Source organism: Astatotilapia calliptera, chromosome 9 (genome assembly GCF_964374335.1).
Source record: "Astatotilapia calliptera chromosome 9, fAstCal68.1, whole genome shotgun sequence".
NCBI classification, from domain to species: Eukaryota; Metazoa; Chordata; class Actinopteri; order Cichliformes; family Cichlidae; genus Astatotilapia; species Astatotilapia calliptera.
In genome coordinates this window covers 27,316,871-27,461,049 of record NC_137430.1, presented here as the reverse complement: position 1 = coordinate 27,461,049, position 144,179 = coordinate 27,316,871, and the positions used below count along the sequence as shown (strand labels likewise).

At 39.0% G+C, this 144,179-nt stretch overlaps 1 protein-coding gene across 1 annotated transcript; it reads left to right on the top strand.

The window, feature by feature from the left end:
* Nucleotides 1-32,163: 32,163 nt before the first annotated feature.
* LOC113029358 (cadherin-12-like) lies at nucleotides 32,164-135,127 on the top strand. Its single transcript, XM_026180189.2, has 12 exons — nucleotides 32,164-32,646; nucleotides 64,909-65,319; nucleotides 83,879-84,173; nucleotides 88,414-88,533; nucleotides 90,715-90,882; nucleotides 93,305-93,492; nucleotides 111,405-111,658; nucleotides 119,046-119,182; nucleotides 122,543-122,664; nucleotides 127,999-128,116; nucleotides 130,567-130,818; nucleotides 133,797-135,127. The coding sequence occupies exons 2-12, from the start codon at nucleotides 65,074-65,076 to the stop codon at nucleotides 134,306-134,308; spliced, it is 2,412 nt and encodes an 803-aa protein (XP_026035974.1). The 5' UTR covers nucleotides 32,164-32,646; nucleotides 64,909-65,073; the 3' UTR covers nucleotides 134,309-135,127.
* The last annotated feature ends 9,052 nt before the right edge of the window (nucleotides 135,128-144,179 follow it).

The following is a 144,179-nucleotide window of genomic DNA, read 5'->3' as shown; positions in this document are numbered from 1 at the left end:
GATTGAATTTTACTTTCCTATCAGCTTTAAGCAATCCAGCCATTCTTCCCTGACTACTGTCATCAACAAGGTATTTTCATCTAGAAAACTGTCACTTACTAGATTGTTTTGCTTGTACCAGACCATGTTCTATAAACCTTAACAATGGTTCTGTTGGAAACCTGCAGTTCATGAAATACTTCAGCAGGCTGGCTTGACTTTGTCCACAAACCTAAATGTACTGAGTAATTGGCTGGTAAGGTATTTAATGAAGAGTTGAACAGGTATAACTAATGAAGTGGTCTGTGAGTGTATATGTCTAGGGATATAAAGAACATTAAGGACAAATAATAATAAGACAGAACACTTAATGTCCCACTTGCTTACTCAACCTTGTACAGATTGTGAAAAACGCTCCAATTACGTGTTATTTTTATAGGACAGATAATCTCGTTATGTTGGATTTGAACTAAAAATCATTTGACAATTGAGCAAATAATCACAGTGCTATGGGTACATGGAAGTCCAAGTATCTCTGCATGAGGCATACCAATCATAAAAAAACAACATGAACAACGGTATGAGCGACCTCGCTCAGGAAGCACAATAGTGCACGAGCTGCTATCTTGTCACCTTAATAATTACAGGACAAACACAATTGGAACCAACACACCAATGGTCCCCAATCTCAGCAGCTCGTTATTAGAAAGAAGCCCAGTGGAGCTCGTTAGAGGATGAGGGGAGCTGCGGTAAATAAGGTTAATTGGCCGATCTGTCAGACCAGGGAAGATGCTCGTGCTGACACGAAACAACCGGAACATGATTTCACCCTTTGTGGCCACACCAGCCCCTCTCCTGTTTGTGTTCATTAGCATTTTGAAGAGGTGATGTGGTAGCTGTTGTGGTGGAAATTGTAGCCAAGGTGTGGTGTGCTGAAACCACAGGTGATCATCATGAGAGCTGTTTTCTGTAAAATAGCAATCACATCCAATCAGGTAATGGTCTGTTTAGGATATATAAAACATACCTTGTTGCCACTGAACGATATAGAGATAAAATATATAGATAAAAAATTGCAAAAATTTAAGATGTTTGTTTGTAATCAGCATTTTATTGTGCTACACAAACATTGCACTTGTCATGAAGATTTTATTTTATGCTTCTCGTCTTACCTGGTTTAAAGCAATGAATTTGACAGCAGTTCTGAAGGCTAAAGCACTTGAAAGGAGAAGCCCCAGTGTTAATGAGACCGATATGACAATTACTTCCAAGGGTAATTCATTAGTTTTGGATAAAAGAAAAAAAAAAAGACAAGATAGTACTGGGCTGAATGGTTCAATATGCATGACATCAGCATGCTCAGCTTTCTTTCTTCTTCATGCTCCAATTTGCTTTTACATTCACTATTTCACAAGTATGGTGTCGGAACAGCTAATGGAGGCCATGGTTTTGCATGTTCTCATCAGACATCACAAATTTTGGCAGCTCCTGTTAATGACAATAGACAGTTAATTAAAGGTCTTGTCTTGAGGGAAATGTACCCATCATCACGTTTACTGAACCAATCACAACCCTGAAAGAGAAAAGGAATTCTATAAGGATGCTGCAGCTAATGTGTCTTGATTAGGTGAATATTCCTTTACTGCTAATGCTATGGTGGTGAGTGCACAGGGAAAAAGTTTGTTTTTTTATGGGTTGAAAAAAATGTATCTTGTGAGAAAAATGATTAAAAAAAAATCTCTTTTTCACGCTATCTGTGGATAAAACTGAACATCTTCCAATAATGTAATAATAACACACATGATTAACTTAAGGAAATTCACTATATGGACAAAAATACTTGGGCATCCTGTTACAACAAGCTCTTTGCAGTGGTCTGTTCTTTCACAAATGTTTGTAAAGGCAGACTGTGTGGGTAGGTACTTTATTTTATATACAATGGACTTGTGGCATGTCTGAATTCTAGGATTAAGAGGAGTGGTCTTATATTTTCATCCTTATAGTGCAGTTACAGGTTCAAGTGACAGCAGCAACTTTAACAAAAAAGTGAATATTCAAATAGGAACACCTTAATATTACATCTTGGATTCAAACCCTTTAAATCTGATGCCATCCATTGCAATATCATACTCTATGCATCTTTGAAAGTCAAGATTATGAATATTATATGGATGTGTGAAAGGTTTCACTGAATAATAATAATTGACTGTAAGTAACGATGGCCAAGTCAGTGGAATTAAAGTGTATGCATAAACCCCACAAAATTTACATAAAAGTCAAAGTATGTGCTCTTTGTCCTGTAAAGAGGCCTAAAATTATGCCAGAGATAAATGATTCAAAAGAACAGTAACGTTACATTTGCTGAATTTTAAGATCAGCTTGAAACCATGTTCTCGATTCTTGTAGAATAATTAAAGCAGGTAGGAACTGATAGTCATTTTACTTTTATATTGGCATAGTACTAGTAGTAGACCTTTCCCCATTAGCTCATCTGCCTTTGATGTTAATTTATACTGCTGGATCCCCTTGTCTCTGCTGTGCCAAAGTAATGGATATTGAACTAGCGATCAAAGCCCCCTCAAGAATTCTTTTTCTCGCCTCACAGCGTGTAATCCTTCTGCATTTAAGCAGTCTATGTTGAACAAACCACTAGGTCAAATTATAAACTTCATGCTTTAGTTACAGTTTCCACTAACTTGAAACTTGGGGCAAATATCATTCTAGGATCATGCAGCTGACTGGCGATGGAACAGACTTCTCTTGATTTAATGTCAAAAAAGATATTGCGAGACTTTGAGAAGGATACATGTTGGAGAAAATCTAAGATGGCATGCCTATATTGAACAGAAAGTGTCTCTCCACTTCAGCAGAAACCTTCATCACATTTTATGAGACATACATCCACAAGCACATACTATACTTTGACTTCTCATATCTTTAAAACACTGACCCAAAATGATCCAAGTAATTGATGGAAACCAATTCACAATTCAACATTCAAGTTTTACACAGCAAATTTATGTCATCACTGCATGCGCGGCAATTCATAATAAAAGCATTCGCTTCCTATAGGACTTTAATGTTTTAATACCTCCCATTATGTTGAAAGAAATAATGAACCAAGCTAAATGTCCCTCATCTAAATCATATTTTAATCAACTGAGTGCCCTCTATAATAAACGCCTGAGCTGAGAAATGCTAAATGTGTGTGACCTTGGGTGGTGATGTATCTGCCAATGCTTTCATTTATGCACCTATCTTAAGAGCCCACACCAATAAATCATGAATTATACTTTGGAAGCAAAAGACTAAGCCATGACCTGACAATGGGTAGAATGACTTTACAAGCACAAGGAACAAAAATTACATAAAATAGCCCTCCATAGTGGATTGATGTCTTTGTGTTGAAATGGCTAACCTTTTATTGGTATGTAAAAACTACTTAAAGTACAAATGTTTGACATAGACACTATGACGTAACCTGTTGGTTTGTTTGTTTCAGCAGGTGGCATGCCATGTTATTGGCTAATGCTACCAAACATGATTAGCAATCCACAAATATAGGTTGTGTAGGCTGACTGTACACATACAGTGGGGCAAAAAAGTATTTAGTCAGCCACCAATTGTGCAAGTTCCCCCACCTAAAATGATGACAGAGGTCAGTAATTTGCACCAGAGGTACACTTCAACTGTGAGAGACAGAATGTGAAAAAAAAAAATCCATGAATCCACATGGTAGGATTTGTAAAGAATTTATTTGTAAATCAGGGTGGAAAATAAGTATTTGGTCAATAACAGAAATACAACTCAATACTTTGTAACATAACCTTTGTTGGCAATAACAGAGGTCAAACGTTTACTATAGGTCTTTACCAGGTTTGCACACACAGTAGCTGGTATTTTGGCCCATTCCTCCATGCAGATCTTCTCGAGAGCAGTGATGTTTTGGGGCTGTTGCCGAGCAACACGGACTTTCAACTCCCGCCACAGATTTTCTATGGGGTTGAGGTCTGGAGACTGGCTAGGCCACTCCAGGACTTTCAAATGCTTCTTACGGAGCCACTCCTTTGTTGCCCGGGCGGTGTGTTTTGGATCATTGTCATGTTGGAAGACCCAGCCTCGTTTCATCTTCAAAGTTCTCACTGATGGAAGGAGGTTTTGGCTCAAAATCTCACGATACATGGCCCCATTCATTCTGTCCTTAACACGGATCAGTCGTCCTGTCCCCTTGGCAGAAAAACAGCCCCATAGCATGATGTTTCCACCCCCATGCGTCACAGTAGGTATGGTGTTCTTGGGATGCAACTCAGTATTCTTCTTCCTCCAAACACGACGAGTTGAGTTTATACCAAAAAGTTCTACTTTGGTTTCATCTGACCACATGACATTCTCCCAATCCTCTGCTGTATCATCCATGTGCTCTCTGGCAAACTTCAGACGGGCCTGGACATGCACTGGCTTCAGCAGCGGAACACGTCTGGCACTGCGGGATTTGATTCCCTGCCGTTGTAGTGTGTTACTGATGGTGACCTTTGTTACTTTGGTCCCAGCTCTCTGCAGGTCATTCACCAGGTCCCCCCGTGTGGTTCTGGGATCTTTGCTCACCGTTCTCATGATCATTTTGACCCCACGGGATGAGATCTTGCGTGGAGCCCCAGATCGAGGGAGATTATCAGTGGTCTTGTATGTCTTCCATTTTCTGATGATTGCTCCCACAGTTGATTTTTTCACACCAAGCTGCTTGCCTATTGTAGATTCACTCTTCCCAGTCTGGTGCAGGTCTACAATACTTTTCCTGGTGTCCTTCGAAAGCTCTTTGGTCTTGGCCATGGCGGAGTTTGGAGTCTGACTGTTTGAGGCTGTGGACAGGTGTCTTTTATACAGATGATGAGTTCAAACAGGTGCCATTCATACAGGTAACGAGTGGGGGACAGAAAAGCTTCTTACAGAAGACGTTACAGGTCTGTGAGAGCCAGAGATTTTCCTTGTTTGAGGTGACCAAATACTTATTTTCCACCCTGATTTATGAATAAATTCTTTACAAATCCTACCATGTGAATTCATGGATTTTTTTTTCACATTCTGTCTCTCACAGTTGAAGTGTACCTCTGGTGCAAATTACTGACCTCTGTCATCATTTTAAGTGGGGGAACTTGCACAATCGGTGGCTGACTAAATACTTTTTTGCCCCACTGTATACCAACTAATAAGTGCTGTGTCATAAACTTGGTGTGGTGTGCACTAGAGCAGGGCGATGACCAGAAATATTTATCACGATATACATTTGAAAACTTGCGATAACGATGTAACTGACGATATAATTGACACTAGACAAAATACTTTACAACTCCACAACTTTATTAGTGAAAACTTTTGGTTTGCGACCATCCATCAAGCGGTGCGGGTTCGTAGCTTAGCAAAGACGTACTAAAACATTTGACAGATTTTCGTGTACCACATAAAATCGTTTTGAGGTCACTAAACACAACCAGAATTCATAAGGCACACGGCATTATAAGGGGTGCTGTCGAATTCCAGAAAAATCAAAGCATTGATTTTAAGTGTGCCGTATTTTCCAAAAACATGGTAATAACAACGGCCCGCTAGCATGCTCTACAAAAAAATAGTGCTTTGTTGTGTATCTGACGGACGAAAGCTTAACCAGTTCCACACCACTGAAGTTGCAGCACTTTTACAAACCAATTCTGGTTCATCCGTTTCATTCAACGATCCGCTTTCGCCCTCCTCATTCTCCGCCATGCTTTTTCTGCCATGTGCGTATGAAAACAAAGGCACTGCGCATGCGCATTTCATTTTCTTATCGTTGCCCAACATTATACCAGTATTACCGTGAACGGTGTGATATGGCCCAGCCCTAGTGTGCACCATACTGCAAGCCATATTATTAGTTAGGTAATGCCATTAAAATGCTCCAAAAGGCACCAACATGAGTGGACAGGTCCGTTTCAAAGACTCTAAATAGATGAGGAAAGGCTCTTCAACAGGTAGCTACAGCTACCTGTACTTGTTGAAGAAAGCTGATATGAAGTGGTAAGGAATGGTTTTGTCTAACCCAGATGGGCAAATGAACAAATTTGTACCAGGCTGTAAACATACCCTTTAATGCTAGAAAGTTGGGCATTTTACTATGGGAGTCTATAGAGACTAAATCACATTGGGAGGCAGTGTCAAGTGGCCACTGCAGGACGAACAATTACGTTATCAGTGCTATGAGCAGAAATGCTGCTGTTGTCAGTTAGGAAAACTGATCAGGGAAAATTTCATTTCCTTCTCCATGTCAGTCTGACTAAAAACAATATCAGAGTATAAAAAATAAACAGTTCTGTATGATATGGCACAATTGTACAAATAAAAACAAGAATACAGCAAGGTTACTTAATTTCGTTGTTAAAGTCAGACAAAGATTTTTTTTCTTGTTTTTTTTTTTTTTAAATGTTCAAATAAAGAAATACTGAAAGCTTAAATCTTACGGGGGTAAGGAGTTATATCTGAGATACTACATCTGAATTAATGCTAACTAACTGACTAATACAATTCTAAACCCTACATCTTCATTGTATTTTCGGCATCAAATTTTAATGATAACACTGTGATACCATACCATTTTACCATACCATAGTGTCAGTATTTTCAGAGCTTGAATGGCTTCATGCACAAAGACATTCAATCTTCTCTTGGTGATATATGACAAAAAAAATGACACTTGCTAATCCATTATCACAGTGCCTGATTATTCTGGCACGGTTTCCTTTTTAAAAGGTCACAGTCAAAAGGTGTAAAAGGTCCCGGCTCAGTTGAATGACTGAATGACAGGGAGGATTAGATGCGTCATATTTTGGTATGTAAGTGATCTCACTCCTGCTTCTTGAAAGCTACAAATATGGGGTATAGGTTGGTAGCAGCCAATTACATAACCATTTCTAAAACCTGAATGTAATTTGCCAAAAACAAATCAATATCAACATGTCAAATATTGAACTCAGTAATACCTTTATCAACAATATTAAAAACTATTGTGTGACTTATAATATTGGTGCAAAATTGGGAACGTATTGGAATTTTTTACATTTTACAGTATCAGTGGAATGAGAGCTGAAAATAATGATTCCAATATTTATTTATTTTTAAATTGCTGGTCTCTTTTTCCCCTTACAGGGCCACAAAATTCTTAAATTAAGGTCTTAGGAGTGTAGCCTGTGCCCTGTTTTTCATGTGTTAAGACTGAAATAATCGAACAGTTCACTGACAATGAAAACTTGTGCTGGCCTCTTTTGCTCTCCTACACAATCAATCAATAGGTGAAGCCTAAATGAATTAAAGCTGAAATCAGAATTGATAATGGCACTAGTATCAATAAAATCTCATCGATATCAGTCCTTCATAATGGCATATTTCTGATGGTTTATTTTCAGTCCACAGCTCTCTCTTTTGTGCTATCTGATATGCATTTAAAATAAATGACTGTTAGGGCAAAGTGCAGACTTTGAGCATTAAGCAACCTCAAGCACGTGCAGAAATTCAGGGGCATGTGCCAGGCCGCTGGTGTTATTGACAACCTCTTTGGGAGACCACTAAATTCAGGCATTCAGGTCAGAAAAGCATTTCAGCATCACTGAAGACCCCAAGTGACTTTTCCATAAACTTTTATTCTTTTATTTTCTACACCAACGAAGAACTGCCTTGTGAATATAATAATGCACTTTTTTTGTTTTTGATATGGGGGATATCGGGGATTCACAAAATCTACATAAATGATACACGACACTACACATCCAATCAAATTGTTGTTATTTTCTATGTAAAGTGATATAGTAGTCCGTTGACAGTATGGCATACTGCACAGCATATTGTTATACTGATACTTTCAGTATTACAACAACATTGTATTCCATGATGACCAATGGATGCCCTTTTTAACTGTATTTTAGATATAAGATCTTGGATGACAGAAAACTTTTTACAGCTTAACCAGGACAAGACTGAAGTTTTAATCATCGGTCCTGAGGCTCAGAGAGAGAAACTCTCTAAATTAGAGGCATTTTCACTATGTCCTTTGCTTCAAGTGAAAAACCTGGGTGTTATTTTTGACTCTGAGCTTGGTTTTATCCCACATATTAAACATGTAACCAAAATTGGATTTTATCATCTAAAGAATATAGCCATAGTCCACCCTATTCTCTCTCGGGCCAACATGGAGATGTTGATGCATGCTTTTATTACCAGTCGCATTGATTACACTATGTAAATGTCAGTCCATTTATTGCCAATTGGCCATGATGTGAACTACAAGTTAATGGTGGTTCTATTCTTGACATTACTTTGGGCTAGTGCCTCCTGTCAGTGCAGCAAATTCTAAAATAGTATCCCCCTATTATCCTACCTCAGGAAATGCTGAAACTACTCAAGTGTAGGAACACTCGAGTGTTTTTTTGCAGACACCTATCGACATCTGATTTGAATGTCGGTGCCAGATGCATTGAATACGTGTCTAACAACGGACCAGAAAAGCTAAACCCAACATCAGCCGGAGGCAATATATATTTTCATTTGCTTGGCACATGACTCGGACAGTTATACAATCTAATGATGAAATCGTTGCTATTGCTTACTGTAACAATTTGACTTTCGGTTGGAAAAGAAATGGTAACACATCTGATGGGTGAGAGTTTTTTAGAGTTTTGAAGGCTCAAGTATAGAAAGGACAAGTCAAATGACTATTTAATGTCATTCACTCTTAAATGACTTTTTAAAGTCACTCACTGTTAAATGACCATTTAAAGTCATTCAGTGTTAAGTGGCTGTTTAAATTCCCTCATTATAGGTTAGACCATATAGGTTACACTTACAAGTTGTTGCTGCCCAGTCATGCTAATATCCTCTGTTCTGTGGAGTATTCTACAAAAATGACCACAAATAAATCTTGTATTTTTCAGTAAAAAGCAATTGTCTTCATTGTGGTTTTCAAGTAGAGAGTTTACCCACCCAAACAACTGGACATTTCAGTGCTTTCAGAAAGATTAACAGGACACCAGTAGTACTGTGAATTCCTTTAGTTGCAAACTTTACATTTTGAGAAAGGAACCAATACATTTACATTATCAAAATATGCAAACCTCAACTATTTTCTGTAATATTCAGACGCACTCAATCAATATGTATTTCTAATAGCACTTTTTCAAAACATACAATAAATAAATTCATAAATACATAAGATAACAAAGCACAAATATAGTAACAGACAGCTGTGTCACTCTGTGCGTTTTATTTCTGACTTCAAGGACAATTAAAAAACATGACCTGGAGACCTGAGTGTTCTAATAGGCTTATAATATGAAAGCAGTTGTGACATACAGGGACAACTAAAAGACTTTGTCAAAAAAAAAAAAAAAAAAAGTCGTAAAACCAATTTGGAAGCTGACAGGAACCCAGAAACTTCAGAACTGGTCATGTATGTGCTGACCTCACACCTTTTTTGCTTGTTTCTAGCGAGGCTACAAAGTAGAATATTACAGTGTGAAATGATATTTCTGCATTGGCTTGAGAGAGAAACTCTCATACCCTGACAGTATTCTTAAGGTAATAAAAAAATCAGCCTTAGTTACACTTTTTATACACTGCTCAAAACTAGGCTCCAGGTCAAAGATGACAGATTTTATTTTATTTTTTTTACTGTTTTGGAAGAATTCATTGCCAATAATTGTACATGACAGATTCTCTGTCTGGGCTTCAGTAACTAAGAATTAAAACTTCTATGTCGTTGTGGTTGAGCCAGTTTTGTTTTCTGCCGCTCATAAACTCTCTGTGATTCTTATTTTAAACCATAAGTCCACGATAGCCGTGTAAAGCTGGGTGTCATCACCATAACTACAAGAATTAATACTCTCCTGATGACATTTCGTAGGGGTAGAATATGAAATTGAAAAAGTGTTGGACCTGAAATTGAACCTTGAGGGAAAGATTTTACAAATATCTCTTTATTAGCAATATTAAAATCATTAAACAAAGGACAATCAAATTGTGAAGTCTGTTTAAAAGAATGGAGTGGTCGGATGAAGGCTGCAGTTAAGTAGCACTAAAACTGAGTCTTTGTTCTGATCTGTATTGGATTTTACGTCATTTATGATCTTGAATAACACAGTTTCTGTACTGTGGTGAGAGTAGAAGCCAGAATGATATTTCTCATTTATGTTGAAAGAACTTAAAGTCATGTCACTGTTTAAAAACAAATTCTTACAAGTCTTACTTAAAAATGCTAAACTGAATATTGGCCAAACTGATCCAAATGATTTTTCTTCAGAAGGAGTTGCAGTGGAAAAAAAAAACCTCCCAACTGAAGAGAAGAGAATAGTATACTATGCTCAGAAAGTCATCCTTAAAAAAAACGTAGGAAATGTTTTTAAAAAGGTTGCTATGATGAGGTCTAAAAGACTGCTAACTGGTTAAAGGTAGAAGTAACTTTGGAAAGCATTTCAGCATCAACCAAGAATACACTTCCAGTTTTCATCATGAGTAGGACAGTTCTACAGATGGCTCTGTTGATGAAGTGGACAGCAAAGCCATCACATGTAAAATAGTTTTAAGTGCACGTAAAACTACCTACTATTAAACTGACTAGCCAAGTGAGAATTTCTACTTTTTTTTTAATTATTTGAGCAGAAAAGTCAGATAAAATACTTCAGCAGGTCATCTTGACCATATCTACTTACTATAATCTGTTGAGTTGCTAATCAGATGTGTGCATAAACAGTTGAACAGGTGTGCCTATTAAAGTAGCCGGTGACTGTAAATAATAAATTATTCAGTATCTCTAATGCACAAAAAAATAAAACATTCACTAATGTTTTGATAATAGTGAGGTTTCAGGAAAATGCAACTTACATTTACAATGATAAGAAAGCCATGTTGCTATAAAATTCACATTCATTTCTACACACTAACTGTAGCAAATTGTATTCTATATTGAGATACATGGAGCTTGATAGCTGGGACAAAGTATTGGCTCATTGCAGATCCTTCCACTGTTTTCCAAGCCTGAAATGGAACACCCTTGTGCTATTCATCATACACTACTCAATTATGAATGTCTGAAAACTTCAACATGCTGCAGTAATATATTTGCAGGGGATAAGAGGAGAAAGAGCTGTGCTCGGAAAGCCAGAGCAAGTCAAACCACTATTAAAATACACAATGGATTCTTTGGGAAATAAAATTTTATTCTTTGAAATAAAAACTTTTCTCATCTCATAAATTGGGCTGCAATTAAAATAAATACAAATAACACACTTCTTACAGTTACTCGTGTTATTGACTGAACAGTCTTAAAAATGCACATGATGAAATTCTGCTTAGACAACGGGTGTAATAAAAGGCTGTCACAATTCTGTTTTTTAGGTGCCGTAAAACATAGCTAAAGAATTGGGGCCGAGTTATCATTCCAGCTATTGTCCTTGTGTAAGCCTAGCACCAGTGAATCAGCCAAAGCCATTGGAGCTCCCTGAGTTAATTACCAAAGTCCTTTGTCTAAAGTAGCTGCATAGAAGATCTAAAGCAGCCTTAGATGTGCCCAATCTGATCGCCTAACCGAGATGAGATTTCACTTCCTTTATGGCTCTAATTACTGAAAATAGATCTCCAACAGTGAGGTCTACTGTAAAGAACTGCATTAGACAACGCCTTTATCTCTGCATTTGTAGTCAAAGCTTTTGTTCTGAGTTACAAGTCTGTTTCTTTGAAACAGGACCATTTTAACAGACGCGAGAAAGGCCCATTCTTAGTTGCACCACTACAAGTGAAATGATGATCATAGCAGAAATGTATTAAAAAAAAAATAGTACTGTAATATTAATACTATGTTCTTTCTTGGTTCCACTTTCTAATTTGGTCCCTAGATATGAATATTAACAGGAGGGACTTGCACTTGGATGTGTACATTTGAACTAGTCCTTGACCTGAGGCAGTTAAACCTTGCCAAGAGCTCAATAAAGTGTAACATAACTATTGTCATCTAGTGCAAGTATAAGTAAAACCTTAAAAAATGCCTCCTTCAGAATAGCTATGTCCTTGGAGGTTAGGTATTTTAGTAAGATACTCACTGGGGGCTACCCCCTGCTGGCTTTTACTCAAGAATGTAAAAATTTTTAATGTTCAAAATTCAATGCCATCTATTAATATTAAGGATGGTTATCAACACTAAATGATATTTTTATAATGCTGATGTTTCAGGAAAATGCAATTTCAGTCCAACAGAAAGTATGAGAGTTTCATAACAGCATTCACTGAAAATATACACTTGTGTAACTTCTTAAAGTCTAGAAGGAACTTTAGTAATGTTCTTTATCCAGCGAATGTTGCTCAAGCTGACTCAAGAGGTACCTTGAAGTGATTATAATTTCAGATGAAATTTACCACAGGCAATTGAGAAAACAGCTACTAGCTTTGCCATCAGCCAGCACTATAATTTGTCAAACACATTTGGCAAAGACAGCAGGCAGATTTATGTTTTCTTTGAAGACAGTCCCCAATTACAAAGACTCCTTCACTACACTTAGCATATGGATAACAAAGCTGCACACTGAGAACAGAACACATGATTTTACTATCAAATTATACATTTCATTTTAATTGCGTTGACTCTATTGTCAAATACTTTCGGAGTCTATCCTAAAACGCTGATCAATCTTTAAAGAGATCAATCGCCCTCCAAAACCAGCTGAAAAGCAATTTTATCATTTGATAGTTGATTAAATGCTGCTTTCAATGCGCCATAGATTTCCTGAAGCTCTGATAGAGAGTTCATTTTTCACAGCCACACTTGATTCATTTGCAGTCATGCTTGAATTGAGCCAGTAAAACACACAGGGCATAGATATATTATATCATTTAAACGGCATGTTCTGTGAACTTCTGAGAAGTTAATTCAATTCCGGAGTGTTTACTCTTTCGTCCAGTCACTTCGGGGAAGTAAGAAAGTGGATCTGAGACAGGTGGTTGTAAACAAACTCAGACAACTAGAAAGGTGCATTTTGTTCCCACTTTTCCAAGAAACTGGATAACAATACTGCCACAAATGTCAGCTGTGAGAAAATAGCTGTTAAGTGACAGCAAATACCAATCTGTGAGGTGCACAGAATACTGTCAAGTAGTGCCAGCTTGCACTTAATGCTACACAAAAACTAAATACTTAAATAAAATCAAAACGTGCATCAGCAAAATTTTAGTTTAAGTTTTTCAATTGTAATTGTATCCCCTAAAAGATTTTAAAAATTAGTTTGTAAACTGAATTGTACAAAGATATTTAAAATAAAACAACAATAAAGTTCTGAAAAATTCATCAGAAATACATCACAGAAACTAGAAATTTATCAGGGGTTTATGAGCATTTCGTATCTACTGTACTCTATTATTATAAATGTTGTTTATCTAATCTCTCCCAATAAAGCAACACGCTCATCAGGGGGACGAACAACTGTTATTAAGAAAAGCCTTTATTTCATTGTCCTAGTAGTTTTACTAAAAAAAAATTATAAAAAGCTAGAGATATATCTGTAACGCCATATATCATAAGTCAGTCAAGTGGTTTGAAACAGCAGCATTCTGGAGACAATTTATTGTTTTCTTATTTCCCTTTCCAAAATAGGAAAGAACAAAATCTAAAATGCATTTATTTATCTATTTATTACCATGCAGGGTGAGCATATTTGCAATAAAAATGTGTCATTGATGTATGCTTACCACAGCTGACTTAGCAGCAGGGATAACAGTAATATTTTCCACAGTGCAACAATTCTGAAAATTGATGGTATCAATATTTGGAGACCCTTTTTCATTCTTCTGGGACCAAGCCAATACTTGCTCCTGAGCAAACACTGCAGGTATGAATGGAATTAAACTGTCTTTGTTGAAGAGGTATAACACGTCTCTAGACTCAAATGGAGCTAAGTTTTACCTCGGTGCTGTGCTTTCTTTCAGCTCACTTCAACAGTCTGGTCAAACACCCATGACCTATGACACCACATTGTTTGTTGAATTGCTTGGGGTTGCCTTCGGATTGAGATGAAATATGTTGCTTGTTTTTGTTGTTCAAAGAAGTCTTTAGCATCAACAGGTACTCAAAGACAACCTTACCAAACTGAAGTGAGTGTGGCTCTATTTCTGTGGATTATGATTTTAAACATCTTCAAAACGCCCACAACATCAACTATTGAACGCATTGTAATAATGTGCACTATGATCTGCAGTTTCACAACTATTTCAAACTTGACTCAGCTTCTCTTATGGAGATTAACTCGACCCTGTAGTTCAGACCATCAACACAAACTTCCTAAACATGTTTGAAGGACACTATTCAGCAAAAACTGTCTGAACCACTGTATGGTGCATGCAAGAGCGCCATTTCCTGCTAGCTCAGAACTCCTTGAAAACATAGTTATAGCCACAGGAACACAATCTTTTCTCACTACCTGGTGATTTGCCTCCCCACTATGTGGTCTGATCACGACGATCAAGATGAGGTTGGAACATCAATGTTTCACACAGGAGGAGATCCAGGATCCACTGGACTGGCACAAGTGCAAAGGGGAAAAATGGAACTTGTACAGAGTGTAAAAAATTCACCAGCGCTGAAAACAATCTAGAATTGCAGAAGATGCTTAATGTTGAATAGGAAATCAGTCGAATTTAAAATAGAGTAAGGGCTTAGATTTTCATAGAACTTTCTGATCACACCTCGTGTAACCCAGGCAGAGTATTTTAGGGTGCACTCATGGAAGTACAGTTACCCTCTAGTGTGCCTGACTGGAGTTGCCCCCCTCTCCCCAAATCTACCTGCACTCACACTGCACTTAACAATTTGTGCTCGAGTATGCTTCAGTTTATATCAGTATGTCATCTCTCTCAGTCGCTCTCTCTCTTTCACCTACACAAATGCTTTTGATGAGTGCTGTTGTGCAGCACTATGAGCTTAACAATTTCATACATTTTGTGGTTTAATTGAAGCAGTTGTTGAACGTATCCTCTCACATGAATTACAGATTCACTAATTCTTTAACACGCTGCTTTTCACTGAGCCAGACATCATTGAGATAACACTGGAGTCCCTCGAGTGATAACACCATATACTACATGCTATATATAACGCACTTATATAAGTTCTACTGAACTGCAGAGCCTGGGCCCACCTCCTCAAGAGGGTCAGGTTATCATACACTAAACCTTGCCCAAGGATAGTACACTGCATGGATCAACCAAGTTCAGTACATTGTAAGAAGCAACACGTCTGGCATAGGAATTCTTAGTTGAATGAGAAATCATTAAGGTCATACACTTATGGGAAAGAAATATTGGATTTGAAACCTTCACATAGACATCAATGGTGACATCAACAGCCAGAGAATAATTGGCTGATTTGTTTGAAATGAGTGCCGAGACCTAGAGGACAAAACTTAGGGGACCAGCACAAAGAATCAGTTCGCTTCACTAGTGTTGCTGATTCTATTTAGGAAACGATGCATATTATTTATCAGCATAGTTAAGAAAGTGTGTTTCTGAAGCATGAAAATATTTGTAACTTTTTTAGACTAATTTAATCCTGTGCTACCGGCAAAGAAGCCGGGGCTTGGATATAAAATAGGACCCAGTCAGATAAATCACTGACATGAATTTAACCATTTCATATCAAGTAAAATACTTGAAAAGTAAAATTAAATTTGAATAATGGAATTCAATCAGACAATTGTTGCTGTTCAGCTTATAAAAGCAATTATAGTTTGTGTGCGCTCAGTATTAATTGAAAGGATGCTGCTTTTCTCAGTAGTCGGGTCTTTTGTATTAACTTCCAAAAGGTATTTGGCACAAGTTCATACTTTCCAGTTTTATTAGAAATCAAACCATACAACTTTAAAACATCTATCATTAAGAACTGGCACAGTCACAATGCAATGATTTGTGATTCAGTAAAAGAATCAGGGAAAAAAAGAGGAAACATGAACCAAAGTATCACTATGTGATGAGTATTTGGCCAAGAAAGAAGAAATCACAAGCACTGTGTAAGGCAGCCAGCGCCCTCTGAAACTGCGCCAACAGCAATTATGCTACATCAATAGCATTCTTCCATATACCCAGTTGTAAGCCGACCATAAAGGAAAAGAGGAATAGCTGAACAGCCACTGCTATTCATAGACAGGAAAATAGCCTGACATACCTCCATGAATACATACAGGCGTCACTCTCATCACACAATTATAAGACTAAAACAAAAGTTACTGAAAGATATTCATTCGTTAAACCATGATGATGTTTTCCTAAAGCTAAAAAGGTAGTTATGGTGCTCAAACTTAACCAAAGTGTTAAAAATATGAAATAATAAAAAACGTAGGCATATCACACATTTTAGACCCATTATTGTAAAATTAATATGTTTTGTTGACCAACATAGAAGTTGAAAATGTACTTTTTTGGCCAACCTCAGGGAGGAAGAGCCCAGTAAACCATCACTCTCTACTTGACTTTGACACATCACAGGATGAAGTAAATTCAGTAAAATTAAAGAACTACTACATTATTATATACTCTGATGAGTCATGAGCTCCATTAGTTCATTGTGTGTCATCAGAGCGCGTTCCCACGGGGTTCAAACTTTCTTGGAAACACTGACTTCTGAGTGTCAGCAGCACGACAGGGCCGCAGATAACGGCCCATGTTCTCAAACGCTCTTCTTCCAATATAACTTCACTTTGAAGTCCAGTCAAGGGATCAAGCAGAACATTTTAAGTAGTTAATCCCTCATTTCTAGTCAAATGCACACTATCCGCTTAATATTTACTGCAGAGAGGTTTCTAATTGTCCTGCTTACTAGTTCAGACTTAAAGGACCATACTGATATTTTATGTGCCCACTAGAGAACTATAGGCTGTGTGCTGAAAAATTGACGAAAGAGTGTAAAATGTTTTGTATAATTAGCATACCTTTGAAAGGGGAAAGTAACATCTCCTTTTCTTGGTTGCCTCAAGGTCATGGTTCTTAAGTATGGTAGTTTAATTAAATTTGCTGTCCATAAAGTTTTTGGGGAACATTATGCAAATAAGATTTTAATTATTGCCCATTCAAAGTGTCATCAAAGTGCTTGTCGAAAAGGGAATATAACCAGTCCTCTGTGATTTCCCCTACCCACGTTTCCTGCCATAAAGCAGAGAAACTTGGGAGGGAAAAAACACAAGTGAAGTAGTTCCAGTTTATGAAACAGCAGAAACTTTCCCCCCCAGATATTACAATTGTGTCTCCTGAAAATAACTGTAAGTCACTTAAATGTTCACAAGATGATCATCTATTTTGCTTTATCCATTAGCGCTACTGTAAATTTGGTTATGCGAATGTACTTATTATTTCACGAATGTGAATTCACTTATACTTGTAAAAAGTTTGTAATGTGCGCTTCAGCGCTGTTTAAGACTGTATATATAATTTCAGTTGAACATCAATCGACTTGATGGTGTAGTAGTTTACAGATCCACAGGAGCGAAGATCTATGGTCTGATCCAGGGAGGACACACAAATGCCAGCGGGGTTGCATGAGCTATAAAACTCTGTCAACTTAATTGTGCAGAGTTTGGAGAAGTCTTGTGAATAAGGTAGCTTTCTATTATTATTTGAACAGCTGCAATGTGCTCTGTAAACTTGCATATTCAACATTCTCCTTCACATGACGTGTGTGAGCACGTTCCTCAAACGCATTTACAGACTTTAATTGCTATTGGCTAATTCAAACTCGGAAGAAACTACTGTTGTCTGACATTAATACAGTTCAAAGGACGCTGAGTGTGGCTGCACACTTAGAAAAATGTAATATTGGCAAAAGCAGCCATCCCAGTTTAAGGGAATTACGCAACTGGGTAGGGAATTAAAAGTGAAAATGGGGATGCTTAGACTCTCATGACTAGGACCTTGATCAAATATTGATTGTGTGGCACAGTAGGGAAGGTGAAACTGCTGAGAAATCCCAAATCCATACTGTGGAATTTGTTAGACGTGGGCCTCCATTATTTAATTATCACCTCCTTGAGTAAGATCAGCTCTCGAGTCAAGCCCTGTCAGCTCCTCTTGAAAAGAACCTGCCAGAGGAAGCAAGGAGTTTAATTTGCAGCTTTTTGCTTTTCTTTCATTTCCGCATTACTGATTCACCCTGAAAGCAGTCGATTCAATCCCTCCGCGGTGAAGAACACATACCTATTCCAGCATGAGTAATTGGCAGTGGAATTGGGATTTACCACCTGAAAGAATGTAAAGAGTAGGAAAATACTCATTTCAGAAACTCTTAACAAACTGTTTCAGGACATCTGGAGTTTAAAAAAGGACATTTTCTTAGCAAAAACCAATGCCCTATTACACAAATAGTGGGTTGCAAAGGATAATTGGAAGTTTCTGTTGAACCTGAACATCTTAAGAATTTGTTTACCTTGTGTGGGGAGATTTTTAATAGAAATTAGAAATAGAAATATAATTTTTAAGCCGTTTTTATTCGCTTTCATCAGTTTGTTTAAGCAAGGTCAACCAACACATTGTGATTCACACAACACTAGATGATTTCCACAACTGTGACAGCTAACAGAAATGCAGAAATGTAAGGTTCATGTTTTTAGACCATGTAAGGAACTTCAAATATTTACTGTGAACCAGTTATTACACACTGACATGTTGTTCTACAATAGATGAACAGAAACTCTTCTGTCCCTCTTCTGACAACACACAAAACAGAATTCATAGGTCTGCTTATCAGATATCTGCAGAAAACAAAACCAAAGTTTAAGTCAAAAAAAAGCAGGACATCATCTGTTTCCCCTCTTCAGCACCTGAGTTGCAGAAAGAGCATACAGGCAACTTTTTTGTCCCCCTCATCCTTGCTTTTTAAAAATAGCACATGTGAACAGAAAAGGGCCACAACCAGCATATTTTTTATTCTTAACGTGTATATTTGCATTCATCTCTTTATGAGTGTATGCAAGTGTGTATATATCACCAAAATACATCAATGGGAGTACGCCTTGAGTCCTGTTCTCTTGAGGCCTTCATTATGTGGGGACCTCAGGTAATTAATGAACTATGAACAACCTCTGTGGTTAGTAAATTACACTAGCATATAATAAAAAATTCACTAAAACCAGCAGCGCCTTGAATACATGAATTGTATCATTGCTGAATGATTTAGCAGAACAAAACACTACATTTGTCCTGGCAGTACATTCGAAACCTTGCTTGCTTTCTTTGTCTTTAGACTTGTTTTTTACTGGGGAAAAAAAAAAATCAAAGCACAGCTACAATATAGACATGTCAGATTTATATGGGGTTAGTATCAGAGAACTTTCTGCGATTACATGCATTAAAGTTTCACTTGCAGGATTTATACACCCTGCCTAAAGTGATGGTATAATTAAAGATTTGAAAATGTGGACATTTTGCACATATTTAACAACTATTGGAACTAAAGACAATATTATGCAAAAAAAATAAATAAAGGTGAGTCATCACTAATTTTGTTGATCTTTTAAATATTAGGAGTCAACTTGTCAATCAAAACGCAGGTCAGTGGAGAAAGCCAATAAAACTAGGATCCCTACAGTAAAGCCTTTGGATGTTTGGAACTGAGGAACAACTTTGGAGGAATTCTCAATCTGGTCTCATTGGAGTGTGGACAATATTTAAGAGCGTTGGTCACCATTTCTTTAGTAATATAAATTTGAAACCAGCTGCCAATCCAATTTCAATAGGGTGAAAAATGTAATATTTTAACTCCCAAAGGAGTTCTGAATTGTCTTCAAAGAGGAAGAAGTTACCGCTGGCGCACAACATTTATTGCAGTTTATGAAATATCCTTACCCAAAAGGCTCAGATGTCCATCCTGCACTTCCTGTGAACCGAGTCCTTAAAGAGCAAATGCATGAAGCAGATAAATAAGTAAACACGTACTCGGCTTGATATTCTCTGTATACACCCACCTCCTTTCATATTGGTGGGACCAACTTCAAACAAGGTGAAAAGATACACCCTTACAGACTTCAAAAGTGCATTTGATATCCCAAGCTGGACATTTGGGGCATAAATAATAGATTTTGTGATTTTATTATTTAAAATTGAATGGGATGTTTCTTCTTCGAGGACCATTTCCTTTTTATCATCTCTGTGTGGAAACCAGCTGAAGACCAAGATGGTAAGACAGAGTGCAATATGGGGGAAACCGTCAAAGCAGCACAAACTGACCCTCTTTATTCTTTTCAAAGGCCCTCCTCTGCTATACGCTGCGAGAGGCACAGTGCATTTGTTCCCTGCTACTATGGAAGGCGTAGGTGATCGAAGGCCAGTAAGGGTGAATGACTCACAAAGCAATTCTTCTTCCTCGGCAGATATCTGAGTAAGTGGACAGGCCTGTATAACCACAGCATTTCCCGTTTTCTTATTACAAATCTCAGCACCAATCCAGTTCAGTCATACACTCCTCCAGACAAGCTAATGTTAAAAAAATAGAATGTGTTCAGGTACAAGTGGCTACAGATTCTAAATAACTACCTTTCAGTTAAAAGGGGAAAAAAAGGAATGTTAGAACTCACCTTGAATTTCTCTTTTCTGTAAATAATTCAATTTATTATTGATTGCTCTTGCTGTCTGCTTGCTTAAATAAGGTATACATAACTCAATTTGCTGCTTGTTAAAAAAAAAAAAAAACCTTAGAAATTCAACATTACATACTGTAGATGTGATGGTAGAAATAACACAATTAGCTATGAAATATATACTCAAAAGTTATGAGTGAATCCTGAACAACAGTAGATATGACTTAAAAAATAAATAAAAACACTAAGTGAAATGCTTCGAAGTTCAAAGGGGCAGAGGATGCTTTTTTCCCCTCTAGTACATCAGAACAGAAACATCTAGCATCATGTTCATTTTTTACAAAGGGAAAGAGAGAAAGATCAATACCCCAGTTGTACTTTGTAATGAACAGACAGCTGAATAAGTCATTATAATAAGTTTTGTATTGCTACATTAAAATCTCTTTAAATTTGTTAATATGTTATTAAACAAATAAGCCTCCCCCAAGCGCTGGGAAGAGGGGGGAGGGGCGGTAGTTACACTCGCAGTAGCACAGGAACAGAGCAGGAGGGAGAGACAGAGAAAGAGAGCCAGGGACAACAACGTCACATCAGAAAGGTGTAGTTTAGTGGTGTGCAATACTGCATATTTTGGACGATACCAATACTTTTCAATAAATAAGGTGGATGCCTCATTGAATTGCTAAATCGCAATTAATTTTCATGACCTTAAGTGTTTTTTGTGATTTTTCTTTTTGTATTATTAATTATTTAAAACCCAGGACATAATTAGGAGAAATAATTTATTTATAATTAAATAAAAAAATGCTTTATTATTGTGGCGGGCCGTGGTCTGCGATGCTGCTGCAGGTGAGATGGACTCACCTTCACTGCATCTACAATCATGCCTCACCGGCTTATAAACCTGTGCGCTGCTTGTGCTGTTGTTGTTTTTGGTGTTGATGTGTACAGCTGGCAGCAGGAGGGCTGCAGCCGTTGAATGTAGGCTACTGTTACAGCAACCGGGTGGACAGCACGCGGCTCGGGGTGAGCCGGAGGCTGGCGCGCCAGTGGGACCTGCCAAGCTGGAGATGGAGGTCGAGATGCGCGGGGGTCCTGCCTGAGGGCAGCATGCTGTCCGCTTCGGCACGCAGGCTGCATGGTCTGCCCAGCTGCCTCTGAGCCCGGCTCACTTCCACTCCTGCTGCACCGCCGCTGCTTGCCATATGGGTGGCCATCAGGCCAGCTCCCGGGCTTCCGCTGGAGGCGCAGGCGACCGCCAGAGTGGACACTTCCCAGTCGCTGGGCCGGGGGCATGGGGCGCCGATGGTCCGGGCCGATTCCTTCACCTGTTCGCGGGGTGGGGTGAAGCGGGCGATGGGGGTGTGTGGCAGGGCGTGTTCTGCGATGCCGCTGCAGGTTTGGTGGTGGGGGAGTTGCAGCTGTTGAATTTACTGTTACAGCAACCGTGTGATTATTGTAAGAATAAATGATGCGGCGAAGCATGAAAATGCCATCGGATCTGCTGTGGTGGCGATCTTTCTTTCTTTTTTTTTTTAAATCTTAAGTGCACGCAAACCAGTAAAACAAATGAAAACAAATACTGTTGATAAACTATAATACAAAAATTACAATTAAAATTCTCAACAACAAAAACAACTGGTAAAAATATAATTAATATGTAAACAACTTAATAACTCCCAAAGTGTCTAAGTCACGTGACGTGTCAGCGCAACACCGAAACATAAGAGGGGGGGAGCAAAGTGTGCCTGCTCTCCGCTGACACAGGAGCGGCGAGTCCAGCGACCTGGCTTTTTCGTTTTTGCCGAAAGCACAGCATAACAAACAAGCAGAACTCAAAGTAAAGAATCGATCTAACCAGGCTAGTATCGATCTGATACCGATCCCGACTTGGGATCGATACTATCGATATTTGGATCGATCCGCCCACCACTAGTATAGTAATCAACTATTTTCAGTTGCGGATGATAAAGGATTCAGAAAGTTTATTCATGCAGGCCCATATGACGGAATATGCATCTTCTTTTAGTTTTCATATTTTAATTTATATTTAATTGTGTTGTGGTTTGTAGTGTTTTGTGTCGTTTCATTTTAAATTTGTTTAAAAGGAAAAAGCTGAAAATTTAAATAGTTAAAAGTTGAAATGTGACTAGTTGGTTTTTGTATTATATGATTTATTTATTACATTTTATGTGGAGTGAATAAATAAAAGCATATTTACGGTGGCCCCTACAGAAAAAAAAAAAAAGACTCCAAAACACGTACGAACTCTGGAGCACGTAGAAACTCCAAAGTCAGCAAGTACCAACGACCGGATTTGGTGTGTGGTAGTAACAGGTAAATTAACATTTTTTTTAAATTATTTGAATATATATGAGTGCTTGTGTATAAATACACAAACAATACACATATGCTTTCAATTGTGTAATTTAAGTGATCTAGGTAGCTCTGTTTTGGAAGTTCAGTTAACGCTAGAAATATGTTTTGGAGTTTGTACATGCTTTGTCTCTAGGGGCCACTGTATATAAACATATATAAATAAAACCACTTTTTTTTACATTAGTAATTCCTTTTGTGTATAATTTTATATTATTGTTAATAATAAATTAATTAAAGCAACAAAACAACCTGAAGAGCCGGTTCAGAGCCGAAAGAGCCGGTTCTCTAAAACGAGCCGGAAATCCCATCACTACTCGCTACTACCTGCTCTTTTTCCTACTGCACACATCTTGCAATATAAGCACCACTGAAGTTGTATTATATGTAGTGTTTAATATATGTACATTTATAAAATACTGTTTAATGTAAATTTTACATGTAAATAAGAATAACTTACATTGTAATATAATATATACAGTTAATGTGTCATTCACAGGCACTAATTTGTTTTTATAAAAATGCTGTGAATAACAGATTGTTTTGTAAGTGCGCTACCATATAAAACCTTTTTTCACTTTTGTCTGGCGTTTCAAAGAAAATAGTTCTTTCTGTAACCATGGGAAAACAAATCTATTGATGGATCATGAAAAAAAAAAAAAAAAAGATCAGTTGCACGGAAAACTTTCTTCTAGTCTGTAACTGATGAGTGAAAATATTACAAATAATGTTTTGCAGCTCCCCAATCCAAAGTTTATTAATAAAAAATCTATTCATTTTTGACACCACTTCTTTTCTCCTCCCCATATGTTATTCACTTCTTTCTCTTTTCCTATATTTGTTCATTAGCAGAGTTCCTCCCTGAGCTTTGAACACTGTTGAGCTGACAGATTCTGGCCTTCCTGACAGAAAGCAATTAGTGAGCGTAAGGTTGAACAGCTTGAGGCCTAAGGCTGCCAAAACTACTCTTTGCCTGCTCCTGTTGAAAGAAGCTATTTGATCATGTAGCTGTGCTCACCATAAGTTAAGTCCAATAATGACTGGACCCCTTACCAGGCAGGCTGGACCTGTTCATGACAGGTCAGAAAGAAGTATGTGTCGAAATACTGTAAAGATGACAACCGATCTTTAACCACTCAAGTTGTTGTGCAGTGCCACATAATAAGCTCCCAGCAGAGACTGCAAGTATTCACAGCAGAACCAATTTATTTTGTCTACTTCAGATGTAGTGTGCATGTGTGTTTTTTGGATTTGTCTAAATGAGAAAATGCATGCAGATTAAAATCTCCAAGTCTCTAATAGCATTCATGCAAGAATGGCGGTATTTGTCCTATACACGCCTGTTGACATTGAAGACTGTTTTGTGATTTCCGCTTCCAACGACACATAAACTGCACAACATCTAAAAACTTGATTTCCTTTGGTACAAAGAGAAAATTAAAAATGCCCTTGCATATAAGGAGATCACACACTATTGCCTGAAACAGCCTGATTCCACTATCCAAAGCTTCTTTCCTTCTTGCTATGATGCACAAATGTGCGTCAGAGAAGAAAAGCACTATGAACCATGAATTATCCAAAGTCCATATCAAATGACAGTCTGCTATTAGCTTACACATTCAGAGGCAACAGTAAGTCCCAGCAGAGCCTCTGGTAGAGATTACAGAAAGAAATGTGGTGGCATTTATAGCAAGCACCCAATTCATTTGTAACTATTTTTTCTTATGTAAATTATATAACCAAGAAATATCCTTTCTTTGAATCTACCAAAAAAAAACAAATAAATAAATAAAATGCTGACCTCTATAAACTATAACTCTAGTATCCAATTGGCCAATTGACTATTTTAAAGCAGAACTTACTATTCTGTGTTATTTGATAAATTTGTAAAAGAAAAAAATCATTTTAGGACAATTTTAACACAATTTTACGGTCACAAGAAGCGGCTCAATATAAAGCACAGCAGCAGCTGGCAGATTCAGTCGCTAAAACAACTAGCTGCAGACAATCTGGTGTGTTTACGAGTTGCACTAATGAAATACAGCAGGTGATACAAGTTTATGAAGTTTATGTATTTATTCCCAGAATTTTAGGGTCCCTTATTATTCATGGTGAAAAGAGTTCCTGAAGGAGAAGGAAGTCATTTGCTTGTATTTGCACCGTCATTTTTAAATAATCTAGCTCCTGCTCTCTTTATCTGCCCTATGTGTGTGTGTCTGTGTGTGTTCAGCCAAACCAGTCCAACTAAATATTAATTTAAGCCCCACTTGCCAAGTGTGGTGGATGCAGCAGAGCTGTAACAGAATCATTCTGGCTTTAATGACACAGTGCCAAGTGAATTAGACTGACAGCAATTTATTGACCCAATTTTGAAACAGAATTGCTGGAATCATCATCTTCAGTGACAAATTAGGCTCTGTATGGTAACTGCCACACAGCTACCTTGTATGTTCATAATATCCGAGCTGCTCGAGAATCATGTGCAGGGGCTCATTATTTTCTATGTTTTATTTTTTATTTACTCTTTTTTTGTAATGAATAAATAAGTGGGACGCTGGTGGCCTATTAGACGGAAAGGCACATGTAGTTGTAGCATCTTTGGTCATTTGGGAAACTTTGCAGCGTATCTCCCTCCTCCTCTTCCTATATTAATGTTTTCTTTAAGTGATCCAATAATTTCAAGAAAGAAAAAATACTTAAGTGACAGCAAAGAAAATTGAACTACATATAATATTTTCAATTCATTTGATTTACTCGACTATACTTTTTAAAGTTCCTCTCGTGCTTACTAGAAAAGAAGTCTATTTAAACAAAACAACAGGGAACAGTATAATAGCAATTGATCTGCACTGTGAATCAGCTGCTGAAGTTCAAAACGCGGGTAAAAATAAAGCAGTAGATCCTCTTTTTTTTTTTTTTAACTATTCAGGTAAATAGTCATTTTGGTGGAAAACCATAACAACCATAAACAAAAGAGTTACTAATATTTGTACCTTTCCATTATCTCTTGAAACTAGCTCCATGTTAGACAAACATGCTAATTCAGTTTGTATTTACAGATGGTTTCACAATCTGACAGGCTAAACGTCAAATTTGCTTTACGGACTTTTAAACATTTCTTTAATAGACCACCAAGAGCAAAAGAAATGTCGACATTGTGTTAAATATGACTAACATTTTATCATTACAATCAACCCTAGCCAGAAGGGGCCATGCACAGTGGAATACAGATCATACAGCATTTTAATTATTTGAATATAATTATAATATTAAACTTACAACTGAAAACAATGGTCATACTTAATTTAAAGTGCTACCTTTAATTTCTCTCCTAATGACACCAGTTTTAAATCGCCTACAGCAAAATCATCCACCTGATGTTTTCGATGCAGGTCAAATAATTTCTGTCAGATACATGAGTACCCTTTGCAATTCACAATACTTTGGCAATTACAGTGAATTAGCTGTGATTTGTTAGAAAATACAATATCACCAGTTAAGGGGAAAAGGGGTTTGTTGGGAGAGATGACAAATTCAGTTTAAACACATCTGTTGATTGGCCACACAGTGGGAATTCAGGGAATAATAACTGTGACGGCAGTGGGAGAGAGCTGGGATGAAGGGATCTAAAATCCAGGAAAGCCGTTTCCCTGGCACCGTTCTTCCCTCAGAGATTACATGTCTCTCGTTTTCATCATAACATCCAAGTTGGCTTGTGACCATTAATAGGACAGACCTCAGTACTTTTCCCCACTGCAACAGGCCAGGCACACAGACCGCATCAGAGGAACTGTGTCATCTACACAGCACTGACTTACAAATGCAAAACATGACATCACAGTGCAAGCTTACTGAGAGATGTTTAAGTATATCACTTCTTTTCAAATGCGAAAACAACATAGAATTCTTTTCACAGCACTAAGCTTGAAGTACAATTATGTAGTCTGGGAGAAATACTTAAATGCTCTCAATAGGCTTAAGCATGAGGCTGCGGGCTGCATTCAGGTGGACAGCGTGGAAACGTAATATACTGTCGCTGCAGAGCACAATTCAGAGCCTGCAGTGAGTTGAGGCAGTTTCTGCACCACAGCCCTGCTGGCTGTTCAAATCATCCTCGTTCACTCGCTCAATATACCTCCACCTCTGCAGGCTGGAGCCTATATACTGCCCGCCTCATCTCTCCACAGTATTTAATGTGTTCCTTCCTTCCCACTCTTAGTTCAAACCTTTGCCAAACGCTTGCCTGACAACATATCCCGCAGCTTTTGCAGCAGACAAGTAATATGGGCTCATTCTGCAGCAGCCTGTGGCACTGACAGGAGTGGGCTTGTGTCTGCCAGAGCTGATTACTTGCCAAGATTGCTGATCAAATTGTCAAATCACCCAAACTTTCAGACAGTTTTCACTCCCACCTAGTAAAATGTGACCCGGTTTTATTTGCAGGGCAATTTCTGTAATATCTGTGCTTTGCAGACAAAGACTGATGCGACTCCAAATCAAAATTTATGGGTTTTTCTCTCATACAACTCGTACTATTCTTCTAGGAAACGAGTTCCAGTTCCAGTGTATTAAATCCCGGTCCATAATAATTTGTCTTGTATTATTACCTTTTATCTTCTTCTAGAGGAGGAAAAACATCAGGGAAACACGTGCCGGCCTCACTCAAATAAGCGTTTTTAATCTCTTTCATTAAGTTGGCATTAGAGCTTTGAGAAACTGATTAGATGCCTCATTCCTAGTGGCTGCACTGATTGTTGTTAATGGCAACCTGTATTGCAGGGGCATTGTCAGACCCTGGCTCACTCTGTTCAAGCAACTTTCTGAAACACATGGCTGTTTTAATTAGGTCTCCATTCAGATCAATGCAGCATTGCTACTGTGATCAGTATTCAGTATTTGAGTTTTCCTTAAAAACTCCCCTCACTTTCCTTCTGGTCTTGATTGTGAAGAGCCTGCTTTATATGAAGAGCTTTAATGAAAGATTATTCCGCTGTGATTTCACACTGTGGATGTGGATCTCAGAACCAAATGCAACTCCAAAAGGCAAAGAGATGAAAAAAAAATGCTTTCAAATTGGTTCACTAGAATGTAGACTGCCTTGTCTAGGTATGAAATGTTTTCTTAATAAAACCTATATTATAAGGTATACTGCATTATTGTCATAAATAGCTTCTCACTGGAATATATATTAAACTAACTAATCATTGTTTCTTTGTAAGGGAGAATGTCACAGCCTATGAGCAAAGATGGAGCCTGGATCAAGTATTCTGTCTACACAGAACATATCACAGGTAAATAAAAAACAGGTTATTTAGGTTCAGTTTTATTGATGCACTACAGAAATCCGTATCTACACATGTGCTGTGCTGAGGATAAAGCCTGCCTCTCTCCTACTAGTAAATACAGTGAGTCAGAGTGGGGGAGGCAGACAAAGGCTCCAGATGCCCACTTCTGGGCTAGACCTCCCTCAGGACAGGCTCGCCTCTTCTTCGGCTTCATGATCCGGCAAGAAGCAGACTGGTGTTTCCATTAGCTTAGCCTCTAATAACAACTACACCTGGGTCCTTGTTGTCCTGCAACAAATCCCTCTCTATGTGACCCTCTTCATCCTAGTCACGCTCCAGGAAAATGAAGTACAAATGAATCTAAATATTTTGTAAGTAATATGGACAAATTTCTACAAAAAAAAAAGAAAAAGATTACTGAAAATATCTGAAATATCACCCTGCCTTTGTTTATACACCACATTGTTAATCTATGAGCTTTTAAATAAAAACATTATAATATGAAACATCAGACCTGGTGGCCAAAGAAAAGTTCATGAATAAATCTCATGCCCTTAACTGCCCACTATAGCTACACCATCATTTAATATTTGTAAAGAATAAATCAATATAATAAGTTATCAATCCCTGAGCACAAAACTAAATGGTTTTTAAGCACATTTTGCCATTTATAGGAGCTTTACAAATTTAACTTTATTTGAATGGCACAAGTTCATGTCTGGTTTTGGTTTCCATTAGGTTCACAAAGGAACCAAATTTCACTATTAAAATCTCCTTTTTTAAATATAACTACGTCTTTATTTGTGTTGAATGCAAGGCGGGGCTTTCTGCCACATCTTCTTTGAATATTTAAAAATGTTTAATTGCCATAGCAGTACTGAAAACTGCTTTTCTATTAAATTGTTGTGGTCTAAATAGCCCAAACCTGGTCAAAAGGAGTTCTAACTTCTATCAGAGATGTTTTCTTTAAATTGGTCATTCTTTTTAATGTTTCAATTTTTACATCGCTTGTATATTTTTTCTGAACTTTATTTATCCTCTTCTTCCCCTTTAGGTATATTTAACTCATATACATAAACATGTATCTACTCATGTGAAACACAATAAGAAAATCTAGAGAAATAAAATTCCTATTTAACAACATTAAATCAGTGTTTGTATGGTCTTTCTATTCTGATTCTGATTTCTTGTATATCTACAGCATAATGGAATGTTGAAACCTTATTCATCATAATATATTGAACGTCTATTCAGTAAGAATGTATCATCACATTCAGTTACTTTTTTTTTATGACACCAATGGATTTATCTCTTCCTCTGTCTTATGCATGCTTCCGTGGGACACTTTTGTGTCCCACACAGCAGTCTGAAATGCCCTGATTGACGCCTGACTCCAAGCATCCGTTCAGCCTCTTGCTTTGCAAAGCTTGTGCCAAGAGGATTAAAAATGGAGTTCTCTAGGGCCATGCCATGCCATCTGGACAGAGTTGATCTGGGAGCAGGGTTGTCAGCCAGGAGTGCTGAGTGCAAAAATACTACATAACTATATTCAAACACAGCCTTTAGCCTTTTAGAAAGACATTAAGAAACACATTTTTTCTGTGACTGTTCTGTGCATTCAGGAAGTAATACAAAATATGGTCAAAAGGAAGACAACGACTTTGTTGTCATTTATTATTACTATTTTTATTTATTTATTTTACTTTCTTCTGCCTAGTTTGATATTGCCACCTATTGTATAAAAACAATGAAATGAAATTGAAACAGGATGACTGACTAATTACGGTTAACAGGGGAGTCTTGATGTAAAGCACTGTTTTGCACTTTGAAGGCAATTACTTTCTCTAAAATAAGGCTAAACTACAGACAGGTGACACATTATATGAAAACCCATCAATGTGTCTAAGTTGAGATATGTTTTGTTTTAATGTGACTTAGAATTTATTCTACCCGTGGGTATCTTAAAGGGGGCGATCTTAATCCTGTATTTTCAGAAGGTATTTGTATATGCTGAAAAAATCTTTGTTTTTCTGAAATTAAAAGCACAGACTTTTAGAGTTTGTAATAAAAAAAAAATGCAATGAAATGGGCAGAAAAGGAAATATAGTTTTACCATGAGTCCTGTCTCTCTTTAAGACATTTAAAATGAAATATTGAGAGGACTAAATGCTAATGCCTCAATAACCTTTTTCCATAGAGTGATGTGTGTCACCTTTGATTCTCCCACCATATCTCGGTCTAACTTTAAAGGTTAAAGTGAGCCGTTGCTCTTCAATATGCCTGAGAGAGGCAAGATGACATCTGCGCTCTGCGTGGCCAAGAAAGCCAAGCATAAGTGCATTAAAAACATGCACACATGAAAATAAGAGAATTTAGGTCACCGTCAGTGACAACTGTTATACTTCAGAGGCATCTGTGAAGTTTTGATGTTTAGATGATGTAATTCTTTTTCTTTGGCGATATCTGTTGGGAATAGAAGCGGGAGATGTTGGGGTTCTTTATTAGCTTTTTCTCTTTGAGTGGTTATGGCTATTAGCAGTAACCAGCTGATGCCTCCTTTTCTGACTGGATTCCCTCACCTTATTTTCACTGCGGGCATTCCCTGTACCGCTGTATATTATCGCTTTTTTTGAAAGGTGGCATCCACATAAAGACATATTTCACAACTTCGTCCACAATCTACCCCTGAAGATGCACATATTTACACTGATGCATAGTATAAACTTATACTGATTAGCTTACCCAGTACAAGCTCTGGGGTAGCCTACTAGCTCAGACATGAAAATGGAGACCTCCACAATGGTGCTTTGTTCTACAAAGCTTAACATGTTGCCATGGCATTACATTTACTAGTCATATATGATCAGGGTCTGGTGGTGCAAAGAAAAGAAAAACAAATTTAGTTAATAGAGCCCAATAGTTCTGTCAACTCATTGCTTTAATTTTGTAGTTTTTATTTCATTGCAACACTTTACTGAACTACAAGGTCTACTATACTTTACAGTGATATACTGAGCCACTTAATGCCATCTAATAGTTGCAGCTTTTACTCAATTTCCTGATTTTGACATGCTTGTTTTATATAGAGATTTACCATTTGATTTTTGAATGAATGAATGAATGAAAGGCTTTATTGGCCACATGCAGGTTGCCCCGCAGTGGAGCATTAACATGCACTGTCCTAAATAAATTAAATTAAATTAAAATTAAATAAAATTTTTCCATACACTGCAAAAACCAGCTTGATGGATTTGCAGAAGGCTACATCATTGCTATGTATGAACAACGCTAGATTTCATGTGCAAAAACGATAATAATGAAGACTTTCTTTTCACCTCTTAAAATGAATCATCAAATGCAGTTTTGGTGATTTGGCAAATTTCAGTTTTAGCTTGTGAGTTTATTTACACTACACCTCCATCTGGCTGGTTCAGCTGCCACTCAGTCCAGGATAATGGCCCTACCCAACACTATACTCTTCAAAGCACTGCCCAACAGTCCCAACAACTTCAGAAAACCAAACACACAGATCTACGTGAATCTTCTTTTTAAAGAAATGATTAACTCGCTTCTGTTAGCAAATACAAATAAGTCATCTAATTTCAGTTGAACTTTAAATGCTCAACATCCACATGAGCTCTGGACAAAGGAAGCATCTCCAACCGTCTTTCTGATTAGAATATCCCCAGGGACCACAGCATGCATCATTGCCTCTGTGTGTGTGTGTGTGTGTGTGTGTGTGTGTGCGTGTGTCATTGGGAGTTTTGGGGGTGGGGTGCTTACTGGTCGGTTTAATCTGCTTGATGATGAAGATCTCCGGTACTCAGGGGACCTGATGGGGAGGGTAAAGGGTTTTGAAGAGAGGTGTTGCTCTACTGTCTTGCACCAATGCAATCACGACCGTTGCTCGCCACTGAAGCCAGCAGCGCTCACAAACGCTCTCCCTGTCTCTTTCCCTCGCTCTCTCACTCCTCCACACACTTCCTCTCTCACTCTCCGATACACGCACACACAGACTCGCACACTAGCTAACTTCACTGCTCACTGACTCGTTCGCCCTCCCTCAGTCGTCACCTTGTAACGGTACGGACACACTCGGCTTTGCTACAGCTCCTGTGTAATTCTCCAGCTATTCCAAAGCTGCTGTCTCAGTGCCTCGCGTAGCGCGTTCACTCATAAGCATCTGTTCTGATCTAGCGTGGGCTCAAAGTGTACACAGAGAGCGGGATAATGAAAGAAAGGCACCAAGGAGGAAGGCAGGGTGAGAGAGGGAATTAAAAGGAAGAGAAGGATAGAGCTTGCTCTTGCATAAAGGTGGGAGGACAGTTTGATTCAGTGAGAATTTGGATTAAGCTGGCTACGACTCCGCTCTAAAGTTACCACTAAAGGTAAGTGCATCTTCTCCTTGAGATATTTTCACTCTGCCTCTATGCATTTCACATCCTAGTTTTCGCCTCCATCTAATTTAAACTGATTTCCAGCAACTCTGCAGCTACTTGGTTTAGTTGAGACTCGTTTTACAGCTTGTTGACAGAGCTTCACAGAATAGACGGAGCTTTATTCGATTAAGTCACTGTCATCGTTTCTTTGAGACACACAGTTGAGACTCTTCTTTGCAAAAGCTAGTTAAGTGGGATGAAATTTGGATCGGCAGTGCCCTTGACAGTGTTGTAATGCCGTTTAACTCTGACGACGGCAGACATTTAGTTGTCTGCCTCTTGGACTCTGTCACGTCTCCCAGAATTAAATGAGAATTCAGTGAGTGTCAATTAGTCACATGTCAGGGAACGCTTCACTCTAAATGTGCTAACCCCATTTGTAGGTCTCCGTTATTTCAGCTCGTCTACATACAAAAGACTGTGAAGCTTTTCAACTCTGTGTACTGGAGGGTGCTCAACACTGATTAACACACCATGGTGTGTCAAGTGGCTTTGGCAAGTTTTCCTTGCGACTTCAAAATACCAACCCCCCCCCCCAAAAAAAAAAAGAAAAAAAAGAAAAACATGAACATGACCATGCTTTCCTTCTTAAAAAATCAAACTATGGTAAAATATTTAAATCAATAGCTTCAAATTAGCACTAATATCAACGTTTTTAGCTGAGAGTAAGAGCACGCAAGGTCTGATGGCTCAATCACAGGCTTGAGATTATTCTTTTTGTTTGAATAGTGTATATCTGCAACATCATTAGTTGGTAAGGCCATTCTTGTGGTGTGGAAAGGGATTAGGGAGAACAATCTAAGAGGATATCAGATAGGCTTGACAGAATCTGATTTGCTGAGAAACATGGGATCGCAGATGCAACCTTGCCCCCATTTTGCATAACAGATGCTTATTTGGATGAGCTAGAAGGGAAATCTTAGGCCACAAAATATGGAAATGTACCCTTCAGCAATGCTGAGACATTTGCATTAAATATATACATCTGATCATTACATCGGCAATTCCGCTGTGATTTGTAATTGCATCAAATTTGCATTTCTCAGACGAGATCATGCAGTGGACAGACACAGACACAATGGACTTACCGGACTTCTGAAGCAATGTGCGTCATTTTTATTGCAGCAGGAGTAATTAAGATCGCAAACTTCCCAATCTCTCTGTGTAACATCATTTCAGTCTAAAGCGATACCTTTTGAATTCAAGCACAGCTTTTCAAAGTCAATCCCATCTTTACTTACAGATTAGATTAAAAAAAAAAGTCTCTTGCCTTCCTCTACTTTAAGCACGTCTAATGTAACTCACTTTAGTGTCAGAGGAGCTGAGTCTTCTTATCAGCATTCAGCTGAAAACACCTGCTTTGGAATAATCAAATTACGCTCCAAGGAGTCCACTTCCAGAGGAAAAAGAGGAGCTGGACCCTCTGAGTACACAGAGGCTACTGTGCAGAAAATGAGCATTCAGGGCATGCAGCCACCAACCACTCAGGTATTATAACTGCATTAGAGGGGATAAATGAAGAGGCATGCAGTATACTTATGGTATATTAAGTGATGACAGTGATATCTGCTGACTCGGGTGCATATTAGGACAATTATTTTAGCCACTTTGGAGACAGCGTGAGGTGGAAGGAAACACTTTCCAAACGACAGGCAATCTATAGGAAATAAATGAACAACTTTTTTTTAAGAATAAAACAATGTCAGGTTTGCATATTTTGTTTTAGATTTTCAGCATTGCCCTGCATAAGTGAAATTTGTCTGCAACGGGAATAAGCGGCATCCTTGCAGATTTCAGATCCCCACACTGCCTTCTATTTACATGGATGTAATCAGGTCTCAATGACCAACAAAATTATGATGAGCATGTCTTGTTTTTTAACTACCTCTTCTAATCACAACAACTGACAATTATGTTTGATTACTTCTTGGGATTTAGAATTAATTTAGCTCAAGGCACTATGAAAAAAGATATTAGCACTTTGTTCTATTTGTTGTAAATGTAAATGTGGAATGTCCAGAGTAATGCATATGATTAGTTTCCTAAATGCCCTGATAGATGGGTGACAAATGAAAGGACATCAAGTGACTTAGTAAGCCTCACTCTGATTTGTTTTATTCACCAAGTCTTTGTAACTCGAAAGGAGGCATGGGACAGCAACTTTTGAACATGTATTCTTTAATTTAGAGTTTTGATGACAACATTTGTTATCGTCTGCATTAAGTGCACTGAGTGGTCTAAATATTGCACAGGTGTTTAGTACTGCTGAGATCTGGTGTCTATGAGGAGGGTAGCGTAAGAGCCACAACCCAAACCTTTCACTGACTTTTCATTCTCTGTGAACAAGAGCATCTTCATCCTGGTGCTCTGAGTCCTGACTGCTCACATCAGGGTAGACATGTTTCAGTACAGAACAAAGGTGACCACTCAGAACAACTCTGTATTGATTTGCTAACTCTAAAGAGATAAAGTGGATCCAAACCACACCAGCAAAATACCTCTAACTACTCACTCTAAGGGTCAGTCATTCAGGTTTTTCCTTTAATTTGTCAGCTGTCCGTATGAGACCATGAGCCCAGGAAAATGTAAAGCCAAGCAGCTCCTGATGCCTTTCTCTGCACTGTGTCCATGTAAATTTAATGGCAACCCTGAGTGCTTTGTGGTAAATTACAGCATTAGGTCTACAAAGCTGTCATCATACGTTAGGATCCACTGCTCTGTTTGATTAGGGCTGAGCTGTTATTTATGGAGAGTCTGCAGCCTTTACCGTAAGCAGAACTACGGTGATCAGTCATACAGATATGCTACCTATCACTGCATTTTGAAGTAAGTGTCCATCAAGAGCCTTGGGCTTAAACAGAATCAATACTTGAGATTATTTGAAGTCCCCAGACTCTCTTTACCTTGGGCTCTTCAATCTCCGCCCTCACTCAACGGACTCATTTTGACATCATTCCACTCTAAATGAGGTGTGTCCGAGTGTGTGTGTGTTTGTGTGACAATAAAGTGTCTGTGTTCATTTCTGTAGCACCCCAAGATGTAATAAGCCATCTGTCAGAAACTTGCCTCCATCGATTAAAGCATCTGAATGCTAATCAGACAGTGGATTCAGTTGTTCTGTCTGCAGTCCTTATTGTACTTGCATAAATGCGCTTTGTGTAAGGCAGTGATTTCTTGCCCTCATCCACCCACACCCCCTCCCGCAAGCCGCTCTCAACTAAGAACCCTGCAGACCTCTAAGACCAGGCTCTCATCAGCAAGAGTCCTAAACATCTCAAATTAAAGTCTTGCAGTGATGGATGACTCTCAATCTCTAGGAGATATTGCGCACGCTTCTACTCTGAATGATGGGCAACTCCTCTTCACTCTACTTAGTAATTATTTATATGGATTTGTCTCTGCTCGTTTGTCAGTTTTTGAGACGTGTCGTTTCTTCCTCTCTGTGGTATTAATACCCAGCAGAGGTAAAACCTCACAGTTTCTGCAGCCGTCTGATGCTGGTGTTTCTTCTTTAATATATATTCTTTTCTCCTTCTGGAAGGAAAACGAATATAACCTTCCCTGTGGTATACGCTTGTTGTCTGAAGCAATGGTGAAAACAGAAGTAGGAAGGATGCAGTTACCTGACGATACAATTTATAGAGGACACAACTGTTTTGCCCTACGAAAATACAAAACAGTGAGCTCAGTGTGGTGTTCTGTGTGAGATAAAAGGTGAGGCAGGTCCTCCGAGACTCAACTGTGCCGAGTTTCAACATTGATTATTACTCATATCTGAGCACTGCTGTGGCTTATCTTAAAATGCCCACAGTTGGAAGCATCAAGGAAAATGACAACAGTTTTTTATTCCTTCTTCATTGACATTATTAAGCTGCTTTTCCACATCCTTTAAGAGTTTCACCTAAATGCCTCTGATTTTTTAAGTATTCCCTTTGAAGATATTTCAAGGAAAGTGGGGTCACATCATTGTCTCTCCTTTTGTTCGATTGCTTTATGAACTTTCTTTCATAAATGATTTTAACATTGCAGTGCAAAGTCTTTAAATATCCCAAAGAGGCCCCTGGGCCTTTGCGTCTTTGAATGTATTTGTGCCATCCCTTTGAGAAATCCACCACAGATTCTCAGCCAACAGTGGGCAGAAACAGTTGGGGTTATAAAAATCACCAGAGGCAAAGCACAGGCACAAGTACAAGCAGATGATTGAGGGTGTTTTTGTGCCAATGCTTTTACGCCACCATTTATAAAAGTTGTTCTTTGTTGTGTCTCCATATTCGAAGAGCACTGAATAACTGGTTGCATTGTTTTCAGTCTTGGTCAGACAGGCAATTAGCAGGTTATATATGTAATCTCCATCCTCTGCATTTGTGATGAAATACTTTCGATCTGACAAACATTTAATCACCGGGAGTCGTCCAAACAATAAACAGTCATCTCTGGCTGGACTTGACTTTATAACCTTAAACACAACCTCGCTCGCCCCAGGGGGGGACGTGGGAAAGATTTCCTGTCACACAGGTGAATGACTATTAGTTTACTGACCCTAGAGGTAGAGGGAGATTGTAATGATTTTTAGAGAGGGTGCTGGGGGGCCTTTCATTATAGGGGCTGAACAGGGCTGTGGAAGTCCTGCAGGAAAGAGGAAGGCAGATATGGAATACTCTATTCTGGTGAACTGATTAAATCTCGCAGATGACTGCAACCCCTTGGCTTTAACGGGTCAATAAAATTATCGCAAGTTTATTTTCATTTGAGTTCGGCTCTTCAGGAAACACTGGGAATCGTTTCTATGTTGGCAATCCGTCACTTAATCCGTCGGTGATGATAAGATGAGCACTGAGATACAAATACAGTGACATCCCCAGGCCAGACAAAAAATAAAACGTGATACAGAGTTGAAAGGCACACACGCCACAGAGGGCTCTTACAAAGTGTGGGACTTTTCCCCTACAGAACATCCTGAAGCAGGCATTAGTATTTTAAAGGCCCGTGATCCCAAGCCAAGTCAAGCCATTGGCTTTAGCTTCAATAACGCCAAAGATGGAGTGCTCAAAGCTGAGGTAATGAAAGCATAAGAGATGAGCCAAGGAAGTCGAGGGACCTCCTAGCCATCTGCAACCATTACGAACCCGGCTGTAAGAGGATATGGAGAGAAAGAATATAGTCTGCTGGTGCACCTGAAGCAGTGGAAAACTGAATGACTGCATCACATTTAAACACTACTAAGCTGAGCATTAGCAAAAAAAATAACAAGAGTGATGAGTTTTGATTAGCATAGATTTTAAAATGGCAGGGTTTTCACAGGCTACCACCAAAGTTGGCAACTAGGGGCATTAACATTTATTCATGTATGTATTGCTTTATTTATTTTATTCATTTGGTTGCAGTTTTGGTCACAACTTGTAAAAGGATTTAAAACAATACAAAACCTGATGGTATGTTGGGTTATTTTTAATTGCCACTTTTCATTCAATTAGCATCACCATTTTATCAGTCATACACATTTAGCTCGAAAACATATTTGTCTCACTTTAATGCTCATTACTTAGTATAGTATATAATGAGGCTACATGGTCAATCTTATTAATGCTAAATACAAGCTTAATTTTGATTTAAGGAGATGAATGTGTTGTTGTCTGGTTCAGTATATATTATCGGCAATGCCTCCTTTTTCAGTTTTCAAGAAAACTTTGCAATTAATTAATTCATTCTTCTACTACATGCTGCATAAAATTGTTACTTTATTAATTATAACTCTTTTGTATTTAATTAAAATGAAATTAGCTCCTTCAATGACAATATCCAAGTGCAGCAAACACTACTTTTTCATGAAGTACCCTCAGCAAATACATTTTGTTTAAAACACCTGAAGAAGCTAATCATCCGGAAAGTAGACTTCAGTAATGCAGCTGGTGAAGCCGAAGTGTTTTATACTCCGTTTCCCATGTCCAGCAATACTATCACAGTATCAATTTCATAAGTCTTTGACACTGGAGAATATTGCATAGATATTTCTAAGATCTTCCAAACTACAGGTGAGCCACAAACTAAAAGAACAAAAAGGGCATATAAACACAGTTGTATGATTTATAATATCTGAGGTGTAATTTCAGTCCTGTGTGCATAAAACGGCTGGTGTAGGTGTTCAAGGTGATTTGATAAAATTACCCATGGAAGTTGCTCCCGCTGGTATCTCCTCCTCTTATCATTATTGTGGTAGAAAGGAAAATTACATCATAACTTACTGAAGTAGAACAGGGGCTGAGCTAGCACAGTTGCAGGCTGCTGTTTGATATGGGCGCTAACCACAAAAATCACTTGAATTATCACTCATTCATGTTATCACAGTATTGGTACATCCTAGAGTCAGGCTGTTAGGCCTGTCAACCATTGCTGATGGAGGTTGCACTCAGTGTCTGCAGAAACATGACATGAAACTTTGTAGAGTTTTTGTTGTTGGTTTTTTAGGATTAATTAAAACTGGTGGGTTTTGGAATTAAAGACACACTTTCTAGAGTTTTGTGCAGCACATAAAGATGCTGATGTTAGCAAAAGTTGGCTTTTTGAATGGGACCAAAAACATGCATTTTAGGCAATCTTTGATTAATTAGCTGCAGAAAAAAGAAAGTTAGTAAACTTTCATATTAAACAACTGACGACACTGTAATTTAGGAGGTGTTGTTCAAATTAGCCTACTACGAGATTTCAGCCAAATCAAAAACCTTTGGAGGAAAAGAATTAAGACTCTGAAGTGTCGTCTTTGATCACGTCTTGAGGACAAAGAAGCTGTTTCTATCGTATTCGTTCGTGCTTATCTTCCAGTAAATGCCTCTGTGAAAAAAGTCCCTGAGATAGGCAAACATTGTTGTCTGCTTTTTAGTTTACTATTGAGAAGAGCGCCAATCCAATCTGAAATTACCCATTCATTCCCAACACACTTAAATCACTGTGACTCTTAAGGACATGTCTTTTTTGTATACAGGGTTTTTGACTTAACAGCTTGCCATTTCAAACAGGTTTGCCTCTTATGTCTTATATAAACCATGAACTTGGGGAGTGATAAAGCGTTGCACTTCTTCCATTAAATAGAATAAGAAATCATCCTGACAGACCCTAGATCTTGGCCTGGGTTAGTCTTCTTATGAGCGAGACTTCCTCAAGGTCAGCATGATGGTACTTTTCTTTGGTGTGTGCAAGCACCTGTGATGAATAGGACACAGTGTATGCGGGAAAAGGATGTGAGGGATGAAGATTCACGAGGGTTAATGTATTGTGTTTACCTGTAAATAGAGGCCACGGGTTTCAAAGACGTGACAAAGAACTTTTTTTTTGAGAGAGCGTGCCCTGATATGTCCCAGTCTTTATAAACTGTTAATGTCACTACACGGACAGGCACAAATCACCAGCTATTAAAACCAACAGTTTGTCAAGTTAGTTACCAATTCAAAGATTATCTCTGTGTAACTAACTATGCTTTCTTTTTATTCCCTTTTTATTCCCTTGAAAGATTTCTAATAATGTTACGGTTAAGGTCCAAAAAGGAGCACAACAAATCAAAAAAAGATTGTAATAGTTTGATTCAGTACTTAAAAATGTTAAGAAGAAGCGTGAGTCATTGTTAAAGTTGAAAAGCTTTCAAAGTAATTTCATGCTAAACTTGGAAGTTAAAAGCAGTGTGACACTGAGGTGACCTACATCAAAAGTGCTGATTGGAATACTTGAGATTAGCATGGAAAGTCCCTCTCTACAATCAATATATTATGCCAAAAGAATTTGACAGGTTTATGTCACAATGTCTCATCTGGAAATAACCCATTGAACACGGTGAAATGGTCAGAGGAACAAGACAGTTTCTTTGTGTTTACGGGATGTATTTTTTCTGAAAGTGTGTTGAGTACACTAGAAAAAAAAAAAGAAAATAAATAAAAAGCACTACTGAAATATTACCTATTACACAAAGGCGGCCTTTCAACCGGGGATGGAAATATGCTTATTGTGTGCTTCAAAGAAAAGAGAACTGTATCTGAAAATGAGAGGATCTGAATACTGAGTGTGGATTTTAACAGTCAAATACAATTGTCAGTGCAACAGACAGTTCAAGACAGGTTGCCTTGATCTGGCTGGTCAAAACTAGTGTCAGGTCCATGCAAAACATCTTGGCTACAATATCACAGGGTTCTTAATGCTGAACGAACACGCTGTCTTGCAGTTTACTTACAAAATCTACTTACACTGTAAGTAGGGCTGCCACGATTAGTTGACTAGTCGCGATTACGTCGACTATCAAAATCGTCGATGACTGATTTAATAGTCGACGCGTCGTTTGAAGCTTTGTAAGATCACAAAAGACGCAGGAATAAGTAGTAGGATTTAAGAGCGTAATAACGGACTGAAACAGAAGATGGCAGCACTGCATGTACAAGGATGCCAGCTGCCGTTAAACCCAGAAGAAGAAGAAGCTGTGTCCCAGAATTCATAGCGCTGCCCAGCTCAGTTTCCAACAATGGCGGCAGCTAGTTAGTTTTAATGTTACTCTTATTATTCTTTCTGGGTCACAAAATAAACGTTTAACATATTTTCAGGTGAGAATGTAGCTGTGTAAACCTCAAATATCTGCTCAGTTTATCAGGACACCACATATTTTCAAAAGCGCTCCGACGTTTTCGGTGACGTCTGTTACCCACTAGCTCGATAGCTAGCCGGGGGCAAGGCTCACTAGAGCCCATGAGAACACCGGACTCCCGGCAAATCGTTTTCAAACCCACCGCCGTCTTACGCTACTCAGGTTAAACATATATAAGTCACTTAGATAACTTAAAAATGTTATTGTTTGGCTTTTTTTTTGTATTTTATTTGTTCCTGAGTAAATCGGTTTGGCTGAGATTATAGTTATAGTTTTTATACAGCTGAACAAACGTCAAGGAGACAGCTGATTATCAGAAGTGTGAGATGCTGGAGAATTTACTCCGGTGTCCTGTTAGATTTTAGATAGCAAGGAGTTTCTTAAACTTCACCGAAACAATCTGTAAATTTCATTAAAATTTAATAAACTATCATCTTGTCTTTATTTTTAGTTAGCACATACCTTAAACACTTAAAGCTGTAAGCTAATGATAGTTATATAAGAGCAGATGCTGCTGGTGCAATAAGCTGTACGCTGTACGTCCAATGGATGCATGATCTGATTAGTCGACTAATCGCAAAAATAATTGGTGACTAGTCGACTATCAAAATAATTGTTTGTGGCAGCCCTAACTGTAAGGACATTATTTTGTGGTTTACTGCTCTGTCCGATGTAAATAAAACAAGTAATTACCTGAATCTATATGAACATGCTATTAAAGCAGGTTATCAGTGGTCGCTGTTTAAATAGCATGGGTGGCTTTTTCCAATTCTAACTACCCTCAAAGTGGAAGTGCTCCAAACTTCCACAGGTTCTGCTGTACTTTACTTCTGCAGAGCAGAACAATGAGTCACACAAAGCAAAATTCAAAACAAAACCCCAAAGGCTTGGTGCCTGTCTTTGACAGCTGTGGCCTAGCCTGCTGAGTTTTCCTGATGAGCAAGACTTCATTGTGTAGAAGATAAACAAGAATGTGCTCAGTCACCCTTCTCCAAGCAAGGCCTCTGTGAACCCCATTTCTGGTAGTCTGCACAATCCACTAGACTGACAGATCTATCATCTTTGTTATATAGAGCTATAAATCACTCTGGCTATGTTTTAGTAACTTAAAATTGGTTACATGTTTGATCAAATAACCTGCAGTAACAAAAGGTTCACAGTGTTTACAAAATATAATTTATGAAAGGGAAATCTAAGCTACACACACGGCGCGGCTTTTCTTTTTAAATAAAAAAAAAAAATGTCCCTTCATACATTTTTAAATACAATTTGTATTCTTTATCAAAACCACATGCATTGCACAAGTAACTGGGCCAACTAGGACAACAAAGCACCCGGCAAGGCTATATTTTCTTTATATAGCGCTATCCATTAGCACTGCAGCCTCACAGTAAAAAAGGACCTAGGTTTTAACCTGGGGCCTTGTCCCTGTTCTCCTTCTGCCTGCACGGGTCTCCTCTGGGTGATCCACTTTCCTTACTCAGCCCAAAGACATGTTTGTCAGGTTAACTGGTCATTGTCTGTCTCTCTGTGTTAGCCCTGTGATGGACTCTGAGGTGCAGCTCACCTTTCGCCATTAGTCAGCAGGGACAGTGTATACACTCCAGGCTCACAAAGTTGGAAAAGCAGTAAAGGATATTGACTGTATCTAAACAAACATCTGAAGACTTGAGTAACATCTTTAATTAAAGAATTAAATCAACTGAAATATGTTATAATTCAACAAGAAATTTGACATTGAAGATTTAGCTAATTTTTTGGTTCTCTGTCAGTGTCATTAACGACTGCTGCCAATATTCAAGTGACTGGCAACACTCGTGTGTGCTTGCATCCAAGAAAAAACAAAAAAAATACAACAGCTTATGTTAGTGTCATGACTCAAGAGAACTATTTCTTACTGGCAGAGATGATCTGTTTTAGACTGTGTGATTTTAAGAGTTAGGGTGAGAATTATTCCCCAAAATGTTTTTGTATCGTGCAACAATAGTGGCGGTCTCTGTTGTTTTTGGAGTATTGCACATTAACCCGACATGTGGACCAGTGCACTTATTTTCATTAATTTTATGTGACTACTAATGCACTTTGTCATGTGGCACTTTGATTGCATCATTGAATAAGAGTCAAAGTACACACAGTACAAGTACTCGGGACTGCATGGTGCACAGAGTTTTGACTTAAACCTAATATGACAAGGTTTGCGACTGTGGTTAAGATAACAAAATGTGCTGTAAACTTGGATTTAGTCAAAGAAAAAAAACAATAAAATTCCATGTAATCCGAGTATGAACTGGTGTAGCAACATTGCGTACAAAAATGTAATCCATTTATTTCACTCTACAGAGAGCCATTTACTTTCCACCTCAAAGAAACATAATTAAAACATTCTGCAGATGTTTTTGGGTGACGGGTGATGATTATGTCTCTACACGTTACGCACGATAACTGTGAAAGAAATAAATAAAAAAAGCCAAATAACTGGTACATGTGACTCATTCAAGAAACACATGGCTGATCTCTTATCTTATCACACGAACAGGGATTACATAATTAACAGTTACTCTGGGAAAATAATGATTTGATGGTTGAAGCAGCTGGGGAAAAAAAAAAAAAGGAGCCGCATAGCGCTGTCAGATTATACAGACGATGCCTCACAGTAGCTGCTCATCAACACTTAATTTTCTCCTCTACAAAAGAAAAAAAATCCACATGAAGATTAATTTTCCTCCCGCTTATACTGTTGTTTTTAGAATTTTATGGATGCAATTTCTAGTCATTTATAACCAAATAAGAAAATACTTCTTGTTCATGCTGAAGCAGTGAAATCGGCTACGTGTGATTAAAATAATAGATTATAAACATGTAAACATTGCAGCTTATCTATATATTTGCATTTAGCTTTTCAGACGAAGAAGTAGAGGTTGAGTGTATTGCAGCCGACAGCCAGCAAAGAGCAAAAATATCTTCTTCCTGTTGCATAACATCATACCTGGTATACAGCTTACAGTAAGAGACTGCTTTGAAACACCTATGTATAGAATAGTTTTATATTCACTTCAGTTCAATGGATGATGGATGAATAATTTGTATTTTCTGGCAAAGGGTTTTTTCTGTTTTTAACGGAATTCATATTAACCTGCTCCAGTTTCAGCACATGCCAACACCTTTTCTTCCCAAAGTTTACTTGCTAACTGGAACAGAATAATGTAGAGGAGATGAAATGTGGTATGTGAAGTTATTCATAAACCTTTTATAGCTATTGTCAGCATTAGACTCCATCTTTTCAATATTTCAATACAGCTTGCAAAGAAGAAAGTACAATAGAAGGAAAGCAAGTGAGAGAGTTCCTCCCAAAGGGAATTTTATGTCCAGCGCTGTTGCTTAACAGACAAAAGATATTATACCATTTTAAATACTGAAAGAGTCCTTTATAAAATAAACCAGCACAGAGATATTTCTTTTTCCGAAGTCAATAAATACACTTTTTGCAGCAATTAAACAGTCAATATTGCTGCTTTTAAATAGAGGAGTAACTGCTGACAATTAGCTTTAACGTCCAAATTTAACAACAAACATAGATGCACACAAATGCCATAAAGGACATGAAGAGCCTTCAAAACAGAGGAAACAAAGTGACACAGACAGACTATCAGGCAAACCTAACTGTGTTGTTTATGAGCAGGAAAAGCCGGAGACCTGTACTCTTTATTTATTTATTTATTTCGACTTGGTTTGTTGCGGGGGAAAATGTTCCCGTTTTCTTCCCATCAGTGTGAGTCATGAAACTCAAGTGCAGCAACCTCAGATCTTCTTCTCCAGTTTTGTATGCCATACCATTATGCACCATTGACCCAGTGAGACAGGGCCATTACAGAAAAGACTAATTCTTAATCTAGGATATTGCTTTCTCATTATTCCCTCTCCCTCTGGCCTCTTGCGTGATAACTGTTTGATTAAGGCAGTTATGTCACTTGAGGCCCTGAAAGAGCCCACCTTTTAATATTACCTGGCTGAGTGATTATGCCAGCACTGCTTGAGGCTAATAATGTTGAACTGCGATGCTTGATTACAAAAGCTGATGGGGCCTCTTTGACAGCATTCAGAATTCTTAAATATTAATCAATAAACACTACAAACGGAATCCCAGTGCCAATTCATTTTTAATAGCGTGCACTCAGATTGACTCTGAAGTTTACATTTTTGTTTAGTCCCTGTGTAATTCTACCATTTCATACAAGACACGCTACTGCTGCCTGTGAAACTTCATTCATCTGCATTGAAACTGAAGAGCATGAGCAGTCCACTTCAATGAAATAAAGACTGTCATACCTTCAAGAATGCTTTGATTGCACACTGTTGGAATGAGGCTCGTGTCACTTTAATTAAGTGCTGAAAAACACTGGGGCTTAAGTAGCTTTCTGAATGCCTGTGAGGTCAGGCCACTCTATTATAATAGTGAGGCTCAGCTGAGGGTCCATTACATTATCTGTGCTTTGAGATGAGAACTTGACAGCTTGAAAAGGAATTTCAGGACAGGGGAGCGACATGGAAGTCAAACTGTGAGCAAAAAAACTGAGAAAAACTCTCAAAAGGAAGAGAGTCAAATAAAGATGCATGTAGCAGCTTTTTTTTTTTTTTTATTTACTTATAAAATCTGTTTTCAATTTCAGACAAGCGCAGGCTTATATGCCGTGAAGTTACGCTGAGCTGGAAGTGTGCTGTGTATACAAAAAAAACCCAAAAAACAACCTCTGTTTTAACTGAAAGCATATCATCCTTGCCTGTCCTAATGCTCTTTGACAGCTTTGTGTCTCGTATTGTTTCTCAGTAATCAGTGGCAGACGACAGCAGGCAGGGGAAATGCCAAATAAATGAGATCACAACAGTTTCAAAAAGATAATCCCACCAAACAGCCACCTCAAAGTCACTGACTCACAAAACTGTTCCCTCTTCTATTTGCACAAAAAGGTATCACAGGTTAAAGTGGACATTTTTGCCGGCACAGTAATATCACCCTGCAATGCTGCAAACATCAATAGCTTGCAGTGCAAATTGCTAAAGGGGAGGAAGATGAGATTCCGTGAGGCGTATCATTTATATCACATAGTGTGGTCACCGAGGGGCCGCCTAAGGCAAAACCCTGAACTCATTCTCTTTTACTTGCATTTCTTTGATCTTCATTAATTAATTAGATAATTATTACACCAAATTTCAAGCGTGTGAAATGCGCATAATGGACCATTAGTTTGGGATGATGTGATTGGTCTACTGGGTTTCTAACACTTGCAAGTCAATGAAAAGCCTAAAGAAATGTTTACTGCTCAGTTCTTCTGTGTCTTCTTGCATTAACAGTGAGATACTCTGCACTCAGTTACAGACTCGCACACTTTAATATACATATGTACCAGCATGACCATTTGGCTACATGGACACACATGAAAAACACAGAAGCCCATTAGCATAAACCAATGACATGATCATAACTATACATCAGCGACTTCCAACCCAAATGTTCTTTGTGTTTATCTTTACCCTGATAATGAGACTCAGCTTAATGTGATTCTGTATCTAATAACCCAGAACACCATGACAAAAATATTTGCTTTTGTCTCTCCCTTTCTAGTTTTATTTTGCAGCATGGTTGAGCAGAAAATGTGCACCACGCAAGAGAAAATAAAAGAGCCATTAAAACCGAGGATAAAATAGAGCCAGCTGTGGAGGAGTGGAGGTTGACTGGAGGCCACAGAATAGTAACCTGGTCTAAGGTTGATTCACTCCCACACCTGCCCACCCGTGACAGATAGTGGAGACCAGAAAGTTCAACTGCATCATTTTAGGTTCACTGACTTGGCAAAACCTAACGGTTAATGAAATTAGGTGCAGAGTTTTGTTTTTTTTGTCAAGGTTTCATTTCAAGGACATAACTCCAATAAAGGAGAAATAAACCTGGCTGTGTTACTGATATGATATTCTTCCATTCCATTCTTCTGATATTCTACTTTTCTATTTTAAAGGTTTCTCTTAAAGGGCTTACATCTATATGAGCTACATAGACGCATTGATTATATAAGCTATCTAATTAATCTAAGTTAGATGTGTCACCTTACATTTAAGAACAGCATGTTTTAATCATGCTTTTCATCGATTAATGATTCAGAAAAGGATGAAGCTCATTTAAATCAGTTTTGCTGTCTACAACTGGGAAAACACGAGTAACTACACTATCTTTTGCATGCAAATTAAACCAGCTTCTCTCTTCTTCCACTTGTCTTACAGTTCTGAAAATGTTATTGTTTCACAACACTTAAACCAGGATTTTTCAATAAAAGTTGCCCAGGAGCCCCAAACAAACCGACATAACTTAACATCACCAACTGTGTGGTATGGGGGAGTCTGTTGCAGTGATGCAGGCTACTCTTCTATGTGTCAGGAAGAGGAAGACAACAAAGAAAGTGTCAATTGCATCAGCAGATACACAACAGGCACTGCTCATGAAGAAAAGACAACAAATCAGACTCCTGATATGTTTTTTTTTAATGATGCAGCAGTCTGACTGTGCACAAGTCCAGTCGCTCACACAACAGAAACTATTGCTCCAAGAGTAAAACTATAATTTACTAAGCTAACATAAATAATATAAATAACAAGCTCCAGGCTGCATTTACTGTCAAGGTTGGGTTCAGAAATTCAATGTTCACCGGTCACTAGGGGTGACGGCCATAAAAACGGCCTGCTCACCATGTGAAATTGGCCTTTGATGAGGATTTTAATTTAACAGTTCATTAATGCTCATAATGCCAGACCTTTCCCGACCAAGGAACAGATGTGATGTACATGCCCCTGCTTTAAAGAACCTTTTTCTTTTTATGTTTTAGGCAATGCTTCCAAGTAATTAGGGTCAGACAGGGCAGGAAATACCAGGTTTAGTACGAACCATTTAACTTTAAAACTACATGCAATATCCTCCACCTCTGTCTTGTGATCACAGGTCCAACTAAACGACTCAAGAAGAATAGGTGTGCATCCACATTGATCTCAAATGACAGCAACCACCTCAGAACATTTAAATGGGGATATGCGGTCAGGATCACTTCTCTTTTCCTTATCTTGGAGGTTGTCCTGATAGTCCCAAAATAAAATGTCAAGTGTTCGATCCATGAAACACCAATCAATAGTTTAGTCCTTCTCTCACACAGGCTGATTAAGAGACACATTGAACCTATGTATACAACGGTTCTGCATAATAAATCTAAATGTTAATGTGCTGCTCAGTGTGCCAGAACAGTAGCGGACTCCCTGCAGTCACACTGCATCTTCGTTATCACTTGTTTCAACACATGTAGGCCAACAATAGAAATACCTGCGGTTTGGCCACATATTTAAGTCTGTCCAAATGTGAAGAGACTGTTCACTTTGTGCGTGCTCTTTCCTGTGCTCTTTTAGTTGGGACATCATTTTCATTACTCCTTGTTGTCACAAAGGTCATATCTTAAATAATTATTGCTTATTTGATAATACATGCTGGTATTTCAAATTCATTAGATGGGGCATGCAAATAAAAAAAAAGGTTTTCTACTTACATATTCAACTGGGTTTTCTATAGAGTTCTGCAGAATTTCTGTGGTATTTCTGTGGTAGTAATAACAGTCATATATGTGACCTCAAGCTGGTGTTTATCTATTTGCTGTACACAACTGAATCCATTTGAGCGCATAAATAATTTAAAAAACAACCTCTCTGCGATAGCATTTTCTCATTATACTCTAATTGCTAACTTTTAAGAGCTATTGTTTCATTCAGTGTTTCTACATGTTGTTTTGGGAGGTCACATAACCCAAGTTTCATATAGAGTTGACTGCAAGAAAGAAGTGAGTGCAGGTATTTGATGATCATTATAAAATGTTTCAAAATCAATTATTAACTATGCATTCAGTGCTAATGCTGCACTGTATGCTGTATTTAGCAATCTTGCGGACTGTTCATCTGGTTTCAGATCTACCCAGAACACCACAAGCATCATGATACTGGGATGGGGGGAAAAAAGGGAAATCAGCAGGACAGAATGCTGAAGGATAGGAAAAACAAGACTACTGTATCTCCTCAAATAAAAACTAGCAGTCAGTTTAAAAGCTGAGTTGACATGTGTGTTGAAAAAAATACAAAAACAGAACAGACGAGCTATTTCTGCATAATTTAAACCTGCCAAAGTCTCAATAAAAGTATAACGCAACATCTGTGTTTAGTTAAAAGTCAAAGTTACACAATGTGTTAAAATTACTTATACTGCATTCAGACTGCATGTCAGAAAACTTGGCGTTTTAACAGTAGCCAAGCTTAAGGACTAATGCGTTCAGTCGTTTTAAGTAATTTCATGTTTTGCCCCACCCCCTCCCCTCATTTACCGTTTGGTGGCTCATGATGTGTTTTATTTAACCTCAACTCAGACCAGCAAAGCTGTGACACTATGAGTGCAGTTGATGAAAGCATACTGAAATAAATTTGAGTAATCCCTTTTGAGGAAACAGTGCCCCCCACACCCACCCCAAATTTAAAACAAAACGCCAGCCTCTGATACAAGCTTGTTCTCTTGAATAGTAGAGGCAGATAAGCGCTCTAAGATGCCGTCAGTACTTCATCCCTTTGTTCGAACACACACATTACAGCAGAGCATTAATACCAGACGATTAAGATTTGGAATTTCTATAATCATATCATTGTGCCCGTTCAAGAATAAAGTAAACCAGTCTGTGTCACAAAATTACTGGAAGAATAAATAAGAAATGAATTCACACAGTGTCAGATGTAAAAATGCAATAATTTTCTACAATTTAGCATTTTTAATTAAAAAAAAAAATGATTCCACTTCCATCGGTGTAGGCGTACATTAATTACCATCAGTATTTGTTGCACAGGTTTTTGTTCCTGTGCATTTGTCTGACCCTTGATCGTTTTGCCTCTTTCTAAGCTGTTGTGAATTAGTGGAAAATAACAACATTTTAACTGAAACATTAAATCCCCTTTACATTAGAACATTAATACACAGACAATACAATTTGTCAGTAAACACTATAAAAGTGTATAATTAACCTTATCTGGAGAGCCTTCTTGCACTCACCAGCCTCTTAACAGGCACTTCAACAAGCACCGATGGCACCCACAGTGTCAGCAGTACTCAGTTCTTTGATTCTCATTTTTATTTTTGTGGGGTTTGTTTCAGGAAATTTTCCTGTTGTATTCGAAATTCCCCATTTTTGACAGCTTTGAGGAGATTAAAATTGTTTAGAATTTCACAACAAAACCAAAAAGGCTTCCACTGAACTCAGTTTTCTGAAACTCTACTTGTTAACAGGAAAGATTGTCAAGAGAATAAAATTCCCTGTCTCATTTAAACATCCTAAGCCTTTAAATCTGCAACAGGGGAGTAGAAGACTGTGGGGTTTCATTACCCACAGAGTGTAAACCTTTTATTTAGTTTTTATGTTTTTCTTCCAGGTTCGTCCTAAATAAGTACAGCTCTTTTTTTCCCCAAACATCAGGCCAAAATGTTCTATTTATTTTCTGAACAAACAAACTTTTCTTTTGGTATGCAGGAAAAATCCTGCTAGAATGATATGAGAAAGAAAAATAAATAGAAGGGACTGGACAGCATTTTCTTCTTGCAGACTAATTTTGTAATTTCGAATTGTGAGAGGCAGATGTGTTTCATTTTAGATAAACTCAAACAGAAATTGAGTGAAGAAATGAATGATATGGACTCTGATATTCCACAGCTTCTAATGAAACAAAAATGATAGGAAAAGGCCATGAGTATCCCTGACCACGTCAGTAGAGTACAATTGAGTGGCAATGCCAAAGCAGCAGCGTGCAGAGGTAGATTATTGGTATCAGACCTCAAACATGTGGGTTTAAAGTTACAGAAGGACAGGCACGTTCAGCTCCTACGCTGTGGAAGTATTTACAGTGCTGCAGAAGAGGGGAGATAGGGGAAAGCAACTTCCCAGGTGTCACTCAGGACCATATCCATGCAGGGAAAATTGATGATGGCACAAGAAGGAAGGCAGGAATGATGAAGATTTTCACTGCCACCAATCCATATCAGTGTATCTGGGATGTCTGTGCCACCACACTGCGTGTTTGTGTGCGTGTCTGTTTCCTCATTCCATGTGCAATCAAAGTAGGCAAACCTCTGAAAAGCTTCCATCTAAGTCCAAATGATAAATTCAGCATATCCGCTAAGAAATGCATGTTTTATGTAAAAGTAAAGTCCCCAAATTATAATTTGATTAGCTTCAAAATGATCTGCATCACCAAAGACAACCGCCATCCATTCCTCACCTACTGACTGCTCCATGTCATCGTTTAGTTCAGTATCATATTCCGCTATTTAGGCATCCTTGCACATTTCCTTGCTACTTTTATCGCTTCTCCTGAAAGTACAGGCAAAAAAGTGTCAGCATCTAACCAAAAAGCTTTATTTTGGTTCAATTAGTGACATCTTTTACAATATGCCAACCTGATAAGCAGTCTCTATTCGCTGAAAGTAAAATTTATGTGTAACAAAAGGTAGAATGGGAAGGGAAAAACCACATGTCAATTCTAGTGCACATGCTGTGCCAGAAGCATCATTCTGGTGGAAAAAGGGGCAGTTAAAATTTGCATTTAGATTACTATGGTAATAGAAAAAAACCACAGTGATGAATCTTGTTCTGAAAGAGAGACTAATGTGGTTGTATTTTGAATAAAATTGTAAAGTTAAATACTTGTGGTAAGCTGTATGAAAAGAGGTACAATGTAATCCTCATAATTAATTCATCGGGGTTAAACAATAAAAGCCAAGCCAAACTTACTACCATAAGGAAAAGATGGCAGTGGTTTAATGGAGATGAGCCAAATCATGTGTCACCACCATTGTTTATCAAGTGCGCTAAAGATTATGTGAACTTGATGCTTACTTCTGCCATGTGTACTTTATAAAATGGACTAATGGTAATGCAAAGCAGTAAAAGCTGAAGACAAGTCATTATTTCTTCAACATGCATAATCTCCAAACATTGCATGAATAACTATATAATTGTAAAATAAAACTTAAAGACACGAGAAATTCAGTCATGAGATGAATTTGCCACACACCACACAAGTACTGATTTTCATATTCATGAGCACCACATTGTTTGTCAATAGTGCATACCAAAAGGGCTTAATTTGTTTTCAGTTCTCCCCCGTCCTCCAATTGCAAAAGTGACGGCTCTGCAGCATCAGAGCCACTTAATTAAGCATCGCCGAGCACACACACACGCACTTTTTAGAGCTGTCTCAAATAATCAAATAATAAGGCATTCTTTGGGTGAGAATTCCCCCGATGACTGTAGTCATTACTGTGGAAGGGAAAATGTAAACAAAAGGCAGGAAACACAATTGAACACAAGTTGGAGGAAATTTATTCAGGGAACTTATTTTGTACTTACTTCTCAAGTTGAGAGAAGTTTATTTTGCAGCCCAGGATGGCAACAGGCCAACTGTTACTCCAGGCCGCCTGAATTATTAACTGCGTGTGACAAACAGAAGTTGGGACTTTTTAATTTCTGTCCAAGACTTACTTGTTGCACAGCAGATGTTTCAGTGAACTGTCAGACGCCATTAGCATTCAGTTGACTGCAGAGGTGGAGAGTCAGATTAAAGATTCAGCATGTGACAATATGCACAAGCTTGCAATTCATACATTTGTAAGTACTTAAAAGTTTGACTTAGTATGGACTTTTTCCCCCCACTTCAACCTCACACGCTTTTCTCACTGTGTGAGAAATATGATCCATCCCCTGCATCAACATGATGAGCATAAGAGAGACGCTGCGGTTGATGTGAAGACACTTATTAAGTAAAATGCTTTTGATCTGACTGTTGAATAGAAGATGCAACATTAAAGCAGGCCTCCATAATAGCTATGCTTTTAAGTACATCACCACAATATCATGAAAAACAAAATAAACAGGAGGAGGGAGGGTGGGAAGAGGCGGAACTGCTCATAATATCAGCTCCAAAACTGTTGATTAGAATCTACAGAAACGCCTTCAAAAATACCACAAAAGCGAGCAAAGGCTGGTTCGTTCTCTGCTACCATCAAACGGGATTTCAGAAACTGTTTAGACTCATTTCTCTCTCTCTTTCTTTCTTTCTCTCCCTCTCTCTCTCTCGCTCATTTCTAATTTATTGCCATCTGCTCTGCTCGGGTGTAAATCTGAACGCAGGCTGACTTGCTCGCCCAAGCTTTATCTGTTAACATTTAGCAATGTCTAATTAAGCAAAAATGGGAAGTGCGTTGGCTGAAAAATGCTGCGGCCGGATAATGACAGTCATAACAGTTTGGGATACGTGTCTGTCACAGCAAGCAAATGCACTTATTAGATCAGGGTAATTAGAAGAAGACAACAGCTATAATAGGCAAAAGCTGTTCAGCTGTGATTAAAGAGGCCAACTTGCAGTACGTCGCTTGCTTCGTTTTTAAGTTTCAGATGTGCAAATTGCTGATGAAGGTCACTAAAAAGGCAACATACTTCATTCACCGTACATACCTACTGACAAAGACAACAAATGCTTTAATTAAAACAAATGTTCTAATCTGATGAATGCAACAGTAATTAACTTTTCTGGCTCAGCTAGACAATACTCAGTAATCATCACTAAGTTGGCTAAATCAGGGCTTTAAGTTGGCGTATCCTGAAGTAGCCAAAGTTGAGCAACAGCAAAGATAAGGAGCGAGGAATTAAGCGCTAAAGCCGTAGTGCCCCATAGGCCTTCAAATATTATTTCATTTGGATACTTAAATACATTAGAAACAATACATATTTTGACGATTCTCTGCCTGTCCCACCAATCAAACGTGTGAAACCAAAGTAAAAACAACCATCTGGAAATAATTCAGCTGTCAGAATTCAATTTTATGAACAAAAATTATTTTATGGCCAAGTGAACATAGCAAAATGAACTTCTACTGGTTAGACATTTTTACATGTTGTCAAACCAGTATTTAATTATAAGATAGGTGCCCTCTACGGGGGTAAAAAAAAGTCTATACATAGAATCCCTTATAATCCCTTAAAACTCCTCTCAGCTTACACGAGGAGTGAAATGTCCCAAGATGGGTAATTCAAGTCAACAAACAACTAAATAATGCTTAACAGACCAAAAGTAACACATTTGCAATGCTAAATGGTTGTTCCTGAGTGTCATTAATGAGTTTATCCCATGACTGACTTTAATGTGCTGTATTTGCTGCCTCACTAAAAGATTTCCAATTTGTAAGGTAAATCTAGGAAGGGCTTCCTACTGCCTCACTGGAAGTTTAATGTTTAAGTGTATACTAGGACCGGACAGTTTGACCAAAAATCTTCTCATCGCTGTAGTTCTTGAAATTCGGATGGTTTCACAGTATAAAAATTGAATGTCACAATAAATATATAAATACAAGTAAAGAAACCAGAAATCAATAAATAATCTTCTCTTAAGCTCTATCAATTCAATTATTTTCCAAAATGCTTGCAATGTTGAACAGCATTAGTTTGGTTAATTGTTGTCTCATGTAAAAAATGTATCTCGTGCATGGAATTACAATTAGTATAGAGGTAATAGAGTAATCTAGTAATTTAGTAAAACTACACAATCCCCTGTTATAGCTGATAAGAATGTGTTTGGATGGTGGATTTCTTGCATCTACCAGTCCTTTGGGCTTTGGGACTCAAAAGGTAAAATTCATACAGTTGACTCAAACAGCTGGATGAATTTATTTTATACTTTAATGCCAGCTGACTGTACTGTTAATCTTTCAACAGAAACTCTTGTGTGTAGTGAGACTATAGGAGATCAATGCACACCTGCAATGCAGTTTCTGGAAGCAGAAACAGAAAATAATGGCATTATTTGACACCCGCATGTACTCTGCTTCTTGGCATTTCAGTTAGCATTCTATATCTGGCATAAATCATTTTTTTGAAGTTCATAAAATGATGTTTTAGACATTTTTTTTATCCTCAATTAACTTTAAACTTTTCTAGCACAGAAATTAAAATCTGCCTTTCTGCAAACACATTTACATTAAATTACCAGTGTTGTTCATGACAATTATGGATTTTTTTTCTTTTCATGAGTTTTGATTACATATGGTTTTCTGCAACTCGAAACTTAATTTTCTTCTCTCACCTTAAAGAGAACCGGTACTTAGCCACTTCTCTGGTGCTATCAGTCTTGTTATCATCTGACTTGCCTTCTCTAACCTTGTCTGCCAATAGTTGGTGCTGCCTTCAGAAGAATTTAATGGCACACACTGTAAGGCAGCAAAAGAGTTCAAAATTCAGCCTTCGACCATTTCTTTCCATAGCTCAAAATGAAGCAGCAGGGGCTGAAGCACTATCTGAGCTTCTACAGCGTACACTACAGTAGGGAGGTAAAGCAAGATTCCTCCTACTGCCAATTTGGCTTCTGGGTCTGTGCTCAAGCTGAGCACTGACAGGTCTTCACAGTCACACCTTTTATTTTAATGTACCTTCATTGAGTTCAGATCAGAGAACAGCAGTAGCTTTGACTAAAACAGCATGAACCAGGAATCACTTTTGAGCTGTTCCACCTTTAGGGCCAGTTTTTCTTTTCTGTATGTGTGCAGCATGTCACAGATTATCCATAGCATCTAAACTTTAGAAAGAAAATACAGAATTCCGATCCTGGGTGCCTGTCTGAAGTTTTATACATTTTTCCTTTTTAATCATAACCTTTCATTTGAGCGATATCTGTTGCATCATAGATTTTGTTGGCAGGGGATCCAGACATGTTCACGCTGGGGAGAGCTGAGTCAGTGTGGAGCTTTTTTTTTTTTTTTTTTTTTTTTTATTGCCTCAGGCCAGTTTTGTCTCTACAGCTAAGCCTTCCATATATTCAGGGGGGAAAAGTTCAGTTTCTAACAGAGAGGCAACCTTCGTTCAGTAGGACACATAGCTAATTTATTTTTCATAATAACTGGATTATATTCAAGGTGTTATACTGTCTCACAGAGTACTCAGTGGCATGAAGAGTTCCTAAATGAACAGAACTAAACTTGTGAAAAGATGTCTTAGTTTGTAATCTAGTCTACCTGTCTTAAATGACAATACAATGGAAAGCCATGGAAACCGACGTAATCAAGGATTCCAAAAACACCCCAGCAAGCACATCGTCAGTTTTCCCCTATCTGTCTCTGAACTGATAAGGAGGTGACAGATTTATGACTGGAATAATCTCCAAAGTATCAGGTATCCACAGCTTTGGACACATTTTAGCATAAATCTTTAGCTTTTGGTTGTCGTGTACTTGGTATGGTTAATTTGTAATCGACACCACAATATCCCAAATATGCATTCACCAGTGCACAGCCATTACTGAATTATGAGCACTGCTGCTGAAATTTCATGGTTCATCAATATCCACAATGGAAGGTAATCAACACAAATTGTAGTTTCTACATTGCAAGCAGCTAACTGGGATCAGTATGAAACAAAGAGGACCAGATAGCCACAAACAATTGCATGTATAATTTAACCACTGCTTACCATAGATGGCTCATCAAGTGTTACACAGACAGCTGGAGTCAAAAGTTCATGGAGAATTTTTATTCCCAGATACAAAATTGGACCTAGACTAGTGCAACAGTGTCCTGCACAAAGTGTATTCACTACAGAGCTCCATCAAGTCTCAAACTCCACAAGGCAGACATAAATCATCCTAAAGATTCAAATTTTGTTTTAAGCTACTCCTCAGCTAGTGTGTGTGTGTGTGTGTGTTGGTCCAGTCTTGCACTTTAATGGTCATCGGATCAATAGCTTCACTACTTAAAAGAAATATAAAAAAAAGTCTGCTCCTAAATATATTTCTGGAAGTCATTTTCTTTTGGCATAAACACAATCATCCATTGAATTGTGATTATTTCTTAGAGACAGAGGCCCATACAGAGGTACTGTCACAGAATGCATGCAGTTTAAAATGAGAAACTCTGAGGACCACTGCTGCAGTCATGCCTCTGAAACGCAGACTTCTACTCTACATCAAGATAGTGACTTTCTACCTGCTTACTCTAAATAGATCCTCCAAGATACCCAGTTATGTTTAAAAAAAAAAAATGTAAAAAGCTAAATGATACCAAATGCCACAAGACAGAGTTGTGAATCCCTCATTAAGTGCTGTTTTCAAGCAGCTCAAATTCACAAGGTCAAAAACTTGTTGTCTGGCATCCCTGAGAACTGTCTGCCTGAATGACGACAGTTGCCTGTGTACCATTGGTGCACCATGGCTGCCTTGGGGCAACAGGGATGTTTCATTTCATCTTAGTAGCTGCTTGTCTTTCACTGCTCCAGAATAAGATCAGGCATGTCTCCTGACTCTGAATATTTGTATCTGTCAAAACCTCAGATGTCAAAAAAGTGATAAAAGATAGCTGAGGACTGGTTTATCAGGATATAGGGGAAATATATTTGTTACTGTGATTCTTTGATGTACCTGGGTATTAAAAGTCTGAGTAAAAATAAATAAATAAATATAAATATAAATATATATATATATATATTTATGTATTAAGTCAAAATATATTAATATATATTAAATGTAATCAAAAATAGTTTGAGTATTTGGGATTTTTTATTTTTTTTTGTACACCAACACGTTAAATTTTAAATCAGACAGACAATCGAGGTGTGACTGAAGTGAAGTCTTTCGTCTCTAATTCAACTGTTTAACAAAGGCAATGTGAGAACTGACACTTTGTGTCAAAGTGAAGTGACGGGGTGACAGACATCAAATCAAAGGCGCAAAATAAGCTGTTCTTGCATTTCCTGCCTGTCTTGTTTGACTTTATTATAAAACTCTGCTTTTTGGCAATCAATTGTCAGTTTTTATCATTATAAAAACACTGCATGTTGCCAAATCCATGCACACCTAGATCAATATTCCAAGTCCTTTCAAAGTAGCAATCTGCTGACTCCTCGTCTGATCAGATACTACTATTAATTGTGTATCAGACACACTGAAATACCAGCCTTTTATTTCGTTGGAACACCTTTTACTTCCCAAACTAATTCATCCAAATAGTGAAGGCCCTTGTTCCAAACTATTAAGGTGATGAGCTTAAATTATTGATATGACTAAACATTTTAGTGGGCAAATTCATCTCTTGAAGTTGATATAAATTGAAATGCTGGAGAGAAGACGTCTCACTCTCTTGGTTGTACAATAGTCTTAGAGTAGAGCATCTCAGACACCAGCTTGCAATGTTACAATAATTTGACAAGACAAACTTAATTACATAAGATTTTAAAATAATTACCTGAAGCATCTATAACTTTATTTTTCCCTTTCAAAGGGAACACTGACAGAAATCGGTGCACACAAAGCAATACTGCAAATGACAAAGAGTCAAGGTGGACAATGCGGTACAGTACAAAATGTGTCATTTTAGGCTGTTGAACTCCCTGTCCTTGTTGTGATACATAAACAATGAGATGTTTAGATATGTGAAGCAAGGAAAGCAGTAAAAGTATACTTCCTAAGCAGCTTCTATCAAAACCCCTGCAAAGTATCTTTGTAGTGATGACTTTCTGGTTTTGTCGATGTAGCACTTTAACAAACATCAAAGCACATTCATCACAGAAATAGTCTTGGCAACAAGCATAGTTGCCATTTGTCACTATTAAAAGAATGTGTTTTCGGCTACTGTCTAGTAGTTGTAATAAACTCAAAGGATTGAGTTCTTCTTCAACAGTCCAATTTAACAGTTTAGTTTAAAAATGCATACTGGCATTTAACAGTGGTATCACCTCTTTTAAATCAATGGGGTTATTTGCTGCTGAATCTATTTGTTGGCAAGGTAGTTTTTTGAATGCTTTTACAGTTGTTGATACCCAAATAAGACACATATTGAGGGTGCATGCAAACTGGAGAAACACTTCCCGACAAGACTAAAGTGTAAGTGCCAAACTTTTGTGAAAACTTTTCAATACGTTTTATGATTGGAAGCAAAATATGTACGCAACCTTTTTGAAGGACTCAAACTTTGATGGATGTGGACATGAATTTATTGCAGACAGAATGCCACGGGCTACCTATGGGAAAATAAAATTCATCATATTCCTCTTATGCCCACAGTATTTCATATCGACAACAAAATGTAACATTTTTCCAGGAGTAACACGCGTTAAAGTAAAGAAGATGACTTATCACATCATAATAATAATAATAATGTTTTCATTGTTCAGGGAACAACATTTCGTGCTGCTTGTACATTTGTGTTATAGACCTTACATGCTGACGCCCTCCAAAGTGAAGAATGTTTCCATTTCCAACATTAGCTGTGTTATTTTACACATGAATAAAGGACTGTATTTTCAGACAAGCCAACTGCATGGTAAATAAGTACATTTATCTGAGTAACTAACTGAGCCCTTTTGTTCACTATTCATTACTTAGGTTGTGCTATAACCTACGCATGAGGTGTTCCTCGATAATTTACCTTGACTGGCCAGCTGTGTTGTTACTCCCATTTTCATTACATTGCTTCCACCTACACCTCTCTCCTCCCACTCTTTCCCTCAAGGGTTTCAATGATATTACTGTCTTCTTCTGCCTTAGCTCTACAAAAAAAATTCTTCCAGTTATTTCCCTGACACTTTTTTCCCCTCACATGTCCTCAGCTTTAGTGCACATATTTCCTCCTCAGTCAGAGCTGTACTTGACATGAGGTTTCTGCCTTGAACACTGTAGTGATAGAACTGTGACAAGTCCTTTCCTATTAAAACTTGGAAACAAAACTCCTTGTATGTTACAGATTCTTTAATGCAGTGGTCCCCATCCCCCGGGCCTCGGACCGGTACCGGTCCGTGAGTCGTTTGGTACCGGGCCGCGAGAGTTGAGGCTCAGGTGTGAAATGTGTGGTTTTCAGGGTTTTTAATCGGTTTTCAGCGTTATTTTGTTATCGTTTTTATCGTTAACTTGGTTTTCCTGGGTCTTTTCACGTGTGTTATGAATAACTCGTCTATTTTTCAGTACCGGTACTAGTTTTATTTTGTTGTATTTTTCCGCGACACCTTAAAGGCCGGTCCGTGAAAATATTGTCGGGCATAAACCGGTCCGTGGCGCAAAAAAGGTTGGGGGACCACTGCTTTAATACAGATACACATATAGATCCTAATACCATTATATCTTTTAATATCACCAGCTGATAGTTTGTCAAATATAAGCACAGACAGAGGGAGACTAATCCTTATCTAGATGTACATGTAGGTGCTCTCAGGGAATTGAGTGAAAAGCCTAACAATAATGCAGAAGTGAGTGAGTCAGCACTATGTGGAAACACCTATATTCAAAGGACAAATTATCCCTCATGAAACAGCATTTAAAAAGGTTATTCTTGGTACACACTGAGGAATTAAAAGACCTAAGGAATGTGAATCAGGTTCATAAAAAAATGTCAGTGTAACAATCTCAAACAATATATGAATAAGTAAAACAAACTGACAGCAAATTACTTGAATATAACTCTTGAGATTATTAGAACAGCCATGTCTGGTCTAAAAGGAAGACCAGACATGGCATTCAACATAAAATCTAAATATTGTCCAATGTCCAGTATTTACAAAAGGATTTTCAGTTCTGTTTAGAAAGTTACCCTTAACACAACAGTTAAATAGGGGAAAAAATGTTTACTTGTTTTAGTTTGCTTGAGTCCCCACAAGAGAAATCTTTGGTGAAAGCCTCGGAGCTTTGCAGAGCTACAGGAAGCCAGTCTAGAATATGTTGAGACCAGAGTTCGATAAGCTTTCTGAGATGCCCTGCACCCCCGTTGCCAAGAATGATTCATTACTCCTATGCACAGAATTCAATTTGTAAAGTATAAATTGTAGCACTAGGGATAAGGACCCAGGTCATTCCTGGACTGGCAGAACATGTGTCCATCACAGTCTGTGACCTCCTATCCATAAACTCAAAATCACTCTTTTAAATGCAAAAGTCATTATGAAGATTTACGAAAAAAGAAGCCATACGACAATAAATTATGTATTACATTCTTGCATTGTTCTGCTTAGGCTGCACTACTTGATGCTTCTGTCTACAGTGAAATGTGCATGCTGTTGCTCTATAATCAATGGAATATTTATTCATCTCTGTATAAGTCGATAACCTCGTGTAGATGATCATCAACATTTACACAAGGTTAGTGAAATCTCATTCGGTAGTTGTACATTCGGGAAATCTAAATGCTGCTGTTAGGGTTGGACAAGATGGTAAAACCTCTCACACAGGTACGTCTGAGGAAAATAACAGCATGCAGTACTAAACTATAAAAACGTAAAATTATAATATTGTAGTATTACTTGTTATTTGCAGAGTCACATGGAGAATACTGTGCCTGACAAAAAAAGATATTAATAGAGAAAATAACAATGTAGAGTGTAAGAAAAGATGTGCTTTGTGCAAATGCTTTGTAGCAATTGTGTTACTGGTTAAGCCTTCCTCTTTCATAAGGTGACCTTGTGTGCTACCTGTGTGTATCGTACACAGGTAGCACTCTATTTAAAATATGAAATCAAGATCAATTCCGTTGTATATCAAACGTAGCTAAATCCCTAACCTTATTATTCCAAGTACAAATTTTCTGCTGGCCGCCACTGCAAGACGCTGCAGTTTTTAAAGAAGGATGAAAACAAACATCTCTGCCCACTTGTCTACCAAGACATTAATGTGTTTGCAAAACAACAACTTGATCCAGATGACTCATTTCTCCCCCCTTTTCCAAAAGTCAATGCCTACTTATTCGTTTGTCATGTTTATAGCAGCCTTGACGACTAATAACTTTCTGTGGGAGTTTCTTGTGGGTGGTAATCTGCACCAGCAGATCGGCCAGCCATATGTTGTTTGATTATTGAAGGTGATGTGCGAGAACACTGTCAGCCTACTGCGTTGTGTTATCTGAAGTAGACACCTGGGTCAAGGCTCACAACCGAAGCCAGACATATGCTAATTAACTTATCTCATAAAATATGCATCAAGCCCTCCCAGGACCGTACAGTGGCAGAGGATCGTGATTTTCCAGGAATTATGGGAACAGTCATTTTCCATTATGTCGATGCTAAATGAGGAGTGACCTGCGGGAGAGGCATGTCTGACCCATGTCAAGACAGTTCCTGCCAATTTTGCACAGAGAACTTTGCAGATCAGTTTTGACTTTTAAGATACTGTCGTGACAGAGAGAATAAATGGATCCAGTTGCACCGCATAACCTTGTTGAAGTAATCTTCTTCTGAAGCCGATGTTCCAAGTCAGTATAATTAATCAAAGACAATGATGTCAATGAGGGCTCCAGTTATGAAATTAGAGGCACGCTGTCTTCCATTACTGTACAGCTTATAAGTGCATTAGGAGGGAAAGAGGAATAATAAACCAGGTGTGGAAACCATTAGCTCCATTCTTCATTCCCACCATTTGTGGTTGCCTTCTCTTGTTTTCAGCACAATTAAGTGTCTTGTAACAAGGCCAGAGTTGAATGCATGAGTGTTGATATGGTAGTCAAGATTGTAAACAAGGTGTGAACAGCAACACTCGGTACAACAGTCATTTGCTCAATAATGAATGAGCTTAACAAATTAGGCTCCTTGTGTAATATTTCATTCTCTTCTGTGCAATGGACTAATGAGTGATTGTTCAATTACAATACCATTTCAGTCCTTTTATTAATAATAATTTTTAAAAAAAAAAAGACTCACCTGACATCCATAATTGCAAGTAAATTAGTTTGAAACTGTATATTTTTTATGTCTGTCTAAACGCAGACAAAAATGGGGTTTCTAAATTATGTACTTTAGCAATCCTGTTTCTCTCTATAATCTCTAGACACACACAAACGGTCATGTTTTTGTGTTCCATTCTCATTTGTTTATTTAAGACTGGTGGATATGTGTGTTAGATCAACACTAAAGTATACCACAGGGGCTGAGCGGTCAGAAAAACTATTAAAAATGCGCTGTGGAGTCGTTTCAATATTATCTAAAATCTGCATGCCATATTTCTGCAAATACTGCAGGGCCATTATTTACCTGAACTGCAACAAGAAAGGTTTCATTTGAAGCTGGCTTGAATTAGAGGCAGGCTTTTATTTCTAGTTTCCTCTGTTTAATCAATACAAGTGTCCATGTATCAGCATTAAGTCTCGTTACGCACCAGTTTGCCCCGTTAAAGTCACCAACACGTGGTAACTTACTTTTGGGAGAGAGAGAGGGTGTGTGATCAGCGAGGTACTTTATATTAATGATTTCACATACATGTAAAATAATTCTCCAATGCACCAATGTACAGGTCAAAACAATTTGTAATACTTCAAGATGTTTACTGTACTGGAAAAAAGTCTAAGACTTCTCTAAGAAAGGCAGGCAAAATAAGGTGCATTTTCATTAACATAATTTATGAACATAAATATTTAAGCAACTTAAATCCTTATGTTTACCAAGCAGTTTAGGTTTGTTCATACTTTACATCTGGCGCTATAGCACAAGTAAGACCACAACACAACCATTATTGTTTTAACCGTTTTTACATTTTTCCTTCACTCATTGATGCAAAATCAGATCAAATTAACTTCTAATGAGTTTTATGCAAACAAAACCTCTTGGATATACTGTAAGTTCTAATGAAATCTAACATTATATGTCTTTGAGTGGTAATATGTATAATGAATATCTTCTACATGAGGTGCCACTTTTGTACAATACATGTCTGTCAAATGACACGCTACAGCAATAGGTTCAATCTCCTGTGGCCACTAGTTGTCAAAATGCACTCCACATAAGAGCGATGTCTGAAAGAAAGCAACGTATCCTAAAGAAATCACTGAGAGCATGTTGACATTTTACACAATACGCATGTCAATTTGATATATGAACTGCCAATGTATCACGTTTTATTTTCAGATGGCTGCGTGCAACGTTTGTCAGGTTTTTTTTTTTTTTTTCAGTAGAGTTCAACTTTCAAGTTTCATTGGGTTTCATACTAAGACAAGGTTTGTGAGGCAAAACATAAAGCTAATCAGCAACCTCTCATTAAAGCGTCACTAAATAATACATAACTTTGAACTTCTGTGGGAAATCATGGCAGTGACAGGTCCACAGCACAGTGGCACACTGTGGTTTGACAGCAAGAATAAAGTCTCAGTTTTCACTAAAGAGATGAGTAGTCTAGATAATTAGTGCATGCGTCAATAAGAACCGTCTGGTGTAGAGGTAATCTATCACCAGGCAAATAATTACAACAATTATTTTTATGCTTGAGAATCAAAGTAGTCTCATTTATCACTGTGCAGTTAAAAAGTAAAGCATGGAGGTTGGGGGAAGAATAAAGGCTATGCTGTACTATCGATTCACTGACATTTATGAATAGCAGGATAACAGCACTTCATATCAACCTGTGATAATCACAAGTGCTGTAAGACATTCCTGGACTGTCTCTAATCAGAATTAGCTGTATTATTACAGTTTGGTGCAGGTGTGGAGGATAAGGACGTCTTTTCGACTAAACATTTGTTTTCTTTCCTTCAGGTGATGAGCTCCACAACTCTCTAAGAGGGATCCTGACAGACCGGGGAGAGCTGCAGAGTCTCACAACTCACCCATTTTCCATACACGCCATCGCAGATTGTTTCACTGTGGCTCAGTTCTCGTCACTGGACTTTAACTTGGGGACCTGAACCGCACAGATCGCCAATGCTAACAAGGAACTGCCTGCTGCTGTTCCTGTGGATTCTTGTCGACGAGGGTTCGGTCTCTTATTTACGTCCACCTTTACCACCATTGGGACGGAGCAGGACGGGAAGGGAGCACACCAGGAGGTTGGTGGGCCCAATGAGGAATGGGGCAGCTGGATTTCAGCGGGTCAAAAGGGGCTGGGTGTGGAACCAGTTCTTTGTACTGGAGGAGTACATGGGGTCAGATCCGCAGTACGTGGGCAAGGTAAAAAACTTTTTTTTTTTCCCACTGTTATTTATGGTGCAGCAGAAGTCATAAATCACATAGTAAGGAGCCTAGGAGAAATTGAATTGGGAGTAAATGGAGGGAGCGATAGAACATGAGGAAGATAAAATGGGAGGAAGGGAACAGAAAAAAAACCTTCTAGTTTAGAGTAACTATAAAACTACCCTAAAACTACCAGTATTTTAGATGGGAAATATTTTATTCCTTGAGGTTATAATTAATTATTGACTATTTTAATACCATGTACTTATACAAGTAACAGCAAATACTAGAAGTTGCCTATTTTCATTCAACCCCAAGAACTTTACCTCTTTAATCTAATAATGCTCCTAAGGCTTGTAAATCTGCTCCTATTTCTTAGTGTTTTATGATGTGACCAGCATCACGCAAGAAAAAAATCCAGACCTAATAATGGAGCTGTGCCACAAGATTTCCACGTTAGACCAGCCACACATGACATTGAAGTGGTGAAAGGTTTGATGGTGTGGTAGAAATAAATTTAAATTACAGTCCTTGTAAAGGTGTCAGAACATCATAGTTATGAGCCACGGAAGATGCTGACAGCAATAAAAAGACAGCAGAGACCCAACAGCCTGATCCGAAACCAGACGGAGATATATACACATACATCCCATCAAACTCACATCTTTTTGTGTCACCTCAAACCTTGGCCGTCCCCGCTTTTTAGCACAGGATTTCTTATTCACTGTTCTGGCTTAAGACATTCGTAAGCAAACTCTGTGGGGGTTTAAGGCTAAAGTTGTAATTTGGCACTCCAAGCTTACATAGGATAATAGTAAGACTGACTTATCTGCCTCAGTGCCACTGCAATCAGCCCTGACAAGCCACGCTGTTTGTGGAAGTCTCTGAGGCTAAAGCAGGGCCAGGGAAGCAGCTGTCTACTGCACTCCTAAATCACTTAATCCTGGGCGGCTGCTCTTCTTCAAAATAATTGACTGATTCTTCAACATATGAAAAGCATTTGGAGATCCTCGGACCTTTGTTGGGAAAATCTTAAGGGAGAGGATTTCCCTTTGAATCTTAACCTTTTTATTGTACACTGTTAAATGGCACGGGGAGCGCTGGAGTGGGTTACCATTTACACACACTTCTGTGATATCATATTGAACGGTAATGTGAGAAATGTTCAAACAGAGAGCATACTAAGAGATAAAGATGTAGGTGAAAGGGTTCAAGGACCTTAGGAAGCAGCTTTGTTTACAGGGCACATTAATGGACTATAATTGACCATAAGTCTGCAATGAATGCGTGTTCTATATTACATCAATATCTAATGTGGTAATGTTTTCACTTTAGAGTGTACTCATGATTTCCAGCCAGTGACCTGCAGTGAATTGGAGCTCAAGACACTTTTGTTTTATCCTCTGTGGCAGAAGTGTCCTTCTGGACCAATTGAAGTAGTAATTATCTGACAACAGAGAGGCAACTGAACCCAAGAGGAAAAAGTTTAGTGAAGCAGCTGAAGCAGTTTGGGGTGTTTTTTTAACATACGCTAAGTAATATAGAAAGCACAAGTAGTGTACATGTGACTAGTTTATCCAAATGCACACCTATAGCTCAAAAAGGGTATTTTAATGAGACATGGTTTGTGAGTATGTTACCCGGCATTTATTTAGGTATATAACGTACTCAGTGCTGTTATTATTCATTACTTTTTGTGTTTTTATTATTATTTTTATTGTTTTGCCTTTATTTGATAGCTGCAGCAGAGATCTATGGGAAATGTGGGGAAAGCAAAGAGGAGAATGAAACATGAAAAGGAACCAGGAGCTGAACTGAATTCTGAATACAGCAATCACTATACTTTAGTACGTGATTGTTAAAAATGCTGTCATAAGAGATTTATCAACAATGGACTAATAAGGGGGGGGGATTTTACATGCCACACTCCAATTTATCAAGGAGATGATTAATGCAGACAATTAATCTTTCCTTTTAAAGTTTAAATGGCACGATCTGACTGTAGGAACAGCGCTCACAGAGGAAGCTCAGAAAAAGGTACTTCTGACAGCAGGAGGAGAACGACTTGCATCCATGCATGTGTGAGACGAATGACAAACACTAATAAATCCTGACCCTGTTAGCAATAATCAAAATCTATTTCGAGAGCATTAAATGCATCACTGCCAACTGTAATTTTGACAGCCAAATCACTACTAATTAGTGCTGGCCAATAAATAAAAAAAACAAAACAAAACACGAGTCACATTACAAACAAGGTGTATTTCTGCCAGTTGTTCTGACAGCACAGAATGCAGACACGTATCGGACGAGGAATGGGGACATTGCCAGTACTGGTATTATGGATCAGTAAGTTTGCCTATTAACTAGTGCCTTTGCCTGAACACACCAGCTGTTTGTGGAGAAGGAAGATGTTAAAGCACAGCGGGATAACATTTAGTTGTGCTTACATCTGCCTTGCTGTACGTCAAATTGTCAGAACACGCTCACCTCAGTTTTAGACTTCACCAAAACAATATCAGCGCCAATGCAATCGGCACAAACATAACTGGATAACATGCAATTCTACCTGGTTTTACTGCTTGACTATTCCCACTAAAATAACTCATGTTTCAAAGCATCTGACAGACATAAATAACCAAATCATTTTGTGTATCTCAGAATATCCTGCTTCTTCTATTATATTGGTAAATGTATTTATTTTTCCTAGTTGCAAATCCATTTAATAATGATGCAACAAACCTAATTGGGCATTTCTGTACTTCTACCTGGGGCAGCATGTGCATGGTGATTAGTATCGTTACTTTACAGCAAGAAGGTCCTGACATCTGGCCTGGCCCTTTCTGTGTGGAGTTCAGATGTTTGCAAGGTTCTCTCTGAGTACTCTGGGTTCTGCCCGTAGTCCAGTTATTGGGTTTAGGTGGTTCTAAATATGCCATGGGTGTGTATGTGACTGTAAGTGTCTTCCTCCATGTGTTAGCTGTGACAGACTGGCGATCTGTGGTAGCTGGGATGGGCTCCACCCCCCCCTCCCTGTGACTCGGATAAGCAGAAGAAGATGGATGGATACAGTTACCTGATATAACTGATATAAAAAGATGATTCACTGGTCCAGCTTTAGTTTGCTTGATTTAATTTACCTTAGTCCTGTCTTAGTGGCTTACATAAGGTTTAGCTAGAGCAACTGAAGGTCTTTTAAACATGATATAATACTAAAAATAAATAACAAGGTTCTGGGTGACAGACTTATGTAAATTTGTGAGACTAGGTTGTCTGTAAAGGGCAGAAGAAAAACACATGAAAAAAAAAACACATCAAATGCTGCCTGATCTATTTTGGATTAATGAGTGCAAGCAAAGCAAGATTTCTTTTCTTCTGCACCACAAGCAGAAAGATATGCCATGTCTGCATTTTCACTTGTTCTGTTATTATCAGATGAGTACAAAATAAAGAAAATGAATCTACACTCCAGCTTATATACCGTTTAATATATGCCATCTAAATTAAAAATACAAACTGTGTAACTGTGTGTGACAAAAAAAAGAACCACAGAGCTACAATATTCACACTGTTTTTAAACACATCATATATCTTAATATTTAGATAGGATTTTATACACTCCAACACTAACAGCTACATGCTCGGGAACTTAAGGTAGGAGACACTAAACGTGAGAGGAATGTTAGAAACGCTACAGTCACAACTGCAGGTTCACCTCCACTACTTACTTAATTACCCCGATTTCTCCCAGAGGTGTAAGTAAGGTCACCGGATTCAGCAAGGTCTTTAGCACTACTACTAGTCCCAACTGCTTGTATTAACAAATGCTCTGAGTTCTTGCATTTTTTTTTTACTTTTCTGCATACAATCACAATGCTTTATGGACTTTTTTCTATTAAAGATGCACTTAGAGTGAATCACATTTACATTTGAAAAAGCACAAAAAGGGCATGTTAATACCAGATTTGATTTGTAGTGTAAATAAAGGAAACATAGTCTGCCAAGGATATTATAAAGGTTTTAAACCACATTAACATGTCATGCTCGTTGTTCACTTTTATGGTGAGGTTGTTCTCAGCAATGTGAAGAAACAAGCTTTAATGCCATAAACATAAAAGTAAAACAAATATATTTTCACCATCTTTCTCTGCTGTTTATAACGATAGCACATAAAGTATTGTGTCAGCGTTTGTGTGTACAGCATTGTTTCTTTGCTGTTCCATTAGTATTTTCACAGCACTTTTCATTCACTGAATGGTTAGGCACCTAAATTTAAATTAAGTTTTCCACAGTGTAATTGTCTACTAATGAGACTGCATCATCAATGTGGTTTCATTCCCTCAAATTTAAAGTAATACGCTGCACCGACAATACGTTTGCAGAGACAGTTACTGAAAGTTGCACCAGCAGGTAGAGCTTGTCACTAACAGAGGGACAGTTACAACACCAGCTGTGGTGGCCACGTCATCTTCTTGCTGACAACTTGATATAGCTGCTGTAGAATGTTTGGCACACATTGCAAATGTTTTCTTAAATCTGATGCGTTGGCTGTTTCGATGTTTCGAAACTCGTGTACATTCAGTATCAGTCCGGTGCAATTAAAACATGAGCTGGAGGGGAACTTCATGTGCTGGCCCAATGTAGCAAATAGTAAATTAATTGATTAATCTCTATTGCTAAACTATAACCAATAGAAAGGCATGATCATTAATAAATGCAACGCTAAATGTGCATTTGCATAGTGATAAATTTACTGCTAATGTCAATAAGCTGCACCCCTTTTAATACAACCATCAATAAAATCCTAACGACACCTAACCATGCACTTAACTCAAGAATATACGTGAAGAAAATTTTAAGACTCATGTTGACAGCATCATTATTGCAGTTTAGCAACGAAGCCCGGAGGGCTCGTGGGGGTTAATATAACAACCCTCTGTACCCTCAATAAGATAATGCTGAGGCCTTTCGTGTGCCAAGCAGTGATTATCTGACGTTAAAAAAAAAAAAACTATTAACAGCGTGGCTGCATATCAAGTCAAACTGCTTCCTCTCACTCTCGATTAAACTCTCCAATGAGTTCGGGAGCTATTTTCGAGATTTTTCCTCTGACATCATGTCACTTTCTGTTTAAAGTTGATGGCTATGGATGTTGGAAGCAATTCCCTAAGATTTTTAATAATATGGAAACTCAGAATACACTTAAACAGCACTTGTCTTCTGAATGACAACACTATCTTAATACTTAAGAGTAGAGATGTAATCAAAACCCAATGTATCTCTTATTTTTGCCAACCAGACTGCTGGGATTTTTCTAGCTTGATGCTCCAATTTTATATAAAGTCATGCATATTGTGAGTACTTTATATTGCATTGCATATGGATGCTCAAGACAATATGCTTATATACAGTTAGAGGAAGGTAAAGAGAGATTATTACACTGATACTAAACTAAAAACTTTGTTTTCAGTTTTTTCAGTGCAACATTATCTAAGAATTGTAACTGAGTACTGGCCCCAGATAAGAAATGTTTTCATGTTATCAAATCCATCTGAACTGTACACCTGAATTGTTTTTTTTTTTGTTTTTTTTTGCTGTTGTTGTTTTTTCTAAATCAAGCAGTGCACTGTAAAATGACAGTATAAAGCTTGTGACACTGGATGCTTTTGCAAACTTGATTCACATGCATGATTTTTTTTTTTTTTTACCATGTATTCATTCTAAGAGATAATTAACCAGTTGTACTGAAGATGAAAAAAATAGACATGATAGGGAATCCACTATTTTCTCTTTATGCAAGTCATGAGAAAATGACAACAATGGAATGTGCTGCCAATGACAGTCTCAAAAGATACTCAACAAATTATACACTTGGCAAGAAAAAGCAGACAGGGAATTGCTTTCATTAAAAAAAAAAAAAAAAAAATTAAAAAACGCAGCAACACGGTGGCACAAAGCAATTATTTAACCCGTAACGGCACTGAAGGTTAAAGAGAAAGCCAATCAATTTAAAGAGTCACATTTACAACCCATACAAGGAAAGAAAAAATATATGCAGTGTATGCAAAGACATGCAGGACATGCCCCAATGCCCTGCTTTTCACACTTGCAGACAAAAGGTCACTTATTTACATATAAGTCAATAAGCCTCTTTTTCTAGAAAGGGCAGAGCTGTTTCTCCCACAACTTGTTTGTTTCCTGCCTGACAAGGAATGACCATCCTTCTTTTTATTGATGGCTCTTCCTCCCAGTACCACCCCACACCTGGCTGAGATTTATTACTGATGTGAAGCCTGCAATTTAATCTTTCAATGAGGACCTATAAGAAGGACATAAAAACCTTTTCAGCAAGACTTATGCACCAGGCTCAACAAAGAGAGCGATTCCATCAGCTGACCATATGAAATTTACAAGCCTTACTCTGCGATAGTATGTTCCACACTGTTAAATACAGTTTGTTTTAAATGCTATGGAATTAAGCTGTAAAGCTAAAACCTGAAGACGGCCATATAAAAGCAGCAAACCTGTTTACATCATTTGATGATGACAGCCACTGCTGTAAAATACTTGGGATAAAATACTTTGATTGACTACAAGGCAAGCGAGCGGATAATTAACTTCAACTCCAAAACTCTCAGCCTTCATAACACTGTTTTGCATGAAGCTATGAAGACTGGTAGCCAGTGATCAACAGCTAAGCTACAGAAAGCTACAATTTGAAGAGTCTTTCAAGAATCCTGTTGAATTGTGCATGACTTCTATGCAGTATGTCCAACTTGTACATATGCTCCCTACCAGTCTCTGAATTCACCTCTGAATTCAAGTTTGCCACCTTTTTAATTCACTGTCACATTCTGCATAATTTGAAAGGATTGCTCTCCTGAAGAGTATGCATGGAGTGTGTCGGTGAGTCAGCTGCTCGTTACAACATATTAAGAGGTTGAGAGCATTTACAATTGTAATGTACGTTAGTGATGAATGCTGCGGGATTTCTGAAAAGAACAGCTGAAATAAAAGCTAATGATGCCATTCATCTGTCCTGCCAAAGTAATATATATTTCACATATTTTGTCCTCATGGGTAATGGGCTTTTTCCCCTGAATTGCTTGGGCCATATATCCAAATGGTGCACTAATGCCCCAATCAGTATCACTTTATACCATAGTCCACTTTTTCTATGTTTACAATGACACTGATGGGCAGTATTGTTGGCACTGTAGGCAGAAAATAGCATTGTGCATGTCATATCACACATCAATATATCGTTTAATCATGTGTGATATGAGGAAATGGAATGCAGCCTTAACCCTGTTTTCTGGGATCAACAGAATCATATATATCAATGTTTTATTTAAAGAAAGAAGAAGAAAAAAATCAGTACTGCATAATGTTATTTGCAAAAGGTAGCCTTGTATACAACCAGTAATCTTAGCACGAGTTCCTCGGATTCTTGGCCTAGGAAACATTTACATCAAAAACAATTTACAATTGACCCATTTGCAAATGGTAAACGCAGTTGTCTCAGTTCTGACTGCTGCTGTCGCACACCCACGACAATATCTGTCACTCTGTTACTGCCTCTTGCTTTCGCTCTCTCCCTTCCTCACACGTGTTTTCTGAGATTGCGTATCTACCAGTATAGCCTCCTGTATGAATATCTTTTTTTTTGTTAGCTTTTCGTCCCCATTACCTGACTGAGGTATGACACAAACCAGACAGGGAGCTCCGAGTTGTCAGCAGCAAAGAAATAGCTCGGAGGCCAGTATCGATCAGCTATAATAAGCTTGCAGGATTTGGCATAGTATTTTCCTTCCATCAGCCGCTGCTCACCAAAATTACCTGCAAAAACTTACAATGCAACCAGGAGTCATCATGTGCCCTGACAATACACGAACTTCAAGCCACCTGCAACGTACCCCAATGCCAACAGACTGCCATACTGTCATCATACTCCTGAGTTGCTAGGACAGTGGTTGAATGGCTGAACTGAATGGTGGTTTCAGACCTTATCTAATGAATACAAGACAGCAATAGAACAGGGGCGCATAAGAGCAGTGGAATGTTTTACTCTCATTAACAGTGCACAGTATAAATTCTGACAGGTGACATATAGAATATGCCCTGGTCTTGCTCAAAGCATAATCCACAATTAAATATGGATTAGAATCAATTTATTTAATAAATATAAAGTATAATAAATATGCAAAGAAGAGCTTTGTGATACCAGTCAGGAAGCATGTTTCGCTTGTATACCACGAAATGTGAATAATCCACAGAGACATTTAACTGCATTTAAAGACAAGAAGAGCAAGTACGTTCTAACTCTTTTTCGACTTGTTTACAGTTTTGTAAATGCACTCAGTGGTGCGGGATTGCTGGACCATTCAGGGAACAATGTTGGCTCGCTATCAGCAAAGGGTTGTGGCTGTGATATGCATTCCTTAGAGGAGCTCCACATAATCCTGGTTGCAGAAATCCAATTACAGCATTTTCTACAGAGGTTGGTTACGTTCTCTGAAATCACTCAAATTAATCAATATGCAGGGTTTACTGCATTGCCAATGAGGAACCATGCACTGCAAATCCTAAAAGGAACAGGGATCACCGACCTCTTGCACAGTCAAGAATTTACTGCAAGGCAAATTCCAAATATGTGACTATTTTACAGCCGGTAAGATGAGCTACCATTTCCCATCATTTCTGCTAGTAGTTGAGTAGTCTGAGTCAATATTAGTATTTTGCCCTGATGATTAATAGATGAGTAGTTGCCTTAGCCATATTTGTTTTCAAAGCATTGCTGGCGCATTGGCTGCTCATCATTTCTTCAATACTGTGGAAATTAAAGGTTTAACCCTAAATCTAATCTTTTTTTCCCCTTTAAAAGCTATGCCAACAAAATCTGAACTGCTTCGTGATCACTGAAACATTTGTCTGACAGTCTGTGAACACTAAAGGACATTAAAGAAAAAAAAAAAAGAAATGTAAACAAATGAAATGTAAGTGCAGTGACAGTGTGAGCTTGGATGGCAACAGGAATCTCATTTCAGCTCCACACACGAGCAGTTTCTTTTTATAGCTGCCATGTCACCTGATACCTTGAGCAGAGAGTTTTACTAATTGTGCTTAACATGAAAAATGGAGAGGAAGGATATCATCACAAGCCAGCTCTTATTCACTCATTCTCCACAAGTTAATTTACTTAATGTGTGCAAATGAAATAAATGGCATTACTGAAAACTGTAACTGTTTTGTTTATATGTTAGAAATTGGAAGCAGTGCTACAACAATGGAAGGAATTTCCCCGTCTCTATTTTTAAAAAGCCGTATTGTTAAAAAGGTTATGGATACGATCATGTCTCTTGTCTTGTGGGTGTTTTATAGCTTAAACAAAGCATTTGTCTCCCTTCTTATTAATGGACTTTCTTTACATAATTGATTACCATTGTTAGTGCAATGGAATTTTTAATTAATATCAGTCAAGTTTCACTTATAATTAATGGGGCAATGAGCCTGTTCATTTTGCATTTGCATTTCTTTTTCATCTCCAATTCTGCAGCTCTGAATCAATGTGCAGGTTCCTCTCTTGGGTACTTGTATTGAATAAACTACAAATGTGAAAAATATTCTTTTTATGCCAATACCCAGAAGAGGCTTGTTTTCCCCCACTCTCTTCTTAGTTAAATGACAATTAAATATAAACTCTCATAAATACAATGTGATTATTTGCTCAATAGTACACAAAAATATGAATGCGCCCACAGTAGTACTGTGTTGACTGATGATAGGGCAGCCTATGAGTCATTAGTATATTGATTAAACACCATCACATCACAAAGTAGAGTACATGGAAGCTATCGCAAACAACTAAACAACCTTAAGCAATCTGAAACAGTGCACTGTAAGAGACAGTGGTGTGAAGATGTTGGCTCAGCACTACTGACTACAGACTTCAAGTGCTCCCTGTTTTGTTCACTGGAACTGTGGCAGATAAAGTTATGTAACTGCAATCACATTGTGCGATTCATGTGTGATCAAAACAATTATTTTAAAATTCATTATCATATTTACATTGCTTGTTGCAGAACCTGTATTAGACGATGATGACTGAACACAGGTGTTTGTGCTGAGTGCGACCCTGTATGTTTCTTGTCAGCAGAGGTGGCAAAAGTACAGACATTCTATACTTAGAGGTACAAGAAGAAGTGCAGATACTAGTGCTAAAAACCACTCCAGTAAACGTCCAAGTACTGATTCAATTTCTTTACTCAAAAGTAAAAATGTACAAGCTCTCAAATGTAATCAAAGTAAGAAAGTAAAAAGTTGCTCTTTGGGGGACATATCTATTTTTGTGCAAAGCTAACTGAACCTTGTGCTGTATTAACATAATGACAAAATAATATCAGGAGATGGGAATGGAAAAACTTAAGTCCAAAAAAATTAGCTGTAGGGGCTCAGCGTGGGGAAAAGGATCTCACAGTAATTTCTACTGAGAGCTCCAGTAGATTTTCTTAATGTACAGGTTGTGATCAGCTGACCTGCTTCTCTCTGTGGATGCACACAACTGAATTCAGCAAGATGTCAGCGGATGTTTCATGAGTTGTCTTGGCCGATTTCCATCCTCACTGACAGTACACTGTTTATGCTGTATTTTTTCTAGACAGTATAAGTTGGTATGACGGTGGAATTCAGTCAGTGAATCTAAGCATCATCTGCTAAAATTCATATGAATCTCTGCAACACTCGTTGTAACTCTGACCATGAAACCACAGCCGCTGTGCACCACACGCTGTTCTTTACTTTAAATCCATCACAGTACAGCAAACTAACCTGTTTAACCTTCACTATGCACAGGATTTTCATGCAACCTTTAAATAGCAATGTTCCACAATATTAAAAAAAATCAAAACATACTGTCACATGTACAGACCCAATATCCGATTTAAAAACATGAGGACTTACATGTAAGCTTTAATTTTCCAGTTTATCAGATACCACAGAGCAGTTCTTACCTTTAAATGTATATCTTCTTCCGCTCCTGTCCTGTTTTTCTTATCTTTCTCCATCTCTGAGTGAAGTTAGCGCTCCTTCTTTTCTCTCCCTGTGAAATACAGCGGCTTTAGCTAGCAACACAATGTGCGACAAACCGCACATGAACAGTTTGTCTTTGCTGACGTTTGTTGAGCTGACAGAAACATTGCGTTTGAAATTACCTGACACTTAAAAAAGGTCACTCCTTTTATGCTCGCTCCTCTTCAGTAGGGCTAGTCATTCCAGTGTTGTGGCAATAAATAAATAAAAACACCAACCCACTTTTAGCCCCTTAATTTGGCACATCTCATCTCTTTTTATGCGATGTCCTCTGGCGATTAATACACGAACAGGATTTCTTATCATATGTTACTGTTTAGGCTCAAATCGGTTTGAAGACCAGCAGTGACATAAAATAACTCCTCTCAAGTGCATTAAAGCAAAAGTTACGAACCTGTTTTGAAAATGTAAAGAGTAGGAAGTAGTCTTGTGAGATACCACGGATTTCCTTTCCGAACCGATACCAAGTCAAATTCACGGCGCAATCAACTGATCCGATACTTTGTACAAAAACTTAATGTGTTATTGTATTTCAGATTATAGCTTTATAATGATTACAGGACATCAGACTACTTGTTCTTATTGTTCAATTATGAAGAATTATCATAAAGAAATGTAAAAAGAACTAAAGTTGTGTGTTAATTGATGCTATTTGAACAGGTATCTTGTCATTTAACATGTATACTTGCCTGGACATTTCAGCAAAAACATTCAACATTCACACTTTCCCTCATTCACAGCAGTGCTGTGCCACACTACAAGTTTTGGTATCAATCCAATGCCAAGTAAATACAGGGCCAGGATTGCCGATATCAGTACAAATTATTTTAAGTTATTCAGGCAGCTAATTGTGGGAGAGTAGGTGCCATGACTTATGAGATAAATTCTCAGTTTGCAAATTCTGCACAGTTTTAATCACCACTATATCACTGTGATTGTTACTTTCCACAATAATTAGTTAACACAACAAAACACACCTTTCAGTTTTTCACGTGTTCTGAGACTGGGTTTTTGTTGACCTGGGATGTAAATATTTCTGTCTTTAAAGCACACAAAAACGTTCAGACATTTTTTTTATAGTGCATGTTTGCGGTTCATTTTTTGCAAAGAAATAATTAACACAGTTCAGTGGGCTACATACTGAACTTAATGGATAAAAGCAAAGTATCAATCCAATCGTGCTAGTACCGATCCGATACCAATACTAGAGTTGGTATTGATATTTGGATTGATAAGCCCACCGCTAGTAGGAAGTACAGATATTCACTAGGTATTCACTAGGGGTGGGTTTAAAAAATCAAATCGATTTTAGTTTGAATTATGCCATATCGATTCATTAAAACCTGAATTGATTTTTAAATATAAATGTATTTTTCAGTAACACCACAATCCTGAAAACCGAAATCTCACAGATTCTGAAGCTGCAGGTTTCGTCAGTCTCCAAACAAAACTCACTGAACCAGCAGCAAAAGAAGATCAACACTACGCTTCACATTTGAAAAACTTTGCTATGAATTCCTTCTTAATTTTGCTTTTACTTCCTGCACAGCTCTCTGTCAGTGTACTTAGAGACCAGTTTACCATCAAAAATCTCTATTTTCTGCATTATTCTCTTGCTTATTGTGCTTTCGTGCTGATTATGCGCCAGTCTACCGTTGTGTACCATGCCTTCGGGAGCTGTTTTTTTTTCTCCAAAAATGACCTCCAACAAGAAAGCCTCATTTCTGCTGTTGAATACCAAGGAAATGTAAACTTTAACAAATTATGTCAAATTGCAAAACGCTTAGCTGTGTCTCCAACAAAATATTTGTAACTTTGCCCTGCTTCACTTCAGCAGCATCAGGTAATGTTCATATGTTGATTCATGGTTTTCTTCTGTTTTTGATTTCCTGTGGAACATGTTTAAGTTGGTTATCTGCCATAAAAAGCCAGGCCAGCAAAATTTTCTTCATGGTTTTCCGTATTTGATCCTCAGTTGCTTTAACACAAAGGCATCTGCTGTGATGCTAACACCTCTGATGAAGTCTCACAAGTGTCAACTTTGTTTTTATACATGGATATAAAAATCTGAATATGTCTGATCATTCATACACTAATGAATGATCAGTATTATGATATTTCTGACTGTCTGAGTCAAAATTGAATCGAATTGGGATCTTGTGAATCTGAATCGGATCAGTTATAGAAATCAGTGACGATACCCAGCCCTAGCATTCACTCGTACGTCAGATCATTGCATTCAGGTGTTCCAGTCACCTTAATGGGCACAGGTAATATAAAGGACTTAGGCATGCAGAGAGCTTCTAAAAACCTTTTCGAAAGAATGGATCACTCTCAGGAGCTCAGTGAATTCCACTGTGGTATTGTAATAGGATGACACCTGTATAGCAAGTCCAGCCCTAAAATTTCATCACTGCTAAATATTTCACAGTCAACTGTTATTGGTGTTATTATAAAGTTGAAGCGATTGGGAACAGTCGTGAATGTACGTCACATGCATCACCAACACTAACAAAAAAGTGTCAGATACAGTGGTGTAAAGCATGATGCCACTTGACTCTAGAGCAGCATTCTCTGATATACCATATCACTGGCAATCTGATGTCAGTGGTCTCGGTTTGGCGATGCCAGGAAAATAGTGCGTGTCTGACTCCAATGTGCCAAGTATACTTTTGGTAAAGGGGAGATTATTGTGTGGGGTTGTTTTTGCAGGAGTTGGGCTCGACCCCTTAGTTCCAGTGAAAGGAACTGTTAATGCTGCAGCTTAACAAGACAGTTTGGATAATTTCATGCTCCCAGCAGTTTGGTGATGGCCTCTTCCTGTTCCTAAGCAGTCCTAAAACAAGTTTCAGACTAGCTGCCTGAGATTATACCCTTGGTTTGAACTTATAATGGTGAAATGAGTTGCGCGATTTCTAATATACACAGGGCTGATGTGGTGATAGTTATAGGAAAACTGAAAGAATGCAGAATGCCATGGAGACATGGCCATGGAATAATATAAAACTTCCAAAGCAAATATAAACAGAGCAGATGTTACAGCAATCATGTAGTTTAAGGAAAAGCACAATCAAAACACAATCTCTACCAAGGATAGGGCAATAAAATCTTTAGTTAAGCTCACAGTGTATACGAAAACCCTCTTGCGGAAAACATTTAAGTGAAGAATTCCCTCCGCAATTTTGAAATATGTATTTCAAGCCCTCGCTGTTCACTATTAATTTAATTTCATCTTCCCACAGTTGGAAATCTACTGTAGTACAAGTGATTTCATAAACCGTTTGAATAGATTTTGAATGTTTACAAGATTGCAAAACAGGACACAAGGTGAAAGATGCATGAACCATAGTTACACAAAACCCTTATTCATCTTGTACTCTTCTTGATGCTCTGATACTGTCCAACTAAAACACCAGGTACTAGAATACACAGTGTTTTATTAAAGACCAGCAAACTCTGAAGCACAAATTCCTGGGGAGCACTGGAGGGCAACAACACTTAAACCATACTGCTGTCAGTCAAAAGATCCACAAGAAATGGCTGCCTTTCATTTGGCTCAACAAAATACAATTCTCCACATAAGAGTGCGTATATCCACAAAGGACTGTGTTTATACCCCAGGCCCTAGGGTATCTGAATGTAGTTTAACCCGCAGACATGGTACTGTGTTACATATAGCATCAGAAAATGATAAATAACTGTAATCATTACTGCTCCAAAAAGTGCTGCCCAGATTTTGTGATGAAGACAGTTTAATTAGAGAGGGAGCTCTCTGCCCAGCTGATTTTACAAGAGCCTGATGCATCCTACAACAGCGGAGACAAGAAGCAGGGAACTGCAGCCAGCAACATCATGGCAGGTTTACTAAATGATGAAATGCACAGCCAAGCACAGTGGCCAAAGTAAGAGCACAATGGCTTAAACCAAAGTAGAATATAAACAAAGGAAAATAAAACAGCCCAATTATACTTTATAAAGACAGAAAACATATCAGGAAGCCTATTGCATCTAGGTGCATAGGTGCATCTGCACCTATTGCCTTTGCATCCTTAAGCAAAGCCATCACAGAATTTCCCACATGGATTCTACGTTTTACAAATCAATAATCCGAACAGAGAAAAAGTAAACCACATCTTTTTTCATAGCCACTGAAACCAAAACCCTTCTGTCTTTTCTTGATTTTTATAATTACTGATTCACATTTTACATTTTTGAGACATGGCATGACTCAAAATGATGGGGAAAAAAAAGAATCATAACAACTCAAACTATTTCATCAACTTCTCTGCTGCAATAAACAAATGTCAATTGGATATCTGAAAAAGCTGAACAGATGGGCCAAAACCATGACGCACATGCTGCACAAGCCTGCACACATGCTAGCAGGAAACAAACAAAATTCAAGTGTACATGAAACAAATCTCACAGAAGCTATAAGCAGGACATCAGCCAGGCATAATGGCACAGCAGCCTATAGCCCAACATCACAGCAAAAAGTAAAATAGATGATTATAGATAATAAATAAGAATGTTCCTCTTAAATGTTTTAGGTCAGACGCAAAAAGAAAGGAAGCAAGAAATCAGACAAAAAAACAGTAATGATTTAAATTAATTAATTAATTTTGGACTTGAGAAACCTGGTGAAATAATTGACATACACTGGCAGTCAATACGTCGTTATATATTATGCATCACCCAGCCCTTGCACTCATACACATACACAGGCAAAAGTAAAACTGCAGCGAGCCTGAGATTGACAAATGGCACAGAGGCACAATGGCACCCAGAAATGGAGAAAATGACAAATGGAGTCACTGAATCATATGCTATATTTTGTAATCACAGTGTTTTCTTTAATGTGGTATTTAATACGATATTTTCATCAAACCCAGAACTCCTCGGGTCTTTGCAGTCCTCATGAGCTCATGTTACTCCATTTAGCAGCAAAGCATTGTAACATTAAGCAAAACTATTCCTGGTTTCTGATGGCATAGGTGTGTGTGTAAGTGTGTGAGTGTGCTTTTCTTTTTAAGCTGCTAATTACTTGGCATTTTGCACATTAAGTTCTATTGACTTCATCCACAACATCTTCCAGTTACCGTCTATCATTCCATCCATCCAACCATCCTGTTAACCAGTTCAAGATCGCTGGGGACTGGACACTTTCCCAGGTAGGGAACACCCAGGACAGGTCACCAGTCTGTTGCCTGGCCAGTTCAAAATTTATTTTTTAATTTTTTAATTCTGTGTGGTTGCTTTGTCTGTCCCTGTAGTTCCCAAAGCGAGGCTCCTTCCTTATCAACATATCTTCCAAACTAGAAGTTTCCACCCTCAACCCCGTGTCATTGCCCATTGGGTTGAGTGCAGGCACTCATCCTCACATGAAATGAAGATGCATTGTTAAAGTTTTAAAAATGAGTTTTTCTGTACACTTACAGTGCTGCCCTGTAGGCGGATAGCAACAAAAGAAATACCCCAAAGCCTTTTACAATGTTAATTTGAGACACATGAAAAATCACAATTAATTATCATTAAAATTAAGAGACCCTCTGGGATAAATGAAACTGCTCAACCATTCAAGCATGATTGGAAAGAAGTTTTCAGTTGCAAATACTGACACTATTGTTTCATTGTAAGCACTTGCAACAAGTTTTCATTTTATTCTGTTTAGTTTTAATACTTTATGACAGGCACGTTACGACATCCCTTTCTTTCAAGGACTGAATTCTCTTCATGTGGAGACACTTGATCCACTGGTTTCTCTTCATTATAAGACCAACATGTCCCTCGGCAAGAGGGCCTTCAGCCAATAAATGTTACCATCTTTTGCTTTAACTCACATGTCAGTTAGTGGTTAAATTGACATAAGATGGTAGTTTTAAATTAACAGTAGTACATAAGGGTATAATATAAGCACAGCACATCTGCATATAGGAAACCAAGTAAAAAGGTACTTTTTAATTATTTAACGTTGGTTGTGGCCCACATTCTGCTACATCATGATATATACTGTTACGATGTTACAGTACATGCCAATCATAAGTTAGAATCACCTTATATTACTAACTAAGGATAAATGCAAACACATTTTGTTGTTACAATATCTAGTTTGTGCCTGAGGATCATACTTTTATCATTATTACTTTATGTATATTAGACAATAATAATACTTTTTGCATTTTTTTTGGTCATTGCAGAAAATATTATGTGGTTTTGCTGCCATCCAATAGGGGTCATGTACTAACTCTAATTTTCATTCATTTCTGTAGAAATAAATAATGCACCACGGGTGATAACATTATAATGCCAGGCTATGCTTGCGTGAGCTTGGGAATTTGCTCTGAATCTCAAATTACTTCTAGTGTGTTTGTGCACATGTCTGTGTGTCTTGGGTTGTTTTGAACCATAATCTACAAAGAATTCATGGCCTCATCCCACATTTACTCTTGGCTCTATGCCGGGCATTGCCATGGAAATTCACTGGAATTATCTATGTGCAAAAAGGTTAATATTTACAGGCTGAAGAAAGGCTAATTTAATCGAGAGAAATGTGAGTGTTAGAGTGTGGATCTATCCACGTGTTAGGTAGTGCCATTGTAAGAGGGTGATTACAGGAATCAGTTCACAGGTTTAAAAACAACCAGAAATGTAGCAACCTCTACTCAGATCCCTTTTTTGATAGAATAAAAATGAAAAAGATGTTTTGCCCCAAGCCACAAGTAGTTAGCTGGCTATGGAAATTCCATACCTTAGCAAGCAAAAATCCATAATCATATATGGTGATGATCACATTGCATTACAGCCTTTAAATATTTAAAAGGCTTTGAATTGTATGAATGAGCGCTGCAGTGAGGAAAACATAACTGTGTCAATAGGCTTTCGAACACCAGCCCAGAACTTGTTTGTCTTGTACAAAGAGAGCTGCCACTGTCCTGGGTTTATATACAAAGAGGTTCTCTTGCTGGAGCTGTGATACTGTGAAACTGTGCTGACTCCTCTGGTTACAAGACTTTTAAGGTGAAGGTTGAAAACGAGTATTTACTTCAAGGATTTATAGTTTGAACTTTGCTACTTGGAAGAAAAAACAGAAAAAGAAAAAGAAACCCTCACATCTCCTGTTTTATATAAGAGAAATTTTTTTCGTCATTCATGATTAGGAATTGATCCACGATGTTGAAGAGTTATCACTGCAGCGTAATTGCACAGAGAGAATACATTATTTATGAGCGACTTAGCCTCATTAATCTGTGAAATGTTCTGAAAGCACGATCATTTTATTTTTCTCATGACTTAGTGTTTTGCAGATCTGTGCAGAGAAATGAATTTGCTCTTTGATGCGCAGTCAGTTTCCTTGGCTGTCTTTGTGAAATAGTCTTCCTTGACAGCCCTTCCCCGGTGCATTCAATGAATCATTATATGTGCCAATGTTTGCACTCAACCTGTCGTTTTTTTCTGCTTTGTCTTGCAGCTACACACTGACCTCGATAAGGGGGACAGTGCAGTGAAGTACACTCTCTCAGGAGAAGGGGCTGGCTCCATTTTCACAATTGACCAAACAACGGGGGACATCCATGCCTTAAGAAGTCTTGATAGGGAGGAGAAGCCTTACTACACCCTGCGCGCCCAGGCTGTTGACATCAACACCAATAGGCCCCTGGAACCTGAATCAGAATTTGTAATCAAGGTCCAAGATATCAACGACAATGAGCCCAAGTTCCTGGAAGGACCATATACAGCCAGTGTTCCCGAGATGTCACCAGTAGGTAAGTAATCATTCAGAGTTACTTTTAAATACTTGGATCAGTATCATCATCGGCACACCGCAATTCTCAGCATTGAAAACTTTCTTTTTTCCACTTTGGAAACACATAAAGTTCTCTTTCAGGCGCATCTTTACAACCACAGGGTAAGACTGCTCCCCCCAACAGATTTTGACATTTCAGAGGACCATTTATTCTTGGTGTGCCCCGAGTGAATTGCACTGCTTTGTCTTTCAACGTTATCCCCAGGGAGAACAGATCAAGGTAATTCACGGGGAAAAAGGCTCCTCTTGATGTGAACTGCAATAAAACCCTCAAAACTCCAAAATCAGCACTCTTTGGAGAATTGGTAGGAAAAACAGGAACAACGCAGCATAACCCCAGTGAACACTCCCAAATCACAGGCTGCATGGTAACTGTTTATTGTAGAATAAGAAAGCGACTTTTAAGTTTATCAAAAGAAAAACATCTGTTGTGACCATGGAAACAGTGTACAGATATGAAATTTAAACAGCACCCACACACTGGATTAATGGCGTTGCTTACAAATAGCTAGTTGTTGGGCTTCTGAGGTCCAAAGAAAAGAAAGTCAAACAAGCACTGATGATTTATACTGTGACTTTCATTCTAAAGCATTAGCGAAAACTTCACTTTCCATCAAGCGACTGGATAGTACAGTTCATTTGTGAATTTAATCAGTGATTACATCTGCAACAACCCCACCCCCCACCCTGTTTGTAACACTAGCTTCCTGCTATAAGTGGAAAGTCTTAAGCGGAAACACCCCTGATGATATCATATGCAAAATGATTGGTGAAGCACCCCTGATGGTATCATCATAGTCATTTTTTCAGCCTTTGCAGAGCTCCCTCAAGATCCATAGAACACATACTCCAACTGTTTTTACAGCTTGAGTAATACTCCCTATGGTGTTATGACTAAAATGACCTTCGTGCCCATTTATTGGACTGCCCATTTAACTGATATTGGCAATGTGAATAAGCTTAACCAATATGTGACTGATTACTGTTTTAGGAGAAGGCAATATCTAAATGTATAATATTCTGTGTAAAAATAGTAAGAGTAACCTATTTCTACATTGAAGAATATGTATATGTATATTTTTTTTAATAATATCTAGTCTGTATAAAGGTTTAGTTGTGTGTTGGGTGATAGAACTGTTATTCCAGGTCCCATTAAAAAGTAATGGTGAAACCAAGTTGGTACCAATTTATACAGAGGGACATTACTACCAGAAATGTCTTTGTTGAGAATTCAACTGTGTGAATTCAGCCGCAGCGGCCAGTGTAAACAACAACCCACAAGGATGCCTATACTGAGCTGCAACCATTGGATTAGCATTAAACCAAATGAAGTCATTATCAATATTTATAGCAGCAAGACTTGGGTGATCAATGGGCTCATTAACTGCTACATCTCTCTTGTTGTCTTTGTTAGCAGGGCAAAATAAAAGCTAAAAGATGCTGAGCATAAACACTGTAATGGCAGATAGAGTCAAGTAATCTATTTGCCCTCGTGGTAATAATCCTTTGTTAGCTATTAGCTTATCCATGAAGTTTTTAGAAAAAGTTAATGTGCTGAAACGACTGTACCTTACTGTGCAAAAGTCTCCTCTAATTTCTTTATATTTTACTCCCAAGGAGCCAGACCAAAGCACCTAGCCCAAGGGATGAATCACCTTTGTATCTACATACAGTATATATGAAAATGTAGCAAAGAACCAATTTTAAATTGTATCTTTAGCCAATATGTTACTTGCAGCCTGTCTCAAAAACTCATAATTTGTTCCAGCTTCATTAGTTCAATTTCTGAAAAATCCCAATTACACCAACAAGATGATTTTTAAAGAGCTAAAAACTAGGCATATCTGGGCATTGTGTGCAGTGTGTCCTTAAAAAATCTGAAGAAACTAGACAAGAGGAGAACAAAATTGTTATACCTAAAAAAAATAAATCTGCGTACTGAACAGTATCTGAAAGTCACGCCCTTAAGAAGGTCAAAATCCAGCAAAGACCTGATGAAAGACCTGAGAGATATATCTGACCCTTAAGCTGATGCATCTGCAAAGCCTCTTCAGAAAAAGTCTCAGTGGATTAAATGCTGTTGAGGTAAATGAGGAGGCTGAGGTATGCCAAATCACTGACGAAGTGGACAAAAATGGACCGTAGTGTCAATAGGTCTAATGGAGTGATGAATCTGAAATTGTTGGTTCCAGTTGTTGTCCATATGTACAGAGTCAGGTACAAGAGTGTGTGTCTGCAGCCATTTGCAGGCACTTCAGCTAGCAGTATTGGGAACCTGGTCAAAATTGATTAAGTTACAAACATATAAAACTACTATCAGATTTTGATCCACCATTCAATATCATCTGGAAAGTCTCTGACTGGAAATAGCTTTATTTTTTCAGCATGGCCATGCTTACAAAAGCATTGTAAATGCAGTGAAAGCATATCTGTATAGAAGACACAGTGCTTACCAGAGCTCAGACCTCAACATTATTGAACTTTAACTTAACAGAGGACATAACAAAAGGCAGTCAACATACAAAGAAGAGCTGTCTGTGTTTCTTTGAAGACACTTGTCAGGCTTGAATGTCCTTCAAGAAGCCTGGAGAACTATTCCTGAAGACTACTTAAAGAAAGGACAAGAAAGTTTGCCTGAGAGAGTTCAGGCTGTGTTGAAGATTAAAGGTGGCGATACCAACCATTGACTTTCAAGCTCGTTAAAATCCGTTCTTGCCTTATATACTGTTTTTCCATGCACCAGAGTTCTTGACTGATGCTCACTGTATTCATTCTCGTCTTTTTTTACTTCATATTTCATTTCAGTGTCATTTGACTTCCTCTACACTCTACTGAAACACATCATCGTCATTTTTTTGAATACTGACTGAAACGAATTGAATATTTAAAGTTAGATAAATACAATATATTTCCTTTTTGCAAAATGTTACCAGCAGTGACCTTTGAAGTCACTTCTTTCATCGTATTTCTACTTATGCATTTGAATTTCCATAATAATAATAATATGAGTAGAATTTATTTGACTTGTTTATAGCCCTACACCTAGGTTGGTGCCTGCTGCGTAGGCGTATGATGTGCTTAAAGTCTCTCAAACTCTCTCTGCATCTGAGCTCTTACTGAAGCGGATTTCCTCTCCTTGGATGAACAGAAAAGGTGTTAAGTGTATTATCTCATCTATTGTATACCGTGTTGTAACATGATGCAGTCCTTCTCAGGTATGTCTAATCAGGCACATGTGGAGGACTGAAACACTAATCCCTCACACCATGTTTAATTCCATTGTTACCATCTCCTCAGACTGAAAAGCCTATTTAGTATACATCAAGTTCTTTATAGAGAGCTAAAATCTTAGCAGAATTCCAAGCAACTATGCAAATACAGTCCCCGTGGTCAGCCTCTCTTAATCATACTAAGTATCCCATAAATGCTTCAGCTATATTGTGCACAGCTATCCAGACGTAGGCATGCGGTTGAGACGTGGACGTATGTGCACTGCGAGTGAAGCATCAATGTCAACCTGTCTGCAAGTCCTCCTAAACAACTGGTCCATCTGCACGAGAACCCCCAGAAATGAGTTGTGGAGTTGTCAAACAGTCATGCTGTCAAGGCATCACTTATTGTTTCCTCACACTAGAAACTTTTTATTAAATCTGTTTAATTCCAATGCATTTAATCAGGATTGTGTTAGTGAAATAGTGTTTTCACTGCCAGCTAGTTAAAAGGGATGAGCAAAACATCCAACAAGTAATTATTCTGTCCCTGTTACTGAAGGAGTTTGGAAGACTGCCATCTTAATACTATTCTTGCCATGCCCCTTTGTTTTCTTAATGGTTACACTGTCTAATGAATAGTCACATAAGAGTTTTAAGAGTTTTTGATAACCAAAAACATAAAACTGCGGCTCTATTGTTAAAGAACAGCTACTTTTTAGCGATGCACAAATCAACACACACAACAAGAAAATTGAACAACTTCCCAGCACATTATTTCTCCTCTGCACTCCTCCTCATTGCTCATTGCACTCCATCAGGGGCTCTGAATGTTGCGCATTAGCTGAGGCTTTCTCGGCAGAGATTCACCATTCATTAGTGTCAGGTGAGATTGTTTAGCAAACTGATGAGGTTCAAAGAGTTTGGATCTCGGTCTAATGAAGAAAGCGATTAGATCGAGTCAATATGTCTTCTGACTCCTGTCTGCAGGGACATATGTGACGCAAGTAACAGCCACAGATGCAGATGACCCTACCTATGGAAACAGTGCCAGAGTGGTGTATAGCATCCTCCACGGGCAACCCTATTTCTCTGTTGATCCCAAAACAGGTAAAGTACTTGTGTTTTTTTTTTGTGTGTGCTGTGAACAGATTTAGAATTTAAACAAAACAATAATGCAATGTTTTGCAAATCTCAGAAACCTATATTTTATTCACAACAGAACATATAAAGCATATCAAATGTTAAACTGAAACATTTTATCATTTCATTAAAAAATATTGTCTCATTTTGAATTTAATGGCAGTAACATGACTAAAAAACTGGCTGAAAAACTAAGTGGTACTAAAAAGAAACAGCCAGAGGAACCTTTTGCATTAAGTTTCTACTAATTGGCAACAGGTCAGTAACATGACGGGGTATAAACGAGCTTCTAGAGAAGCAGAGTGTCTAAGAATTTAAGATCAGCAGATGTTCACCAATTTGTAAAAAAACTGCATCTACAACTTGTTGAACATTTGTAGCATAGATATAGCATTAAAAATAGTCATGATTGTGTTATGAAAATCACTTAATTATCTCATGAACACTTCCAGAAATAACTGGCTGTTATCCACGATATCCAAAAATGCAGCTTAAAGCTCTAGCATGCAAAGAAGAAGCCTTAAGTGAAGATAATCAGGAAACACTACCCAATTCTCTTGGCCAAAGTTTGTTTTAAATGCACTAAGTCAGGACGCTACCTGACCCCATTTTTTTCAGATATGTTGCTGCAATCAAATTCAAAATGAACAAATATTTTAATGAAACGGTAAAATGTCCAGTTTAAACATTTATGTTTTCTGTCTTCCACTGTGAATAAAATATGGCTTTATGTGATTTGCATTGTCCCAAGAGAATTTGGTTTTTATCAAACGTGTGAGCATGTGTGAGAATTTAACACTCGGGAAAAACAGGCCTCAGAATTAACCTTGGGGCAATAAGACCTGAGAATCTGAATTATTTATTTGAAGGTTTAAAATTGGATTATAGGATGTGCTACACTAAAACCAAACTGCTCTAACATCACACATTCACCTTGAATATGGTGAATGTCATTACTTTGTTACTGAATCTCAGGCATATAGATGCTGGCTAGCCAGTGTTGTGTGCATATAGAGGTAGGTAATTTTAACCAGTATCTATCTGTCTCTGGTGGTGAGACATTAAGAGTGTTGGTTATTTCCATCTTATTTATATGTGTGCTTTGGTCTCATGTGAAGGAAATGGCACTAAAAAGGTTGTGGAGTGGCAGCAGGGGGAGCATGGCAGATGATGGCTCTGAATCTAAAAAAAAAATCGAAATAAAAAAATAAAGAATACTGTACTTTCATACTGCCAGTACTTGCTGGTAGTAGGCCGCTGTTGGCTTGCTTTCTGGAACTGTTCAAAGCATATGAAAATAGGTTCATACATATCACACAGCCAGATATGGTGGAATCTGTTGCTGATTATGCTGCTCATCCCAGAGCTTTACAGAGCACCTACTGTGACTGTATTTCAAACTGAAGCTGGAAAAAAATCAAACTGTTAAAGCAAATGTTTGCCCTGCTGGGTCTGCAGCTATCTACAAACGCACATAAACAAGGGGAACAAACACTAGGAGGTAAAAGGTGAGCAAAGGCAGGAGGACAACAATATACATAAATCACCATGCATGTCACAGGGAGAGACACTCTCCTTCTTCCCAAAAGAAAAAGATGACAGAAGTTTAAAAAAAAATAACTATAGTCTTTGATTTGGATTCTTACATGTTAGATGTTTGCGGATCAAATGGGACATCCTCACCAGATTGAGTAGAATGAGAAAAGGAGAAAGTGTGGACCCACCTATGCTGGTTGCCTCTTTTTAGCCTGCCAACCTCCCACTGACCTAGCTATTAATCTGCAGTACAAACGCTCTCTGATCTCAGGGTCTCTGATCCTCAAGTGAATCATTATATGGCTTCACCAGAGCTCCCTATTGAATGTCAAGTGTTTCCAGTTTGTAAGATGACCTCTATTTCAGCCTTGGTCTGAGCACATATGCAGCTTCTTACACGGGAGTCAGCTGCTTAGGTGGAAATATATTGTGCTTTTTGTAGTAAATTGTGGATCTGGCATCAACTGTTTTTTTCTGAGAATTTTATGTTCACCACTCTTTTTCCCTTTGTCTCTCTATCTCTCCATCTCTGTCTCTCACTATCTGCTCTTCCTTCTCCGCTATATCTCTTCTTTATTATCTGTATTTCTCATCAATCTTGCTGTACACCAGGGGTTATAAAGACAGCCTTGCCCAATATGGACAGAGAGGTGAAGGAACAGTACCAGGTATTAATCCAGGCCAAGGACATGGGGGGCCAGCTGGGGGGACTGGCTGGGACCACCACCATCAACATCACCCTCAGCGATGTCAACGACAACCCACCCAGGTTCTCTAAAAGTGAGTGCACTTTGCAGAAAACAACGTCTTGGCTGTTATGTAGAGCAATGATGATGGAGATGACCTTATACAGATTCACACATTTTTTTGATAATGAAATAAACACTGTGCAATTACAACGGGGCAGGAGGTATTCATCATATCTACTCTTTGTAATTGCTTTTCATTATTTGTCATTACTGCCTTACTGTCGTAAGCAGTCGTAAGCAATGGCCTGTTTGTTTTGCATGATTGCATCTACTGCTACTACTCCTGGCAAATAAACCGGGGTTGGTTTTATTTCGCTCATGGGGCATCCTTCTATATTTGGATCAGATTTGAGCATGTCGCTGATGCATCAGGGATTGAGCCAGTGTATTTAAACTCAGTATTTTACTCAGTATTTTATATAAGCTGCTAAACAGATTAATTCAATTGTAGCGTTCACCAGGTCATGTAAGAAGCCATGCAGGGGAAAAAAATCCACAATTCTGTAAAATCATTGATCTGTGAAAGCTTCTCTGCATATACTGAGCATAAATATTAAACTCTCTGCACAATGTTTTCTATTCCAAGCCAGCAACTGTATGACAGGAAAGCACAAATACTGCTCTGTATTGATGCAGACTTTTTCGGTATTTCAGGTGACACTGAATGGCCTCCTCTGAATGTAAATAGATGCAGTCAGACGGTCAAGCTCCTTTGGCTGCAAGGAAAAGCTGATATTTCCATAATGCTGTCACAGCACAGAGGTTTGGGCCAAGTATGGTGGCTCCTCTGCCCTGTCCTAAATCCTGCCTTTGTCTTCTTCTTTTTTCCATTTATATGGGGCTTGCAGGTTTAAATAATGTGCAGTGGTCATGCGTAGAAGCACTCTTTCTGTCTGATTCAGTAATATATTGCCGTATGAACCCACCACACATCTGTCTTTCCGTTGCTTGTTATTATAGATTATGTGTTTGGGAACTGTCAATCCCCTAAACCTCTGTGATGGAAAGCCAGCAGATGCCATTACTAATAGCGGTGTATAGTACCTGCATCTGGCTTAGCTGAATTAAATCATAGAAGCTTGTTAACCCAATGACAGTGCCACATAACAGCTGTTTGTTACCATCTAATAATTTATAACTTGATTTTTTTTTCACTCTGGGGTTTACAAAAAGTTCTTGTTCTATCCTTGAAAGGACACGAACCTGAAAAGACTTTGAAATGACAGGATGTTCTTGAGAGTATTTGATTATTTATTGATTATATTTAATCACAGCTCCTGGATTCACACATATGCTGCAGCTTTCCTCTCTCAATCCTTGGATCAATATGAAGGAAAAAGCTATGATCCACAGTAAAATTGAGGAATAACAAATGAGTCCTAAGATAGTACGCTATTATTTTCTTGTGGTATTGGACAGTTGGTGGTTTTGTTTTAGCATATTTATTTTTGAGAACCAAAGTAGGAATCCACTGTTATCAGAAGCACAATCACACAATTTCTTCTGCACATTTTGTTCTCTTTATTGATCCTTTCTAATCCTCAAGTTCAAGCAAGATTTTATTTGTCAAATAAAGGCTGAGCAAATAAAAAACGTGTAACTGGTCTTTGCTGCTTTTTTTTTTTAAAGTATTGTTTCAGTATGATTGGAATTTGCTTATTAAAATGGCAAAGCAGTGAAGCTGGTGCAGCGGTCAGGTTCAGCTGCTGGACTCTGATTAGACGTGCTTGCTAATCCAGTCATCATGAATAATATTGCAGTGCCTTCTGACATTGCATCATTCTGAGATTTCTTAAACTTATATAGATTGCAAGGACAAAATCAGTGGTGTAATTACCCTTAGACGTTCCAGGTCCACTTTCAGTGTTCTACTGAATCGCCCACACCACCTCCTTGAAGTCACTAGGTGTAGGCACTTGATTTTTAATGCAACAGTAAAGTTTTAATTTCTCTGGCAGCAGCAGAAACTGATAGTTCAAACTGATATCCTTCTGAGCCAGAGTAGGGAAATTTAGAATGAAAAAAAAAAGAGATGAATTTCTATCCACCACCTGGTGTAAGTGATAATCAATCAACCTGCTGCTTGTTTGCTTATGGATTTCTTCCCAAATCCTCGGCAGAAATGTCTGCTGTTGGTAGTATCAAAGCCCCTGGACTCTTGTGTATGTTGGTCTTACAGGTTGAGCCAACCAATTTCAAGGAGCCGAGCAGCCTTGATGTCCAAACACGTCAAAATTGAATAATATCATGCCTATAGCTACAGGCCTGACTTCAGACAGAGAATATCAGTTGCTTTGCCTGTGGGTGGATAAGACATCCTTGGCTCGGTGAGAGAATACTTAAAGCACAGAGGATGTAAGGAGCTCTACATTTCCATTTGATGACAACAGATGATAACAAATGAGTCCTGTCTGATTTATATAAACATATTTTTGTGTTGTTGTTGTTGGCAGGTTTCTTTCACTTGAGAGTGCCTGAATCGTCTACAGTGGGCTCTGCTGTTGGGAGAATCAAAGCCCATGACCTGGACATCGGAAAAAATGCAGAAGTGGAGTACACAATTGTGCCGGGCGATGGAGGAGCCATGTTTGATATCACTACCAATGAACACAACCAGGAGGGGATCATCATTCTCAGAAAGGTAGCTTCTCAGAATTGCTAATTGTTTCAAATAATGGTTGCGTGTTTTATTAATGACATTAACACACGCATTTGCTGAAAGCGTTGAGTTACCAGAAATGGGAAAAGACCGGACTGTGTCAATCTCTACGGGTCAGGCTGTTGCAGTAACCTGAGCATATTTAGTTACCAGTGTTGGTCAAGTTACTTGAAAAAAGTAATCAGTAACTAATTACTGATTACCTCTCCAAAAAAGTAATCCAGTTACTTTACTGATTACTTATTTTCAAAAGTAATTAATTACTTAGTTACTTTTTAAAAACACAATTTACAACCTGAAGAGGTGATAAAGCGATAGATCTTTCAGCCCAATTCTACTTTTTCTGCATAATCCATCATACAAAATGTAATCAAATGGAAAAGTATCTTTTTTTTACTTGTTTTATCAGTTTTAATCTTTTAACTCACAGTACAATAATATTGAATGGGTTGCATTGTTGTATTTTGTCATGTTTCTCAGGTCTTTGTCTGAATTTCTACGAACATTATTGCTAAGGATTGTCTTATTGCATTGGAGTCACACTGGGTTAAATATGTACACTTGGGTTTTAAGGGGTATTTATTATTTTCTTCTTTTTTTTGGGTTGTATGGAAGCCCCAAACGCAATTTCATTGTTCTTGACAATGACAATAAATAAATAAATACTAAAAAAATACTAAAACTTTATGCATCAAGCAAAAAATTTAATTATATGCACCATTCTCTGACTTGAATAAATTAGTTTAACATTTAAACCTATTTTCTGCACATTCCAGCACATAAAATAAAATATTTATTGTGTTTACACTCAGTCTTTCAAATAGAAGCAAGTAAAACACAGCAGAAAATAAATAAAGTCAAAGACTCAGCGGTCCTTTTGCTCTATTTTCACCTGTAAAGCAGGAGTGGGGAGGCGGAGGTTTCCCCTGGTGCAGGTGTGCCGCAGCGGTGAGTGGAAGAATCCGCGAGTGAATTTCCCATTATATCCTTGTGCACTCAGTGCTTGTTTAGGGCTTTTTTTTCGCTGTAAAAAGAAGTTTTCTTCCCACGCACAACGGACGCTCATGTTTTTGTCACTTTTTATGGAATCAAACTCAAAGTAAGGTCAGTACTTCCACGCTTTAAACGCTGCACGCTCATACTCTCTCCGCACTCGATATATTATCCATTGTTGATCTGCACACAGCTGTTGTCACTAACGGCGCACTCGCTTACGTCACTGTCATGAGACATTCTCACAAAAAAATCACGGTTTTAGTAACGCAGTAACGCAGCATTCCTATGGGAAAGTAACGGTAATCTAATTACCGTTTTTGCAATAGTAATCCCTTACTTTACTCGTTACTTGAAAAAAGTAATCAGATTACAGTAACGCGTTACAAATAACGCGTTACTGCCATCATGCATTGTTTTTTGTTATCTTTACACCCAGGATGTCCACATGGATAATATTTTTAGTAGTGTGATTATGAGTTTTGAGCACTGCAAAAGGTTTTTGTAGCATTTTTAGGCCATAGCAACAATATTCAAATAAGTGAAAATGTTCAGGTAGTCCCTCTTTATGTTATGTTGTATAATGCTGGACTAGGCAGATGCAAGGGCCACACCTGTGATCTCTCAGTTGTGAGATGTTGCTCTCTGCTTGAGTCCTTGCTGTCCATGCCTTAAAGCACAGCACGGAGACATGGCATAACTCTCTCTGAGCGCCTGTGCTATATAAAGCATTCACTCAGCACGTCAAGGCTCATTTAGTATGCCATATGTTCTTTCTGCTAAATGGATTAATACATCGAGAGCATTGTGACCCACAGCGAGAGGTCTTGGTTGCTGGCTGTTTTGAACCACAGAGCAAAAGTATCTCATTTAATACCAACTTCTTTCACCACACACAGCATTAGAGTGGCCATGATATCACTTCACAAAATGGTAAGTGGCACATAGTGATATTAGTGAAATGTATTACTCCTAGGATAAACCCACTGAGATCTGTCATCACATTTTCGAGGGGGGCCTGTAACTGCAAGAGGTGAAAAAAGGCCATTACAGCCACAGACTAAAATTAGAAAGAGAAATAGAATGGTCCAGCCAGCGCAATCACTTCTAATCTGCTAAAATGAAGCTATATTAAGACTGATTATGCAATCCATTATTACATTTAAATATGTATAGACAGTGCTGTGCAAAAGTCTTCAGCCACCTACGGGGAATGGAAATGGGGAATAAGTTCAGTGATTTATTGAAATGTGCATACATGGAGACACACTATGTTAGGGGAAAACAGAGTTTGTACAAGTCTGATTAGCTTGAAAGTACAAAGGAGTGTTAGGGCCACATTAAGAACAAAATGCAAAATGCCTTGGCACTGTCGTGCTGTGTGATACAACATACATTCTCTTTATTGCAGAAGAGTGTAACCATTGTTTCCTTGCATTTGTCCATTGCCAGCCATTTTGCTTTGTACAAATCTGGCCAACTCAGAGTTTGTGTGCTTTTTTTGTTCTGAGCAGATGCAGATTTCTGCACCGTTTTTTCAACGTCCTTATAATTATCACCACATAGTATTTATGTGCTAAAAGAGGGACAATTTCCTTGTAACTGTAAGTGTAATTGATTTCACTACAGAGGGCACTTTGTATAGAGCATAACAGCTGCAGGTTTTTTTCTTAAAACCACAACAGGAATCTTCACATTTCAACTTTTTTCCTGAAATAGAATTTTGACTTTATTCTCAAAATGATTAATAATGTATATATTTTTTTCTTAATGTGGTCCTGATACTCTGTGGTATGAAAGTCAGTATTTCCCATGACCAGCTTTGAATCAGAATCAGAATACTTTCTTAATCCCTAATGAAGGAAATTATGTAATTTTGCTTTTTGCTTTTTAAGATAGTCTGAACCTGAAGTTTTCTTGTCATGGACTAGTAACTAGTTTTTGAAGGACATTCAAAGCTTTTCTTTGGATGTTGGTCATGATGATCTCACATTGCTACATTAATGTTGAGATACGGGCTCTGTGTTGGCCAATCCATGACCAAAAGCTTACCATTGTGGGGTTTTCTGTGCAGGTATAGTTCGACTGAATTGGCAGTGTGTTTAGAATCATTGCCATGCTGAAAAATCAAGGTGTTGCCAACCAGATGCTTTCCACATTGCATTACATGGTAAATTAAAACCTACGTTTGTAGTTCCATTCATTTTTCCTAGATCCATAACACCACTGGCTGAAATGCAAAACTATGACAGAATGTATCATAAATCCAACAAAACATGAGAACAAATGATGTCTTTTTGTAACAGGGAGCAAGTTACAAATTTGGCATGATTTAATTTAAGTCTTTACAAAGTTGCTTGTTATGTATAGAGACAACACTGGTTTATCCAATGAGGTGCCTCTTTTATACTTGAATATAAGTGGTAAGACAAGTGTACAGTCAGGTAGAAGTACTGAAAGCAAATGAAGAAGCAGCCAATGTCCAAAGGGAAACTTTGAAAGACCATCAGAAGTATTGCTCAAGACCACCAAAAAAAAATGTGACCTGTGCTGCTACTCCAATATCCATTGCAATTTTTTGGATTTGAATAACACAAAATTAGTATACATCAATTGTCCAGTGTCTGATTTTAAAACCCTTTGAAAAAATAAGCAGAACTGTGCAGAAACATTTTTGTGGTTTTTTTTTGTGTCATTTTTAAACAGGTTGAAAAGTTACATTTGAAATTACTTAAAACAATTTACCTCCTTTACTCTCATTTACTTTCATTCCACTTCTGTGGTGTTAGCTAGATGCTGTATAGTGATCGAGTGTATTTACATCTGCACCTTAAATACATCACAAAGATGAGAAGAAAAAAAAGAGTGTGACCAGGTCTTTTCATTATTTTCTCATTGCTGAATAAGTGTCTTCGTGCCATTACTGAAAGCAACAGCCAGCTACAGGACACAGGCTGCAGGACACAAAAATGAACTCATTCAGCAATAATATGCATTAACCTGTCTATCAGATTTAAATGTTCATTAATTCAAGGTGCAGGAACGCTGTACCGGATTCTGCTGGTCCACTTTAACGCCTGAGTACACCTCATGATTCAACAGCTTGTAGAACCACCTTTAGCGGCAATAACTTGAAGTAATCATTTTTTTCTATGACTTTATCAGTCTCGTCACATCTTTGTGGAGGAATTTTGGTTCCAGCAAGGAACCAAAAGCAAGGTCCCAGCAAAGTGTTTCAATCAGGCTGAGTTCTGGACTTTGTCTTGGTCATTCCAGCACCTTGATTCTTTGCTTTTTCAGCCATTCTGTGTTATCTGTAGAGAGAAAAATCCAATTTTAGATTTAGACAAAGAGCTGTGACACAAAAAAGCAAACCTCTAAATTTCTTCAAGTCAGAATATCCTCATTAAAATATTTTATGCTCTGTTCTGTTGTGACCCTTTCTTTGTGATAAATCTGGTTAACAACGTATGTTAACACACATAAATAGACATAATGTCACTCTTACACCCACAGCAAAAGGATGATATTTCTCTTTGGACATTGAAAGCATTCAAGTCAATTGCCGTGGGTGGGTGAGTGCTGCATGGGCAGAGAAGAGTCACATTGCAGTCTCATTAAGGTTTCACCGGCCATCTCTTAAAAGGTACAGCTTTTAGAATGATGGCATGCATCACAAAAAAGTGCATTAATAGAATTTTATATAACTTTAATTACCACTGGATTGATTTTTTGCCTTCATCGGGCCATATTAATCAAAATCAAAGTCAAAGTGCCTATGTACACAGAAACACGAGCTTCCTGATGTTGATTTGTTTGCCTCTCCACTCTGTTTTGTTTTATGAAAGCATCAAGCATTACAGGCCTAACTAATACTGTGCAATATGTTGTTTTCAGCAGTGCACAAACTCATACCTTTCATTGCCATTTGGAGCCATAACACAATAAATAATAAACAGAAATGCTCACGCTTCCACAATTCTGCCATCATGCCAGTATCACTGGAACAGCTGGCAAATGTTTGGCTCACTATCTCAGAAAGTGTCATGTAACAAGAGAGAACAAATAATGTGAAGGTGTAAAAGTTAAAATTACCCACACAAGAAACTACACAGATGCACTCATATAAAGTTTTTCATGCATTCTCGCTTTCTCTCTAACGCATGGACAAAGAAACATGCAGAAATATCAGCTCTCAATCACTTAGCAGCTGACACAAGTCTATTGTTACACTGATACCTTCGTATTCTTTTGCGTATTTCACTTTAGCAGGATGCAGCAGACCCCTGTGGTGAGTTTAAATGGCATTTTCTATCAGTGGTATTGAGATTCAAGAGAAAAGGGGGGAAAAAAGTGCAAAGGAAAGCTACATTTGCATGATGAAAAAGCCAGAAAATGTCAGCATTGTGGAAAAGAAGACAATATAAATGTCAGTGACTAAAGATTATGCTTAGCATGCTTTTATAGAAAACATTTAAATGTGTTGGAACATATGTAATCGATAAGCCACAACTTTTTCTGTTTTTTTGTTTCTTTTTAAATACTTATTTAACAGCAACATTTAATTTTAATTTCATTTGATGTCATTAAATTTTTCTTGTCTCGTAATTATTTTTGGTTGTGTGTAATTGTGTATAAAAAGAGTCTTCCTTCACATGAAAAATCACTTGTAGAAGTTAAAGAAGTGGGTTTCACATTAAAACTTGCTTTCTTCACTAAAAAAAATCACTGCTAAGGAGTTACAACAGATCCGTTTTTGTCTCTCATTTTATTCAGGGACGGAGCATTTATTTCATCTGATTGCAGAAGTATTTGAAAAAAAGGTGCAGCCAATTCTGTCTGTATTTTGTGCCTTTCAGGCTTTTTCTGATGTAAGTGTCTAAAATTTTCTTTGGGGGAATGCGAATCTGCATTTGTTTTTCTGATCTATCAGACTGAGGTATTCGTTAACTGGTACATTTTTAGTACATGCCCCAGCACACGACTACACAAAGGTGTGTGATCCTTTGATCCTCCAAAAATATGCAGCTGAGTGAGTAATTGATTCACTGCTTAGTGTAAGAGCTCCCTCAGTATGCTCTATACGTGTGTGCATGAACATGTGCAAACCAGTGTGTGTAGATCATAGGCACGCGTCTGTACACTGAAAGCGAATAGTGGATATAGTCATAGCTGTAGATCATTATATCGTGACCTTCTCATTGACAGTAATGGAAAAACAGAATGAAACAGGAGGCAATTATAATGTAAATGAAGACAGTTATTTGTTTACATCAGGCATAGCCTCGATGGATGGCAGGGATGCATCTTTCCTGCTATTGTTTTACTTCCCATGTTTGATATGCTGCCATAACAACAATGCAGCATTGTGATGTATCCCCTACAGTAGCATGGTTCTGTACAAAGCCAGCATTGAAGGGAGGCATTCTGAGCCCCTCTAACTGACCAGACCCCCCACAGGGTAATTTGCCAAACAACACGTGCTCCGTCCCATCTGGTATTACGATATTAGCAGGAGTGAGAAAGAGAAAAGAGGAAGAATGAGCATTGCCTTGGAAAGGCGTGGGAAGCAGGTAGCCAGAGATGAAGCCTTTAAGAGTTGTTCACTGTGTTCCCCAGAATACTGACCTGCCTACGGACTTGTCTTTTTTCAGGTTGATAGACTATCCCTAGAGACAGGTGTGCAAATGTGCACAGATCACCCCTCACTCTACCGTTTCCCCTCCCTCTCTGTCTTTCTTGTCTTTTTTTTTTTTACTTCCCTTCCTCTCACACACATTAAAAACAGTGGGGTAGAGACAAGAGCCACATTGTGCACAGAGCAGAGTTTGGCAGACCTCAAATTAAAGACTCAGGAAGGTTGGCTATGATAAGAGGATCAGGCTGAGTGTTGGGTTCAAAGGATGATCATCTGTTTCCCAGTCTACCAATACAGGGAGAGAGGTAAAAAAGAGGCACAGAGGCATAGGGGGAATTTGTACATCCCATCTGCAAAGCATAAGATTATGGGAGACAATAGGTAAATCCACCAATGAATTCCCAAAGAGACGTACTGACAAATGTGTGCATACAGAGGGACATACTGTACATGGAAAAGCATGCAGTGGCACACAGTGTGTTCAAATACCACTATAGGTATATGGAGAAGACTCGCACACCCACACATTGAGAGATCTTGCATGATAACCTTGGGTTACGACGCTAGAATAGTTTTCAGTCAGACTGAATGCTGTTTGTCCATTTGCCTGTTTATTTGCCTTCTCCTGGGAGGGAAAAAAAGATGGCAGATATGTGTAATTGAAATGTGCGAGGCCTAAAGGAACAGCATTGTTTAATGACAGCTTGTGTGGCTTAATATTTGCTGGCTCACATTCAGGGAATCTATTTTAATACAGGACTATCTCCTCCCTGTAAAAACTGAATGCCCCCAGCGGCCACAGTGCATTGAATAAAGAGCATTTGCTGCAAACCTCTGGCACCACTTCCAAATCCATTACCACAGAGAGCGACAGTGGTCCATAAACCACTGTAGAGAAGTACAGACGACTTCAGTTGCAAGCTGCTGTATCTATAGCTTAACCATGAGTATATATAGACAACTGGGGTTGGTAAAATAATATATCTAGAACATATGTATGCAATATGCTAGGGAAAATCTGGACAGCTCAGCCAGATTTCCTGTAACCTCAGATGATAACAGCATTTCCATGCCAGTCCATCTTGCCTTACACCTACATGTATCTGGGCATCCTACTGGCAAATCTCCTTTTTTAAATAAATTTGAATTGAAATATTTTTATTTAAAAGGGGCAGTCTATATTATTGAACATATCAATGTAAATATGCCAGAGTTAGCCAAATGGCTATGTTTCATCTCCAGTGCCTGGCAGTTCAGACAAAATAAAATAAAATAAATAAATTTAACACATCATTAGATAAGACAAATATGATATGGTTCTTTGGATATTACAGTGTTTTGAGCTGCTGTTGGATATTTTGTTACAATGGTGTCATGTCTGGCATCGTTTTTGATTGGTTGTCAAGGTTTTCTATAGTTTATGTTCATGGTCTGGAGTGGAGTAAGTTTATTAATCAGTGGTTTGATGCTACAAGATGTTGAACTCCAATTATTCTCTGTGGCAAGCCTAACACCTTTGCGCTGAAGCTCTACAAACATGAGGGTGAAAATGGATTAATGAAATACATATTGTATAGAGATTTGTCCTCAGCTTTAATGGTCCAGTCTATTAAAAATCGGTTGCCATGGATTTTGAAGTCATCAGTTAGGATTGTTAGATTATTGTTAGTATATTTAAGTTGGTTGTCAAGGCAGTGTTGGAAGATCACTGCATAAAAATGCACAGAAAAAGTGAAAATTTATAAACAGCACAAAGCGTAAACTAGACACTCTTTAGACAAGCTTCATCTTAAGAATACCAACTTTCAAACAAACCAAATACACAGAAAATGTGTCCACGCTGTAGGCATTTGTGCTTAAATTCTGTGCTGCATTGTGCCACATTTATAGAAACATACATGCAACAATAGCAAAAGTACACTTTACATAGAAATAAGTTTAGTGCTTACTATAAAAGAAATAATTAGTTTTACAGAGTCCGTGAACATAGGTGTCATTTGTCACTCTGTCCTTGGTGCTGAAACATCTGACAAAGAAAAAAATGGCTTGAAGGTTTCAAACTTAGCATATACTCACCAGCCACTGTGTTACCAACCACATCGCCACAATTCAGTAAATTTAGCCATGTAGACAAAGTCAATATGACCTGCTGAGGTTCAAACTGAGAAACAGGGATATAGGGATAGGGAATAAAGGGGAATGTGCTGTGGTTTTTGGTATCAGACAGGCATTTCCCATTCAAAAATCTTTCAGTTTACAGAGAATCTGAAAGACTGTGAAAAAACATTGAGTGGGTGGGAGTTCTCAGGGTAATAATCATTTTCTAATTCCAGAGGTCAGTGGAGACTGGACAAACTGCCTGGAGCTAATAATCAAATAACCACTTGTTACAACCGAGATTTGCAGAACAGCATCTTTAAAACACAAAGCAGATTGAATGGAACAGCTGAAGCCTACACCAGGTACAACTCCTGTCAGCTAATTACAGGAAACTGAGCCCTCAATTTGCCACAACTCACCAAAACTGGATGGTACGGAGGACTGAAAAAATGTCTTCTCTGACAGTCAAATTTAGGGTCAAAATTTGGTGCAAAAAACATGAAAATAGGGATCCATATTGCCAACAACAGGCTGCTGGTGGTGTTGATGCAATATTTGCACACTTTGAACACTTTTAGTACAAATTCAGCATGATTTAAACACTACACCACAGCTTCCCTGGTTGTTGTTGTTGACTGTGTCTGTCCCTTTATGGCCACATTGTAAGTAAGCTCAAATGATCTCAGACTGGTTTCTTGAACATGAAAGTAAGTTCACTGGCGTCCAAACTTACCAAATCAAAGAGCACTTTTCTGGGGCTGACAAATCTGCATCAATGCTTGATGCTGTCACAAGCAAATTTCAGACCATATCTGAAAAGTTTTAACTGAGATAATACTTCATACAAGAAGTCTATAAGATTCAAGACTCCATCACTCTTGCTTATAGATGCTATGTTAGCGTACAAGCTGGATTATTTAATGTATTTAAATGTAAATAGAAAGAATGTCTTTCAAGATTTTGAGTTAATAAAGCAGCAGTCAAAGTCAGCCAATGAGTCATCCAGCTTGCATAAGGTGACATGTTTTTTCTGCTCCCAAAGAACAGCATGTTCAAGTGATTAATGTTATAGTGTTGCATGGCATTTAAGAAAAGAGTGTGCCACCAATAGGGAGCAAAACAAATTCGACTGATTGCTTGGTTTGCCTTTGCTCAAAATGTCCATATTTAGACTTCCCCATAGTCAATTGACTGTACTGAGAGAAGAAGCCTTTTTTTTCAGCCTTCCTGCCATCAATTAAGGACTTAATTTTACTGAAGCCATAAAGTGACTGCAGTCTAATTTCTTCATCAGACATGTCATTACTGTGCTGTTTGAACAGTAATCATTTCAGAGCATGAATGCTGTTAGCGCCTTTCAATCTCCCTGAGATACTAGCTTAAAAAAAAGGTCAAACGACAAACACAATGAACAAGCTGCTTGAAGGACCAAAAACTGTGAAGAATATTGGTTGAATGCAAAAGAACAAAGAAGACTGATTAGACAAAGGCACATTCATTCAAATGTCTTGAAATAACATGTCATTGTATTGTAAAACCATCTGAAACATATAATGCTCATAACCTATATATTTGTATAGGATAATTACAGTACCCCCCCAACAAACAAACAAACAAACAAATAAAAAACAAAAACAGACAAACATACACGCCAAAAAGAATCCCCCAAAAAACAGAGACCACGGAGTGGCATGATACTACCTAGTCCTGCTCAAAGACAAGAGTTGAAACTCATCTATTGATTAACGTGCCGAATGTTCCAGTAGGAGGTGAAATGAGTTATTTTAGGCCTGGTGTAAAAGGAGTCCAGAGATGGGGGGAAGCAGGAAACAATATGTCAGCACAGCGGGAGATTCAGGTGTCCAACACATGAATAACACCTTGCCGAGACGCCAAGCAGGGAGCAATGTGTGTGCACGTCTGTGTTTGCATGTGCCGTCTGTGAGCAAATACGTACAACAAGAGAAAAAGAGGAGAGAGAGTGACAAAGAGGTGGCTGAGGTGGTGCTAGGAGTCGATGAAGTGCCTTCTCTCTCCGGTGGCCTGGGGAGGCGTGGGTGTTATAGATTAAACTAGTGTCTCGGGGCTCATCTCATGGCTAACCCTGTCCTATTAAGAGTGGCAGCGCGAGTCTTTCACAGTCACTCTACTCAACTGCAGTGTGGACAGAGCTGCTGGCAAGGCTCTCACATGGCACTCCACTGTTGTGAACACTGGGGGGATGGAGATGCTTCGAGGCAGCCAAGGACACAAACCGATGTGACTGATGGCAGCACAATAAAGTGAGCAGCTCTTCTCCGCAGTGTTAGGACCCCCTGGTATTCACAGGGACATGAAATGGCTCTCTGGGGCATGTAAGCTTTTCTCTACTGATGATAAGCTCTTTGTGCTCTGTGGTCAGTTGACTGCTGATAGCACAATTGTGGCCCCAGGGCTTAAGTATTCTTCTGCATGGCCGAATTTCGCCGAACTGTCAGTCAATGATTGCGGTGACTTCATGAAGGTGTCATTCATTTTAGACAGCCCTACTAAACCGGCGACAAACCATGCCTCATAACTGCTCATCTCACAATCTCAGAGGAATCTGAAGCGACTTTGTATCCAACAAATAATGTGTTTAGCTTATTGGACTGGCTGTCATGTAGGCTCGGAAGGTATTGATCTCACAAGAAATAAGCATCCAGACAACACGCACTTTTGCTATTCAGAGAAATATGTTGGCTCACGCGGCTGCTATTAGAAATGTGTAATATTCTGGGCATGTTTGGCTTAACTTTGATTTGCTCTCGAGGGGGTTGGAGGGGTTGGTGATTCATAAGCAGTATTGTAAATATATAATACTGTGGTTAAACGGATTTAAAGCCGCTCTGCACATCACAGATTAACCAACACTGTTGGATTTTTCACCCATTTAATCTTCGGCCCTCTTCAGGTAACACAGGCATTCAGCACAAACAAATAAAATCAGCCCTCTAATGGCTTGCTGTGCTGTGATAATGATTCGTCAGTGGGAAAGACTAGATACAGTCCCGGCTATTGGCAGAAAACTATCCCCCCCCCCATTAGCAGGTGAGCATAGCTGAAGTTGAAGAAGAGTATTGAACTCTGCTATTGTTACAGTCAGAGGTGTGGACTCGAGTCACATGACTTGGACTCGAGTCAGACTCGAGTCATTAATTTTATGACTTTAGACTTGACTTGAAAAAATGTTCTAAGACTTGTGACTTGACTTGGACTTTTACACCAATGACTTGGGACTTGAATTGGACTTGAACCGGTTTACTTGAAAAGACTTGATATTTTACCCCAAATATAAAATTTAACATGCATATTATATAGAGATTGAAAATGTGACGTCATTCACGGGTAGAACCGCAAAGGATTCTGGGAACTCGTGGCAAGCGGTACTAGCGCACGCAGGCTTTCAATTGAAATCAGTCACACAGCAATAAAAAGAAACACAAAAATGTCAAGAAGCTGTTGTATTATTAACTGCAATAGCCGGTCGCATGACAGCCACGGGAAGCCGACGGGTAAAGAGATCGTTTTTATCGGATTACGTCGTTGAAGAGAAATTGTTCGAGCCATGTTTCCAAAGTAACAAAGACGCGACGGATGGCCTGGATTGCAGCCATTCAAAGATCAAATATAACGTCCCAGAACCCTCCAGCTCACAGGTTAGTCTGCTCCAAGCATTTACACGAAGGTCAGTCTGCTGTTGTAGTTAATGCGTCATTTTTCTTAACATAATTGGTGATATAGGTTACAAGCAAGTCTGGCGCTGAACAGAAATTGTGGCGCTATGCTCCTTTGTTTATTGTGCATAAATAGTGAATTGTCCTGACACAATATTGCGTTTCGCTTCTGTTATTATGGTACATTGACAAAAACATATACTTTTATTCACAGGATAAAACAGGTTTTTTGTATCACTAATTGCCCAGTACGATTACAGCATACAATATTATTGTCACTGCTACATTTCTGTGATGCTACCAGAAATTATTTCCACTGCTAATTAATTACCGTTGAGCTCAAAGGTCCTATTAATAAACGGTTAAGGAATGTGTATTTATGACGACGATTTGTGAGACTGGTAAACTTATGATACGTACGATGGTCTTTCGTTCTACACGGTGCATTTCAAGGTCCTGTACCCATCCGTCGGTAAACTGTACCTGGGCTTGTTGCAGTGACCTGAAGTTACTAAACTTCATGAGTGTGTGCACTCACTCCAAGAACCGTATGATTATAAATATGCATATAAATATGCTAAGATGAGATGGCTGACTTCATCTAACTAGCAAATGTTTTCCAGGCTACGTTGGTGATACAGTTTTTTTTAATATGTATGATATTTTTGTCATGCGATTTTAAAGCCGGTCCTACAACCGCATCCAAGAATAACATGCAGCTTATCTCAGAACTGTCGGTGAAAATTATTCTTGGAGCTAAGTTTAATTGAGCTGCATTTTAAAGAGGTGCAATTTCACAATTTGTGTATATTTTCTAAGTTCACTATTTTGTCATGTGTTGAGAAAAACACAGATTTTAAAATTACATGGTCTAATATTTACATTTAGCATAACTGCAACATTATTTTTTCGTTTTTTTTTTTAAAGACTCGAAAGGACTTGAAATTCAAAGTTTCAGACTTGTGACTTGACTCGGACTTTTACACCAGTGACTTGAGACTCGACTCTGACTTGCCTGACATTACTTGAGACTTGACTTGAGACTTGAGGATAAAGACTTGAGACTTACTTGAGACTTGCAAAACAATGACTTGGTCCCACCTCTGGTTACAGTATACTGAAGTGAATGCACAAACAAACGGTGAACTTATTAAATATGCATATCATCCTGCCTCTCACATCCCTAAAATAACCACCAAGGTAAAAAAAAACAAGACAAAACAAAAAAACAACAACAGCTGCAACTAACACTTTATGCTGTTAAGAGAGAAAGCTGCGAAGGCGCGAGTAGAAACAGAAATGAGTGCCAAGTGAGACGTAAATTACTTTTTTTTTTGGACTTGCCCTTATAATATCTCAGTATAAATCGTCAACGAGCTCATCCATTGTTCTGTATTCACACATGGGAATCTGTCGATGTAAGGACTTTTTAACGTGTGTGAAGGATAATACTGTACCTGTGAGACTATGATGCTGTGATTAGTCCCCAGCTCTGAATTAACAAATTCCCTTGGAACATAACAGGTTCAATTGGCAAGGAAAAAATAAATAAAGTTCCTTCATTCAGTATCACTGCCAGTGCAATGAAGGTGCACATTTACATATCAAAGGGCGCTGCGCCATGTCTAGAATTTCAAGTATGTTCTGTTGTGATGTTGAAGAGCAGTAGCACTGACATGAGAGGAACTTGGTTTGTCCTCCTTACAAATTCCGCCGTTGATACGCTTCCTTGTTGCGTCTGCAGTCACCCATAAAAAGGTGCATAACAACTGAAGCAATAATGAGACACTTTAAACATGTAATTGAATGGTATGCAACTTGTTTATGGACAATATACATGTGTGGATATGGGTAATACTTAGCAATACAGAGCTGGCTTCATAAGTAGGTCATCTTCGAAGGAGAGGGAGAAAAAAACCCTAAAATGATACATGCAGGCACAGAATGAATGGCTGTTTTTTTTTTTCCTTCTTGGGAAATTTCCCCTATGGCCTGCAGGTCTGATTTGATTCTCCCCAAGTCAAGCGTTGACACATTAGTACGTCTTCTCATTAACTCAGAGTTTCTCATTACCCCCTCCTGGTCCCATTTTATTCCAATTTAACCACAGCTATCCCAGACATACTTGGACCATCATGTGTCTCAGACATATTTAAAAGGCCGTGAAGCTCTGAACATTACTGTTTGCACTGTGGAATTTGCTCGATGGTTTGTCCATGCATTGTCTAATCTCCCGCTTCCATTTGTGATGTAAATGAACTGCACTTTGCCCCCGTGTTGTCATCTCTTTTCATTTAATAGGAGACTCGATATCAAAACCTTTCAATCGTCTGCCATAGTACTCCATAAAAAGAAAAAATAATAAAGCACTAATACGTGCTCTATCATGCCGGGGTGTTTGTTGTGTGTTTTTAGTTTTCAAATGCTAGTGTAGAATTTGAGAGCTCTGCTCTTTATTTTGATACTGTAGAAGAAAATATCCTGGCAGTGTTTGGTAAGCTTAAAACAATATGATGGGGAGGGTATTAAAAGGTTTGGATTTTTTATATTATTTTTCTGGTCTCCTGTGCACTATATTTTAGTCTTCCACTCTGTTGAATTGTTACACACTGAATAAACATGTCAAATGAACTTAATTAAGTTTCATAATGAGCAAAATGTTATAAATGTGATAAATGTTGCATAAAATGATTCAGGGCAGGAATATTTTTATGACATTTAAAACACTTTCTAGTTGCCACATTGGCTGTTTCAGCTAACAAAGGTGAGTGTTTCATAATTATGAAAAGACACACATCTTTCAAAGAAATGCACCATACTATTAATTTCTTGGCATAAAACCTGGGACATCTTAATAAGTAGGAATTTTTGTCAAACAAAGCTGTTGTGAATGGGAGGGTGAATGTGAATGCACAGATTTGAGAGCACCTTGTAGTTAGCGGCTTGTGAGAAATGTTAAAACATTTGCAAATATGCAAATGCAGAGAGTATAACTGCAGAAGCAAAGAAGTTGAGAAAAAAAGAAACAAGAATATGTGAATCATAACTCATATGTGATAAATATGTAGTAATAACGAATAAACCAACCAGCAGTTTTAAGATATAGCAAGGTAACTTTTTGAGTCTGACAAAATTGGCTAAGCGTTGCTGCAGTTTAAGAGTGCCTTATTAAAACAGTCACATTTAAAATGCCTGAATCCACATGCAATTAAATAGCATTGCTCATGCTCAACTGTTTTCAGGCATTATTTATGCAAAGTCATTTGTCAGCTGGAGCTCCAAGACACCAGCTGCGCTTGCTAGGAGATTTGTGTCAAAACTGTGGCAAAGTCGGTGTGTGAAAGGAGCATTTCCTCATCGCATCCCGCAAGACTGTCCTCAGCTAGCTGCGGATTACAAGAAAATTAGACAGTTATAAAGGGTGAGATTTTGGGCCTGTATCCTAATTGTGGTGATGCAGCATGTTGAGATGGAAAGCAGAGCTTCTCCCTATCCCCAGTGAGATTCTGGCTAATGAGGCCGGGCGTACACCTCCTGCTGTCCACAGGCCCACCACCGCCTTCCCTCCTCCTTCTCCACCTGTGCAAGTATTACTGTTGAACTATGCATGGCTGTCTACAGATGCCGGTCCAGGCACAGTATGATGTACTATGCCAGAGGGCCTATTATTAGTATGTTATTCATTTTGCTTTGTTTATGCGGGGTTTGAATCGTATAAATTCAGGTAATGAGAACTGTTTTAAATATCTTATTGGTGCAGTTATTTCAGTTCTCTCAAACATACTTTTTAAGAAACAAAAGCACAGAGATTTCCTTTTGATGCTGGTTTCCAGGAATTCACAGCAGGAAGCTCAGTAAACACTGACTGTTGTACATTTCAGACTACTTTGCAGGTGTCGGTGTAACTTTGGGGAAACTTCTCGCTTGATTGCGGCGATCAGAATTTGACTGACACCCACAATTAATTCAGTTTTTACACCAGACTGTTGCTTCAGGGAGCTCTGTCTTCCCTTGATGTTGTCACCTCTTGAGAGTGATTGAAAGGGACAGAGTGTATTTCCTGTTAAAGAATCTTATAGCTGTGCCTAGCCAGTTGCATCTGGTGCACTGTAATCAAACCAATCATGGTGGTTGATGGTCAATGATTGCTTTCAGATTGGCTTGCCTTCACATAGTGCTCTCGCTCTCTTTTTTCTTTTTTTTTTTCTTTTTATGGACACCTGCTGCAAGTGCAAGACTGTGAAGCCGTGGAGATGGAAGAGAGACAGAGGGCTTGAGAAGCATCTGTTATCACTGTGAAATCATGACTGCACAGCCTCTGATTATTTCTAGTGGTTGGACTCTAATTACATTGCTAATTCATGTGCATTTAATTTGGACAGATGATTTAGTCATATTCATTTTGCATGGCAAAAAAAAAAAAAATCCTCAATTTTAGGCATCCTCCAGCTTACCCACTCTCCCACAGCCTCTGTCTCTTCACATAAGAACATTTTGCAGCCCTATTACCAGCTGTTTTCACTTGGTGTCTTCTGAAACAGCAGGCCAGAGAAGCCAAAGACCTGAGGCAGGGAGATAGCATTGCTGCCATAGTGGTTACATGTTAGTCAATTTGAAATACACAGAAAGGAATGTCTCTCATGTGACTCCCGGCCAGTAGAGCGTGACCAACTGCAAGCTCGCCAAGTACGGTTGGTCACACATGAGAGGGCAGGAGACAGGCAGAAGCACGAACACGGGTGTCATTGCTGTCGGATGTGTACACCTCATTCGCAGACATGCCGAGGTCGCTCATTCCACCCCTCGCTTTTCACTAATTGACCCTGAGCTGATATGTCAGACGCTCAAGTAGGAAGAACATATGAACTCTGAAGCTATTGTTTGAGAACTCTTGTATGTGGGGTGAAGTCCTGCTGAACCAAATAAGTGCTGCTTGACTTAATCACCCTGAGGGGGGGAAACGTTGACCTGGTCAGGACCTGCAATATGTGTCTCATGAACTTGGTGCTACTGTACTATTAACTGCCAAGTGACCTGTCATGTAAACAACAAGCATACACACAATCATTATCCTTCCTATCATATCAGTTGTTGCTTTTTTCACATGCATTTACTCTTTTTTTCGCAGGCAGGTGTGAACAATGCCGCTTGAATGTGTTTTGCCAAACTGAATAAATACAGGAAATAACACGTAATGCTGTTTTTTATTGAATGTGAAGACTGATGTTGACATTTGATAGCAGTTACTCATGCTTGAAAATGATAATATAACAAAAATGAAGTGAGAGGAAACTGCTGTCAACAGCGATGCTGATATCGAGTTGCAGCATTTTCCTCAAGAGCTCTTAGCACGTACATGATGAACACTACACCAAAAGTGCATTAGATCAGAAGTGCAAACACATGACACAATTATGATTTGCAAACAAGTTGGAGGTAAAAATTACTTCTTTTTTCCCCTCACTCAGCCTCTGGACTATGAAACAAAGAAGGCATATACCTTTAAGGTAGATGCTTCCAACGCTCACCTGGATCCAAGATTTCAGAGCTCTGGGGCCTTCAAAGACACAGCAACAGTGAAGATTAACGTTTTGGATGTGGATGAGCCTCCGGTGTTCAATAAGCCCTCCTATGTGATGGATGTGTATGAGGACACACCTGCGGGGACCATCATCGGAGCAGTGACTGCACAGGATTTGGATGCCAGCAGCAGCCCAGTCAGGTAAAGTTAAACTCTTCAGGATTAAAAAGTAGATCCTGTAGACATATATTTCTGCACATGGTGTTTAATCACAGTTCAGTTTTATCAGTTTTGTTATATCTCAGTGGTGGGAAAAGTGATCTGATTTATCAAAGGGTAAGCCAGTCTCAGGTTTCTTTCAAGTTAAACTGCCACAAATATTTTGCACACAGTGGAAACTGTCTGGAAAACCTTTGTTTTTAATGCCCCAGGAAGTGGTTGTATTTAAATCACAAACATATGTCTCCACAGTACTACACAAATGTCTTGAGTAACCTCTCATTTCTTTATATTCTGCAGAAAAATGGGAAATATGTGCACTGAGTTATTAAAACATGAGTATAATTCAAAGGTTAATATTTGGTGTAACCAGATAGTATAAGTAACTCCAGTACAGCCTGAACTCTCTTAAGCAAGGTTTCTTGTTATTTCTGTAAGCAGTTTTCAGGCATAGTTCTCCAGTCTTGTTAAAGGGCATACAATACAATTCTCTGGATGTTGTCTGCCATGATGAGGTCTGGACTTTGAAGAGGCACATTTTTCGAGCAGGATACACTTTTGTTGCATTAATAACATGTAAGGCATCACTTTTGTGCTGGAAAAATGACGCTGTTGCCAGTTAGATGCTTTCCAGATGGTATTGCATGATCCACTAAAATCTGGCTGGACTTTTCTGCATTCATAATTCTATCAATTTTAATCACATGCCCACTACCATTGGGTAAAATATAGCCTGGAATTTTGGAATTTTCTGTATAGTCAACTAAACTGTTGTAACAAGGTACCAAAAGATACAATTTAAAATAGTTTCTATGTTAAGTTGTGTGAAGACATGAATTAGGTGTGTTTTTATACTTATTCACAGTTTAATAAACTATAAGAAGCATATCTGTGAGGCTTCTCAGTCATCCAGGTCATCGTAGTGTAAGGAGCTTGGAAAGAAGAGCATCTGGAGTTGTACACCTGCATCTAAAGGACAAAGGCCATTTTTTTGAGAATGCCAATGTCCACTTCTTGGACAGAGAAGACAGAGGGTTTGAAAGAGGAGTGAAAAAGCCATCTATGTCCACTGTGAACAACCATCTTCAAACAGAGGCGGTGGCTTACGACACCAACTGTCTGCCATCTATAATCCAGTTTTGAGATCCCTTCCCAGACACTTTAATGCCCACTCACATCTTAGGTCATTTGTTCTCAGTAAGTCACATGATAGGGTGGGGCAAGGTCTCACAACAGGTTCACCCAAAACTTTGGCTGATTGTGACCCACACCTGTTTTCACACCTTTGCTTGTGTGATTAGGAAGAGGAACAACAGGGGGTCCAGGATCCTCTTAGGGACACTCCCAACAGGACTTAAAAATCTGGGACTCTCCACCAGTTGCTCTTAGAACTGAAGAAACTTCTCAGATGAGAGGTTGAGAGGTGAAATATCTTCAAGAAATTTTAAAGAAGTCCAGACACTTTTAAAATATAAGAACAAAAGAAATAAAAAATGTGCCTGAAGAATGTTGCACAGCACTGTATATAATTCGAAATATTTCTCTTTTGTAGGAATGTTCAGAGACAAACTGCACTTGAAAATCAGTTTTTCATGCAATCAGTTATGCCACTGACCGAATATGATGCTGAATGAACAACACTTACTTCTTTTCTTAATTACTAAGATTAACAGACTTGTCAAGATGCTATGCATTTTGTGCCAACTTAATTATACTAAATTTGCATCGTCATGATGGTTTTATGTAGAACCTTGACAACACAGCTACATTACAGTGTTTCCCGTGATTCAGAAATCCCTGCCATTAAAAGAAACACATTGGTTGACATTATTCAGACTATAATTTGTACTAAATACTTGAGTAAAGTATGGTAGGATCTAAATGCGCATCCATCTTCAAGAGCTCAGGCTATTGAGCCAAATTGCCCTTGGTATTCTCTTGAGAATAAAAGTGTTAAATAGGGAAGTACTGTCATTCTGCAGCCGGTGATTGAAGGTTTTAGATCTCTATTCATCGGTGTTTCCAGTCTTCATTCATCAGTGTCATCATAGCTTTAATCTTGAGAGTTTTGTCAGGTTTACTCATCAGTCTAAAGCCCAATCAGTCTATGTAGAACATTTGACACTGCCATCTAAAATCCTGCTAGGATGATCTGTTAGCAGGTCTACACTTGCCGGTAATGTTACACAACATAAGCAGCCTATTTGAACTTTGTAAGAGTTGTCATTAAGTATATTTAAATATTCTGTGTACTTTCAAAACAAAAATTAGTGACTTTAGTTTTTAATAGTTTATAATGACTCATTAAACTAAACTGAATGTATTGATCCCTGCCTCTCAAGCTGAACATTAGAGATACCTGTTGTTATGTTTAATTTGTTTTGCAGATAACAAATAGGGATAAAGCAGCAGGAACCTATGTAATTATGCCAACAAAGGCAGACAATTTGGGAATAAATCAGTAATGTAATAACATCATTGAAAGAACACTACAAAGCTGGACATTGAGAGGCGATAGCACACTGGGAACAATAGTGAGCAGTATGGACATAATAAGCCAGCCCTGACAGAAGAAAGCAATGCAGTGACCAATGCATCTACTGAGCTGAGGTTAAAGATTATGGCCAAACACAAGGTATCAACCCAACTGAAAACGATCCGGAGCTGAAACGGAACAATTTTGAAGAATATGTGGGAAAAAGAGTTGTCACACAACACAAACTCCAAGTGGCTATTGGACCTAAGAGCAGCACGAATAAGGGGCTGCTAATAGCAGGTATTCATCCAGACAAGGCAGAACAATCCTGATCATGAAGGATCCCCTAAAGGCAGGTAACAGCCAATTACCTGCCTCTCCACAGAACACAAATTCCTATCAGGCATTATAGCAACCAAGCCGATTAGGTATATAAGTCAACACGTGACCATGACCGTTTTCCAATGCTCAGAAGAGCATTGGAAAACCCACCAGACTGCCAAAGCATCAGCTTGTGGTTGATAGAGCAGACAGTAGGAACACATGTGAAAGGTAAAGTCCAAAGTGATCCCAGTGGTATTAGTTACATCAGAAGCTGTAACCCCCCAAACTGGGAGAGAGACTCCACCAGATTCTAAGCACAACATCAGAGGTCTCTGTCCAGAAGATTGCAGTTCTAGCAACAACTAAGACACTGGACTTGTTACTGGACACCTTTCATACTGTTTAAGTCCAGTTAAGAAGGAACAGGACGAACATTTTCACCAATCACTTTTAAAACTGTAGGTGACAAAGAGTGGACCTTAAAAATCTGCATAATTTACAAAATTGATTTTACAAAACAGATTTCATACCTTGTTTTGTTTTGTTTGTTTTTTCCTTTTCTTTTGCTTTATTTTTGTCGGGTGCAGGTTGTTTTCCCATAGACTTCTATATAAACATTTAAGATTGCATGCATCATTTTTTTTTAACAGTGAAGGAAATACTTACTGTATCATGCAATCAAAACCCAGATTGTACAGTGAATTACGTTTTACCTTCTCAAATCTAATCCCTTTTGTTGTATCAGTTTAGTATTGCTGATAAAGTATTTTCAAGACATTCTGAACAAAACATGTTTTCAATAAATCAAGGTTTACATACATGGCTGTGGATTCTACATAAATGCATACAGTATCATCACTTCACAGTGTTGTAGCTTGTAGTAAGTCTGCTTTGGACAATGCAGATGACATGTTTGCATTAAATACTGCTCAGAAGTAATAGATCTAAGAATGTGTTAGATGAAAGAAAAGTGTAAACCATAGCATAATATATCCATGTAACCTTACAAGGGTACTAAAAACAAATGGAAATTCATTCCCTTTGCTAATTTATATTATTAGAATTAATTACTCAGGTTTTAATTTCCTCTTTAATAGTTTTTTGTTGAACGCTGAAATCAACCACCTAGTTTATGAAAGCTGAAGGGTCCTTTATAAGGCGCTGCTGCTCTCTCCTGGGTAATTATCAGGTGAGACATTTTAACATTACAGCTCAGTTTTATAGATCTGACATGCCTCACTCATCTTCTGATTTATAATCAAGGCAAGACGCTCCTTTTCTTTCTCAATCTCTCTGCCTCGATATGCACCCGCCACTGCACGCACACACATACATAGAACGCACACTTACTCATGCTGCCCCATTTTCTACCATTAAACCTCAGTGGTGGATAACAATAGACTGTCCTTTGCAAAGACAAAAGAGTGCATTCTTAAAAATGTATGAGAACCCTTTCGCTTTTTAAAACATATTAGCTGCTCTTATTCAGGTGGATTGCTTTATAGTAATGGATTTCAGAGATGAATTACCAGAGTGTTACGCAAAAAATGGGAAAAAAAAAAACATGTTGCATGGACAGTAGTTGTTTTATTATGAATATTTCATCCCAGGGAAAACAAAAGAAGAGAAGAAGCAAAGATTTGTACAACAAAAAACGAATGCCCTCTACTCTGTGGATCTCCACTTTGTCTCCAACATTTTAAATATTCATCAATACCACAGCTGACATTGTTCATTTGTGTGCCTTTAGAGAGCCATACATTCTTCACTTCAAAACAACGGACCCAGTGACCCATCATGCATAAGGAATAATGCTTTTAGACATTTAGACTCGACCAGTAACACTATTTAGCAGTATAGTGTCAAGCTATCTCTAGCTGCAGGGACAAAAAGGGCATCATGAATAGTGCATTGTTGGCTGATTCTATAGAGCTTACTACAGCTTGTGTTAGTTTTCAGAACTTAAAGATGGAAAGGCCTCTGCCTAAAAAAGGCAGTAACACAGATCACAAGACTTTGAAGAGGCACATTGGTCATGGACTTTAAAATGCTACCACAGTAAAACCATAAACTCTAAAAACCAACGACTGTAGAAAATAAACTGAAACATGCCTTCCTTTTTTCCCTTAAATCACCTTGTGCACTGTGTGCAATGTGCACTGAAGTGAATTAACATCATCGCAATTCAAAGAAGGAGATAACGCCATAATTAATTTTCATATCTACAGCTGTCTGCACTGAGTTGATCTTAAATAGACTCTTTATATCTGTGATTTCTTATTCCTAGCTGTTGATGAGCTCTATTCTATTTAAAGATAACTCAGAGATTAGGACAATTACAAGTAAAACTATTTTACATGCTTTTTGTCCCACATGAATACAGAATTAATGTTTTTTTCATCTTTGTAATGCACTTTTAGAAACTGTGACTGATGTGTTGATACGTATTGTGTCGTTGAACTGAATACCAGCGCTGTTTGTTAATGAACATGCGATATCTTGTAATACCAACTGCATGGGCCACGGTGAAAGCAACACATGTGCTTGACTAGCAGGTTGACAACAATGATACCCTCTCCCCACAAAAAGCATAAAAATAAAATGTTTTACCCTGAGGAAAAATTACACCTATTGATTTTTTTGAACTTTTGATGGGAGTTTGGCTGTAATATTTATCAAAGAGACTCACACTAAACTATTTTGACACGATCATGTTCGCTTCAAGGCCGCATGCAATGCAGAGTTAAAGAGAAAATGGCGACTGACCCAAAACTAAACTGAAAATTTAATGGAACCCAAGCTCATAGAAAATATTACTCAAGTGGTGTTGTTATCAACCTGATTACAGTAAAAGACTTGAGGGTGTAAATGTAAGCCAGGCTTTTTTCTCTTAATGACTGAGTCAAGTCCAGTTTGAGGCTCTGTAGTGTGGAAAACAAGCATTATAAATATTCATGAGAAATAGCTTTTTAAGATCAAATACTTTGGCATGGAACAAAATGGTTTTTTTTTTACCAGGATAGTGGCAAAGACAGCCTTTTCTGTAACTGTGACCGAGGACCTGTCCTGGGGCAACCATATCACCTCAGTTGTACGGAAGGCCCAACAGCGCCTCTACTACCTGAGGAGACTGCGGAGCGCACACATTCCCAGATCTCTGATGTTGAACTTCTACAACTGTGCCATCAGCAGCGTTCTGACGTATGGATTTCTAGTGTGGTTCCCCAGCTGCACCAAGGCCGATCAGCAAGCACTCCAGCGGGTGGTGAAAGAAGCTGGCAGAATTATTGGAACAAGTCTGCCAGAGATCAGTAATATCTTCCCCACTCGCTGTCTGAGGAGGGTGCACAGTATCCTGCGGGACCAACATCACCCTGCGCGCCACCTTTTCCATCTGCTGCCCTCAGGGAGAAGGTACAGGTCTATACAGGCCAGAACATCCAGACTGGCCAACAGCCTGTATCCACAGGCTGTGAGGCTCCTGAACTCTCTGCCCCCCTCTCACGGACAATAACCATATCCAACTTCTTAATAGCAATGAACTGGTCTGCATTGGTGCATCATATCTTTATTCTCTTCCCCCTCCTGCCCTCCCCCCCCCCTCTTTCTTAAATAGATAACTATCATATCTGATATCATATCTCACAGTACAATAATATTGAATGGATTGCATTGTTGTATTTTGTCATGTTTCTCAGGTCTTTGTCTGAATTTCTACGAACATTATTGCTAAGGATTGTCTTATTGCATTGGAGTCACACTGGGTTAAATATGTACACTTGGGTTTTAAGGGGTATTTATTATTTTCTTCTTTTTTTTGGGTTGTATGGAAGCCCCAAACGCAATTTCATTGATCTTGACAATGACAATAAATAAATAAATACTAAATACTAAATACTAAATGTAGTGAATGCGGACTCACTCCCATGAAAAATTAACTATCAGCCCTGTAGAAATGACCATGAGTAAGGCACCAGATTCCCATTACATCTCAACTGACCTAATTGTGAATGAGAATGAAAAAAGACAATCTATTTATTCCTGCTGGAACGCCATTGACGATCACAAAATTATTAATGAAAAATAGCCTTTTAAGATCAAATAGCATGGAGTGATGAATGGCGCTGTCACTGCCATGCGGTCTGCTCTCAGATCTCTTTTGTGTTTCATAGTTTGCATTCAGAGCAACTCAGTAAGACCAAAGATGCATTTCACAGAGAGGACATCATGCCTTCTGTTCTCAGACATCGAACCAACACTTTATGCCTTTGTTGTTCATTGAGCATGAGAGATTGATACGGTTTCAACTGTGCCCAAAATTCATTTATGTTCCCAAGAAAACCGTTAGCTCAGCATGGCCAAAGTACGTGTGCCCCATTACTAGATTGGAATGTATATGCGATCCTCAGCACATTTCCTGGAAATGACCATTCAGAATGAGTAATGAAGGCTACGCCAACATTACATTACACCTAACTCATATACATGAAGCTAGAAGGAAAATCGCTGTGGTTTAATTTGCTGGTTTGTGCTGCAAATGGATGTCTTTAAACTAACGTTTTCTTTCAGATATTCCATTGACTGGAAGACCGACTTGGACAGCTACTTTGACATTGATCCAGTGGAGGGAACGATTTCTACAAACGAACTTCTTGACAGAGAAAACATCGCCCAACACAATATCTCCATCGTAGCGACAAAACTCAGTAAGTATGACAATGAGATCAGTTATGATTCACGCAGGTGTCATTGTCCTTCCCCCACCTTAATCTGCGTGAAGGATTTAATGCACTTTTACTCAAGTCAATACTCAATCCCATTTTGCTGGAAAGGTTTATAGGTATCTATAAACTATGATAGCTCTCCCAGAGGGATGTGTCTTCAGGACATTGTCTCCTCTAGCATACTTGCCTTAACTCTGTTTTCATTTTTAACTGCCTCTTTTAGCACGTTTGATGTCACTGGCATTGGAAGAGAGCTTGTCTTGCCAGAGTCAACTTTTACTTACGCCGCAATAAAACGTGAACCTTCCACAGTTTAACAGTCCGCCGACGCAGCGGCATCGCAGCATGTTGTGAGCCAAGCTCGGAAAAGGATGGAACTAATGTGAAGCTGTGGCTTTAAGACATGTCATCAAGCTAATTATGTTTTTATGAAGGAAGTGGAGCAAATTTCTGGATAAATAAGCAAATCCATCGTCATCAAGTCATCAAATCTGCTAAGAACCGTCAAAGTCATTATCCCAGAGGCAGGCTGGTGCTCAATCAAAATTACACATGCTGTATATTCATTAGGACAGACTGTGAAATATGGGCTGTTAAAACTTGAGTCATTGTCGCCTTGGAAACTGATATTAGTCACTTCCCCTCAAGGTCATGGAAGTGACATGCTAATTTTGTTTTCAATGTGTGTGCGCCTTTCTTTGTGTGGCTTTTGTGCATAAGTGCCAAGAAATTGCAGGATGAGGTAGACTGAGAGGAAACAGCACAGATGAAGAGGAAGAGAAGCAAGATGGAAGTTTTAATAGGCAGTTACATGTTCAGTGTGTCATACTAGATGCAGGAATCAGGGGGAAGTTCTGCTCATTTTATCCTCACCCACCTGCGCTTCACTCCTTTCTTATCACCTCGCTACAAGTCGGGCTCTGATCCAGACCTCTGCCCACCCCTCTCAGAGGACCAATGTTCATCTACAGACAATGTTACTCACTGACAATAACAAAAAAGAAATAAACAAAACTTCCAGAGCCAGTGTTTAAAAATAATAGTTGGACTGGTGCAGCAAGAACAGAGATAAAACCAGCACCCCAGAGTTTGTGTCCCAGCTTGAGTTCAAATCTGTGTTTGACCTTGAGTTAGATTTGGCAGTACTTTGTGTTCTGGGTATTGGATGGCTGTTATGGCTCCACTCTTCTGGATACTATTGTCATCGTTGGCATGTTTGCTGTCTGTTATTCAGGTCTTAAACCATGGATAACAACAATAAATACTAAAGCAAGGATGCCTTCAGTGCCCATACAAAAAAATCCAGTTGTTGAGGAGAGGTCACGCACACACAGAGAAAAAAAATAATTGTTCTAACTTATCTACAGTCTGTAGCAGCCCTATTTAGTATTGCACAGCAGTTTTCAATAAACAGTAAATTATTGCAGACCTCTGTATTTGACCTGCCTCGGTATCTACCGAGTGTTCTTGCCGCTAATGCTTTTTAACATTTATCCGCCCACACCTTTTATTCCCGTTACACTTGGTGGAAAGCATCCAGCAGTATCGACAGAGTTGCTGGATGGCATTTATACTTTTGTTCGTCGGCGATAAACACCTGGTCACAACACCTGAGCTGGAGACACTTTAGTTCGGAGACCTTGGCGATCCGTCTGGTCGTCTGTAGACACTGCAGTCATGCAGCAAAATGAGAGCAGTGCGTGCTGTTCCCCTGAGACACTGGGCTGAACAGAAGGCGTGCTAAATAAGAGCCAGGGCTAGATTAACTGGTTGTGTTTTGGCATTTAAACTCATTGGTAATTTTAAGGCAAGGGAGAGATATATTCAATGCTGTAATAACCATGACATGGGGCAATTAGGAAGCACACTTACTATCTTTCTTCTTTTTTTTTTCTTTTTTTTCAAAAAAAATGACAGTCAACACAATTTGTTTTTTTGTTACTTATGTTATCTGCAGTTACACTTTTAGCAGACAGATACTCAGAATGATTTCTTTTTATTAGTGTTCTGCAGTGCATTTTATAGATCCGTGGTTGATTGCTTGCAATAATAAAGTATTTTTTTTTAATTAAAATGAGAAATAAAAAATGCAAAATGTGCATTAGAAAAACAGTATAAGCTGGTAACTTCAGGGCAAATCACTCAAGCATTGTACAACTATACAGGACTCAGTAAATCAATAGAGCATATGTTTGGGCTAAATTGCTGCTCGAAGTCAGATTCAAATATAACCACTGTGCCATTGCTCCATCTAGTGGGCTGAATGATATATCACTCATAATAACAACAGTTATGGAGATGAGTTTTTAAAATTAGATGAGAGGGAAAACTGTAAACTAGCTCAAACCACTGAGACTATATAGAAATATAGAATTTATTGATATGGAAATATTTTAAGTTGTCCCCACTTTTATAAATAGAGTTCTCGATCACAAGCGAGCGATAGTGCCTTTTTGCCAACTGAGCATCCGTGTTAGTAGTTCAGTCAGTGCAAAGCAGCAAATCCCATGATCAGTGTCATTTTTACCTTGGTGGGAAGATTGCTTTTTCCATCAAGGTCAGAGACAGGTTGCTAACTGAGCCGTGGCTGCTTCTCCAATCCCCCCGCCCTTGCATTTTTTTTTTTTCTCAACCACCCAGCAACGCACAAACCTACCAACCTATGCACTGGCACTCACACAAACGAGAACACGCTAAGCCTCCCAATGTGCACCAAAGCCTATTCCCACATCAAATCCATAAAGTTTACCTTAACTGGGCTCTCACACAAAGAGAACATTTCCCCATTGTATCCCCTCTGTGAGGAAACACTAACAAACAACTGCGGATTCAAGCTATTCCCACTCGAAGGGGCTTTCACACACTAATTAGAATGGGATGCACATCTTATGGTTCAAACCCATAACAGAACCTTTAAAAAAAGGCTTGTAATAAAAAATGTCCTCTCGAAAGGGCCGTATACAATAATATGAGGTGTGCTTTAGAAGCAACACATGGGATGAATTTAGTGCATGTATTTATTTTATTTTCCTTCTCAGCGTCAGTCAAAAGCATCATAAAACAGCATTTATGCATCACTGTGTTCCACACACATAAGACGTTTTCCAGAATTTGAACACTTGCAGTGGCTAAGCAGCTATAACATCTGTTCAAGGAGACTCAAGCATGAAAGCCTCTTTAACCACTTGACCATGCTACTGCAACAGTGATAAACCTTCGAGCTCTGGCTTGTCATAAGATGGTAGTACTTAATTTACCCACATGATGTCAGTGCTGTGAACAAAACACCCAAAATGTCTCTGTTTCTGTATTCATGTAATTGTTTGTTGCTTCTCTCTGCAGACAGTCCAGTTCTGACCAGTCGAGTAGCCATCACTGTCCAAGTGCTGGACATCAACGAGTTCCCCCCTGAGCTCGCCAGTCCTTATGAGACCTTTGTGTGTGAAAATGCTAAAGCAGGACAGGTATGTTTACAGCTGCTGCTTTTGTCTGACAGGTGCTGAAGGAATTAGGCAGAACTCATTAAATTGTGTTAATTTATAGCGAGATAACATCTGCTTGTTGGAATATGTGTTCCCCCATAGAGGGGGGTATGGTTTTACAGCATTTACTGGCAGTTATCTAAAGATGTCAAATTGAATATGAAGGATACTTCTTTATGAATAGTGACAAAGTGTCCCTGTTTCAACTTTGGCAGAAATAATTTCAGACTTTTTAGAGGAAGTTTTTGCTTTTTGGAATGCTACACATTTCGCTCTCACATTGATATCTAACCAGCTACTGCATCTTACTCAAGGTCACTTGAATAAAAGCTTTTATTTCAGGGGATTTTTCCGAGAACACTTACAGAGTAGTACAGAGTATGAATCAAAATCTCGAACTGACTGAGTCATGGAGTTGGATTCAGTTCATAAAGCAAAGCGGCGCTTTGCATATCAGCAACCTCGAGCACATTTCGGATAATATATTTGAGATGCAGTGGAGAATTTGCCTGTGTGGATTGTAAACCACCTGTGCCTGTAAATTAGCCCATTAACTAGCATCTATATGCAGTTAGCGTTGTGAGGGAACAGCGTCTTTGGCAGTCTATCAAATCACCGTAGACACCTCATCACATTAAGGATGTTTTGCTGGTCGTCAGGTCTGTTGCAATCAAAACGCCCATGCCCTTCATTTGAAGACATCAGTGTCTTCCTTGGCATGTGAATTTGTCATGTTTCTTGCTTGCCAGACTGAATTAAAACACAAAATTGTCATTTTTCTCCTAAATTTAACGTGAATGGTTTCTCATTTGAAGTTAACCTTCACTCAAAAGCGTGTTTTGCTCATGGCTTCACTGTGCAGGATGATGAACAGTATTTGATAGTGGAAGGATGTTTTATCATTTATCTCCTCATGGAAAATGTTTGTCTTGAAGTTTTTGTCTTTAGAGTTTAAAGCATGTACCTGTGAGCATGTAATTCATCTAATCACACCTAATCGGAAGGCAGTTCTGGACCAATATGCAATTTACACTTCACAGAATAATGTGAGCACAGTAGTACAGATACACATAGCATGTTCAATGATGTGCAAGGCTTTGTGCGGGCAGCAAACTTTTTTTTTTCAATCTAAAAAGATTGAAAAAAAAAAACTATCTATATATATATATATATATATATATATATATATATATTTCGATCCACATTCTAAAGAAATGAGGTGTACAATGCGTCCTTTAAAAGGTTTTCAGGCTAGCGGCTGTGGGAGGTTTAAGGAGAGTGTATAAATGTGCAGATATGAGTGGCTATCTGGTGCCCTGAGCATAGTTTCTCTTTCCTGAGGTTGTGCCCCTAGCTTTAAGGATTAGGAGGTCATTATGTTCAATTATATGACTGCTTTGATTCTGCTTCAGATGAACCGATAGAATCAGCTTTTTATTTTGCTCGGTCTGTTGTTTTGGGGTTTTTTTTGTTTTGAAATTCCTTTATTTAACAAGATTAAGATTAAGATTTTTATTTATTTATTATTTTTCTATATAGACCTGTTATACATGTGCAAATGTATTAGGGAGGTAAAGAAAGTAAACAAGTTGAAATAATATCAAGGCATTCATATATTCAGGTGAACTGGTCACATCATGCAAGAAGTGTCCTGTATATAAAACACAACATCGCATCTCCGTGGGTGGCATGGTATCGTGGTGTATAGTATTACTGCTTCACTGAGTTTGAATCCACCTCGGAGCCTTTCTGTGTGGACTTTGCATGTTCTCGCTATGTTTGGATGGGTTCCCTCTGTGTACTCTAACTTCCTGACACAGTCCAAACACATGCATGTTAGGTTAATTTGTGATTTTAATTCGAACATAGTTCCGAATGGTTATCCTCGTCTCTCTGTTAGCCCTGTGATAGATTGGCGACCTGTCCGGGGCATACCTCGCCTCTCGCCCTATGACAGCTGGGAAAGGCTCCAGTGACCCTGAATTGGCACTTCTATTTCTCTGGAGCTTCTTTTTCCTCAAATCCGGAGCATGCTTTTTCTTCCACAGCATGATCCTTCCAGGTGTTTTGCACAGCACAGCTGGAAGATTTAACAAAAAAGAACCGCAGAGCCTCTCTTGTAAAATCCATCATATGTTCCCCTTGTCTGCACTCACACGGCTAAAAACATGTAAAAACAGCTTGTTTCAGAGTGTCTCGTGCTGCTGCACAACATCCAATTCAAAATGATTGGTAACTTGGATGAAACCAAGCAAGCAGGAAAAGCAACTGATTGTTTTTATGTAAGTGTGTGGAGAAAGCAGGGAGGAGAGTGGCCTGAAACCTTCAACTGAGTTTTGCATATAAAGAAGATCAGGGTTGTGGCAAAGTTAGACAGCAGGTCGTTTCCACATCCCATAATTTACTGTACTCAGAGTCAACTGGTCAAGTGTGAAATGAGAAAAGCAACCATAAAGGGAATATAAAACAAATGACTTCCTACATATTAGCGCAGCTGGCGCTACAGTGTGTTCCTTCTGTTATATTTACTTTGTTTTTGATAATGCTATATTAAAACAGTGACCTAATGACTCACACTGATTCGCTGGAACAATTACATTTGCATTTACAGCATTTAGTTGACACCCTCATCTTGCTGTATGCAAAAGTGCAGAAGCAGGATACACTTAAAAACCATTAAAATATATATAATAGAGCCCGGTATATTCTACACATGTTTGTATGGGATATTGTATTTGTTTTAAATGTTATATACCTATGTGGTATGTGACTTTTGTTGCCATGATGCCAGGTCTCTCTTGGAAATGAGATTTTTAATCTCAATGAGATTTTTTACCTGGATAAATAAAGGATTAATAATAAGCGGTTACTGCAGCAACAGCTCTACTTGTGATCAAGAGGAGAGGTGAAGCATTTTTGAGAGCAAGGTAAGGTGGATTTACACTTGACAGATTATAATTAATTTTCTGTTTGTGAAAAATATAATAAATGCTGTTTTAAATAGGTGATACGAGGTTCTGATGTTTCAGCAGTGAAGCTAATTGTCAGTTAATACTGCGTGACATGGATTTACAGTAGTAGTAGATACTGTGGTCCTTGATAGGTAAAGAAGAGGGATAGTGGTGCACTAAAACACATTTTAAATAAGAGCGAGATTTTGTGTAGCCAAAGCTGATGGAGGCATACTTGCCAACATTTAATACAGGCTATTTTACTAAGGTTTTATGCATTTTAAAATTCAATTGATGCTAAAAGACCGTAACCTCTTTCATCCTTTACTTGGGGATAAGTATCCACAAGGGAGGTCTCCTGGGAACGACATACCTTCCTAGCCTCCCCCCCTATTTGCTCTTGCATCTCTAATAGTGAAATCTGGAATGATGTAATACCTGGCCAATGGTTGGTAATGCAAAGTCACCTTTTACTTTTGATATTTTCTTGTAATCCTGTTTCAACTTCTTAATTTTCTCTCTACATGTACCACATTACTGTGCTTTGTGTTGGATGCCCAGCAGCAGGTCAAGTGGAGCTACTTGTGAAGATTTTTTATATTTCCTCTGTCGCATATAGGTTTAGATTTTCCCTGTTTTTCCACCTGACCTCTCTGCAGAGAGTAGGGAGCCAGAAGTGTGCGTGTATATGTATATGGTTTTGTTGAGTTTGCGTTCTCAGTTTGCTTTTGTTTTTCGCTCTTGCATAATTGAACTTTTTGCACATCAGCATTTTTAGGTTTTCGTTCATATTGTGTTCATGCTCTAGTTAATGTTTCTGTTGTCTTCTATTTGTGCTCATTTTCCTTAATGTTGCTTTTGTTCAGTGTAGCAGTTATCTGTGGATTTAGTTCTTGTTTTACTTTGGCTGTGCTTAGTTTTACTTCCTCCCCTGTCTCATTTTCTTGATTGTCTACACCTGTGTCGATTGCCCCAGCTGTCTTCACTTCCATGACCATGACTTTCATGGCTTCCCTTCACTCTTTCTTGCAGTGTCTGTTTAAACTTACACTGTGTTCTCTGCCTACTTTGGATTCAGTTTTACATTTTTCTGGTGGACTTTGAATCAGCCACAATAAAAGGCCCGTCTTTTGTTATGTAGTCTGTTTTGGAGTTTCCATTTGGGTTCTCTTCTTGCAATTCATTAGACAACCTGCCCATATTTCTGGACCAATCACAGTACACCTACATAATTCAAAGTTGAAGGTTTTATGTGATATAGTTTAAGTCATTTTCCTTTGGAATACACTGCAAAACACGATTTCCCAGTCTTTTGATGGCCATTAGACAAAATTGCCTATATTTATTGAAAAAAGATGGGTCTGTTTGTAGCTTCATTTATTCATAAAAAAGCTAATTTGGTTGCAGGGGTTCAATAGTGCAAACTGTACATCTGCAGCGAGGACCTCAGCAGAGTGCTCATCACACCTAGTGTCAAGTTTACTCCCCTGGAGGGAATTTCATTTAGATACTGAGAAGGGAAAACCTCAGACACAACGCAGCCAGGGTAGCAGGGCAGTGGGGCCGAGTCGTGGCTCCTGCAGGTGGGGGAGCCAGCACCAGGGCACTGGGTCTCCCGCAGGTTAAATCCAGTAAGTGAAGAGCAGCTTGATTGCACAGCTGGATTGGCAGCAAGGCCATTTCCAGACATATCTCTGAAATGTTTGGGGAACAAAAGAAAGTAGAAAGCAGTCAGGCGCCTGGCACAGAGGTGGCTAAATCAGCAGTCTATGTCTAACAGGAAAGTGCAGAGGGGATAGTGGCTGTCATGGTGTTCTATTAGTAAACTCTATTTCACATGTAAGTGATCCAGTTTGCTGAGGTGCAGTAGTACGTAACAGTCGGTGTCGGACTGATCAAACTGTGTCTTTTTCCTGCATTTGTCTATGCCTAAAGCAGATGCACTATAAAAGAAATGCAATTTAAAATAGCTGGCCTCTTTCCATGACCATTGCACAAGCTCCAGCAGTTTTGAATGAAGTTAATCCATCACTTCATGTGATGAGGTGATCTAGCAATTTCAACAAGTTTTCAATCAAGTGCTAAAAACGTCCGGCAAAACAATTCAGTGGCAGGTCTGACACACAGGCAGTTTAAAACGACTAGACGTTGTTCAATGATGGATAATTTTCACCTCCAAACTGTGCAAATTCAGTCAATTTTCTGCGTGTGCGGTTTGCCAGTCTTCCACTAACCAACAGGCAGGAGAAGAGCAAGCCTCTTAAAATCCCCCAACGTTTAATACACATAAATGGCAAAGGAAAAAAGTTGATTTGAATAGTTTTATTGTCAACCTGTGGCATTCATTTATTTATTTTTTTTGCAGGTGATACAATCTTTCAGAGCAAAAGACCAGGACTTACCAAGCGCTGGACAACAGTTCTCCTTCAGATCACCAAAAGAAGATCTGAAAAACAGGAATTTTACCATCCGAGACTTTGGAAGTACGTATTCTCTGTTTTGACATACCTGACCAATGAGTACAGTTTGAAACATGTCTCCTGCTTTAACAGTTTATGAAATACTGACAAACAGGTCATAATCTTAGAAAGCAGATGACCTTTTTCAGAGATAAATTGAAATTGCACTTGAAACACTTTAAAGTGACAGTGAAAGTAATGATGATACTGAAATATACTGGGGTAGTGACATAAAAATCACCTTGGGTTGTACATTCAAGTGAGATATTACTCTTCAGTCGCTGCCTGCAAAAAACCTGTCTCCAAACAAAACCCAAAAGCACAGAGACTTCAGATCATCTTTTCATTGAAAGGTTTGAGTGGCATGTCTCAGTGCTAAAAATAACCCAAACACATGCAGTCAGACACTGTATTGTGATAAGGCCACATATCACATGTGAAGCTCTGCAGTCTGCACTGGTTGAGGCCTTTGAAGTCTAACCAGAAAGACGGGTAATGAAAAGTGAAAAGTGGGACATGGCAGGATGAGGCCAGGGAAACGAATGCATTCACCATCCTTGACAAGCACTGGTCCGAACCTCTGATCCAGTTTTACCTTTTGGACACAGTGTCTTGCAGCATCCTGACTGCCAGAAGCCTCAGAAGCACACTCTCCAGATACAAAGTGAGATCTGATAGGTAGGGACAGGACACCACAGGCTCTGCGGACAGGTTGGGTAAGACAGGGGGAGAGAGTGCACAAACAAAATCGTGCTTGTGCGCAACATGCAAGGTGTGCTAAAACGCCTGACCTCCTGTCACGAGAAAGTGCTAGGCTTCGTCACTGGAACAAACCTGGCTTGACAGGGGTCAGACAGTCTAGCTGTAGCAGACAGAAGCAGGCAGGTTTAACCTGACATGTTCCCTCTCCCTCGTATACACTGTCGACCTCTATTCAAGTTGAATTTCTTACACCTTTGGCTGTCATCCCAAGTTGTTCCCTTTGTGTGTTTTTAGGAGTGTAATCAACAAAGCAGCAGTAACCCCACTGGAATTATTCAGATTATTTTATCCAATCTTCTTTTTATTTCTTTATTTATCCATGCTGCAAAAGGTTCATGAAGTCAGAACCATAAAAACAAACATTTCACGACAGGCTCCCTGTTGCCAAGAATATTCATACCACAAAACTTTAGGTGCCGCACACGGAGGTGCCACTATCAAAATGAGGTTTACAATTTTGCACATAGCTCAAAAACAGCTTGGCTTGCAGTGGTTTCTTTTCATAGTTTCATTCTCGGAGTCTTTGTTCTAATAGTTTTCAGCCCCAAAGTAATTTCCAAAAAATGGTTACAAAGTCAACTGATACATCAGATTTGACATTACAAAGTAAATCAATATTTATTGATTTAAATAGATAAAAAATAAAAGGAATTTCCCAGTTGTCTGAGAAAATACATTTCTTAATGCACACTCACTAATGCGTACTTAACTTTTCTCCAAGTGTACTCATTCATAAATAATAGTAACAATTTTTAAATCATTAGACGTCTCCATTTAAATGCTGCCAACACTGTTACAGATGATTTAAAGAAAGCGATCACATTTCAGTAGTAATCGGACACGTCGATGGTGAGACTTGTCTGAACTGCTACTGTATAGTCAGCCTGTATATTATAGACTTAGAGTATTTGATAATACATGCAAAGCTAGCAGAACAATATTTTAAATCATTTAATCTATTTTGCTTTAAGTTTAGTTTGACAAAAACATGTACATCTGAGTTATTGCCTCAGCTGTACACATGTGATGTCATTACATCAAGATGTGAGAGAGTATACTGAAAACCATGTGTCTCCCCCCACTGGTGCAGCCAGCAAGTCAACTTCAGCGAACACGTAAAAGTTAATATTTAACATTCCTGGTTTCTCCCAAATCCTACTTGTGTTGACAGAGATCTGCAAATGCTTCCAGTCAGCCTGGACCCAAATTATTTATAATAGAAAATTATCTACTACCTGTAAAACAAGATAACATCATAAATAAAACATGCATACATAATTACAAACTCTCTGCAGTTAGATAGAAAACCCTTTGTGGTGTTTCAAGGAATACTGTCTCGGGTGTGGCTCGAAGCAAATTATTGAAGTTTCTCATCTCACTCAGAGAAACAAATTGAGAGGATTTGATATCACACATAAAGAGTTATCAGACATGGCAAAATTTCGTCTCTCAAACTTGGACATTGAGAGTTGTAATTCAGCTCAGAGGATTGTCTGACTGATGTGAGGTTATACTTGGAGGAATATTTCAGAACTTTCAAGCCTGCACAGATCAAGGAATAAGCAGTTGCTGCACTACTTCAGGCCTTTCCATAAAAAAAAAATAAGATCTCTTAAATCCAAGACTACATATGTTGTCAAAGAATCAATGACTGTGTTTGAAGCTCTTTTGTTTATTTGATGACATTTTAAAAAAGCTCTTGTCTTTTTTAGATAACACAGCTGGAATCGTGACAAAGCGGAGCGGCTTTCGAAGACGTTTACAGGAGATCTACTTCCTCCCTGTGGTTATTGAAGATAATGGCTACCCACCCAAAAGCAGCACGGGCACATTGACCATCCGTGTATGCGGCTGTGAATCGGACGGTTCACTGTTAACTTGCAGTGCAGAGGCCATCTTTCTTCCTGTGGGTCTAAGCACAGGAGCGCTGATTGCTATACTTCTATGTATCATCATCCTGCTCGGTGAGATTCAGATTTTATTCTCAAACTTTTGAAAACTCCAAACTGTGTGAAATATGACTATATTTATGGCAGTTATAGTTAGTAGTCATTTTCTTTGTGGAAAATATTTCATGGGATTTCAGGAGGATAAGTCCTAGTCTGCTCTATATTTATCCTTTGTACTATAAACTCTATTAAAATGTGAACTAGTTTGACATTTTGGGAAATATAACATCATTTTTCATAACAGCTGGAGGCAGTCCAGCAAAACTGCTCCGTCCAAAGGTCTGATGGCTTCCTATCACTGTAGAGGCTCAAGGGCACACAGTGTGCATATGTTTAAGTTGTATGAAAAACCATTGTGTCCAATTTTCCTGGGTTGGACTCTTTCTTGGCTGGGTTCAGCGACAGTCTGGAGTCTTCATTGTTTGCCTGGCGATCTCATAATGAGGCCAGGACTTGGAGAAATATTGATCTTCTCTAACTTCTGAGGGGAGAAAAAAAAAAAAAGCAGGGGCTGACATTTTATGAAATATCAAACTATTGACATTTCCACTCTACAACTATTCCTTTAGTGCAGGCTCTGAAAAGTTGAGAATTTATTTTTTAATTCCTGCGATTTTAGTAGCCAAATTCTGGTCTGAATGTAACCAAAGAAAACTGTAATGTTTTAGAAAACCCTGTGAGACTAGACGCATGTGCATCAAAGAATATTGATGCATGTGCTCCAGATATACTTCCCCTTGTGTCTGGCAATACCTGGTTCCAAACATGCTGAGCTGACCGTCAGAGTTGGGCTGGCATTTCTCCAGGAGTGTCTGCAGTTAATTATCAAACCCATGTGAATATTGTCATTCAATGAGATGTTAAAGACTAAAGGGAGGGTCGCTCGGCTCTATAAACTAAATCCAATCTTGCTGCCCTGTGGCTGTTTCAGAAGCTACAGCTTTTACATTTCCCACAAGGTCATGGTTGTAAAACTCCTTCCTAATTCTCTGCTATTAATGCCTGAGCTCATCTGCATAGCTGGGAGGAAGTAAATGTAGGTTTATGGCATCATTTTCTGAATTATAAGCGTGGGATGGTCGGTTGTTAAAGAAGACCTTGTTTTAAACTGGAAGTCCATGCCCTTTGAATTTAGCTGTATTTACTTTTCTCTATCTCCTTCTAATTTACGGTGCACGAAGAATCCACTGTTAAATTCCACCTATGCCTAATCATTAATCCTTTTTCATTACCCTCATGAATGTATTCATGTGAAATATCAGCCCAACTTCCACTGTTTTATATGTGATTGAACATAAAAGCACATTGTGGCACTGTGCTGTAGAGCTGTGTCGGTGTGTTCACTTCATTTGAGAAGAATGTCTTCAAAGCTCCAAGTCGACCCACCCCCAAGGCTAAGGCTGATGCCAAACTGTCATGCTGTCCCTGAGAAGGGAAGAGGCAGAGAAAATCAGCACTCCCACTGAGAACATTTCCATAGAGCCACTTAGTTTCTGTGCAGCATTTGTAAGGATGACCCAGTTGTCCTGTGAGGGGAAAAAAACCGAGGAGTCGAAATTAAACAAGCCAGGCGTTCATCTGCATTGCTATGTCTCCCAAACCGATGTGGATCGGCTGCATCTAATGACAAAGCCTGTAATAACCGTCTGTTGTGAAAGTCTACAAATGAGCCACTGGGGGGAGCTGGAACACCACTTAAAGGAAGATAAAAATAACTTGAGAGTAAAAGAAAGGAGAGAGAAAGTGAGCTACAGAGAGGTTGAAAAGAGGCGACCTAGTCAGGGCTTTTTTCAGTCTGAATGTATTTATTGGAATATTTCATTTGAATGATTTCACTTTTTCCTGCCCATTGCTCTTACTCCTAGATGCAGCTGTATATTAAAAGCCCAGAGGAGAAAAAAACCCCCACATTTTACTGCAGTTTTCAATGACTAGGCTGAGAAGGGGACACAGACACAGAGAGACAGATTGCACTGACAGGAGTGAAGAGAGAGTAGGAAATATACCGTGCTGAAAATAACACAGCGGTACTATGGTGTCTAAAATATGCAGCACCTCGAGCAATCTCTGATGGTTTGTGTGAAAAAACAATAAAATGTTGCTTTGGGTATATTGTCAGCGGTACAATTTCACTTCCAACAATGTTTACAGCTCTGTGCTATTTTTTTCTAAGCATGTTTTGCAGTGAGTACATCTTATTCTTTGAGATGCCAAGGCAAGGCATTGATTTGCAGGTCAGATGTCTAGACAAAAAATGACAACGATAACAGGGATCGTGGGTTTCTTTTTTACCCCTTATAACTGTTGTTCCTGTGCTCTATATTACCACTTGCTTTTGATCGTGGGTATGACACAGCATAGCAAAACGTATGGCTTATGTTGGAATGAGATTAAAAATCTAGAGTCATACTACCTGCACTTTGCCGAGCACATTTCTACACTAATCCTCTTTGCTAGCATACTCATCATCTTTGTTTCATGTGTACGCATGTTAATAGCATTTTATATATATTTTTTTAAAACACAATACTCAAAAAAAGAACACTCTGGGCCACACTGTGTATAAATCTTGATCCTATTAAATATTTTCAGTAGGATTAAGCATAAAACCAGCTGGACTCAGTGAAGGAGGGAGACTCAGGTGATACCCTTCTGTCCATCCAGTCGAGTAAATTTTATATAGGGTTTAATATTTAAGTTGCCACAGTTTCTCTGCATGCTACTCTGCCATACAGCCAATCTCAGCTGCAGTATCTGTTCTCATGTAGAGCCAAGTAAAAATTAAGACATGCCAAAATCATCTTTTTTTGACTATAGGGGTCCTGTTTAAAATGACATTTACTGTTGTGTAATCCAAATTCATACCTCTGATCAACACATATTTTGAGCTGTAAATGGTTAAAACTATACCTCTAAGAGGCTCTACTTTTCTCACAAATAACCTGATTTTTTTGGGAAATCTAACATGGAAACATTTCGATTTGTTCTCCTAGTTATTGTAGTTCTCTACGTGGGATTGAGACGGCAGAAGAAGAAGGAAACCCTTATGTCATCCAAAGAGGACATCCGGGATAATGTGATTCACTACGATGATGAAGGAGGAGGAGAAGAGGACACGCACGCGTTTGACATGGGGACACTTCGCAATCCCAAGGTTGTCAAAGACAACCTGTACCGCAGGGATGTCAAGCCTGAGATGAAAAGAGGTACCAGGCCGCCTGTCTCTCAGGACAGCGCAGACATCCGAGACTTCATCAACCAGCGTCTGAAAGAGCATGACACGGACAACTCAGCCCCGCCGTACGACTCCTTAGCGACATATGCTTACGAAGGAGATGGCTCTGTAGCTGAGTCGCTAAGCTCCATTGAGTCCCTCGCAATAGACCTCGAGGAGGACTATGATTACCTCACTGACTGGGGGCCCCGCTTTAAGACACTGGCAGGGATTTTCGGGGAACAGTCAGAAACTCAGTCGAACTCAGCAACCACAGAGAACGCACATTGATGTTGTTCACAGACTCAAAAAGCAAATATGTAACAATATTCTTTTTGTTGGCTCAAATGTTTCATCATTACTTTCTTCCCATGTTATCCATTTTTAATGTTTTGGGGATTTTTTTTTCAGCTCACTGTTTTCTATTTCATTGGTGCTTCACCATGCTCAGTCCCCAAATTGTCTCAAAAAATAAAATAAAAAAATAGAAAGAAAGAACATATGATAACATAAGTACATGAGCTAAGCAGTCATTCAATTTCCTTTCGGCTGAATATTGTTTCTTGTCTTACATTTTATTTCCTCTCGGGGATTACGCATAGACACGGAAATGTTGCCATTTCCAACAACATCCTTTAAAGTGCCTCAATATAATTGTTCTTTCACTTGCTATTTCATGCCACATGTCCAGTGATGTTCTTTTGAGCCCCATAGATAAATTCAGTCAGCACTGCGCTCTGACTGGCAGAAGCATCTACCAACACCAATGTAACTCTGTGGGGACAATGAGGTGGCCCAAGTTTGGCCAAAGATGTTTTGAATGTTATTTATTGTTATATTTATTTATTGGCTGATTGAGTTTGATTCGATTTTTGTGTATTTATCTATTTATCTCTCAGTCATCAATCTGTATTTTTATTTTTGGAGACACTTGAGGATTTTGTAATTAATCGAGGCCCACTTGAAAATGTATGTTTCTATTAGGTGGGTCCTGTGAATAGACTTGTACTAGAGTTGTAAAAAAAAAAGAGAGAGAGAGAAATTAGGGCTAAATACTGCAGTTGAGTCATGTAAGCACTGTTTTGTTAAATAAACCACACTTGGATAGAATCCCTCTCCATCTATTTATTACTTATGAAAGTTCACTTACCACTGATTAAAATAATACTGTCTGATTTATGGTGAACTTAGAAGTTGTATGAATGGACCTGAGCACTCTTGGTAGGTACATTAGGTGTAATTGTGAAGCTGTATATATTATACATGTGTAAATAGTAAGTTCTAGCTATCAGTGGGTGATGTTACAGTACTACGCACCGGCAAATTCATAATGTGAGTTGCTAACTAACTTAGCCATCAAATGTCATTATGTTTAAATAGCATACATACAGCCATGGTGAAAAAGAAAGTGCACCCTATTTCAATTCAAAGAGTTTATGTTTCAGGACATAAAATCATCTACTCCTTACCAGGGCTAAAATGAGTTAAATACAATATTGTTTCATTGTTTTTTTTAAGAAAAGATAAGACAAAATGCAGAAACAGTGTGTGGTAAAACTAAGAAAAGCCACGTGCTGCTAATCAAATGTACTTGTTTGATTAATCATCATCAACTGTGAGCACCTCTATAAAAGCAGAGGTTTTGGCAATTTGCTGGTTTGGAGCATTCGGTTGTGCAAGCAATTGTTGATGGCCATCAGTCTTGGAAGGGTTGTAAAGCTGTTTCCAAACCATTTCAAGTCCATCCTTTCACAGTGAAAAAGATTATAACCAAGTGACCAAAGTATTATAGAGACAAATGTGAGACCGTCTGTGTGACAGCTAAGCTTGGCTGAAATTGGGTCATGCAACAGCACAATGATCCTGAGCACAGCAGCAAATCTGCAATAGAATGGCTGGGAAAGAAAAGAACAAATGTGCTGCAATGGCCCAGTAAAAGTCCAGACCTCAACCGGATTTAGAAAGAGATGTATGGATAAACAAATGCCAATAAAGATTAATGAACCAAAGCAATGTTATAAATACAAGTGGGCTTGCACAACAATGTGAAACTTGTTGGTGAAACGGCAAACAATTGGAGTTATTTCTACTAAAGGTGATTCTATAAGTTACTGAATCAAGCGGTGCACTATTTTTGTTTCACGCTGCTTCAGTATGTCAGCTTAGTTTCTGTTAAATAAATAATGACACTGTGTGGTAAGTCATGGGTTGATGTTAATCTGAGGTTGTATATCACTAATTTTAAGACCTTTTAAGGACCAGACCATTTTAATATGTCCCAACATTTAAAACCTTAGAGCTGAAAGACTTTCTTTTTGCCACAACTTCATGTCTCTTTACCAGGTCTCACCACCAAAGTAACACAAACTTCCTGCACCTGAGAAATTACTTTCTGATCATTTGATTGAAATAAAGGTTTTTAAGAGAGTGTTTCTGGATTTGGCCATACTGAACAAAGGTAATCAAGGTGCAAGCATTTCAAGTAACACAGAGACTTCAGTAGGGTATTAGAATGGTTTATTCCTCCAGTAACTGAATGAGGTGGCTTGGTTTTTTTCTTGGCATGCTCTGGTGACAACATAATGGAAGGTCTGGATGAAAGCCAAAGCAGTGACATACAAGGTAGATCTTTTACTGATGGATGTAAGTGATTCCACTTTCTGTCTCTCTTTGTCACATCCAACAGGTATACCAAGGTAGAGCTTCAGTAAATGTGTAGCGATGTGTTTAAATGGACATTAGGTAATCTATGATCCTTGCAGGCAGCAGCAATTGCAACGACAGTGATATAAGTTAACTCCTACACCCTCTCTGTCCTTTTTACGGATAGTGGTCCACAACTGACAGTGATGACAATAATACTGCTTTGTGCTTGTCATTTTGCAATTTGTCAATTATAGAACTGAGCTTTCCTCACAGCTTAGCTGCACCACTGAAGTTTACTCCAACTATGCCTATGATGCAATATGTTAATTTTGTGCTCTTGTCATATAACAAGTTTTTGAACCATTAAAACCTGTGAATTTTTTCATTTGCAAAATTGCAAGTGCAATGCAAAAATATTCTGCAAATTATAGGCTTAGTAGACAGAAACTGCAGACTCTGGCATTACGATTAATAATTCTCATCTAGCTCACATTATTGCTACTACCATAACAGCCTCAGGTTTTTAGCCATGGATCTACCAAATGGATTGGCACCTAATTTGGTACAAACTATTTGGTATTCATTACATTACATTAGATTATTCCTAAACCATCTGAATTTTACCTTTCAAGGTCCATTTTGAGTTTGATTTTTAGGTAAAATATTGCCATTTTATGTCTTTTAATTATTTGAAGTTTATGTCCTAAAGTAATGCCCTCCCATCAGCTTCAGAAGCACTGTGCTTTGTGCTAACTGGAAATGTTTTCTACCTAAAAGGCTAAAATATATGAATTCTACATGGTGAACAGTTATGAGCATATATGCATAATGATTAAATACAGCCTCAGAGGCTCAAGGCTGTGCACTTTTGTTGTACTGTATTAACTGATGGTGTAATGCAAGAATTATTGCAATTGTGGCTCATTTTTGAAAAAGAAAATGAAAAGAAATCTTAGCTGCATTCTTATGCCAGGGGTCAATTTGGTGGCAGCAGTTCAAATACTATGGTGGTGGTGGACTACTTAGAACTGTTGTCTCACAGGAAGAGCCAGCTGGGGTATTTCTGTGTGGAGTTTGCATGTTCACTACATTTACAATCTCAAGGTAGTCTGGCTCTCACCCACAGTTAAAGTGCATTCTTCTTGTTGTAGTTTAGCTGGCGATTTTAAATTTGTAATATTGTCATGGTCCTGGGCCATGTGGGCCCAGTATTCTTAGTTCCTTGTATTTTTGTATTTTGTTCCTTATTTAGGCCATGTTTCCTGAGTTGCCCTGTTGTGGTGTTCCCTAAGTGTTTTCCCTTCGTGGCTCTTACCCCACTGTGTGCCCCTCTGTGTATCTGTGAGCCCTCGTCTCTCCTTATGTTTTATTCCATGTTTCCCCTGCCCGTTATGTCTATGTTCTCCCTGTGCTCTCTCTCTCCTCCTGTCTGAACCCCCGTGTACTTCCTGTTTTACTTTGTGACTCTCGCGCCTGTATACGTCATGTTCACCCCGCCCTGTCTCGTTATGGTTATCTGTGCCAGCTGTGTTCCCCGTGTGTTCCCACTTTCCTCGTTAACCCTCTGTGTATTTATGTCTGCGTCTCCCTCAGTTCTGTGTCGCGTTCTCCCTCATGCTGCGTGGATTTCCCTGTGTCTCTCTCTCCGAGTGTTAGTTTACTTTTCCCAGTTTAGTTTTGTATTTCCTATGTTCTGCCTCTTCAGCAATAAAGCTGCCTTTTGAGTTCATCTCCTGAGTCTGTGAGTTTTGCGATTGGGTCCTCATCCTGCTTGCCACACAGCCGAGCCATGACAGAAGAACGCGACCACGACATGGACCCAGCAGCTCACAACCCCTCCGCTGAGCTCCGGGAGGATTTGATTTATACAGTGGAGTATCACTGTCAGGAGTGGGTGGCGCTGCCAGAGGATGAATACCGGGAGACCGTAGCCGTCCGTCTACAGCGGATGGTGTCCGGACTCCCGTGGCTATTCGGCGCGCTCCGCCCCCACATCCAGGACTTCCTCGTCTCCACTGTAGGCATCCGCCCGGAGCAGTTGCTCCAGTATGAAGAGCCGGAGGACGTTCAGCCCAGTCCGCTGGAGGATTCGCGGCCCGGCTCGTCTCCTCCCCCTTCCCGGAGAAAACGGCGTTCACGTCGCCGGCGTTCCCGAGCAGCGGAGCAGCTTTCATCCGTTGGCGAGAGCGACTGTCTTTTTTCCGTTTCGCTCGAGCATTCAGATCCCAGACATCATGATAACATACCCATCGGGAGTAAAGCCGTGTTTTCCTCTGTGGATTACAGTCTGCCCTCAGCTCAGCCATTAGCCTTACCAACCCCTGCTCAGCCATTAGCTTCGCCAGCCCTGTCAGTTAACTCGCCTACTGTTCAGTTTGCAGCCCAGTCTCCTCTCTCACCACCACCACCACTAGCTCAGTTTCCTGTGTCCCAGCTCCCTGTAGTACAGCCGTTTGCTCCATCTTCAGCAGCTACGTTTGCAACAGAACCATTAGCTCGGTTTCCTGTGCAGCCACCTACTCCACTCTCACCACAACTATTGCTACAGCCATCAGTGCAGTCCCCTGTGCCAGTGCAGACTTCAGTGCAGTCCCCTGTAGTGGTTCAGCGCCGCAGTACAGCTGAGCTGGCTGCACCCGTGGGAGAGAGTGACTGTGAGCCACACACTCAGCCCAAGTTTTCTGGACCCGGACTTCATGACTTATGCAGTACTGTGAGTGGCTCTGTTTTTGTGTTACCTGACTCGGATAATTCCGTCACCTTTTGTTTGGACTCCAGAGACACTGTACAGCGAGGCACCTCAGTGTCAGATCATCTACATACTGCTACTAGCCTCGTAGCCCCGCAGAACTGTTTATTTCAGCCCTTAAACTCTAAGGTTTTCCGGTCTGAGCTCAGCCACACACCGTTAGCATCATCAGCTATAGATATAACGGTGCATGCTGAGAAACACTCTCTGAAACTATGTATTCACTGCCTGCTAAGGTTAAGAGCCGCAGGGTTTCATCTGCTATACATAGACTGGCAAAAGATTTTAGTTTGAGCACTGCAGAGCTATTTGCACAGGTTAACTTTTCTGTTCCCCGGTCATGTCAGTTTGACTCTGTGCGCCATGCTTTTCGGCCAAGTTTCTTGGATTCTGTGTGTACCACGTCTTGGGCTACATCCTGTACGACTGTGTGTAGTGCTGTTTCACATCCAGGTTATCCAGACGCTGCTTGTGCGAGTTCTCCAGTACCTGTGACTGCTCCTAAACTCACTCTTCCTAAGACTGCTAATTATGACATGGACAACTTAAGTGCGGCACAGTCGCTAGAACCAGCCCACCTTAAGTCACGGTTTGCTGAAACTGTGTTTGGAACCATTAGCCTTGTTTACCCAGTGACTGTTATCGCTTTTGTGCTTCGCTCTCCGCCTCCAGTTCCTGTAACCAGGGCAGCGCGGGCCCGGCTTTCCCTGGCTCCCGTATCAGTTCCTCGGGAGAGGGTGGCTGAGGTCCAGCTGGTCCCTGCTTCTGTCCCCAGTCTGGCAAAGGCTCCGTTCATCCCGGCACCCGTACCTGCTCCTCGGGTGGGGTTGATGGACACCCAGCCATTGCCTGCTCCTGTTCCGGTTCCCCGGGTGAGGTCTACTGTGACCCTGCCGACTCCTACACCCATCTCAGTTCCTCGGGTGGGAGCAGCAGAGGTCCGGTTAGCTCCTGCACCTACACCGGCCCCCAGGGTAAAGGCAGCCAGAGCCCAGCTCGTCCCTACACCCGTATCTGTTTCTCGGGTGGGGATGACTGGTGTTCGGCCAGGCCCAGCACCCGTTCCTGTCCCTCGGAGGAGAGCAGCCAAGAGTCAGTCACCAGTTCAACTACCTGCTGTCCCACCATCACTACAACCTCCACTACAACTTGCACTCCTGTCTTTAGCGCAGTCATTAGCTCAGTTCATAGCACAGTTTCCTGTTTTGTCACCAGTTCAGTCTTTAGCACAGTTAGCGGCTCCATTACCCACTCAGTCATCCGCTCTGTTACCACCTCAGTGTCTTACTCCATTGCCTGTTCAGTTAACGGCTCAGTCATTATTAGCTCTGTCATTACCTCTGTCACCAGCTCAGTTCATAGCACAGCAACCCGCTCAGACACTGCCAACCTCAGCTGGAAGCCTTTGTGAGCTTTCTCTGCCAGCTGAGGACTGCGTGGTGCTGACAAACTTTGGACAGACTGTTTGCCCTGCACAGCCCCAGCCGTTGCATCCTAAGCCGACTGCGTGCCCTGTGCAGCTACAGTTAGCGTCCCCTCAGCCAGAAGTCTCTGCACCTGCTGGCTCTGCATCTGTCTCCGCTGGGGGTTCAGGAGAACCCCTCCAGCAGCTCCTCGTCTCCGCTGGGGGTTCAGGAGAACCCCTCCAGCAGCTCCTCGTCTCCGCTGGGGGTTCAGGAGAACCCCTCCAGCAGCTCCTCGTCTCCGCTGGGGGTTCAGGAGAACCCCTCCAGCAGCTCCTCGTCTCCGCTGGGGGTTCAGGAGAACCTCTCCAGCCGCTCCTCGTCTCCGCTGGGGGTTCAGGGGAACCTCTCCAGCCGCTCCTCGTCTCCGCTGGCGGCTCAGGTCAGCCCGGCCAGCACCTCCTCGTCTCCGCTGGAGGGTCCGAGGGGCCCGTTCAGCCACCAGCCTCGTCCACGTTTGCAGCAGCCGTGTCTTCATCCACGCTAGCTGCGACCTCCGTGTCTCCGTCAACGTCTTCGCCTGGTCCGGCTCCGGCTTCAGCCTCGGCCTCGCCTGGCCCAGCCTCGGAGTCTTCGTCCTCGTCTGGTCCAGCTTCGACTTTGGCTTCTGCTCCTCCTGGTCCAGCTTCAGCCTGTGCTTCGCCTGGTCCGGCCCCGTCATCGCCTGGTCCGGCGTCGGCCTCAGCTCCTGCTTCGCCGTCGCCTGGTCCAGCCTCAGCCTCTGCAGCGACGCCTGGTCCGGCCCCCGCATCGCCACCGTCTGGTCCCGCCTCGTCTGGTCCCGCCTCGTCTGGTCCCGCCTCGTCTGGTCCCGCCTCGTCTGGTCCTGTGCCCACCGGGCCATGGCCAGCACGCCTAACACTGGAGAGCCGCCGCTGCGTTCCGTGCGGCCGGCCCCCTGAACTGTTTCCACGTCGTCGCTGTTGCCTTCCACACGGCCGGCCCCCTGAACTGTTTCCACGTCGTCGCTGTTGCCTTCCACACGGCCGGCCCCCTGAACTGTTTCCACGTCTCCACCGTTGCCGTCCGCATGGTCGGCCCCCTGAACTGCACTGTGTTTTTGGGTTGTTTTTCTTGGGCTCCAGTGTTTGCTGTGCTCTTTTGTTTTCTGTTCCGAGCCCTCCGTCCTGGGCCCCCGCCACCCGCCCTGGGGTATTTCTGTTTGGTTTTGTTTTTCTGTGTTTGGGCTGTCTGGTGCCAGCCCTTAAGGAGGGGGTGATGTCATGGTCCTGGGCCATGTGGGCCCAGTATTCTTAGTTCCTTGTATTTTTGTATTTTGTTCCTTATTTAGGCCATGTTTCCTGAGTTGCCCTGTTGTGGTGTTCCCTAAGTGTTTTCCCTTCGTGGCTCTTACCCCACTGTGTGCCCCTCTGTGTATCTGTGAGCCCTCGTCTCTCCTTATGTTTTATTCCATGTTTCCCCTGCCCGTTATGTCTATGTTCTCCCTGTGCTCTCTCTCTCCTCCTGTCTGAACCCCCGTGTACTTCCTGTTTTACTTTGTGACTCTCGCGCCTGTATACGTCATGTTCACCCCGCCCTGTCTCGTTATGGTTATCTGTGCCAGCTGTGTTCCCCGTGTGTTCCCACTTTCCTCGTTAACCCTCTGTGTATTTATGTCTGCGTCTCCCTCAGTTCTGTGTCGCGTTCTCCCTCATGCTGCGTGGATTTCCCTGTGTCTCTCTCTCCGAGTGTTAGTTTACTTTTCCCAGTTTAGTTTTGTATTTCCTATGTTCTGCCTCTTCAGCAATAAAGCTGCCTTTTGAGTTCATCTCCTGAGTCTGTGAGTTTTGCGATTGGGTCCTCATCCTGCTTGCCACACAGCCGAGCCATGACAAATATGTGTGAATTCTTGTCTGTCTCTGTGTTAGCCTTGTGACAGACGAATGACCAGTCTGGGATGTATCCTGCCTGTCATCCAGTGACAGCTGGGAGAAGCTCCACCTCCACCGCAAACCTGAATCAGAAAAGTAAAAGGAAATGAATGGATAATGAATGGATAACTGAAAAAAAAAACCCAGTAATGAAAACAAATCTTTGCTACAACCCCAGTTTGGTGACACAGTATTTGAGCGGATACAGTAACCAACTGTGATCAATAAACACCCCATTCCCCTGTGTGGCTGTTCTCAAAGGACGGCATTTCCAACACTGCTTGTGACTCACTCTGTCTTGTGGCACAGTCTGTGTACCAAACCAAACAGAGACATCAGGACTAACAGGGGGGTGTGGGAATGAGGGGGATGCCATCCCCTGCATAAACATGAGAGAACTGGCACAATCTATGCTATAGCTCAGGGGAAAGCGGCCATTACTACCGCCAACAAAAAAAAGTGATGGCATTGATACTGTTTATGTTGGACTGGGTTCAGCCTTCTGTGCCCCGGTGAAGAACACTGTCCAGTCCCATTGTTCTTGCTCCTCTTTTCTTTTTACTGCCAGTACTCCACAATGAGTTAAGTAACTCCATAAAATGAAAATGTCCCCTTGGTTGCAAGTTACTTGTCAATACTTCAATAACAAAACTGTAACTCTGGAACATAGAGAAATATCACAATATACGGGACATTCATGCTCTGGGACCATTGTTTGGCTCTGAACTAAGATGTTTGTGCAGCATTCACTTTCTGAGTCATATTAGCCTGTGAGAGCATAGCTGTCATGATTCAACAATCATGAGTTGTCAAGACACCTTTTAAATCAACTCCCCTATTGTTGTAGGCACTAAACTATTTGCTTAGACGAAATAAATGAATACACATCACCAAGAGTACTGTTATTACTTTGGAGTTGGCTATGGAAATATGCCTCGGTTACTAAAGAACCCCTCAGGGATTATAAGGCTCAAAGATGCACGTGCGCTAATTAATACCAGTCACTTTGTATTATTCTGCATGTAGGATGCTTTTAGAAAGTGGATTTCATATGTACATGGCAAAAAAAGCCTGTCACTACTGCCACTGAGTTCTCACTAAGCTGACAGGTTTGCTTTACAGGAATTTGCTGATCTTAGTGTGCAAAGCTGCGCGTCTTTGGCCACTTACTTTTGTTAACCCTATTAATTATGCAGTGACAGCTGCTGCTAACCTTGAGACAGAGGAATATAGGTAAACACAGCAGTCATTATTGCACTCTAAGAACATTTTTAGCTTTTGTTATGGAATAATTAAGACATAATGATGAAACAGAAATAACTTTTTAAATAGGCAGTTTACACCCAGATGTACCAGATATATGGCACAACTAAGAAAGTGAAGCTGATCGCAGCCAAATAGAAAATGATTATTGACATGATGTTGGAGAATTG

What these genes read in the sequence shown, in the direction of transcription:
- LOC113029358 (XM_026180189.2), top strand. Translation starts at nt 65,074, where the DNA reads ATGCTAACAAGGAACTGCCTGCTGCTGTTCCTGTGGATTCTTGTCGAC. An exon ending in TCCCGAGATGTCACCAGTAG is followed by an intron (nt 84,174 to 88,413) that starts GTAAGTAATCAT and finishes TCCTGTCTGCAG; the next exon opens with GGACATATGTGACGCAAGTA. An exon ending in ATGTATCATCATCCTGCTCG is followed by an intron (nt 130,819 to 133,796) that starts GTGAGATTCAGA and finishes TTGTTCTCCTAG; the next exon opens with TTATTGTAGTTCTCTACGTG.